Source organism: Melospiza georgiana, chromosome 3 (genome assembly GCF_028018845.1).
Source record: "Melospiza georgiana isolate bMelGeo1 chromosome 3, bMelGeo1.pri, whole genome shotgun sequence".
NCBI classification, from domain to species: Eukaryota; Metazoa; Chordata; class Aves; order Passeriformes; family Passerellidae; genus Melospiza; species Melospiza georgiana.
Window position 1 is genome coordinate 6,829,215 of NC_080432.1, and position 123,695 is coordinate 6,952,909.

General features: G+C 39.2%; 1 protein-coding gene across 1 annotated transcript; it reads left to right on the plus strand.

Annotated features, from left to right (window-relative positions):
• The first annotated feature begins 24,260 nt into the window (after positions 1-24,260).
• On the plus strand, positions 24,261-109,607 carry PREP (prolyl endopeptidase). The gene is made up of 15 exons (XM_058021255.1): positions 24,261-24,447; positions 25,636-25,710; positions 29,528-29,661; positions 32,457-32,587; positions 35,992-36,201; positions 37,441-37,562; positions 45,912-46,017; positions 61,625-61,816; positions 69,843-70,040; positions 73,590-73,693; positions 93,478-93,614; positions 99,355-99,449; positions 102,565-102,696; positions 106,887-107,043; positions 107,807-109,607. Exons 1-15 carry the CDS (start codon positions 24,403-24,405, stop codon positions 108,099-108,101), a joined length of 2,133 nt encoding a protein of 710 aa, XP_057877238.1. The 5' UTR covers positions 24,261-24,402; the 3' UTR covers positions 108,102-109,607.
• Positions 109,608-123,695: the final 14,088 nt, after the last annotated feature.

Sequence of the window (123,695 nt, forward strand, 5' to 3'; positions counted from 1 at the left end):
TCTACTCAGCCTGACAGGACTTTCTAAACAAACTACAATGAGCGCTGAAAAAAAGAGGTGTCAATAATATTTTTCTCTTGCTTTTGTATGGTGCCCTTTTGAAACAGCTTCAGAGCTTCATTTGATTTTCTGTGCTCAGGGAAGAAATGTTATGGCCTCTATTTCCTTGAGCTTGAATGAAGAAGAAAGCACCTGTGCTTACAATTGTGCATGATGCCACAGTCCCTTCACCCAGGAAGCAGGAAATCTGGCTAGTAACTTCAGCTCTGAGAGTTTGACTCCAAAATTCCCACATCCCAGAAGAGCCCTGCAACCACCAGATCAGTTCTTCTGGGACAGATAAACCTTCACCCTCCCCACTGGAGATGGGCAATGACAGGTCAAGCCAAAGGTCCAAAAGGAGAGAAAATGAGCAAACACCTGATGCTGTGCTCCCTTGAGGAGGACACACACAGGTGAGAGGGGGTGTTCCCATCTGCCAAAGAGCCTCCTGTACAGGGTCCCACCGCACAGAGACCTAGAAACAGTGGCTCACTGAGAGTCTTCTCTGTTTAGAGGACTGATTCCAAAGCAGAAGCATTTCAGTTGCAAATACTGTAGTGGGTTTTGTTTTCTTTCCCTGAGTAAAATCTGTTTTCAGTTAACTTCACATAAAAACCCTAGAAAAAGCTGTAAATTTTAGGGGTTTATTATACTCAAATGAGCAAGCATATAACATATAGACAGAAGGAGCAGGAGGTGAAATATGATACATTAACATACTTAGCCCTTTTGTTGACAAAGCAATTTTACCATCAAGAAGAACTCTCATGACTTGTAACCTTAATGACTTTCCTTTTGTATACAGGAGGGTGACAAGAAATATACACAAACCGCTGACTTTGGGTTTCTATGCATATTTCTGCTTTCTATAATTTCATGTCTTTTGGCTTTCCCAAAACCAGAAAGTGAAGCCTCCAGGTCTTTTCCATCCCATTTTCCTGATTCCAATTTAATTTCTAATTTTATTTTTAAAATGCATAGCAAAAAAAAGGGGCCAGAAATGTATAAAAATAATCAAGGTCAAATTGAGGTGCACTCTGTGAGCAAAGGCTTGGATGGAAAAGAGGGACAGGTCTGTGTGACACACCCAGTGCTGGAAGAATAGTTCAGGAGCAGTGGAAAGGAGGCCAAGCACCATTAGCTGGGAAGAAGAGCAGAGAAAATATTGTGTCACTGCTCTGATTAGGAAATGCAGCAAGTTTCATTCCTGGTTATCTTGGCTACCTAGCTCACTTTGGTTTGCTGCAGCTACAAGCATGTCAGTATTTTCAAAACACAGTTCCAAAAATATTCCTGTAGGAGAAAAAGGGACACTTCTTTCATGTGTTCCATTGGTATTGATGCCAAGCTCTGATTCAACAGCAATGCAAGCACATTTCTGAGAAATGGAGCCTTGTTTATTTCTATTTCAGGGTGCTACATTAGTTTATCATAAAATATGAATCATATGACACCAACATTAATTTGAAGTACAAGAACAAATCTAATAGCTCCCAAGTGCATTGAGCTATCTTCTCTTTCTTCTGTATTTATCTCACCAAATATTTCTAAATACTACTGTATACTTCCTCCACAATTTAGATTTGAATGAAACATAGTACTGAATTTAACAATGAATTCTAAGTCAACTCTAACATGTATTTTGCTGTTATCAAACAAAATGCTATCCACCATATCAGACATCTAAACAATGAAATAAAAATCTGGAAGCTTTCAAGTATATTAAAACTGAATTCATGAGGCCTTATATTAAAATAGGGACATATGGTTTCTCTGCTCACCAAGAATGCTTTTACCTTCCTTGTAACTACATAGCTTTGAAGAAATCATGACCTCTTAAGCTCTTCATAAAGATAGTTTATAATAGGTGGGTACTTCATCTGTTTGAAAAATTGTAAGCACTAACTGAATTGCAACTTGTTAGCACTCCTGAAACTCCAGTGCCTTATCTATTAACCTGAAAAATGTGAGTGATGTATCAGGTAGAACAGAGTGACAGTGTTTGCTGACATTCCCATTTGTAGAAAGCAAGAGGAAACCTAATCCTAAAAAGATCCTGACAACACTGGTTGCCACACTTCTTAATTTTCAAGGAAGGGAGAGCTAGCAGGTGTTAAATTGCACATGCCTGCATGCTGCTCCTTAGAGAGCAATGCATGGGAGAAAATCCATTTATCAAAACTCCAGTTGCAGGTTAGAGTGCCCTAAGAAAAAACACATGACAGCTTGTCTCTAGTCTCTGTGCCAGCTGGTACAACCACAGTACTGTTTATGCATCTGCACGTGGCTCAGCACGTTATACAGCCCATGCCATGATATCATAGCTGGTGCTGTGTCACTCGAATGCCATTCAGTGCATTAAATGACACAAAGAAATGGAGCAGAAAGACTGATGTGACAGTTCTCAATAGGAAGTGTTTATCTCTGTTCCATCAATGGTTTAATTGACTTGCAAACCACTCAGGACTCTACAAACATTTAGTGAAGAGATCTTTAGCAGACAGTAACACTTTACACTAAAGTGTCTTTAAGTACACTTATTCATAGTACAAATGGTCAATAAATTACATAATTTAGATACACATGCTGGGAATAGTAACAATTACATTTACCTTTGAGTCCCTCTATCTATGTAATTGAAGGAAATTTATGCTTAGCATGCTAAAAATACTTACAGTGTTATACAGTGAAATCTGTTTCTCTGTGCTACTTCCCCATACTTTATTCTAGTCTGTGCTTTCTAGTCTTACAGCTCAATCACCAGAAGTTAGCAAGTAATTGTCATTAATGCATTAAGTAGCACAGGTAGTGTTCATCATATTTGCACAAAATGTTTTCTTGTCCTCTTCCCAAGAGGAGAGGCACACAGTGCATTGTCCAGATTTTCTGTTTACAGAATCTGGGACCTTTTTCTTTTTAATATACTGTGGAATCTAAGACTATCACACAGACTGGGGTCCAGACAAAAGGCCTAAAAGGATCCTGAGCACATGTATTCCACATGTCTCCAGTCTACCACAAGCCATGTAATTCCCAGCATACCACAGAAAAAAAGACTTGTGAAAATCCTTGCAGGACCGTGTAGTGCCACAAGAAGGGAGCAAGGGAAATCAAGATCCCTGGCAATGTCTTGTTTATGTTTACTGTTTGGTTTGCTCACAGGGCTGTAGGAATTTATTTATGTGTACTCTGTAGAGAAGCCCTCATTCTCTCTAGACACCTATGGGCCTCACCAACTGGGCATGAGGGAAAATGTGTTCCTGATCCCAAATCTGATGGCTACTTTATGCACCCAAGAGAGCAGATAGGACCCCCAGCACATCCTATGTGATATCCTTTCTTACTGTAGGTAGTTTATTGCTGCAGAAAGGAGCAGGAAGAAATTATCTTCAAACACAAAATAAATTTGCAGTTAAGTTTAATATCAAGAGGAAAAAATCTTTGGTTTCTACTAGTGGCCATCAGAAAAGTAAAGCCTTTCCTTAATGTGACACAATTCATTTAATGAACAGAGATCACATTTATTTAGTGCTGATCAGAAGGTCCAGACATCCAGAAACTAACAAAGCCTGATGGCTTAAATATTAATGTCCATGCTTGGAGATCATCATGATCTTCTCTTACTGTTTAATCCCATTCATACATTTAATTTATAAGTAATTTTGTATTCTTTCTCCATCAACTCTGGCAGCTATTTCAAAACCTGTTGTTTCAATGGTTGAAAAATATATTCTAATATTTGTTCCAAATATGTTTATGTAAAGCAAGTCCAAAAAATGGGCCCCAAAGTGCTAGGCCTTTGGAAGAGAAGTTGGTGGAACTCTTTAGACAGGAGTTCACTCATGGATCTGATAATTTGTCTTCCTCAAATACCATCATCCTTATTACACTTAGTTTCATTAGAGCAGGGGAAGGGCTTGGCTGCCCATGGTTTTTACATGACATAGGAATCTCTTGGTTTGTGCATGTAATGGTTTGTAGAAGCTGAAAAATAAAAGTTTTCCAATAGCTTTAGATAATTTGTATGCTGTAGTGTCTCATGTCATCTGATGCTTCAAAATCCTGTGTACATCACATTGCTGTACCTCAGCAGAAGGACATAGATAAGCAAAGCCAGGTCATCATTTGCTGAGATGGAAACTCCTCACTGGAAAAAGATGATAGAAAAGTGGCAACTGTGATGCCATGTATGATGAGCTGAACTTATAACAATATTTCTATGTTGCATCAAGCTATCAAAGCCAGGAGAATTATTCACTATAGCCACAAAGCCATTAAATTCTTTATACAATTTGCTTACACATTTTTTGGCATGCCTTTATGTCAAATCAATCACTCTTTACTGTAATTTTATCTGTCCAAAATAATGGGCAATTCTGGTAGAAATAGTGTAAAAGAAAAGTGGAAGACATGCAAAGATTAGGACTTCTTCCACTGAGGTATTAGTTTAATTTATTGGCCTGAAATCCTACCACTTATCTTAATGGAGACAACAATGTCTTTGTCATCATTTTTAGAAGATAGACACAGGATTGGGGACACAGAAATGCATATTCCTATAAATATGTCTATTTACTGGAGTTATTAAATAATCCATAATTTTAAGAAATTGCCATTTGAAAAAAGTAGTTCTTTCTGGACCTAAAATATTGTTTTCCAGTAGGTGTTCTTGCAAATAGCATATTATTCCACCATATTTATGAGAGGGGTGTTTATCTAATGGCATTTTACAATGGTAGAGTCAGACATCTATGCATTTGTTAAGGGCAAGGAATACTTTTTCTCTGTGTGAAAATTGAAAATTTCCTTTCAGAGATCTCCCAGTGAAACTTTCAGGAAGGACACCCCATGTCTGTAACTCCTGAGCTCAGATCTCCTTGGGTGTTAGGAGCTTCTAAAGCAAATTAAAGAGCAGCAATGCAGACAAACCACTGACAAAGAAGTACCATGATGTTTGAGAAGGCCACATGTATGTGTACAGAATTATTTACAAATAAGCTTATACATGTGTTCAGAGCACTACTTCAGTGCCCAGTCCTGAAAAGCTGCAGGTAGTCAGGGCTGAGGAAGAGATTTTATCTCCAGTAGAGTGGATATAAGGATGCTCCTAAATTGTCCCATGGCTTCAGCAGAGTTTTGATTCCTCTGTCTGTACAAGCTGAGATGTCTTTTTGAAACCAGGCACAGCATTGTTGCAAAGTGCATGGAAGTTTTTAGAGATTATCTGTCTGTCCTAGGAACATTTTTAAGGTATTTTACTACAAATGCTTTCCTTTTAAATAGGCCCTACTCTCTTTTTTACTTAATCATAACTGAATTTCCTTGGAGAGTCTGGTCAAATATTTCAGCAGGCACTGGGGAACAGTTAATTACAGAGTCTGTTAAATTCTGTGCACTGCTCATCATATTTCTATTAGGTTAAGATTTTTCACTTTGTTTTCTTCCTTTTTTCCTAATGTGAAGCATTCTTCAGGTAGGGACATGATTTGGATGCCACAAATTTTTCTTTGTGTTTATGCTGTATTGCAGCAAAACAATTTAGCAATGCAAGGGGGAGAAGAGGTTGCTATTACTCCTCAGTGCCATCAGTGCTGTGGTGTGACAGTGCACAGGGTGCTTTCTCTGCCACGTGTGCCATCGGGAGAAGGGACTCAGCTACTCACCTACGTACCTCTGCAGACAGGCATTTAATTTGCACAGGATTGGTGTCTGTGAACAGCAAAGCCTGTCTCCCCCTCCCCTGCCAGGCACCAGGCTGGTGCCCACCTGAGCAGGTGTTTAGTGACAAACTGCTAGTGACAAACACTGCCAGCAGCAAAAGACCCACTGCTGGCACATCTGTGAGAAGCACGTGGCAAAAGGAGAAGCTACAGGTGGCTCCGTAGCCTCCAGCACAGCTATTGCAGCAAGGATGGTTTCTTCATTTCAGAAGAAAATTTCATCAAGATTTTTATGACCTAAAAGTATATTAGAAATTACTTTTGTACCAAAGTAAGGTACTGAAACCAAAGTTTCAGTTTCAGGTTAGTGAAATTTCTTAGTACCTGATCTACCACATTACACAGCGTGTTACAGAAGCAGTCTCCTTTCAAATACACAGATCCCTCTGAAAAAAATTGCACTGCAAACTTAAACAATTACTTTTTTATTGCTTAAAACATCCTTTTCAACTTTCATTGTCACCAAGGCAAAACAGCTTCAATCAAAAAAATCCCCTTTAAACAAACAAATGAATGAAGGGTCACGAATACTCAAAAATAACAATGCAGGTCTATTTTGGTAATCCACTTGGCAGAGTAATATGGAAGCTTTTCTCCAATGAACTGCTTCCAAGTTTTCAAGGGTACAGATCATAAATAGATTTTTCAGGAAATTCACAAAGTTTGGGTATGATAAGGAGAGAGTAGATAATTAAGAGCAAATTTTGATTTTACCTATGTGAGTAAATAACAGAGAGAGTAGATTCCTTCCCAAAACAGGGCACCAGCATGTTTCTTTTTCTTAACCCTTTATGGTGTTTTTTTTTTCCAAATTAAATCTCCATCCTTCTTAGTGGAGACTTTATCTCCAGAGCCAGAGATAGCCTTTGAGCCTGAGAGGACACAGTACAATAAAGGACATAGAGGTCTTGGTGATGACAACAGGAAAAGCTCAAGGAAGAAAAGAGAGTGGCGCTGAAGGATGTGTGCCAGAGAAGGACTGGGGAGGGAAGGGATGCCGGGGCCCGAGAGGGAAGAAGGTGAAGGAGTCCTGGAAGTCGCTGTTATTTCAAGAGATGGCACAGATAGGCAGAGAGCCGACTGCAGAGCGCGGCCCCTGACCTTTCCCGAGCTTCGTGTTACAGCAGCCCCGACAGAGCTGCTCCGAGCCCGGCCCTCGCTGGGGACTCAGAGCTGCTCCGAGCCCAGCCCTCGCTGCCTGCCGGGGGCTCAGAGCTGCTCCGAGCCCGGCCCTCGCTGGGGACTCAGAGCTGCTCCGAGCCCGGCCCTCGCTCCGTGCCCAGCCCTCGCTGCCTGCCGGGGGCTCAGAGCTGCTCCATGCCCGGCCCTCGCTGCCTGCCGGGGACTCAGAGCTGCTCCGAACCCGGCCCTCGCTCCGTGCCCAGCCCTCGCTGCCTGCCGGGGGCTCAGAGCCCCTCCATGCCCGGCCCTCGCTGCCTGCCGGGGGCTCAGAGCTGCTCCGAGCCCGGCCCTCGCTCCGTGCCCAGCCCTCGCTGCCTGCCGGGGCTCAGAGCCCCTCCATGCCCAGCCCTCACTGGGGACTCAGAGCCCCTCCATGCCCGGCCCTCGCTGCCTGCCGGGAGCTCCGCTCTCCCTGCAGCTCCAAACCCGCCCTCTCCATCCCGCCTGTCCCAAAACCCTGGGCACTTCCCGGCTTTCACAGAGGCTGCGCCCGCCCAACACGGGGCTCGCAAAAAATTTGACTCTACAGGGTAAAAGGCGATTTCTTTACCAAAACATACCAGTTTAGCTTTAATCATTGTCAAAGAAATAAAAATGGATGTCTGAAGCATTTCCAGCTTTTCTTATCAAGGTGAAAACGCACGTAGAAATGATTCACAGAATCAGAGAATAATTTAAAATTGACAAGAATTACTTGGGAATATTGTTGCTTTTTTCAAGACTTTTTTTCTGCTGAAAAAAATAAATCTACAGTTTGTTTTTTTTTTATATAAAAGCACGAGAAATGGGCATTGTTCAGTTACTTCTCTGTTTTAAATTTCATCATGTCGTGTCTTTTCCCCATTGTCAAAGAAATAAAAATGGATGTCTGAAGCATTTCCAACTTTCCTTTTCTTATCAAGGTGAAAACACACGTAGAAATGATTCACAGAATCACAGAATAATTTAACATTGACAAGAATTATTTGGGAATGCTGTTTCTTTCTTTTCAAGTCATTTTTTTTTCTGCTGAAAAAAATAAATCTACAGATTTTTTTTTTTTTTAATTAAAGCATGGGAAATGGGCAGTGTTCAATTACTTCTCTATTTTAAATTTCACCATAGGGAGAGATGGTCAGAATAAAGCTAGCCTTCCTGCTCATGGAATGAGCAAGGAAGTTTCGCTTTATTCTGACCATCTCTCCCTATACAGGCATATTAAATGGAGAAAAGACACAACATGATTGGCATTGTAAAGATTTTTTTTCATCAGTAGTAAAAATAAAATGGCAGATTCAAACTTGTAATTTTATTAATAAATTTACAAGTTTGATTGAATTAATAAAACTTGTAATTTTCTTAATAAAGAAAAAAATTGGATTAACAAGGTCACTTTCTCCTAAAGGATCCTAAAGCATTGTAAGAAAAAACTCTAAAGGATAAAGGATGTGTTATTGACAGTCAATCATTCTTCTGCTGAAAGTCAGCACCTTGTTGGCAGCAGTACTACCCAGTTAAGACAGGAAGTGAAATACATTTAATTTAATTGCAGGAATAATGTATGTGGCTAGAATAGTACTCTGATATGGCATTTGGTCACGTCACGCATTTAATAGCTGTGTTATTGTGACAACTGCTATGCCATTCTCCACAGCCCAAGTGGTCAACACCATTACATCTGAATTAAACAGTATGGCACTACCCTAAACATCAGCTGGGACACTGATTCAGTGCTGACTCACAGGGGACATGCTCACATGCTCAATTGCAAACACTGTTCTCCACAGAGTGGTTACTTGGACATTTTCTCCTCTAAGCAAAATCTTTGTTTCACATTAGTTTTGAGAATTGAAAGGTACTGCAGGGTGTGAAAGCCTCCTTCAGAGAGCTGGAATTACCACTCATTCTTAGTTTGCTCTTCTGATCTAGGTAGGCTGCAAACCAAAACCTGAATAGAGAATCAGTGCAGGTTCTGTGACATTTCAGAACACTTTTTATTGAAATCAGGATATAGCCTCAAAACAACTTTCACTCCATTTTCCAGAAATATTTCAAAGAATTTGCTTTCTTTAAAAGTGGGATAAGCAGGTGACAGTAGGAAGTTAAATTCTGCAGCTTGGCTTGTTCAAACTTGTATGCAACTGTTCACCTCAGTAAATACACACACAGGCACCACAAATTGAGAGTGTCACATCAAAAAGGTGCAATACAGCTTCTTTTCTCAATAAAAAGCCTGTTGTGCTTGTTGTTTAGGATCTTTTTGTGTCTTTTGGGTGTCTCCTTGTCCTGGAACTGTTTTCCAGGTATGTGAAGAAGGATGGCCTCTTAGTTTCTTCCCCCAGCCCATTTTATGAGAGTAAGACAAGTTAATTGTGCTTGACGATATGGATGACCCTTTCAAGTCATGTAAAATGATACTGCTCTGCTTATCACAGGTAGATAACCATTAATATTATGTGTACTGTCTATGGGAAGAGAAAGGGTCTTGTTTGTTTTGAATGTTTTCAAAGGTAGGAAACAAAGGGTCCTGTGGGGACACCAGCACACAGCAGACAGTGCAGCTATACAAATCAAAGTTAAAAGACAGGAACCTGCAGTAAAAAACAGGTGAAAGACAAAAATCTGGCTGTTTCTTTATAATAAACCTAACCCATTTCACTGAGGTGTAAAGGGGTGAAGAAGTAAAATATCATATTTAACTCATGCAGAACTCCTAAGTGGAGCTCACTCCTGGCCAGTCACTATTTTTACTGAATGAATTCCCCAGTTCTCATTCATTTTAACTGGGTTCATGTGTGTTATATAAAATTCCTTTTAAAAATGGGCATCTCTCAGAGTATGGTTCAGAAAATACTTTGTCATTTTGTTCAGACAAGACTCAAGGAAAAGAGGATCTAGAGCCTGAAACATTTGGATTATTGTGTCATTTACTGTTACAGCTTAGGAGCACAGGTCACTAAATCTAACTATGAATAAATTGCCCCAGTACAAGGGTGTTTCTTTGCAAACATGGGCACCAGTCAACTTATATTCAATAGAAGGGCAAAGCAGGATGAGGAAGGATCTAGTCAGCTGGGTAAGTAATGGGTGCATTTATGAGCTGAATTTTGCCTCAGTGAAATATTAATACTCACAGAACAGCATTTTCAGCTTGATTCAGCCTCCTGAGTCCAGTGGACTTGGGAACTAGCCTTTAAACTGATTGTTTAAAAATACTCCACACCACAACATCCTAAAAAGCCTGAAAGTAAAATGCACCTATTTCTTCGTAACTCATAACATGTATTGCACTCTGACATTTTTAAGCCAGTGGAAAATGTCTCATTAGCTTGAGCTGGCTTTGGATCAAGCTCCTGAAGGTTTTCGAAAGACTTTGCCAGCATCTGTGCACTTCAGACAGCCTCACTTTTGGAAGCAGAATATAATAGTTGCTGGTGCTATTTTAGAATTGCATTGCATGCACTGCATCCTTTGTGGTAAAACAATATGATAAGAAAGATCAATTATATATCTCATTTGACAGATTTCGTGTTATCTGCAAAGAAGAATGTAAAGTATAGAATTGCTGGGCAGGCAAAGAGCTGATTGAGGAAAGGGATCTCTCAACAGAGCTCAGTGGAAACATTGCATTTTGGAGAATAATGAAGATCCCAGATCCCCTGTGCCTCAGTCTTTTGGAATAATTAGGGGTTCACTTACTAAGGGTCAGATCATCTCATTGACCTCTAAACTTTCTGATCTTTAAGAAGCTCCTCAAAGGAGGCATAAATCAAAAAGAAAGTACTATCTGCCTTTTAATGTGAGTTTTCAGGAAATCAAAAATCTATTCTTTCTCTGAAGTTAATTAAATATTCTAAAAATTTTGGGGTCTGAAGCCTTTCAAAAAGGTAATTATTGCCACAGCTGAGTGAAAACTTGATCTATTTGTTGTGTGTTACAGAGAAGAAATGCATTTTAAATTACTCCGAATGAAAATTACCATTGCTAGTTTTAAAAGAAAACATTTTAAAGACAAGCTTTTCTTTACATTTTGATATTTGGTTTTTTATGATTGAAAAGCTGTTAATTTGAAATTTCTTGGAAAAGTGGAAATTTGGGGGAAAGAAATCAAACTATTTGGGCTGATTTGTTTTGAAAATCCTGCTGAAATATCAGAGTATTAGTAGATTTGAAATAGTAGGCACATATTAAATGTATGATTAATAAAATGTGCCACATAATGAAAATCGATTAGGATGGTGAAATGGGAGCAAATGGGTGAGTCAAAATATTCAGTACAACTTTCATCTTGGAAATACAGACATTGAAATGCTCAGAATCCTTTTGATTTCATCAAAATACCTATAATTTCTTTTTACCAATAATAGAAAACCTCAACATCATGGTGACTGAAACACTTTTGTAGCATGTCTGTGAAAAAAGAGACATAAAAAGTTATGTGGTTGAAAATTAATGTTTTGCTAATGCTATAAATGCATACAGAAAAATATGTACTAGTCAATGAATGGTATGTGTTCACTTTCTTTATGTAAGGTTGAAAGAAAAAACTATCACAAAGGATCTGCCTGGTGGTAAAATTCACTATTGATACCAATGTGTTGTATCTGAGTGTTGACTTACCATAATGGCTGCACAATTTTAGTCCACTTGTAGCTGTGCTTATATATTTTCCTGTGTTTAACAGAACAAATGGATCTTCTGACTTTCATCTGACCCCTGATACTGCCATGAAGCATCTCCTTAAAATATTGCATGGAAACTTCCTTCTTTTCAAAGCAAATCTTAACATTATACTAATTGCTGCAACAATGTGCTTACCTTTCTCTGCTGTTAAAAGAGAATATTAAACCAGCAACTTCAGACATATTAACACTTTCTCTGCTACTCAGAGAAAATCTCTCACAAAAAGAAGTGTCAGAAGCATCACAAAAACCCCTTGACCTTGCTACTGCCCTTCTGATTTTATGCAGAAGGTACTAAGATATCAAAGATGCTCATGTACCCAGTCTCTTTGAAATCACTGTACTTGTTAGGTACTTACATACTTTCAAGCATTTAAGCTTTACACTGCAGCAATAGGCTGTAGTGTGCAATTCTTAGACAAACAGCAGTGCTCTTCCAAATTCAACAGGAATAGGAACAATCGATCACTTTCATATTCTGAAGTAAAGTTCTAATAGTTTTCATGTAAGGTTTCATTTTATCTACATGAAAATTCTCAGATATTTTGTTGAACCCTTTAGGAAAGGCTCTTTTGACCTGCGTGGGAAACAATTTGCAAGAAAACAGTGCAAGCATAGGTTTTAGAGCTCTCATAAAACATCATGCATGGGACAAGTGAGGCTATGTTACATAGAAGAACGGACTCTGTCCATAGAGTTATCAGTTAGGTCAGTGGTTAATGTGTAATCTTCAATCTACAAACCCTGAAAAACGAACCCTCTGCACTCCATATCACCTCGAAAAATGTGTGCATATAGTCACTTTCCATGATCTCATAACTTAATTACTGATTTTTCATAACTTCACACTATTAACAGAACCAAAGTTCTCTCATCTATTTTTCTGCCACAGAGAAAATTTTCATGCTAAAAAGCTACTTTCAAATTCTCCTGATACATGCAGTTTTATTCTAGAATTTTTTACCTAGATTGATTATGAAAACTATTTTAGGTTTTCCTAAGTTCTATGATCCATATAACACATATGTAACACAAACTATATTAAAAATTAGATGTATTTCAACTAGCTTATTCAAGGATTTGATACACCACTTCATATAAGAAATTATATTTGTCATTCTAATGAAATTGATCAAGCAAGGTGCCACTAATTTTAAGATTTGAGTATTTTTGTCAGCATCTTTTTAAAAGCTAATCTGTATTATGCCAGCCAAGCTTCTATGACAAACCTGATTTACAGATTTTTTTTACTACATTCTCTTCTCACAAGCCATGAGATAGACACATAATGCAGAGTTATGCAGAGTTATGCAGATACCTTTGTGACTATCTTGTTTGTTGCTACTTCACACTAGAATTAGAAGTCCTACAGAAATACTTTTTGTGCTAGGCAAGAAAGGATTTGGCTTTGTTCTTTTCCTTTAGCATCATTCATACTCAGAGGAAACTTACTCAAATAGAAATGAGATTCAGGGGGACATTGTGTTCCCTAGAATCCCTAAATAATGACCCTTTCCCTAAATATGACCCTGTTCCCTAAATAAATATTCAGCCTTCAGAAGTGACTGAACTTTTATTGAACCCCAAAGTTTTGGCTTATCTCTTAGGTAATGGCTGGGCTGGTTCTTATTTATATCCCTATTTAAAACAAGCTGGTTAATTCTTGGGTTTGCTTTCAAATTTAGTCACACATGGAATATCTTAATTGTTTGTTAAAGGAACAGCAGGTTGTGGTCAGGGTCAAATGCCCTTGTGCTCAACAGATTTTAACTTTGCATAGTACTTACTCTTGAGACTGTGATAAGCAAACCTAGAGGCAGATCAGGCTTTATGTGAGGGAAGTGCTGAGTGTGCAGGTATGCAAGGGCAGGGGAAAGGAGGAGGGGACCTGACTTCATTGGACTGGGCATTTTTTATCGTACCAGACAGCATAGTATGTGCTGGTAAATGAGCTTTCAGAGCACACCTTTTGGACAGCATTGGACTCTGCAAGATTGCAGACTTGCAAGACTCTGCAAACAATGCAAGATGTCTCCACTTCACAGTTAAGCTGGATGTTAGCAGAAAGGTTTAGGTATATGGCCTGGAAACATGGTTATGTGTTCAGTCCTGCTAGTTACTCACCTGCTTTGTAGGTGCAAACTGGACCACAGACCTGCTGATGGTCCTCCAGTGCTGCCATTCCAGAATTACATTTTCCTAGACCAGGTGGGGTCCTCCCTGAGTTGCTCCAGAAGGGTCTTCAAGTAGTTTAATCAGCACAGCATAAGGTAACATAAGATTTCTGCTCACATATGGTAAAGATGTCCTTTGATGTACTTGAGGAAAGGCGAGGATGTTGTGGAATGACAGAAGTGTGAGGTTCCATGGAAGACCTGCCTATAGCCATGATCCCAACAATTTCACTAGGGCAGCTTTGAGCCGTGGGCTGGTTGAGTGGTTTCTAAGGCAGACTCTCAGGGAGCTGGGCAATCAATGCTCTCCTCATTTCCTTGCTTTCATTCCAAACCTGATCTTGCCCATTCAGGGACAGATTATGAGGGGGACTGGAGGAGTTGAATGGCAGTGGGCAAGACACGGATAAATATTATTTTAAAGTGATTTGTGAAGTGTCAGGCTCAGATGTAACACTCTGTCTTATCACTGAGTGCCTCTCCTCACTGATGAGCAAATAATCCTAAAATGGAGAAGTTAAGAGAAGCAAATCAGTGGGAGTTGACCTCCCCTGGCTATGGTGGCTGTAGGAAGTGGATGGCTCAGCAGGCAAGGCACCCTCTCCAGGCTGGTGTTGGCACAGTGTCTAGGTTGTATATCAGGCTGCCTCCAGGGAATAAACAAGGGTTAACTCAGACCACCATGATTTCAGGTCTGTGCTCTGCAAAAACAAAAAGGAAGACTGCCCTGGATTTCCAACCAAGGGACATGTTCTGTGTGATTTTCCTTGGAGAACACTGCTTGCCAACTTTTCCACACCCTGGAACAAGGGGTCTGGCTGAATTTATTTTCAGCACTCTTCAGGAAATGAGGCTGTTAGGTTTATTAACCTGAAACTAGAAGACAAACTCAGTTTCTTTAGTAGGTGTAGGGGCATGGTTACTAAATTTACTGTGCTTTTTCCAAAGGTTTGAGTCTTGGAGCAAGTCTGTCAGATGCTCCAATGTGTGTCTGGCTGAAATCCCCCAGCTCAGAGCTGCCAGTGTGAGCAAAGATCTTACATAGGCAGCCACCTTCAGTTAGCTCTGGTAAAAGAGAAATCCTAAGAGCTGTGTAGAAATGTGTCTTTCTCCATGTGAGTGGTATCAGTAAAAGGGCAGTGAGTGCACAAGTGATTAAGAAGGCTGGTTTACAGCAACATGCCAGTCTCCCACGAGACAAAAAGAAAATCCAGGTAGCATTACACAAGAGAAAGGTACATTTCTTTCTCTGATCTCTTTAGTGCTTACAAGATTTAGATAACATGCTTATCATGAAGCAAACGGAGATATTTTGCAAGTTTTACTTGGTGTGGTAACAACTGTTACCCTTTATACCTTTGTAAATACCCTGAAGTTCGCAAGAGTAAGCGCATAAATAAAGTGAACAAACACAGCCTAACTCCAAATACCTCTTGGCTTTTCATATACATCATTTAATTAAATGATGAGGATGAATTTTTTGTGAGGTTGTAATAAAATAAAATTATTTAAATAAATAACTGACAAAGTAGTCATACGGTCAGAATAAATTACCATGATGTTTTTAATTACTAAAGTAAGTTTTGGTAGGAGGGAATGAATAACATTAAAAGATTTAATTACTGAATTCAGAGGGATTATTTACAGCACTAACATCAACAACATAACATCTAACATAATTAGAGATCAAAGAAAGTCTAGCAGGCAAGCAAGACCCTTCTTGCAGAAGATGTGTCTTTGTCTTTAATTCTTGCTTTTCTTTAATTTAGGTTTCTTTCCCAAGTACTTTTATTTCCTCTAGAATACTTAACTGTAGATAATTAAATAATTTTTGTAAAGGATCAGATAACCTGTAGCAGTTGTCTGTTGGTTCTAGAGAAGCTAAACATCAGAAATAGGCGAAGAATATTGACATCACAATCCCACTTCATATGAGAGGACAGGGGAGATGGGGAGCTAAATAACACCACTGTTATTTAGTACAAATGCTTGTTTAAATTTTTTCCTCAAGATTCATAAAGGGCTCTTCTGACCTGGGTAATTTCAGCAGTGCTTTGGAATAGTTGGTCTATGAAATTATAGGGCAGAGGCCTTGTTTTACTTTGGCCCTGTCCTGTGCATTTTGATGACTCTCAGGCATGTGCAGAGTTTGGAACAGGAGAACTGCCAAGAGGTAAAAATAAATTAGATTAACTATATACAATGAATTAGAGAGAAGTTTGTGAGAAATTTTTTGTGCAATTTTTTTCTACTCAAATGTGTCACACTTATTTCTGCAATTTCTCTGATTTGCTCCATGTTTTCTGGCTGTACTCAGGCACCTGTTCCAGGCACTGAAAAACATCTTCTCTGTCTAGACTGAATGCAAAGGAAGGACATCCAATAAAAATATTCAGAAGAGGAATTTACATCCATGAAATCTCTCTCAATTTCTCCTCCTTCACATTTTGTTAGAAGTTGAAACCATAGGGATAAAAAAAAAAAACCAAAAAAAAAGTTTTGCAAAATTTGATTTAAAATTTACCGCTGAAGAAAAATATTCTAATACACACTGGATCATTGAAATTCCTGCACAATTCTCCAAGAGAAGGAAATAACAGAATTCATTAAAGACATTCATTTTCAGTAATACTGTAACTTGGAAAACTTCTAATTATTCTACAAAAGTGACTACTTACTGAATAAATCACATAGGGCTTCTGTACCAGTCCCACACCACTTTAGAATGCATCTCTTGAAAAGTTTTGGTTGTATGGTTTGAAATTAGTTATTAAAAGCTTTTCTTATCAACAAATCACATATTTGAGCAGGAGAATAACATGCCCTCATTTTTCTCCAGCTTTCTGTGAGCTCCAGAGGGCTCTGTCCTTGGTCAGCCTCCCTCCTCCCACTGGAGAGGGCACCTCCTCTCTGGGGAAGGTTGTCTGCACACCCAGGCCCAACTGCTCCCACTGATGACTCAGATCCACCCGTCTGCTCCAGCCTGTCCAAGCCCAAAGCTCAGTCTGCCTCTCTCTAAAAGTCTCGCCATTGGCTCAAGCTCAGTGTGGCTCACCAGTAATCTTAATCTGCCTTCTAAGCTCTCCTTGCTGCTGCTTTTTCAGTGACTGTGGTTAACATCACTGGCTGTTCTGCTGCTTGGCCCTTGAGCTTGTCCAGCACCTTCAGTCTAGGACTCTCAAGGCTTTCTGTAAATTTTGATACACAAAACTTCAAAGCTTTGACCTTCCTCATACTTCCACACAGCCAAAATTACCAGTCCAGCTTTCATCCTTTCACCACAAGATGCTTCTCCCTGATGTGGATGGAGCCCATTTCCTGCTCATTCCTCCATGCCCATGTTGTAAGCAGGCTTCCCCTCTCCTTCTGTGTTCCCATCCACACCCCTGACATCAAGCACAACACAATTCCCCTGTGTACAGACTGCAGCCACTCTGCCATCTTGGACAACCCATCCATGGCACCATCTGTCATCACACACTCAGGAACCTTTCACATCAGTAATGCTCCATTTCTACATTGCTCTGCCAGTCAAAGTGAAGCTCTCTGTAAAAACATACAGAACTTTGCTATTATGCACCTTCAACCATTGACAGGGAGCTTTCCTTTTTCACAGCCTACAAAACACCAGATTGTGGGCATGCTGCAAGTGTTACATGCACAGTGACCTAGAACATCACATTATTTTTCTCCATGTCTCTGAATGCAAGCTTGTCACAGACACCTTTTGTGAAAAATCTTTTCTTGAGATTTTTCTCCCTTCTGAGAAGCTGCAGCCTCAGAGACAAATGTAAACAATAGTAATCTGCTGCTGTGGAATGTAACAGGTGGATCCATGATTGGTCTCCTGTAGATGTTTGAATTTACTGACCAGTCACGGCAGAGCTGGTCTCACTCTCTGTCCGAGCCCACTGCCTTTGTTTTCATTCTATTCTATTCTATTCTATTCTATTCTATTCTATTCTATTCTATTCTATTCTATTCTATTCTATTCTATTCTATTCTATTCTATTCTATTCTATTCCATTCCATTCCATTCCATTCCATTCCATTCCATTCTATTCTATTCTATTCTATTCTTAGCATAGCTAGCCTTCTGAAGAAACCCTTTTCTTTCCAGTTCTTTTTAGTATAGTTATAATGTTATATATATATATATATATATATATATATATATAATAAAATAATAAATCAAGTCTTCTGATCATAGAGTCAACATTCTCGTCTCTCTCTTCACCTGAAAACCACTGTGACCACGGTCACACAAGCTATCTGTTGTCTTGTGTTCTTCACTTTGACTGAAAGTACTAGATCATAAATGCATGGAGCATCTCTAGCACCTGGCCCTGTGTGGAAAATGGCACAGTGATGACCCAGTCCATATCTGAACTGCACAGAGTCTGCAGTACTAGAAATACAGAGATTTGATATTCAGCATCTTTGGAATGTGTTATTCAGTTTCAGGACTAGGTTTGACTCACACTCCTTCAGAGAGGAGTCTAAAATTATCCCTAAATATTTAAAAAGTGATTTATAATTATTATGATTATTTAGCATCTACTGAAATCAGGTACCTTTCTTAAAAAAGCAATTCTGGAATTGGATTTTTTTCATTCTTATTCTTACCTTCACTGTGGAATTGTAGAAGTAATATTTTAAACTAATTGCTATACAGGGTTGCTAAAGCACTACTTTGTGGGATAATCTTGCACTGTGTTCAATTTACTTTGAATTTCAGATTTGGTGAACACTGAATTACATATAGTTTTCTTTCTTTCTGAAGTATTGAGAGGTTCTTCTCAAAGGCATGTGCAAGTCCCTCTTGGAAGCACATTTCTGGTGCTCTGACTCCAAAGTTTATTCTTTCTGCAGGGATCTATAGTTTCTATATTTTTATAACCCAAACCAAATGTTTTCTGAGGCATAACAGAAAGTTTTATTTCTAAGTAATTTGAACACATACATTCAAAGCATATTAAACATGGGTAGATGATGACTGCAGAAGATATTTCTAGATGTGGAGTCTTTTAAAAAGAGCTAAAACTGTTTTCCTTTCCAAGAAAAATATATCTGATTCCCTATGTTTAGTGTATTTCAAATTCTGTCATCATGTCATAATCTGTTAACAGGAAGCTGCCTACTGGTTTGCTCACTGCCAAGATTAGGGATGACATTCCTACACTCTTGAAGTCAGTGACAAAACTTCCTTTGACTTCAATAGGCAGAAGATCTCATCCAAAGCAAGAAAATTTTTATCCTTACATTTTCAGAATGGAAAAGAATGAAAAGCCTTCTTCCAATTCATATTTATCTCCATTTTCAGATACTGCCATGTAAGAATTATTTACACTGTCATCCTTTTTTATACAAAGATTATCTTAGCTGCTTTTGACACTGAAGTCGGGAGTTAGCATATAAGGTGTTTTTGCAGCATACAATAACAACAACAACAAAAGATACTTTGGAACGGCAAAAGCAAACACTGAAAATTAACACTTATATTTCCATGTTACTAATATGGATTTGCTACCTTTCCACACAAAAGAATGAACTTAGTTTCTTTAGATAGAAAATTATATTTGTAAAGATAATTTTGTTTCCAGAGTGATGTTTGGTGGGAGGAGGTGGAGGAAGGGCTGATTCAAGATTCAGTGAAATAGGTGTGGGGAAAAAAGCAGACACAAAACCTTCTATTCACTTTGTTGGACTTTGTGTCACACCCTAGCCCCCTGTGTAGCAATAAAACAGCAAGAAAAGCTCAACTCCTTCTAGCTTTTCTTCTGCAAGAGCCTTCTTAAGAAGAATTTGGCAAAATACCTGAGCCATGAGTCCCAGCCAAATTGTATAAGATTAGGATTAATTTCCAGAAATGCTGAAGTAAGTATAATCTAAGTATCAGGAACACAGTGAATTGGTGCATAAGTAGGCACCAGACCTACAAACCTTGCAAACACTGAAGGTCTCTGTGAAAACTTATTAAACAACCCAAGCACACCACATGCAGTGAGACCTGACTATTGACTGTCTACCCAAGGACACAAGGGCACAGATTTTACTATGTGATCTCTGGTTTTTGGCAAACCCTTCATGTTAAAATTTAATAATTATAATAAAGAGTCATCAGTGTTAGAATTGTGTTCATTCTTCACCTCAGGTCACTGCACAAGGAAAAGGTGAACCTAAAACACCTTAACTTTCATCTGTCTGAAAAAGTTCCTTCACAGAAAAGTGCTTTTGGATTGGGTGTACTTATACTATGATCTCTGTGTTCAGCAGTTTAGATATGTTGGTTTAGATTGCCTACCTGATGAAATACCTTTTGATACTATTTTGATATTGCAATGCCACACTAATGCTTTGTGGGCATCACTGCATCACTGAACTGATTTCACAGCAGTGTAAGCACATGTAAGCACATCAATGCACATACCCAGGACAAGCCAGAGGATGATTCTGCAGTGTGACTGACTTCAATGAACCCATCCTGTCCCATGGTGTACACAGAAGTTTGCCACAATGAAATATTGTTTTGCTTGATAGCATGTTCAAATATTGACCAGTCCTATGACAAGTTTCTGTGACTGAGATAATAAAACCATATTTTATTATGTAAGCCACTCCATAATTCAGCTCAAAACCGAGCAATCCTTTAATTACCTATAAAAAATACAAAATTATCATAATTAATGTGTAAGCTAGATGAACATAATTTAGGAATCAAAGGATCACTGAAAATCAACAGGACTTAGGCTCCTGACTCAGTGCTTCCAAAATAGAAACCCATCAGGGCAGACAATTTGAGAGTCATTCCTGCAAAACTGGAGTTATTCATACACCTCAGCACCCGCTCATCGCAGCACAAGGCTGAGGTTCTGCTGACACCTGTTGGTAAACGTCTGAACAGCAGAGCTGATGTCACACAATTAAGTAAACGAAATAAAAAACATGTATAGAAAACAGGAGTAAAGGTACAGACGTGTCTTCATTCTATAACAGAAAAGTTTCCAGTTATTGGTAAGTCATAATGCGAGTGAGGCTGGGGAAAGGGCGACAAGGAAAGGTAAAAACAAGATTTGCTGCTAGATTTTTTTGTGAGATCTTCCCTGACCAAGATGATGAGTTCACTTCCTACTGAGTCAATATACTACTTGCAGTGAGTCATTGTGGAGATGCTGACTAAGCTGAAAGAGATTTGCTAATGACTGGATGATCAGCAGAATTATAATTAATATCAGCAGAGACCGGTATCTGTTTTGCAAATGATCAGAATCACGCTAAAATCGGAGTGCGATAAGATGATAAACACTATTGAGAGATTTTCAAACTTTTTATTTTATATATGGGAAGATAAAATTCTGCTTACTCAGCAATTTATCTTCCAAACCCAGCAAAACATCAAAGATGAACTCTGTCAGTGTTAGTTAGGCCCAAGAAAAGGTAAAATTTTAGTAAAAATTTACTTTCTGCTACAATACAAACAATTGAGATAGGCTTCAAATTTTCAGTCACAGCAGTCCTATTGTGAATAACTTAATTTTGTGTTAGCCAAACATATCAAAAAAGGCAGAAGAGTGCTACCCCTTTCATAGTAAGGATTTCTGTTATCAGACTGCACACTGCACTCTCTTTCATTTGTACAGGGCGTGCATGGTGTCCAGTAAAAAAAAGATAAGTTTTGTGCAGTGCTTTAGACACAGTGTGAACCTGCATTAACTGCTTTCCCGATAAGAAATGATCCAACAGTGTAGATTTGCTCCTTCTGCTGTTGTTTACTTCCTTCTCCCCCCAGAAAACAAGGGAGAAATTTACAGTACAGAGAAAATTCACCTGGTGCTCATGTTTGAAAGAAAATTACTGCTTGTAAAATTACAGGTCCAAAGATCTTACCCTGGACCACTATGTACTTGGGGGTTTTTTTTTGTATATTCTCACCTTCGTCCTGTATCCAGGATGAACTGAAAGGTGTTGTGATGGATGATTGCTGTGCTCCTGGATGCTTGCCAGCCCATTCAGGGATTGTCCTGCCCTGCTCCAGAGCCCTGCTGGAGCCTGAGGAGCTCCGGGCGCTGCCGTGTGCCCAGGCTGCCCTCTCCCGACAGCTCAGGGAGCTCCAGCTGTGTGGAAGAAGCACAGCTGCCCAAGACTTACACTGTAACTCAGGCTGGCTGCATTTACAGCATGAAGCTGATTTTCGGAGACGTTGTGGAAATGCCCAGGATATTGAGATGTAGGGCTGTTCAGTCAGATACACGACAGATAACTGTGCCCAAGCTGCTAAACAGTCAGGCATTCTGGACAAACATAAAAACATTCATCCTGGCTGAAAAAGACATTTTCACAAGGCAAACTGCAGCTCTGAATCAAATGCATGGCCTCTACTGTCTAAAAAATAAATTTACAGTGAGCTGCCCAAAACTCCCCGACAAGCTGTGGACATACAGCTTGTTTGTGTTGCACACTGGCAAGCAGTTAGCTTGACAGAGGTATTGAACTAATAATTACCCCCCCATGATGAAAATTTGTGCGCATATTCAATTCTGTCTGGGAAGCTTTAGACAGAAACAGCCTTGGCTTGCCAGTATCTACCTAAGCAAGTTGCTCAGACAATTAGCAAGCTTTTATCAGCATCAGGCATGTCAAGGCATTGCCATCAACTTCCTTGCTGGTGGCATGTTCTTGAGCCCCAGAACAAAAGGTGTGGTAGTAGTCAGCAGCTGTCCTGCTGCCTTGCAAAGGGAGAAGATTAACAAAGAAACAAGGCAAGAAGGAAAAATCCCAAAGAGAAGGGATGAGAGAAAAGAAGCCACATAGCTGTTGTTTAGGATGTAAGCAAAGATGATGAGCACAGTTATGTCACTTAGTAACAGTGGCCATTGCAGGGCTGGCATATTTCATATGTACACAACCCGCAGTTTCTACACAGGATCTCCAATTGGAGATGGTAACTTTTCATTAAGAGAAGGCAATCAAGACACAGGTTTGAGCTGGTAACTATAAAGGTTTGATGCCATTTCCAAAATGTTTTAGGTGATTGTCATTCCAGGTGGTTATTTTACTAACAACCATGAGCACTCTTTGGGCTTACCAGACCTTTAAAGGCCACACATGAACCTCCATGTCTCCAGCTGGTGCCATTAACCACACATACACATAAGTTTACCCTGGATGAAAAGCTGCAGTGAAGTCCTCCCCAGGCTGACAGGACAGCTTGGCAAAGGCTGTGGGCAGCAGCTTCATTTGGAAGAAAATTGGTTCATCCATGCTGCCAAACTGCCTCCTGTCTCCTCCATTGTGCAGGAGGAGTACACCTGGTCTCTCCCTGGAGGAAAAATGTTTGCAAGTTTTCTGACCCAGGAAATCCTATTGTAAAAAAAATATCCATGAATGAGCCTGAAGTCGTACACTTGAAACACCTTTACTGGGTGCCCTTTCATCCAGCCTGGCTGCGCAGGCCAGAGTGGAGGCTGGTGTGGGACTACACACCGTAACTCTGAGGCAAAGGTGACAAGCACCAGCCAGCCGGGCTGGTGCTCTGGAGTGCCATCTCCACTGGGACCAAGTGGCCAACTTGGCCTTCACTTCTAGGGTGAAGGGGAGTCGCTGGAAACTTGTAGAGTTCTGTTAGATGGAAACACACTAGAGGTTCTACCCTATAGGTTTGAGTGGACCAAGCCAAGTTTAGCCTGGAGAAGAGAGGCTCAGGAGTGACCTTATCGCTCTCTACAGCTCCCCGAAAGGAGGTTCTGTCCAGGTGAGGGTCCATCTCTTTTCCCAGGCAACCAGTGACAGAATGAGAGGACTCAGTCCTAAGCTGCACTATGGTAGGTTTAGGTTGGACATCAGGAGGAATTTCTTCACAGAAGGGGTGGTTAGACATCAGAATGGGGTGCCCAGAGAGGTGGTGGAGTCACCATTTCTAAAGTGTTTAAGGAAAGACTGGATATGGCACTTACTGCCACAGTTTACTTGACAAGGTAGAGTTCTGTCACAGGTTGATGATCTCTAAGTCTTTTCCACCCTAATCGGTTCTGTGATTCTATGATCTGGCTTTGAGCTGCTTGAGTCACAGAATCAGAATCAAATAATCAACCCCACCCAGGAATCAGCTCTAATTTCGGGCCAGCGCAGGGGACCTCGGCCAGCCAGACCCGAACCGCTTCTTTCCTCACTGTGTGCCAAGGCTGGGGAGCCGAGCGGGAAAAGAATGACCGCTCGAGAGCCTGCGATTTTATTTTTTGGCAAACGTTTACTATAAGGAGGATGAAACCCGGGTGCAGCCGGGTACCGAACCCTGCCGGAGCACCGGGAGCGGTGAGCAGAGTCCCAAGGTCGGCGGGGCCGCACGGGCAGGGCCGGCTCCCCAGCCGCCGCCATGGCGCCTGGCCCGTGCCGGCCGCGCGGCGGGAGCCGGCAGGGGGCGCTGCGCGGCGCACGGCGCTGGCGGGGGGCGGCCGTATGGCGGCAGCGGCGCTGCGCCTGTGCCGCGCTGCGCGCCTGCTGCCGGCTGCTGCCGCCGCGACCCAAAACACGGCCCCAGCCCCGCGGCCGCCTCCGCGCCTCGCCTCCTCCTCCTCTTCCTCCTCCGCCTCCTTTGCTTCCCGGCCCTCTCTGCCGCAGCCCGCCATGCCGGCTTTCCAGTACCCCGAGGTTTATCGCGACGAGACCGCCGTGAGTAGGGCGCTGGCTGGGACAGCACCTGGTGTGCGGCGGCCGCCGGGCCCGGGCGGGGGCACCCGGCTCGCCATTGCCGACGGGGCCGCCTCGGGGCGGCGGTGCCGCCTCGGCTCTCGGGGCTTTGTTCGGCGGCGGCCGCGGAACGCCCGGCGTGCTCCGTGCAGAGAGCCTCGGGTTTGTCGCGCCCGCGGGCCGCGGCGGCTGCCGGGGACTCGTTAGGGCGGGATTGGGGCCCTTGCGCCGGTGCCTCCGGGCACGTCCCGCGTGTGCTTCGGTACCGGTGCGTGTGTCAGGGAAACCCAGGCCTCCGCCCGGGCTGTAGCAGCGTCAGCAGAGGAACAAATAGTCTATTTATATAGCATGGCACATCTGTAACATAGTCTCATCTCCCTGTGTTTCCACCGCATCTGGATACACAAGGGATTACAGTGTAAGTTTGGCTAAAATGGGATCGATTTTCTTTCCCTTCCTCAAAGCACTGTGCATTGTGCATTGCATATGAACAAAATGTTTGCCGATATGAGCCAAAGCTGGAAGAAATCCTGAAGTATTTACTTTCCTAGTTGACTGTAAGGCTGAACTGACAAGCCCTAGTAGCAGGTATCTAGTCTTTTTTATGTACTGGAGGAAGGAAGCAGGTAAATTCAACCACGTGGATTAATCTTCTGTGGTTTATTTGTTTTGTTTGTTGTTTTGGGGGTGGGCATTTTATTTTTTAAATTACGACTTATATATCTATACACATTATGCACATATTTGTGGGCAACAGTAGTTTGGAGGGCTAAACCAGAGGCTGTTTAACCAGGAGCCATACCTTGGGTACATCCAGTAATCGGGGTTTATAATTTGTCTTGAAAACCTTAAGGGTCTTGGTTTGGTTGGTGGGGTTTCTTTTTTGCTTACTAATCTATCTTATGGAAGGAATTTATGTGCCTTTCCCCATTTTTGTGGTGCTCTGTGTTTTTTTCTGAGAACTACTCTGCTGCTGTGGTGTATCACCAAAGAGTGGTAATACTTGTAACTCACCTGGGAGCAATGTGTTGCTTCTGTCTTTCCTCCTTAGTACTGTATGCTTTTGTGAAATTCCAAATGCCCTTCCTCATGCTGACTTATCATTTCTTGATGGATAGAGTTTGCTTGTGTGCATGTCTTTTTTTAAATTACTGTCTTTTATAAATTCAGGTGTCAGATTACCATGGATGTAAAATCAGTGATCCGTACTGCTGGCTCGAAGATCCCGACAGCGAGGAGACGAAGGTAGCCCTTCTTTGCATAGGAGTAGCTGTTTTCACATGCTTCTCTTTTATAGCCCAGATGCACTGGTACTCTGCTTCTGAAGAACCTGCCAATACATTTGGAAAACTTACATAGTGAACGGAAGTGTAGTTCATGTGATATCTCATGTCACCAACAGCAATGCCATTATTTTGTCCCTGTGTTTTAATGGAGGAAAGGTTGAATGGGGCTTTGAGCAACCTGGTTTACTGGCAATTGTCCCAGCCCATGGCATTTAATTAAAGGATCTTCAAAGTCCTTTCCTATCCAAACCATTCTATTGTTCTATGAAAGTCTGGAATATTTAGTATAACTTAGATCACAGAATTTTTAAAACTAAGCCCATGCTTATCTTGTGCCCATTTTTCTTGGCCAGTTTGAATGTTCAAGGTGGTGGTGTCATACTGAAAAGAAACATAAGCTTTTTTTTCCCTGTGTATGCTTGGTTGGACCAGTCAAGGGCACCCAAGCACACAAACCAACTCCTCCAGATATGTAAGGTAACCAAACTCCCTCCTCCAGATATGTAAGGTATAGTGTAATAAAAATGAATCCGTGGTCAGGTGGGGAAGTTCCTATCTCACTTTGGGGAGAGTGCAGAATGTGAGTTCATGGTATGCTGCTTTTTGACTGTTGACTTCTAAGACAGATTGAGGAAACATCCCTGGCATAGCTGAAATGTGCTACACTGGTGAAACACTTCTGGTAATGACATAAGCCACAACTGCAACACCACACTTTCACTGTTGTCTTGGCTTTGGCTTAGTTGGACTTCCAATTTCTTGGTTTGTTTCAACACTTTGTGGGAAATAAGGTCATTTTAAACTACAGCAAAGCCTTTTGCTGCTATTTAAGGTCATTTTAGTGCCTTAACTCACTGCCAGTGTAGGCAGTAATGCTGAGCTTGTTCCAGACATGAGGGATGGACAAGTGGTGAAAAAGCAGGGATCATGTGGGGTTGGCTTGTACTGTTCTGAACATGTGTTTAATTGAATTAACACTAGAACTGAAACTCTCAATCTACAATTAAATGGATTTGATAATAGATCAGTGTTTTGTTCACGTTTTGATTAATTTTCCAATTGCCCTTGGAAGTCACAAGAACTCTAATAAATTTTTCTTTGTATTACTTAGAAAGGTATGTGCTCTCTTGTAGGAATTCACTGAGCTAACCTTGGCTGAATATATATATGAACTGTAAATGCTTTGCAGAGTAATAACAAAGACTGGTCATGTTAAAACAGTTTCTATTCTAAGGCTTTTTCATGGAAAGCATATACTGTCAGTGGAATAATTATCTGGATAGAGTGACTTAGTAGAATGTTAAAAGGTGATACATTGTAGAAAAGCATGGTTAAAAAGAACTTGTGGCATTTCTTAGATGAAATTTAGTTTGACTATTATTTTAGAATGACAGTTGCCCTACTTAATGGCCAGACACTTCAGCCTCAAGTAGACCATCTCTACTGCTAGTACAATGCTTCAAAAATTGTTCTGCTTTTCAAATTACCTTATCTTCCAAAGCAGCCATAAGAAGTTGCTTTACTTGGACCCTTACTCTTTCCTTTCTGCTGCTAGAAAAGTCTGTTCTGGTTCAAGGCTTATGATACATTGTCAGATGCAGATACCCACAGGTACAAAAAAATCTTTCTCTCTAGATTCATGAAGGCATACAGTTACTGTTAGACCTGTAGCTTGGTGGCATCTGTTTAGCTCAGCGTGGTGGGTGAAGTTTTTTACTGTGAGAGTTTCTGCTGACATATGTTCTTGTACTTTATCTAGAGCAATATTTCAATTATGTATTGCTTTTAAACATGAGTGTAACTTCACACTCAAAAGTGTGGAAATAGAAAGTTTCCAAAGTGGACTGTATTCTTCTCCACAAAACTCTTTGAAAAATCTGTAATTCCTTGCTCCTTTTTCATGCAGCTGTGACATTCCATTTACAAATAATCTAAGAATCTTTGGTGCATACTGATTAGAAATGAGAAAAATATATTAAGTTCCTGTAAAAGCAAAATTAAGAGTGATACAGGTATGAGTGTAATAATTAGTCTGTAAGCATGCTCTTGGGCAACAAATGCTTGTAAGGAAAAGTCTGTGTTTCTTTTAATATCACTAATGAAAGCAGATGTGGTAAGATGTGTCTATGCAGTTTAAAGTGGTTAACACACAGTTCCAGTATTCCCTTGCAGCAATGTTGTCATTTTGGTCATGTTATTGATGGATGAAACAAAGATGTGTGCCAGTTTCTGTTCCCTGCATGTAACTGGAAAGTGCTTTAGCTTGTCCAGTACGCTAGATGGTCTTACACATGTTTTTATAATCCACTTTTTCTCTGAAAATGTCACAGGACTGGGAGAAGTTTGTTTATTTGTATAGAATCCACAGTCCATATTTTTGTGTATGTAGTCTTTGAAATTCACATGTTTCCATTTAGAGAAACCAATTCAGATACACATAATTTTGGGTAGATTTAATTAAGTTCTTCCACCATCTGATGGGGGAATGATTATAGCAATGCAATGTGGAGGCTGCATGACTTACCAATGGGATGTGCTGTGCACATATTAATTCTTCACCTGAAGAATTAATACACGACTAAACACTGATAGCAGCTGGTAAGTGTGTGCCAGGTACTCTCCTATACAGCCACTGGCTTTTCTGGAGATCTGTGGAGCACAAGTTGTGCAATGTGGATTACTGCTGTTCCTGTGGGTCATGCCCTGCAATGAGGTGTAACTCAGATGTTAGAATGCATTGATCTGATGGCCCTGTAACAGATTCAGGACAGGTAGAAACAACAGGCTGTTTCAAACCCTCTCCTGGAAAGGAGCCCCATGTAAGCAAGGGATGAGTGGACAGGATTTTGTGCTGGAGGTGAGGAGCTGGAGGTCGAGGGTGACACTGCAGCTGCCACTGTGACATTTGGCTGTGAGTTACAGCCACACACAGTGTCCTCTCCTACCTTCATGTTAGAGGCAGAAAAGCCTGCATGTCTGCTTGTTGGCAGCTGTGATTCACCTTAAGATGCTTAGGTATTAATTTTAGGTTAATGTACCATGCTATAAATAGGGATGATGAAACACCAACAGAGCACCAGGTTTTCCATGCATGCAACAAACAGCTGGAGTGGTAATGGTTTTAATCACTGTCCATAAGTGTTTGTGATGGAAGCTGGAGTGTTCTAAAGAAACCAGACTTCCCAAGTTTTCAGAGATTAGTATTTTTTTCCTAAGAACTGATCTTTGAGCTGTACTTTGAGCTTATCATGAATTCTTGGCTGGGACTAATTCTGTGTGTTATGTTAATAGTATGAATAGATGATGCACATGGCATTTTGTGTCATCTTAAAGCTCTTCCCAGCTCCTGAAATAATAGTGCAGTCTGTGGGCAATATTTGTCATTTGGCAAATATGAGAGTTTTTAAAAGCATGGTGTGCTTTTGGAGGTTGTTACCTTAAGTTTTGGGGATTTTTTTGTGTATTTGTTTGGGTTTTTGTTTGCTAAGGGTTTCTTTGGTAGTTGTTTTGGTGTTTTTTAAGGGGAAAGGCAGGACTGTCTTGTCTCCTGGCTGGTTATTCCAGTGTATGCCCTTGAGAGTCATTATTCAAGATATAAATTGAGTCCTATTAAAGAATTGTGGCATAATGCACATAAGCATGTAAGATTCTTCAGGTGTGACACTGCATAATCTGTATGGGGGAAAGATGTCTGTGATGCATTGCTTCTGAAAATGTTTTCTGTAGAAAATAGGCATTTCTGCTTCAGTTTATATTTTTTGATTGTTTTCTTTCAGGCATTTGTGGAGGCTCAGAACAAGCTCACAGTTCCCTTTCTCGAGCAGTGTCCTGTGAGAGGGCTGTTCAAGGAACGAATGACTGAACTCTATGATTATCCTAAGTACAGCTGCCACTTCAAGAAAGGAAAAAGGTATGTGAGGAATGTCTTTGGAGGTGGAGATGACTGTGAAGCAAGTCAGAAGCAACTATTAATTAGGAAAACAAACTATATTTGTATTTATTTTTTTATAGTTGCTAAGTAAGAAAACTAAGCCAATGTTAACATGTGTGGTTGCATGATGCAGAGCAAAAAGTGCTTCACTCTCTCCAATTCCCAATCATATTATCTTCTTCTTTTATTGTCTTTTCTTTTATAAGAAGAATTTTTGAGTTTATCGGAACTTAGACGATTTTGTAGAATAATTATTGTGAAAGTAAAGCTTTGAGTAGTTCCTTTCAGAAAGGCTTGGTCACTGTCAGTATAGTTAAAGGCATGTTCTCTGAAAACAGAATAAGCTCATCATGTGTGATATTTGCTAGAACCGTGCTCTTACATTGGTCATTTGTTGAGCAGCTGGTAGGCTTTTTTTGTTTAGTGATAGCCAGTGAAAAGCAGTAGGAATTCCCTTGTGAAAAGCTGTTCCTGTAGCTGCAGGGTATATAGGAAAAATCACTTGGAGGACTTAAAGCAACTGATGGAAAAAGATCTGTTTTCTCAGGAACAAAGAAATCCTGCTATATTCCAGTGCCTTACCTACTCATATCCCTGCTTTAAATCTGTGGCCAGGTGAAGAAATGGTGTTTCTGTGTCTTACCCAAGATCTGGAGGCTGCAGCTGCTACTGAATTTAATGTGACTTCTTTTAGAAACATTATCAAGCTTCTAGAGAAAGGTAGTAAAGGGACTTAACTACATCTAAAGATTGTTTCAGAAGTTAAAAAAGAGGTAGTGCAAACAACCAGCCACTCTTAATGATGGGAAACACAGATAATATTTTTCAATATTTTCAATTTGTTTTATCTTTGTTGAGTGGGCACCCAGGTATGTCATACATGTGTTCACCATAATCCACAGATGATGAGAAAGAGAGGATATCTTGTTGCCTTAAGATTTCTACACAGATATTGAGAGGGATTTGTTTTAGTGATCTTTGCTGTGAGGAAGGCACTGACTGATACTACTAAAGGAGGGAAATTCTGTTCTGTGTGGGGTTTGTTGAAGGTATATGGTGGGGAGTGAACCCAAACTGTTGATGGATTTAATGTGAATTTTAGTTGTTGTGGATGTGGCACAATATGTCAGTGTATAGAGGAGTGAGGTTTAAGCCCAGAGGCAGTGGAGCTGTTTAGGACAGTGCTGCATCTGGGGAAGTTTGCCTTACTGAGTGAGTCAGGCAAAGCTTGCTAGTTTGTATGTGATGCTCATGCAGATGTAGCAGGTGGCCAGGTGTGGTCAGTGTCTGCTCTGGGTTCTCTGACCCATTCTCCCTGTGCAGTGCAAACATGTCTGGGTGTTGTTACCTTCAGTGCTATTAAGGCCTAATGTTGCAGAAGGGCTGGCAGTGATAAATGCAGTCTCTGCTAACAGATACAAATTCTTTATTTAATGCAGCTGACTGTCCTCCAGGAAGAACATTTGTGCCAAGAGCTTGATGTGCTTGCTTGTAATTCATGACACTTTACTTCAACTTTAATAGGTATTTTTTTTAGTCTTTCTGAGGGATGCTCTATTTCTTGGCATGTGCTGGATTTAAATCAGAGCAGTTCAAATATAATAGAAAATCCCTCTGTTGTGGTGTTTGAAGTGATCAAGAGGTCTCTACCAATTTAAATAACAGTCCCACAGGTGTGGGGAAAGGAACTATTCTATTTGAATAATTTTCTGAATTGCTCATGACACTTAGAAATCCTTCAATTTAACCACTCTGGTTTTCTGATGAAGGATAGCTGCTGAAGGACAGTGTTTGAGGAGTTGTTCTGTGGAGTCTGCAGAAAGGAAAGGTGCCCAGGGAAGTGCTGTGTCTGTCTCATTGCTTGACCTTTGCTTCCCAGCCTGTTGCCCAGCATTGCAGAAATTGAATTGACAAGAAAATGGCTGATCAAATAGAAAATTACTTTTCTTTTTCTTCTATTTATTTTAATCTTTCAGAACATTGCTGAACATAACTGTTATTACTTGAACATATTACTAGCTGATATTGTTAACCAAGCCCTTGTGAGTATATTTTCCCCTTCTGGCTTTACCAAGTTCCCATGTTTGCACCCAAGTAGTTGTCAGTCTTAGGGAATAGATGAACTTATATTTAGATTTGAATGTTGCTCTGTAAATTCTCCTGTTCCCCCAGGCAAATTCTCCTCTTCTCCCAAACTGCTGCCTGTTTTTTTAAGACATGTGTTTTTATAGTAAAGTACTGTGAAGATGGGTGTTAATTTCTGTGAGCTCTGTGGTGTGTTAGGATATGTCTTAGGATGATGAAGAGTATCACTCACTAAAGACAGCTCTGTTCCTACAACTTTTTCAAACACACATTTGTAAGGACATTGAAACAGTTTTGGTTCTATTTGATTTGAGCATGTCTGTCACCTAGCATGGATTGAAAGCAGCTGTATGAATGAGAAAGTTGAGAACATAAGGGATGGGAACTTGTGCCAGTGCTTGTAACAGAGAAATGCTGCAGCTGCCAGAGTTGTTTAACATAGACAGTTATATGGAGTTTATAGTATACTTAGAATTCTTTGAAATGCTCTGTGGCAATGCAACTTTTATTTTTAAATGATATTTTGAATCCTAGCCATGACTCCTACTCTGCTGTGAAACTTGTGTTTCCCTAACCTGTTCATCTGCCTTTTATTCACTTCATGACAACTTTATAAAGTTTTTTTGTGCTTGCCTAACTGAAAATTAGAGTTCTTCCTACTTAATTTTTCCCTCTTGCGTTCTTTTTAGGTATTTTCACTTCTACAATACCGGGCTCCAGAATCAGCGAGTTTTATATGTACAAGATTCCTTGGATGCTGATGCCAAAGTTTTTCTTGATCCAAATAAGCTTTCTGATGATGGCACAGTGGCCTTACGAGGTTAGTGAGACAGCAGTTCCTGCTGAGTAAGTCTCAGTCTTCAGCACAAGCTGAAAATTTAAGTAATTATAATAGCCCTAGGTGGATTTGTACAGTGTGTCAGAAGAACATTTCTAAATCTACATTGTATCCACAATTAACTTGGTTCAGTTTCCCAGTGCTTTTTTTCACAAATCAGTAACAGGTTTCCAGTGAAGTATGAGCAGCTCTTGAGGCTGTCCATAGAAAGGAAAAAAAGTTTGTTTTTATATTGATTAGTTATCTTAAAATTGTATTTTGCAGCTTTAACACAAGCCAGCAGGTAAGAGACTGTGAAGGAACATAGCATTAACTTCTATGATCACAAAATTGTTTGTGTTCACTAAGGCTGTAACTTCTCTTAGCTATCAATTTTCACTCCCTACTTGCTCATTTTTAGAAGCAGGCTCTTGAACCTAGAAGTCCTCTAAGTCTGTTCAAGGACAGTTAATAAAAACAGCCGTCAGAATTAATAAATGTTTCTCTTAAAGTGACCTACCTGAAAAGAATCAATATGGCTTTTTTATGAACAACAGTGAAGTCCTGCCTTAATCTGTGTATATTGCATGCATATAATCTCTAGAATTTTCTAGAGATTCTTCTAGTGTTTCTAGAAGTCTTAAGGCATAGTCTCCTTCCAAATGCACTTAGAAAATCAACAGCTGTGTAACAAGAGGGAAAACTTCCAGTGTTGATTAATAATCGATTTAAGGGCAGGGAAAGGAAGAACTGAATGGCTGTCAAGTAAAGTCCTGTCAAGGACTGTGCTAGGATTTGCAGTGTTCATCTGTGAGCATACTAGAAAAAGGAGTGAGCAGTGAGGTGGCAGTAATTGGTGACAGTACAAAGTTACTCCTGGTTGAAGAATGACTAAAGAGTTACAGGAAGACCTTAGTAATAATTTAAGTAGGCAATAAATTAACAGGTAAAAGTCTTTGTGCAGATAAATTAAGTGATGCACAGAGGAACAAACAATCCTAACTTCATTTATGGAGGAATGGATGGAGTGAACTCTTGAGCTCATGATGACCTCTTGGGAGCAATGCTTGGAGTGTAACGTGCAATTCCATGAAAATGTCAACTTGATTCTTGGTAGAAGCTGAACAAGTACATCAAATACCAATTTATTCATCAGGAAGAAATTTCTCCCTGGAAGCATTCAAGAAAAACTCAGTGTGACACTCAGTGCTGAGATTTAGTTGACAAGGTGGTGATCAGTCAAAGGTTGAACTCTTGGAGGTCTTTTCCAACCCTCATGATTCTGTGGTTATATGAAACAGAACAAAACAAGGAGACACAGTTACATTAGCAACCCAGAAGTTTATACTGTACCATTGAACACTAGATCAAGTCCCAGTCTCCTCAGCTCAAAAGGGGCTCTGAAATACAGGTTGGAGGAGGGCAATAGGAACAATCAAAGGAAAAACCAAGTGTGCCTGGAGTAATCAGCTTGGAAAAGGGACAGTTTAGCAAGGATATTAGAGGTCTGCAGAATCATTTGTGGCATGCAATAGGATGAAGAGAAGGAATAAGTGTTGATTAGTCATTTTTCTATTACAAGAATGAGGGAATATCAAATCAAAGCAGTGGGAGTCAAGTCCCAAGCAAACAGAAGAAGGTGATGGTTCATGCTGCAAGAAGTAGATGTGTAGAACCCTTACCAATGGATGGTGATGGTGGAAGCTGGACATAATCAAGGTGAAGGGAAACATTCAGGAGTATTAGCCAACAACTGCATGGAAAAGGAATCTGCTAAACTAAATATGGTTGGAGGTGATAGGAATATTTGAGGGAAATATTACATGTGCTTGCATTGTTCTTGCATTTATTCCTGCATTTTGTTCTTGTGCTTGCATTGCACAGTATCAGCACAGGCTGGGGAATGAAGAGATTGAGAGCATCCTTGCTACCAAGGGCTTGGGGGTCCTGGTGGATGAGAGGCTGGACACGAGTCAGCAATGTGAGCTTGCAGCCCAGAAAGAGATTTAATCCTGGGCTGCATCCCAAGCAGCGTGGCCAGCAGGGCAGGGGATGGGATTCTGCCCCTCCACTGGGCTCCTGTGAGACTCTGCCTGGAGCACAGTGTCTAAATCTAGGCCCTATTCTAGGACCTGTTGGAGGGAGTCCAGAAGAGGGCCATGAAAAGATTAGAGGGCTGAAGCACCTCACCTATGATGAAGGGCTGAGAGAGTTGAGATTATTCAGCCTGGAAAAGAGAAAGCTGTGGGATGACCCTCTGGTAGCTTTCCTGTACCCAAATGGGGCCTACAAGAAAGCTGGAGAGGGACTTTTTACAAGGGCATGTAGTGATAGGACAAGGGAGAATGGTTTTAAACTAAAAGAGGTTTAGATTAGATATTATCAAAAAATTATTTACTGTGAAGGTGGTGAGGCACTGGTACAGGTTGCCCACAGAAGTTGTGCATTTCCCACACCTGAAAGTGTTCAAGGCCAGGTTAGACAGAGCTTTGAGCAACCTTTGTCTAGTGGAAGGTGTCCCTGTCTACAGCAGGAGGGTAGGATCTAGATGATTTTTAAGATCCCTTCCAACCAAACCATTCCATGATTATGTGGTTACTCCTGAGGACAACTAGATGGAATTGTGTTCTGAATCAGAATTGCCACTCTCACATTCTTTTGGGAGAGAATATATTGAGTGCCTCTCAAAACTGTCATGTCTGTGAAATGCAACTCTTTCTTAGGTTGTTTTTTGGTAGATGCTTTCAGGTCTGTACAGACCTGTGATAATTCAGTCTCTTCGCTTGACTTGATTTGCAAGCATGAATTTGATCTTCATCAACTAAAATGGAAGCTCTTTATTGTCTTATTGTCTTATCACTGTTTGGATAAAGTGAAATATATATCACAGGTCTTAGCTGAGAATACTGGTAATTAACCATTTGCATGCTAGTGGTTTCCCAGTTACTTCAGTTTTCAGGATTTTAAAGGGTCTAGTTTTCAGTGACTCCATTTTTAAGTGGTATTTACACTATTTCAATATACAACTTGCATCTTTGTTAGCTTCTTTGGTACGGTTTCTCTTAAAATTTCACTCAAGTTCTCCACCTACTTTAATTTTCTAGCTCTTCCTGCCAAGCTCAGGGCAGGCAGTAGAAGAAATATGATTCAAACCATAATTGGTTTGGCACAACTTATGTTACTGAATATGGATACACTTACTGAGTATCTGTGCCTAAACATGGATCTGGAAATTAATTGAGAATTCCATGGAGTTAGACAAAGTGGTGTGACTCCTAAGTGGTAGCAGATGTAGTGTCTTGCAGTGTTTTTAGAAAATAAACCCCCTCTTACTGTTTGGTGAGCAGTTTCTTTAACTAGTATCCCAATTTAATCTCTCTTCATTTTGTTTGTTTCTGATTTCCTAGGTTATGCATTCAGTGAAGATGGTGAATACTTTGCATATGGCCTGAGTTCTAGTGGCTCTGATTGGATTACTATTAAGTTTATGAAAGTAGAAGGTCCTGAGGATCTCCCAGATACACTGGAGAGAGTTAAATTCAGTTGCATGGCGTGGACCCATGATGGAAAAGGCATGTTCTATAACAGCTACCCACATCAAGATGGGAAAAGTGATGGTAGGTATGACCATTCTAATTGCGTGCTGTGTGGAAGCAGAATCACTTTTGCAGTGAATTGATGCAACAATTAGCTCTGCAAATCTATATTGAAATAAGTGGCTGTATTGGTTGTGCAATTAGAGATCAAATTATGTCTTGTATCACCAAAGCCTATGTTCAGTTAGTGTGAATCACTTTTTGTCTGCCTGGCCCTCTTTTTCCCAAAGTTTGCTGCTCCCTTTCTTTTCCTCTGGGATGATTTACTTAGGTTCCATAGTGTTGGTGGTGTTGACTAGAATTTGATGCCTGCTGGAAGCTTACTTAGATCTTTCCCCTAATGCATTTGTGTGGGCATAGATAAACTGCTTTGGGAGATTGACCTGATGAATAGCAGTGTGAGGCACAATGTTTCTCTTGTTCAAACAGATTAATTCGTGTGTGGTTCACAGCAAAGCAAAACGAAATGTTTATGCTAGCAAAATCCAAGGAGCACCGCACAAAGTGGAATAAATTGCGGAGCAGCATCAAGGGGGAAGGAATTTAGCAGCTCTTACTATAATGCAGAGCTACTGAAAAGTTTCTTCTGGAGATGTGCTCTTCACTAACCTGGAGAGAGCCAGAATTTTGCCTCTGTATTTTCTTTTGAAGGCTGTAATTTTGCCAGACTGGCAAGATAGACACCAGCCTTGTTTTCTTGAGGTTTTTTTTTACCTCTTGTTTGTAGTTCAAAAGTTGAAGTGTTGGAAAATGTTGCAATAATGAAATTTTTTAAAAAAATAAATCAAGTGGTACCTCATACATAAGTGTTTTAAAATACATCACTTTTATATTTTCAGCAAATGGAAGTATGAAGGTTTCTAGGAATGTAATTAGCAGTAAATCTCCCCTTAATTGCACTGGGTGAAATGGAAATGAAAATGTAATTAGAGAGTGGCAGGGATTCTTGGTTTTCTTCGCTTTGCTTGCTTTTATTTCTAGAAAGCAAAGCTTGAAATGATACCTTCTTCAAATGTGAAGATTTGTTATCAACAATAAAAGGAAAGGCTTACTTTTGAAACAGGTTTCCAGCATAAAGTTTTATCTTGTTTAGTAGGAGGGTGTTTGTTTGGAGGGAATGGTTGTAGCTTGGAACCATTCCTAGTCCTCTCTTCTGAATTTCTCATTCATATACAAAGGGATACACAAGTTTCTAAGGGTTTCATATGATTGTTGCATTTCTTTGAGAACTTACTAGTTTAAATATCTGCATTTCACTAGGTACTGAGACCTCCACTAATCTGCATCAAAAGCTGTATTATCATGTATTAGGAACTAACCAGTCAGAAGATATCCTGTGTGCTGAATTTCCTGATGAACCAAAATGGATGGGTGGAGCTGAGGTATGGTAAATATCCTGCACCTTATCATTATCATGTTCTGTTTTTCAGATTCTAGCAACTGATAGTGGGTATTAATTTGAAAACATTTTGTTAAAAGAACACTTTTTATTAGTGTTGTAGAGTTGAAAATTGAACTAAGAATCATTGATTAAGAATTCCTGAAAATAAGACAGCCTAATTTACTTCAAATCACTCCTCCAGCCTGCAATGACACAATCATACACCCTCTTTCTTCACTGAGGTCGTTCTGCCTGATACACATTCCAAGACAGAGAAGATCATTTGATGCACAAAAAGTTTATTCTAATATCCAGTGTCTAGATATTCCCTGCATTATATTTTCTTGGTTATATTTAATTTTGCAGTGTTTTCCTTGGAAAACAAATATATCTGTTCTGCTTAATTGAGGAATGGAGATATACAGGTGAAAATCTGTTAATACTCTGTGTGTAATTGGGGAACTCTAAATTTCCCTACAAGTTTTATCAGCACACCTATGGTACAGACTGTGTTAATGGAAATGGAATTGATTTCCTAAGCTTATTTTGTTGAACTACTGCTTTATAGTGCAAAATCCCAGTAACCCTTTTGCAATTAATGTGTTTTATTCCCCATATTAGATTTAGCAATGTGCAGTTGAGTGCCCTTATTTATCAGGGAACTGATGTTTTCCCTGTGGATGAATACTTGTAATACCCTGTACTCTCCTGCCTACTGTGTTTGATCAGTACTTTTTGTTTCTATATTGGTCTCTTTTTTTGTCTGACATTTTTGATGAATATGAAGTGGTTTTAGCCTGGTTTGGTGTACTCAGTTCCTGCAAATACTTTTCTGTGCAAGAACCTCTTTTGGAAAATGTGGTCATCAGTTTGTGTCGCTTTTCAACACATTTACCCATGAAAATGTTAGGGCTGTCTTTACAGTAGGCTGACAGAAAACAAAGGTACTTTTAACAGTCAGAGAAAAATATTCTGCAATTTAAAAAAAAAACCAAACAACAAAACCCAAACCCAAACAGTACAGTTGCAAAATGTGGTTTCGTTCTTGTGCAATGGATCAAGAATCTTCTTTGCAGGCCATTTCAATAAGTTTTCTGGTCAGCTTTTTCTAAGTGTTTAAGAAAGTGGAAGACCACAAAGTAGTGGGGGAAAAATTTAAATATCATTAGTCAAAATCAAATTATAGGGCTGTTTGGTGCTATCCTGAATATACTTCCTTGGTACTAAGATGCAGCTGTAGGTTTTAAAATACAACTTTGCAGAGCACAGCATGTTATAAAATGCATGTTTTCATGTGTTTTTGTCAGATAAATTAAAAAAAATGTTTTTATTTTACCAACTTTACTAGTCCCACTAGCTAGAGACATTATGTTTTACAAAAGCTTCCATGAAAACAGTTGATTTGTAGTGTAGGTGTTCTAGTACCAAACCTTTCTCCATGGTGGAGGGAGAGTTGAACTTTCATACCTAGGTTTGAACAGAATTTGCAGGTCTTGCAACCAAGGTCAAGGAAGAGAAATACCTCACTTGCAAGTGAAAAGCACCTGACAAGAAAATTCTTCAGAGACTGCAGAATTAATAATGTTGCCATGATATTTCAGAAAAAATAATCTCAGGTGTGCTGTAGGGAGTCAGAATGGTGTGTATTCTCAATGGAGATAGGAAACTAGGTCATTCATAAGGACCAAAGAGGGTTGTATAAAATTTTGTCAGCTTAATATATTTACAAGACAATATGCAAGCAAATAGCTTCAGGGTGCTTTTCCTTATTATGCATTCAACACCAATCCTAAGTATGCTCCATTTAAACAAAATCTGTGGTGCTGAAAATGGTGTTGGCAGAGAAATACAGATGCATTTCCAGCTCTTCACTTGAATGGATGGTTTCTGAGGGAAAAATTCTGGTTTTTTTAGTCAGATATGTAAGTTTTGAAAAAAATAATCTTTTCATTAGTCTAGAAAAAGCATAAGCATTTCTGGGAGGGTTGTGAAGAGCAGGGATGGAATTTAATTGAATAACAGCCCAGCAGAGGGCAGTCTGGTATGAAGATTTTTAAAACCTTGGTAATGTCATAGGTATTCTGGGAAAACAGGAGCTTCCCATGCTTTTCTGTTTAAGTGGCATTTTCTTGCTTTTTCTTCAGACTGACTGAACATATCTCTCTTTCACAGACAGACTGTTATTCTCAAAGTTAAACAATAAGTTATATAACAGTCTTTCACAGTTGGTAGTGCAAGAAGTCCCTGTGGTACCAGCAGGAAAGTAAACAGAACAGAAAGGAGTGGGTGAGAGGAACCCTCCTATCCCAATTCTGCCAGCAGTGAAATAACTACAGTTTTTCATGTTTTCTAACACACACTGTCTACTGTCTCTGAATTGACAAATTATTTTAAATTCTTCATTTTATATTTAGAGCTGTCATTTAACATCAGTGGTTCTAAAACAGGGAGGTGATCTTGCACATGAAATTCAGAGCACAGAGGAGCAGGCTGTGCCAGATGTGTGCTGGCTATAGTGGTTTCACTGCAGCAACACAGAAGCATCCACTGGGGAAGAGTGAGCAGCATGGAGGGCTGAAAACATTGCCAGTTCACTCAAGTGAGACACACTGCTGGGTAAAACAGGGCTCTGGGAATGTTTCTAAAGCCTTACACTGCCTTAGTCAAGGATGAATCTTGAATAGAAGACTAGTATGAATGTCTTCCTACAGCCCTGGCAGCAAGCCTAGAGAATTTTACTCATAAGAAGGAGGCAGGTAATTGTGGCTGCACGTGGGACTATGGGAGCTGATAATTTCTTACATAGCCAGGTTCCAGATGCTTTGGTGCTTTCATTGCTCAAAAGCAAGCTGAGAGCCACAGTAAAATATGTTTGATGTTTGTCACCCCAAAAAGCTGCTGATTTTGTTCTGTGCTAGACTTAGGAAAGAGAATGCATATAAATATGTGTGTGCATATTGCTGTGATGATCTAGGGTCAAAATCCCTGTTCTCTGGCTTTGGTGTGGCTCCTTCAACCCCAAAGCTGACAGAGGCTCAAAATATGGTCAGAAGAGAAGGGCTCGTTATACCAGCACATTGTATCTAAAACCCAAGCATAAAAACCCAGCTGGAATAAGAGATTGGAATTAATGCCCAGAGCAAGTTTTCTAACCTGGGGAGTGGGTGGACAGACCACATCAGAATGTTGTTTGCATATAACCATGTCCTGCATAAAGTGTCAGGCCTGTGCCTCAGAATGTAGGAAGGAGATTCTGTTGGACCTCATCCTGAGCTTTTGCATTCCTGTGATCACCCATCATTAGGGCTTCTGAAATGTGATTGATTCTGAAACTGGTACTCTGCAAACAGAAAACAAAGCAGCGCCTTTGCAGCCTGAGAGTAGCAGCCTCAGGTGGCTTGGATTGTGCAGGCAGTCCCAGGAGGTTGCTTTGTGAGAGGGAGTTTGTGCCCCAGTCCTCAGCATCTTATAAGACTGCAAGAACATAAAATGTGATAGGAGCTATTTGCAAGCTTCGGTGATTTTCTGGCACTGCTGCAAAGATAATATCAGAACATAGCTGTATGTTCCCCTCATGAAGAAAACAACAAACCGGTACAACACCCCACAACCCCCATAAAAACCCCACAAAACCCACAACTCTTTACAAAAGAGTTTCCTATTCTAGGAAGGAAAATAGCTTTGATTTTTCTAATAAATGTGAGATAATAAAAGTGGAATTTGAAAGGCTAGGAGACTACTGTGGGAGTTCTTTGTCATCCTGCAGGCAGATCTTTGCAGCACAGGCACATGGGCACATCTGTAGAACACTTGAGGCTGTTCAGACAGTGTAATTGCTCGTTACTTGCCAAATATTTTAGCAAATTTTACAGTAATTTTTTTTCTCTCTGTAGAAGCAACATGCTTTGTGGATTTTTGTGCTTAATATTTTCATTTGTTCATCTGATAAAAATCTTAAAAATACTCATAAATAACAAAAGAGGTCGTTTCTGCAACAAGTGAAAGGTTTCTTGCATGTAAATTCTTCTTAGTGGAGTCATATCCAGGGTAGTGGTGTTATGCAAAAGTCTTCATGCAGCATATATCTAAAGTTGAGGAAGTGACTGCTGTCATTAATCTGCTTTATTATGGTGACTGGGTACATTCCTAAATAAGTATTTTTAAAAAAATCTATTCAGTCTCTCTGGGTGGTTTTAAGCTGTTACATCCATAGCATATAGTGAAAATGGTAGCAGTGTTAAAATCCAGCTTATTGATGCAGTGAGTTTTTAGTTCCAGGCATTGCACAGTTGCATCTTTATTGCCACACATCTTTCTTTTTCTGGATGATCTGATCTTTCATTACTGGATACATTACAGTTAGTAATTTGACCTTTTAGCTCTGTTGGAAAGCTTTGATTCTGTCTGTGATTTTTTTGAACTTTGCTTTTTTTTTTTTTTTTTTTTTTTTGTACATGATTCATTTGCTGTGCTTCATTGGAAATGCATTAGATAGCAGTGATGATTGCTCAGTTTCATATGCAAAGGGCACCAGTGCATGAGGAATGGTAGTTTGTGAAATCACTGCAGATGCAGATCAGGTTGTAGATTACCATAGTGTTAATGCCTGCAGTTAAGAAGAGAGTTTGTCTTTTTCTCAACACAGGCACAGGATCTAATAACTGAATTTTATTTATTTTATTTTTAGTACCTTGTTATGCAGAAACAAATTATGCAATGATTAGGTTTTTTCCACCTTGATAATAAAAAACGGCAAAGGTAGTAAAACTTTTAATTTATTATCTGTTAAGGAATGATGTGTATATGTAGTTGCCTTAATAGAATACAACATACTCTAAGGGCCCCTATTTGTTAGCTTTGTTAATATAGAGAGCTCTTCCTTATCCTGAAACTGGCAATTGTGACTGTCCAGGTAGTGTTCACAGAACTTGCATTAATATTCACTGTTGGTATGCACATGACTTGAAAGTAGAGCACTCTAATATCTCTCATATTGACATTTTAGTTGAGTAATACATAAAGCCAGGAAGTCTAAAAACCCAACAGCTTTCTCATGTTCATTCTTTTTTGTTGTTGTTTGTTCAATTATGTATGAGTTTTTGGTCTGAAATCTGCTGCTAGACAAAATATTTCACTTTGTTTTTGCTGTGGATCCTCAACCCTTTTGCAGTTCCTTATGTGGCTTGTACAATGAATTAGTTGTATTTTGTAACAAAGATGAGATTTGAGTGGTTAGATTGTTTTTACTGATTAGACTTCATATATTTTTTTTTATTTTCTGTTCATTGATATATTGAAGTTACAGGTTCTTCTCTTAATGTTTGTCTTAGCAGTGGTTACTGTTCATCAAAATGGAGAGAACAGGTAGCACTGAAATCACTAGGCAGAAAAACAGCCTAGAGAAAACACTCCACTATAAACCAGAACTCTGCCATAAAAGAGAATTTAAAGGTTTTGATGCTTGAAAGACTAGATAAAATTGTACTTGGGAGTACAGCTATCTTAGTGATACTGTTGTGTTTGTTTGTGTGGTGTAATGATGGTCACAACAAATATTTAAGAAATAGTAGGTCTGACAAACTCAAAATTGCCAACCGACTGAATGACAGTAGTAGTGAAAGTAAAGCTACATACCAACATCAGTTCTTTGAAATAATCCTTCCTTTACTGGTGCTGAGTTAGGGATTAGTGCTGTGTTATGCCAGTGAAATCATTGTTATGCTGAAGGTTTTCAAAAGCTCCAGTTGAAAGGCTACAGGATTTCTTCTGTCCTGTTTTGACAGATACTAAATGTTGTTTTAAGAGGTGCAATTGCTTTATAGCCAGCTTACCTTTTAGCAGTGGGTATTCTTTGAAATTATAGTAATTATTTTAATGAGAGAAATGTGCACTGGCATTCCAGATAACTCTCAGAAATTTTTGAGATGTTTCCTTTTCATCCTAAATGTGGGAAATCAAGTCTGACATTGCAGCTGTCCCCCTTAAGCTGAGCCATTAATGCACCCTGAGATTTGAGTGAGGTACTAGCATGAAATTTCAGTTCATAAATTTGTGAGCCAAGAGCAGTGATTGCAGCTCAGCTCATGAAGATGATGTGGCAGTGTAAGAATAATTCAAATGATAGTTGGTAAATCCTATTTCCTTTTGCTGTCCTGAAACCCAGACTCTTGTCTGTTTACAGTGTAGGGTCAGTGGCATTTGGGCTGTGATTACACATTCATCAGTGCTGCAATCTGAGCTGCCTTAAGCAATCTCTACCCGTTATTCATCTTTCCAGCTGTTTGGTGCTGTGTGTTAGCTTGGCCATTTGTGCAACTGAACAGTGAACTGATCGAGATACTAATGTGGCAGAGGGGCTTCTTTTATTCTTCTTTGGTTTTTATTGTGGATTAAGTATTTTTTCTTTTTTTTTCTCCTTCCCCTCCTGGATTCTTTGCTTTGCTTGTTTGGGTGTTTAAAAGAATTTGTCAATTCTTTCTTCTTTTCTGGTTCTTGGAGGTTTAAATTTTTTTGTTGTTGAACATGCCATTTTATCAGTTGAATCAGTTCCCTGAACTGGTGTACTTCACAAATGGTGGATGCTTGTTCTGGCATGACGTGGGGAATCAATTTACATGGACACAAGCAATGATAGCAGTAGGAAGAGCTAGAGGTAGAGACTGCATAAGGTGATGCTGCTGCCAAGATTGCTTATCAAACTGTAACTTTGCAGTGTAGATGTCTAAATCTGCAGTATATAATACTGAACATTTTAGCATGCTGCAGTCAACCATCTTGTCCTGTTTCTGTCAAAATCCTTTGGGTTGTAGAACTCACTGGTATAAGAATAGCTTTAGTGATAGAGACACACTTAATTGGTATCCCACCAGCAAGATGCTTTGGGAGTTCTTACTTCAAATTAAACATAAACTGCTATCAACTCTTAACTAGTCCAGCTGGGAATATGGAAGGAAAAATTAGATGTACTCAGATTTGCTGTCATCAGAGATCCTGAATTGCCCTTGCAACAACATCAGAAATTTGCACATCTCTGTTCTTTCTTGGGTAAAGTTTGTCTTCTCTTAACTGTTTTAGTCACAGAATCAAGGAATAAATTTATGTGGGTTCTGACTGTGACTAAAAGAGTTTTGTGTGTCATACTCTTGAATGTAACTGAAATCTGTATTTTTATATATAACTTAAAGTTATTTGTTAAGTTTTTTCAGTTGGTGAGGAAATGAAGGGAACTTGGTGCTTTCACAAGTGTGGGCAGATGTTTAAGCAGCATACTGCAATAATTTTCTTAATTAAAATTTACTCCTGCAATTATTGCTTACCTAAAACCACTGAAGATGTATCTTTCAAGAAAGATCACCTAATCTTTGTTTCCATTTCTGGATATACTTGTTTCTAGGTGCAGGGTGCCCTGTTAAAGATGTCTTTGTTTCATATAAGGGAGTGGTTTTTTGGCTACAGTAGGAATCTTAGGTGTTCTTTTATATTTGTCTTGTGAGCTTTTTACTGTATGGACTTTTTTTGTGGTATAATTAGATCATAACAAAATGCCTGTAAAAATATGATTTGGAAACACCCATTTGGGGATTGTTTTTGTTTCAAGGAGTGTTTAGTTGTTGGGGTTTTTTTATTAACTTTCATACACTGAGATTTGTTTCTATTCTACTAGGTCCCTTTCTCGTGTCCTTAAGATTGTGGCTCTATTGGAATAGCAGTATAATTAAAACTTAATTATTTTGAAATTTATTTTGCACAACTCATTCTACAGATATTTTGCATAACAAATGTTACAAATATAAACTGAAATATATCCAAGAAGTAATTACAATATAAGAATTGTTTTGAAGCTGTGTATAGTGCCAAGTAGAAAATGTCCAGAACCCAGATTTGTATTTTGTGACTTTAAATTCCCATTAGATACGGTCATATAAGAATATGAACAGTAAACAGCCTTCTCTATCAGCTCTGTTAATAAAACATCAAAATTTGGTAATTTGGGAATATGCTCGAAACAGCTCAGTCAGGAGAAGGAGACACTAAGACTTCTTGTTACTTTCTGCCTTTTCTTGTTGGATTTGCACTTTCAAAAGCTTTGTCAAGAAATGTGATATGTCTGCAAAGGATTAATTGATGACTTTCTGTACTAGCAGACACCATTTCAGAAATTCTGTTGTGTGTGTACATGCATGTGCAAAAGCAAACCAAGAAGCTTCACCAGATAATTTATAATGTGGTTATAGCTTGTAATGTTCTTTTAACAGCAGCACTAGATTTTTCTGCATGTGTGAATTTTTCAAGTTGGAATTCTCTTTTCCAGAGGGTGAATTGTCTTTGATTTTTCTGGATCTTCTTGCAGGTGTCAGATGATGGTCGATATGTCTTGCTGTCTATCAGGGAAGGCTGTGATCCAGTGAACAGACTGTGGTACTGTGATCTACAGAAGGAGTCTCAGGGTATATCAGGTATGTGTTGCTTTGTAAGCTTGCTTCCTTTTAAGGCAATATAAAATTTGAAATACTTTATGTTTGAATGAAAAAAAAAGTCTTGAAATGCATGTATTGCTTAACCACCTTAATGCAGAAATTAGACAAAATAAGCACTGCTAGCATTCCATTTTCTGTTATGTATCAGTAGACTAAAAACTCCATTCTTCATTCTGTAGTTTGTTTAACAAGTCACAAGGAAAAGTTGATATAGTATAAGGAGCTGTACAGTGTCTGTTCAATTTCATTCTACACCACTAATACTTTTCCATATTAAAACTTTTTTCGTATTTTAAAAATTTCACTTATCTCCCTTCAAGCACTGATAGCACTTTTTTACAAAAAGTGACTAACTTATAGATAACATATTTTTTCTATGTATAGTGCTAGGAAATAAAAATCCTCCAGTGTTATTTGGTATCACCATTGTTGTTACAGTAGAAGTATCAACTCATATTTCAAATGCACTCTCCTGAAGTACTCCTTTCTTGCCTTCTAGTTGGAGTGGTCTTTGACTTTTGTGTATTAAGCTTTGTAGCCACAATGGTGTGAGCTGAAAGTATGGCACTTTACACCATATGGCTGTTGCTAATTGTTGGCATAGTTAGCTGGTTTACTGATTGGTAGTTTTGTATTTCCAGAGTATTGGATTGTTGAAAGGTATTCCTCAATTTGGGTTTTGCATAGAACACAACTTAGCTTTTTTGATTCTTGCAGCTTCTCTTTTCAGAAACTTCAGAAACAGAATAAATACTGCAGTATCTCTGTGTTGAATATTGGATCTCAAGAAGCTTGTTCTCTTGTTTATTAACAGCATATTTCAGGCTAAGGAGGGGACACTACTACAGACTTGTGTACAGCCAAACATCAGCCAAGGCTGCCAGCAACTTCCACATGCACAGCCAGTTCTTAGTTATTTGTACACACCAGGTCAGGCAGGGCACCTTTCTTTCATGATCACTTTGGGAACTTATCAAGGCCCTGTAGAATTCTAGATTGCTTGAGCCCTAGATTACATTGTCCTTCCACACAGAAGGCATCACAGTGGCTAGAATTTCCACTGTAAGGAGTATGGCCTGTGAAATGAGTCATCTTCCAGTTGTCTGAAGGCATCATCTACTTCTTCCTACTTAGGAAGTCCATAACATGTGCTACTACGTACAGTAGACTGCTATTATGTGCTCTATAGCACACAGTAGTATATACCACTACAGTAGTACCCATGCTGGTCTGCCTGTTAATCTTAACCTATGAGCTACTTACCATCCCCTGGACTGTCCCAAGGCAGAACTCCACAAACTCCAGCTGTTATTTCACATAAAAGACAACTCACCTCCTCATCTTGCCAGCCTATCCTTACTAAACAACCTTTACCTCTCCATGGTAGCACAGCATTCCTGTGAGCTATCCCACCATGTCTCCATCTTCCCACTGAGGTCATAGTCCAGAAACTGCACATGGACCTCTAACTCCTCCTGTTTGTTTCCATGTTGTGTGCATCAGTGTAGAGGCAGTTCAGGCAGGCACCCAAGTGTGCTGATTGCTCAGTACAGGTTTGAGAGCTTTCTCCATGAGGCTGTTCTGCAGGCACTTCCTTCTTCATATGCCTGTGCTTGGAGAAACTCCACTTCAGCTCTGTTTTGTGGATTGCTGTGTCTCTTTCATTCTTACCACCCAGGCCCTTGCCTTGCCTACCCCATCCACATCTTCCTTACTTGTTGAGGAATCACTTTCTCCTGTTTTTTCTGGTTTAAAGCTCTGCTTACTGGGTTATCTAACCTGCAAGGATCCCTTTGCCTTGCTTAATCCAGTGGACAACAGTGCAGCAATAGTTCTGAATGGGGTAACCTAGAATTGCTTCCAAATCATTGATTTTTCTCTTGGATGTGTATGGATAAATGTCTCCCATTCCTTATCTACAGCCCACTTTCTGTAAATAAGAGCCTACTTTCTGGAAATAAGAGATGCTTAATCCCACTTTGCTTTTGGAAGTGTTGGCTCCCAAATGCAACCAGTGGTAATGGAAAAGCAGGAGTCCCAGTGGTCCAACCCTCACAAGAATGTGTGGAAGGTCAGCTGGCCAGGCAGATGTGAGACCATAAGCTTGTGGCATAAATTTAATCTTGTTATACCTTGAAGACTCACTCAAATGAACACCCTTATGGATTCCTGAGATGCGGAGAATACTTTGGAAGAAATTTTTATCATCTTAGACATGAGCCACTTTCAGTCAAAGTTCTCTCCCCTGTCGATTCTCAGAGATATGAAAGTCAATGAAGATTTGTCTTCCAACTTTGATGTTCATAATAGCTCTCTCCTGTGTGAATTCTTGGATGACACTCTGTTTATGCTGAATCTTAATTATGTTGGAATGTCAAATGACTTTATACAAACCCATACACCACTAGGTTCTGCTGTTTCCAGTGTTCAGAGACTTGTGTATCTTTGTTGCATACACGACTCTGTCTGTGTGTTGTACTCAAGAGGACTTTTAGGATGCACCCTTCCTGTACATCTGTTTATTTGGATTGTTATGGTGTTCAGCAGGGCTTTGTCATCACTGGAAGGTTGTGGTGACCTGAGATGATGAAGTTTCAGAACCCATCTGTGGATTAGAAGGAACAGTTATAAGCATAGCTGCATTTCTATAGAGCTCCTTAAACAGCCTGGGTTTTATATTGATTTTTCTCAGAAGTGCCATCTGTAAGTCATAGACCAATTCATAGTGTGTTAGACAAGTATGCTCTCAGAGTTGAAATAAAGTCTGACAGGGAAGAGTGTTAAATAAATGGGGAAATGCATTGTAATATTGTAGGCAAGTAATATTGTCTGATAGGGGGATGTATGATTTAAAGGACCCATAGGGTGGACAAGTGGAGTCATTCTGTTAGGTTTTAAATTTGTAAACCCATCTCCTTGAATGGGCTATTGGGTATGTAATAACAAGGCTAAGTTAGTCTAAGCCACATGTTCATCCAACAGCTGTTACATCACTGACTGCTTTGAGATCCAAAGTGGATGAGATCATTAAAAAATTACCTTGTGCTGTAACGAAGGACTCTCCTTGCTGCCAAATTCTGTGTTGGAGGTAAAGTGAGCATCACCTCCAGACTGTAGGTGTGGTAAGATGGACTGAATGTACCTGTTTAGAGCATTAGCTGAGGCTCCTGCTCTCCTGTGCTCCCTCAGGACGATTCAGTCCATGTGAAATACAAGTATCTCTCTGGACAGATTTGGACCCCTGTACTGGTTGCAAAAAGTGGCTTGTAGCTCACATGCTTCTAAGATTAAAGGGAGAAAAGGTAAAGAGAAATACCTCAAAACTGAAAGCAACTTGAAAAAATTAAAGCAGGAAATCTGAAAAAAAGTACGAAGTTGAGGGGAAAGAGAAAATGAACTGATTAAGACACAGGTGTTTGTGAAGATGTCAGAAAAAAAGAGAACTAATTTCAGGACTGTCTGAGTGAGTACTGGTTATTTCAGAAATTGTACTGACTGGCAAAGGGGAAATGAGAGAAGCTGAAAAATGAAAGAAAATGGATGATATTATAGGTAGTTTAGGATCTAGCAGATAACACATCTGATATAGATACTGTTTTAAGGATAGAGTGATTTTACAGTGAAGCTTCAATTTAGTAACCATGAAGAAGAAGTGAAATAATATTGGGGAGGCTCTGCTTAATTCAGTCAAAATGCTTTTGCATCCTGGAGATGGTTGCTGAAGACAGAGGTGCAAATAAGTCTGATTTTGCAACTGAAAGCTGGAAATGACCATTGAATTCTTAGTTACTTTTGTTTTTAACACCTTATTGAAGTGATACTGACTGAACTGCTTCCTGAATTGTTGAAATTAATTGACCAAGGAAAATTTCTATTAAGAGACAGGACTATGGTTTTGTAATGAAGGGGAAAAAAGTAACAGAGCTAGTAATCAAGGGAAAGGACCTAATATATGGAATGTACCTCAGAAGTGAAGGGACACAACTGGAATTACAAACAATCTTGTAGTAATTTTGCACTTAGGTGGTTCTGTCCCCCTCTTCTTTTTTATCCTTCCCTCTGTAATAGACCTCTCATATCCGTGTTCCTTATATCACTTCCACTGTTTGGACTTGTCCTTGAAAATCCCACAGAGGCTGGTTATAGAAGTGTCCTTTATACTTTTAATTTCTATGAGCTACATCAGAGTTTGAGTCTTGTTTGAGCAGCAGGTCGAGATAAATGCGCATGTGTGTATTTATGGACTAAAGCCACACAATGCTCATAGAAGCTCCTGTGCTCAGTGTACTGACTGTGCCACTCTGCAGCAGCATCCTGGTTGTAGCAGCAAGGATGAATAGGCAGACCTGACTTCCCTTGTCTGGATGGAGCAAAACAAAGGTTAGGACTTCCTTCAACTATGAAGGAATCACAATAACAAACTATTCCTGTACAGGTATTTTATTGGCTAGTTACCTGGTACTGGCTCTTCTTGTACTGGATAGCAACATTGTGGTTTCTAGGCTGAGGTTCTTGGATTCAGTGAAAGCCATTGTGTTTCCATGAAGTGATTCATAGTTTGGATCCTTTTGATAGTATGATGTACAGCTTATTTAGAAATAGTGATTGTTTTTTATAATTTTCTCATTTCACTGAGACTGAAGAAAAAGATTTTGAAAACTTCATGCAATCTGGCAATATTGCACTGGGTATATAGAGGTCAGTATGTGGCAGATTTCATATGATCAAATAAAAATTTAAATGTTCTCTTTCATCTATAGACTCTATCAATAGACTTTTTCATTATTTTCATTTTGGGGACTTGTTGGATTTAGCTGAACTAGTCTACTTCTGCACACAGCTGGACATGAAATTATGTGCTCATTAAATATTTCAAGTCTGGTGTAAACACCTTTCTCACACTTCTGAGTTTATTTGTATTGTAAGGTCATAGTTTAGAATGAGTAAACATGCTCTACTTAAGGATTGTTAGAATTAAGGTTGGCTAGCTGATTTGTGGGCTTTGCTTCTAACTTACTGTAGGTAAGAGATGTGGCACAATTTTTAAAAAATATTTCTACCCATAAGTTTGGAGATCTTCTTGCTCAGAATAAAGCTCATTTTGTCTGTCTGAGTGACAAAAAGAGGCCTTTTCCCTCAAAGAGCACACGAGCTGGTTGAATTATTTTGCTTAAATTTGCAGGGTAGAGTGGGGAAGCAGAGTGAGAAGGGGGGTATCCATCTTAGGAAAAGAAAGAAGAAACAGGAGTGCAAAATTAAACAGTATGTCTCATGTGTGGAAATAAAAAATGGTTAATAAATATCTGCCTGATAGAACTTGGAATATGACTGTGAATTCAGGGGTGAGTCAGCTACTGTGGGAATTATCAAGCAACACAATATAGCCCATAACAAGCTTGCAGGAGCTCAGATATTTCTTTCCCCAGTAGGTGAAAGGAACATGTATTCTTCCATTTTTTACTCTTATTTATATATGGCATGTTTTTATAGGAAGAAAATATTTCCTTTTTAAATTTCAAATTAAACTCAGCAGTTTGTGGTTGTTTTGAAAATCTTAATCCAACCAGATAAGCTCATTCAGTTGAAAAAAAAAAGCTGTAAAACCCTTTTTTGCCTTCTTAAATTGTGAACTTCTTCTATATTTATGCTCAATTACATGCCTGTCCCATTTTTGCTGTCTGTCTAGACAATACAAATAAAAAAGTAAATTTGCGCCTTTTCAATCTGAGACACTAAAAGGGATGATCCAGATTGTTCTACAAGAATCATCAAGAAATGGAACAGAATGATTTTGCTAACAAACTGAAGTAAATTGCTTTGAGGAAGAGGAAACCTCTGGTTTATCTTTCTCACAATTTATCTTTTTATAAAACATGGTTTGTCCATTATTTGCCACTTAATTATTGCTTTAGTAATCATGAGTTAATGCATTTCATTACCTTCCTGCACAGCTTGAGTTGTTGCTTCTTTTTGCATAGTTTAAATAATAAGTGAGATGATAATGATGTCATCAAAGACTCTCTGGAAGAAACAACATTGTGTTAGTTCTGTTGTACTGAAGGAAGTTGTGTCCTGTGCATTCATAGGTTGTTCATGTATTTTTCAGGCTGTGAGTCAACAGATGTTAACTTGTCCTGTGTTGAGTGGGAAATCATCTTAGTCTCTGAATGGAGATCACATCTCATAAATGAGAGTAGACTATTTCTAAATGTTCAGGAGACTTAAAAGGATTTAACTTGTCTATTTCTGCATCTGAAAATTTAGGTGCATCAATAATCTTCCCCGTTTACTGTGTCATGATATTTTTGTCAACAGCTGTAGATAAATCAAATTGGCCATGCAGTCTCCTGTGATATATATTCCTTGTCAGATTGTTTTCCTCAGAAGATAATCTACACAGCAGTGTTTCTGTTTCTTTCCATGAATGGTACAGAAAGCATCTGAGCATCTTTTCTGCCTCTCAGATTATCTAAAATGTTCTTCATGCTTTCCTTCCCCCCTTCACAGGGTTTCTACTGAATACAGACTGAGTCATTTTCCTCTTCAAATGTTCAGGTTTTTAAGGAGGCCATTGTGAGTTACTTGTGCCAAGAATGCTCCTTTTTAGAATAGAAAATCACTGTGCTAAGTAAGCTATGACAAATATGGAATAGCTTCATTTTAATGGAGATTTTAAATTAGTCTGAAAAGATAAGAGATTTGGGGAGATAGTGTTTCCCTTCCTCCCCTACTACCATAGGAGTTTTGTGAAACCCACCAGAGTTTTGTGAAACCCAGTTCACGGCAGTTTTTGTGACAAAGCTCTTTGTGTTAGAAATGACCAGGTTTACCAGTTGGAATTTTATGTTTACAACTGACTTAACTAAACACATCTTTAAAAAGATTTATATCTCATATCAGTATTTTACAAATACTCTATTTCTCAAGACCTGAGGTCATAATTCACGGTTTTGTGGCAAGGCAATGCTGTGGGAAGACCCCCTGGGAGCAGACAGCTGGCTGCTCTTTAAGCTTTTGGGGTAACTCCCTTGCTGTACTCTGTTTCAGGTAACTGTGGACATGGATAACTCTTCCCTTTGTGCTTTGTTCTTCCTCTTTAGTTCCTTGGATGAGGTTTAGAAAGATCAGGGACAAAGTTATGGGATTCTTGTCTGGATTTGACCACTCTGTCAGCCAGCTGATAAGGTTTAATTTTGCCTTCTGAATCAGTAGCAGGAGTGCAGTGCCTGCTGGGTCAGGAGGGACAGCACTGTGGGTTCATGATCAGAAGGTTATTCCCTCATTCAGTACTCCAGATTTCCCTGCTTATCTTGCTAAGCTGCTCGTAGGCTTTTCAACTCTTGGCTCCTGTAACAAACATTTAAAAGTGATCTAATGCTAAGTATTTCTTAAAAAAAACCCACATATTTACCCAGTAGCTGAGCACTGTAAGGCACAATTTTGGTAGCTGTTTTATCAAACTTGGCTTCCACAAGACAGACAGCACTCAGGTTTGCTTGTTTGTTGGCCCAGTCAAACAAGAAAACTTCTTTCATTAATCACTTTGCTTAACTGTTCTTGGTATACCTGAAAATGCCTCATAGCCAAACAGCTGGATACACAGTAATCAAGCAATTATTTATTAGCAAACCTTGTTGTACACCTTACCAAAATAAAAACCGCAAACACCAAAAAACCCAACCAACCAAAAAAACCCAACAAACACCAAACAAACCACAAAAACAGTGCAGTTTTTTATGTAGCATGTTTCTTCATGCTTCTGTGCCTGGTAATAATTCTGTTTTTCCTTTTTCTTGAGAAATGAGATTGTTTGTTTCTTTTTTATTAGATTGTCAGCCTTGACTGTTTACTCTTTTGAATATGTGATTTGGTGCTGTGAAGAAGGAATTTAGCACCAATCTGTTGATGTGCAACAAGAAATAAATGAAAGCTGTTTAATCACCCTTGGCTATGAACATAGACCAGCATGACATGGTCTACTGGTCTTGTTGAAGTTGTCCTTAGTATTGACCTTTTTCTTTATTTTGTATTGTGGTAGCAGCTGGGAAGCCTAATGAAAAAAATCAGGATCCTCTTGTGAACACTGTAGAACTGTTTATGAGTTACTGACTCAGAGCTCTGGGCAGACCCCCACTTTGCTCTTCCTAAGGGACCTGAAGCATGAGAGCAGAGGGGAAAAAAGAAGGGATATAAACCAGCATGGGGAGCAAAAGAGGTGGCTCTTCTTATAGTCTTTGGCTGTGTAGAAACACAGCCTTAATGAAAAGCTGCAGTGATTTCTGGAATGCAAAAAGCTGAGAGAGTTGACTAATTGGAAAGCACACCTGAGTTGTTGGATTGGAAAGGAAGCTAAACACAGATTTGTTTTAAATAGGAGGTATAGGGACTTTCTGGAGAGAGAACAGTGATAGGGGCTCTTGTGCTTGGGTACTGGGCTGCTTGGAGGTTGGTGGTTTGTGTCTGGTGGGAACAGTGTGAGGTGATGGGAGGACACATGCACAGGAATAGGAGCTAGTGGAAAATACTTGAGAACCACTGGCTTGAAAAGATGTGATAAAAATGGAGCAAACACAGAAGTTCACAGCTTAGTCATTTTTCAGCTGGAATTGCTTAGTCATTGTCAGCTGGAATTGCTTTGTGTTAGACTGGCAGGGAAAGGTTGCAAGAAAGAATTTAAGAGCAAGGCTGTCAGTCAGAATTTTTTTAAAATTTTCTTTCTGTGTTTAGAATGTTGGGGTTTTTTTCCCCCGCACTAAAAAAGCATGTATGTGACTTGAGGGGAGGTGAAAAAAGTTAATGTTTGTCCACTTCAGTGTTGAAAATAGGATTGTTTGGCCTTTTGTATTTTAGTTTAGTCTTGCAATTTATCAGGCTCTCTTAATAAATAAATAAGCAATGAACAGTGCTATATACAGTAACTTCAAAGGGATGAGTCAGTATGTGCTGTGTAGCCTGAAATAGTGGGTCAAAACCTTTGTAATGAACATGAACAAGAGACAGTGAGGTGACAGTAGACATCAGCTATAAAGTGGAATGTGGTGAGAGGGAAAATACTCTTCCATGTTTTGAAAAACTTTTCTATGATTGAAGTAATTAAAAAAAAAAATCAAAAATTAATATCAAAACAAGGCTCTTGTGTCCTAACAAATGAGGAGAAAAAAAAATTAGTTGTCTTGAAAAATATGTGGAAGGATCAACAATAGAGTGTTTAAGAAAAATGTTTCATATCCCTTAAATGTCAATTTCAGTTTTGCTTTCACTGTATTTTTTTATTTATTATGCATAAATAGAAGTATAAATACATACTTTGTCTGTATTTATTTTTGGAGGGAAATTATTAGCAGTAAAAATAAATAAAATTAGTGACAAAAAAAGCACTACAGGGTGTCATCTATTTGAATTTCTGTAACACCTTTGATGTGATCTCCTACAATATCTCTCTAAATTGGAAAGATAGGAATTTGATGGATGGATTTTTGGGTGGATGAGGTATTTGTGGATGATCACATCCCAAGGGTCCACAGCTCAGTGTCCCAATGGTCAGGGGTGAGAAGTGTCTGTGGTCCAGTGGGACCATAGGTACTCAGGGGTCCCGGAGTGGGAGCAGTGCTGGATAGGCAATGGGATTGAGGGCACCTTCAGCCAGCCTGCAGACATCCCCAAGCTGAGTGGTGCTGCATTCCTGAAGGACAGGAAGGACAGGATACCATACAGAATACCATACAGATGGACCTGCACAAGCTCAAGGAATGGACCCATGGGACCCTCATGAAGTTCCATAGGGCCAAGTGCAAGGTGCTGCACCTGTGTTGGGGTTACCCCCTTTATCATGACCCAGCAATGTGCACTCACAGCCCAGATAGCCAGCTGTGTGCTAGGCTGCATCCAAAGCAGCATGGGCAGCAGGGTGAGCGAGGGGATTCTGTGCCTCAGCCATGCTCTCATGAGACCCCATCTGGAGCACTGCATCCAGCTCTGGGCACCCCAGCACAGAGAGGACATTGACCTGTTGGAGTGGGCCCAGAGGAGGACCATGGTGAAGAGCAGAAGACTGGAGCACCTCTCCTGTGAGGAAAGGCTGAAAGAGCTGTGGTTGTTCAGCCTGGAGAAGAGAAGGCTTCAGGGAGACCTTGCTGCTGCCTCAAACTTCAAGGGAGTCTGTAAGAAGGGTGGGGACAAACTTTTAGCAGGGCTTGTTCGCATACAAAAAACAGTAATGGCTTTAAGCTTTAAAAAGGGTAGGTTTTGGTTAGACAGAAGAAAGGAGATTTTTACAAGAAATGTGTTAAAACATTTGAACAGGTTGCCACATCACAAAGAGGTGATGGATATCCCATTCCTGAAAACATTTAAATTCAGGTGGGATGGGACTTTGAGCAACTGGATCTAGTTGAAGATGTCTCTGCTCATTGCATGGGGATTGGCATGGATGACTTTAAAGGACCTTTCAAATGCAAAATATGCTATAAAATTCAATAGCTTGCTGTTAATTTAAGCAAGGACATCTTCATGCTGCTACTGTCTGACTGGACATTGCATTTATAAATCACTGACTCATAGAATGTTGAGGGGTTGGAATGGACCTTAAAGATCATCCAGTCCCAACCCTACCTGCCATGGGCAGGGGCACCTCCCTTTAGACCAGGTTACTCAAAGCCTTATTCAAGCTGGCTTTGAACACCACCAGGGCAAACAGTATTCGTAATGAAGTTATTTTTTAGATGAGGTATTTGTGCTTTCATCTGTTTGTATTAGAGAAAGTGTAGTGTGAGGGAGAGAGATTAGCTTTGATGCCTGCTTTTCAGTTGCTATGTTCTGCTGTCTGAGGGCATGAGCTATAACTCTCTCAAAATGAATCATCTATATTCTCTTCTCCTGTCTTTTGAGTGATTATCCCAGTGGAAGTAAAATTGGAGCCTTGAAAGTGATTGAGAAATGTCTGTTCATAAAAGTGCTTGATTTCTTTCTTCTGGATGAATCTTTGAATATATCTTGACACGTCTGAACTTTTTAACTCAAAGGAATGAAGATTGCTTCCTTCCATTTATTTATATTTTAGATGGCAAATACATTAACTTTCCATGATCATTGAGTAGCTGTCATCCATCATCTGCAAGATGAGTTGTACCCTCTCAATACAAATACAAAAGTTGCATTCCTTTAAGAACATCTTAATATCTCCTTTACAGTATTTCCTCCCTCAGATGTTTATAGGTGAAGTCAGGTCCCAAGACACAGAGAGATCTTGCTTTTAAAGAAAGTCCAAATTGTTTGAAAATATCTCTGGCCTTTGGAGATCAGAGTGAGACAATTAAATATTTGTGTCTTTGAAGAAAAAAGAGGGAAAAGCCCCTGAGTTCTTTTCCCTAGCTGCCTCGCTCAGAGCAGGGGCTTGGGAGCAAGCTGAGTATTGCATGATTCAAGAAGAAATTGCATTTTGATGTCTGAGTGAAGGACTCTGCCATTCAATTCCCAGAATATGTAATGAACATGCCACAGGGGCCCTGAAATAGTCTGTTCCAATCTGATGTATGCTGTACACCCTGAGATTATCTGTCTTCTATTGAATGTAAAAGAAGTAATCCACTACTGTGGATTAGTACTGTGAAACACTGTAAAAGGCTGCCTAGAGAGGTGGATGCCCCATCCCTGGAGATACTGAAATCTGGGTTGGACAGGGCTTTAAGCACCTGATCTAGTGGAATATGACCCCATCCCCATGGCAGGGTGGTTGGAACCAGGTGGCTTTTAAGATCCCTTCCAACCCAAATAATTTTGTGATTCTATGAAAATCTGGGAGTTAAAAAATCATGATCTTTCTGTAGGTAGAAATTTATTTATTTAATGTGTGTGCTGTAATAAAATGTGGCATCATTCTTTGGGTTAGAAAACCTGTCCTGTTATGAGCCAAGCCTCCTGGTTCACTTCTTAAGCTTTCTCAACACTGCCCCATTTGTAGAAAAGTTGTCTTGCAAGAAATGACAAGACACAATGGAATTATTGAGGTGAGCATTTATATGTTCACCTGATAATTTTGACTGTTAGAGCACATGAAAAAAGCCAAATGCAAGTATTTGCCTTTTGTAAACTTTTTTCCCCAGTGTCAGATAATCCTAACATTAAACCCTGTCCTCCAGTAGGCACAGGCAAGAGGTTATTTGCCATTAATTGATTGTTTGGCCTTTCCATGAGAAATGAAATATGGATGTATCAAGTGAAGTGATTGACAGTGACTCTCAGCTACTCTGTCCTTTCTGTATAAAGAGGGTTGGTAACAGGACCTTGTGACAATTCACGCTCTTACCAATTTGTTCAAGTGAGCTTCTTCTGTGGTTGTTGTCATTCACAGACCTGGTTCATCGCCCAGAGCTCTCAGCAGACCATGCAATATTTTACTGTGTTCAGGGGCCAGTACGAGACTCAGGGCTTATTCTGTGATGCTTACTGAAAAAAAATATGTTTTGATCTTCCATGGATCCAGGAACTTAGTTTAAAAATTCTGTCTGTAACACTGAATGTTGCTTTTGTTTTTTGCAGAAGCCTAGCTCTGGAGGATTATAATTTTCTGTTGTGTGCCATGGCTTTATTGTCCACTTAATTCTACCTGCAGTTCCTATTGTAATGCTGTTATGTGATGATGAATTACTGATAGGTATAAAACCTATAGGCAAAACCATCTGTGTCTTTTCAGCAATGTATTTTAATAGAAGGACTGGCAGGGGAAAGGATTAGGGTATAGCAGCAGTACAGAAACTGTCATGCTTTTATGTATGTAATAAATCTGTCTCATTGTGTGCTTATGTGGATTAAACTGAAGTCTTCAGCATTTCAGGTGTTAAGAGTAGCCTTAGACTATCCAAATGCCAATTCTCAGTGATTCTTCTCAAAGGCACATGTTCTCAGAGGGCTTCTGGTTAAACTTGTGAATGCCTTATCAAAATCCAGTTCCTCAACTCTTTTTCTCTCCTTTTTGTGAAGAATGGACTGAATGTCTGTCCTTCACCTTGTTCTTCAAGTAAAGTCATAGCTTACAGACATACTGTTCTTTTGTTACTAAAGGGCAAGGCCAGAGTGCTTGACATGGGGGCAGTGCCATTCTGGTGAGCTGTATGGGCCTGTCCCTTCCTTGTGTTGCCACTGGCATGACCTGGGGAGAAATTATGTCTGTCCCCATCACTTTTCAGCCATATTAGCACCCAGTGAACTGCCTGGGTTTGTCATCAGGTTATTTCTAGCCCAAAGGAGAAGGCTAAGCAGGAGGATCTGAAGCAATGCTAGAATATCCCTTTCAGTCACAGCCACAACTAGGTCACCTGCAACCAAGCATAAAGAAGCATCCTCCTTTGGCTGATACCTGTGTCATTGCAAAGGATTTGTTCCTCTCACTGGAGAACTGCAGCACATACCCTGTGCAGCAGTGATGTGTCTGATGTAAAGACTGCCTCTAGATGCCTCTGATCCTGGATTAGATGTTGGTGTATTTAACCACTTCAGCAAGATAGTGGTTAAGAGGTAATTCAGCTGCAATATTTGTCTTCTAAGGACTACATAAAAGCCACTTTAATAAGATGGATGCTCTTGTTTTTGTATAATAACAACTAAGTGTACCCCTGCAGAACATCAACCCTCTCACTTATTTACTATCTGCTCATTTGGGAGTGGATGAATGAGTTGCAAGGAAGCAATGTAACTCCCTAGTGTCACATTATTGTCCTTTTTCTTCATGGAATCCAAGTTCTGTTGCACTCATGGAGACTACAACTATTGTGCACATTTGCCATTAAAAAAGTGTGTTTTTTCAACAGCGTGGCAATTTCTTTTTAAGAAGTCTGGTACTTCAGTATGATGGTTTCATTCTGTCAGATACCAGTATTGTTATGGTGTTACTCTGCAGTTAAAGTTTTTATTTACTGAAATGCCATGTGACTTGGGATCTTGAAATGGTTTTGTGGTGTTTATTAGGGTTCACTGCAGGATGGATTTGCTTTGTTTTTCCTGGGCATCAAAGCAGGTTTTCTCTGTGGAACTCACAGCAACTGCAGTGACTTAGCAGGATTTTTCTTCAGCATGAAATCTCTTGAGAAGGCCTAAACTTTGGCTCTCAATAAAAATCAAATTTAAGGGGCAGTGTATTCACTGAGGATACTAAATTGACTGGATTGTGTGGAAAGTTCATACTGGAATTCAGTCGCTTTGCATGAAGAGACAGAGAAGTTTTCTTTAAACCAAAATGGCAATTAAGAGATACAAACTTTATGAATGTACCAGGCCTGACTATACTCTGTTATTACATCTAATGGGTTTTAAATGACCTTAGTCATCTCACTGCTTCCTCAATTATTCTTTTCTTTTTTAAAAATTTACAGTAATTACAGCTTGGCTATGATCTACTTGCTCAGTTTTTTAATATTATAAAATAAGCTGAAATGCTTTTTTTATTGATACAAACATTGCATTATAGAGTTTCACAAACAGATTTATGAACAGTTTGTTTATACTTAAAAGCAAAGATCCAACCTGTAGCTTTAGGAAAGGAGCAGACAGTGCACTAAAAGTTATTTGAAGATATAAGAGCTTTAGTTTCACATGTCAATAAGGATTCTGATTTTTCAGCATAGCTAATGTATGATGCTTGCAATAGTAAGTTTGGATGATAGGCTGGGTTGTATATGTAACAAATATATCACATATCTTATTTAGCCTTGCTGCTTTTTCTTTCTACTAGGCTCTCACTCTCAACCTATTGCAAAACAGGAAAATGTGAATAAAAAGCAGTGGAGTCTTAAAATCCCATCTTCAGGTTGAGTCAATTCTACCCACTCTGTACCACAGTCTGAAACTGAGGCAATTCATTTTTGGAGAAGTCGGTTTCTTTTAGTGTGTGTAATATTCTAAGAGATTGATAGGCAAAATGCAGTTTCTTTCTTCAGAAGCCCAGATGTTTTTCCTAAATGTAGTTGTCCTTTGATGGTGACAAATTTCTGCAGAACAGCATTTCAGGAATGTTGTTTCTGAGTTGAAAGAGAAATTCCTCATGTTGAAGTTTATTGTACTCATTCCAATAGCATCGTTTCTATTCTGTGGGACGTTCTGGGCTTTTAAGGAGAATGGAAAACTTTCCATTAAAAGTAAATTTTTTTGCAGGAACTGAAATCCCCAAACATTTCTTTATAATTAAATAGTTATTTTAGAAAAACTGTTAAAAATAAAATTGCACTTGAAAGCTTAGTGCAGTCTTTCAGCTCAGCTGCAGCCCTTCATTCTGAGTCTGTGGAAGGTCCTTGAACCTGATGTGCTCTGTGGCATTGGCTTCACAGCAGCCACTGTGGTAGGAGCATTGCTGTGGCAAACATCTGAGCTCTCCAGAAGCCCCTTAGGAAAGCTGGTGAAACACAAGCCATAATTCTGTCAGCATTTTGCTAGAAATTCCTCCAAGTCCTCTTAACGTGTCTGTGAACTGTCATTTTTCCACTACCATTTTTCCAGCCTGTTGATCTGGAGCAGTCTTTGGAGGTTCTTAATACCTGGTACACATTCTGGCCTTTCCTTTGTTTGAGGAACTGACATTCTGTGTTTGATCTTACAGGAATTCTTCAGTGGGTGAAGCTGATAGATAACTTTGAGGCTGAGTACGAGTATGTCACCAATGAAGGAACAGTGTTCACTTTCAAGACAAACCGCCACTCTCCAAATTATCGGTTAATCAACATTGACTTCAACGATCCAGAGGAATCCAAATGGAAAGTTCTCGTCCCTGAACATGAAAAAGATGTTCTAGGTAAGAGTTCATGTCAAGTTAAAGATATTAGGTTCTGCTTTTTCCAAATTAATTCAGTAATTAGTCTGTTGAATGACCTTTTACAGACCTTCTTGCTTTTTTCCTGTGTTTAAGCTTTGGTTAGGATTTGCAGCTTAAAAGACTTGCTGAGATACAAGTGATTCAGAACATCTCTTTCTCTCTCTCTCCAACGTCCTGTGTGGCCCTAGTGAAGTTGCTTCATCTGTCCTTGTTTTAATTTGGTGTTCGTAGGAAATGAGGGGAAAGTATTTTCCTGCTTCATGTCAGTGAAATAAATGTTTACTAGACACTCAGTGATTACATCAAGAGGGACTTTGTAAGCAGAAAGAAGGGAAAGAGCAAATCTGGCAGTACTGCAGCATGCTTTGAACAGAATTGGTCAGAATTTGAGACAGGATTTCTTTTTTTCCTGGAATAAGAGGAGTAAACAATACTTGAAAAAAAAAGCCTCAGGAAAGTGTAAGAGCATGGAATTCTTAAAGTATAGAAGTAAGTTCAAAACATAAATGTTTGGTTTTGATATAATCAAAATAAAGTTTTATTTTTTAATCGTATAATTTTGCAGAAAGTTCTGTGAAAGCTTAGAATTAGTTTCAGATAATGCAGAGGAACCACCTTTGAGCTGTTTTTTGACAGATACCTCGTGTACATTTATGTAATTTGCTCTCCATACAGTACAAGGTATAATTATGATTTATCTGACTAGCATAATTAGTTACTCAAAAATACTCTGAATTTTTTATTAATCAATTTTTGCACAAATTCCTTCGTGTTTGCTGCTTTTCCAGTGAAGAGCTGCTTTGTAAAATGAGTAGAATTCTCTTTGTGTATCTGATTTCATATGTACATATAGTGTACCTTCTGTCTTTCCTCACTAAGACACACCTATTTTACTACATTCCAAAGTCATCTTAAGGCTTTTGTCACTTAAAAAAATCTTTATTTCTGTCTGCAGTTCTCAATATGTCCTGTGTGATTTCTGCCCCAGACTAGATGTCCCCAGTGTGACATAATTGTTTATTCCAAACACATCCAGAATTGTAGTGATTTTGCAAAAGACTGGGGTCTAGAATATTGAGAGAATTTTAGTGAATGGAAATGTAGCAAATTAGAGTTTGGTGAGGCACACATCTTTTCTTAAGATTGGGAACTATTTGAATCAGGAGCAACCTACATCTGAAATGAAGTATGTTTCAAGTCCTAAGCAGAGAAGTAGTAATAGATGTAAGTGAAAATTGCTTCCAAGTCTTAATTTTGGTCATGTGCAAATTCACTGGCAGTGTGTTAAGCTATGCTTAAGTTATGAGGGATGGCAGTTTATAAAGTGGGACCAAATTGAAGAATTGATGTGGTGAATGTATAAACAGAATGGGATAGGAACCTGGGGCTGACATGAAATGTGGTTGCCATGTGTGGATTTGCATGGAGAGTGATCTAGGCAGCCAAAGGAGCTTTGACCAGTGGCTCTGTGAGCACTGATTATCTATTCCTTCCCAGTAAGACAAGTGCCAGATCTGGTCTTTCCTGCACGGTGGTATTTAGCTCAACTCCATTTTGGTTTTGTTCTGAAGGCAAAGTCGTGATGAGTTCATGTTCATGCACAAACAACAAAAAAAATTAATGCATGCAGCATTCATTTAATGGCTTTTACATGACAGCCTTGACAGAAGAGACTTAACAAGAACTGCACTAAAAAAGCTGAAAGCTCAGAGGAATGGGTTTGCTGAGGACACTGGCCTTTAGACTGTAAACCCAACAGGCATTCAGCTCTTAAACAGTTGAAAGCAAACATAATCTGTCATACAAAACCATCAGGATGACTTTCAGGAATATGTTGTGTGTCATTAATCTTTTACTGTAGTTGAATGTGAAGCCAGAACAAGCAATCATATGTCTACTTCTCTCTATAGTTTTTTGGAGTTGTATGTAAAGAAATTGGATTGAACCAACAAATGCAAGAGTCTCCATAAAAAGATGAATTTTAAGTAGATCTTAATAAATCTATAGTAGATCTTACAGAAAAGTAAATTTAAATTCTTCAGTTGCTTCTTTGTTACAGACACTTGCAGATTAATGTTGTATCGTAGCATCAAGGTATGGGAGTTCTATCATGTTCAGGAAGTTGTAGTCCTGAATAAATAAAAAACTTCTCTCCTTCACTTGATGTAGCCAGCAAGCAAGCCAGTCTCCATGTCAGGCTCTTTTAATCATTACAAGTTTTGTTAAGGAAGACATAATTACAGCAATGACAGTTAATAATTCGTTCTTGAAAACCTTGGAGTCAAGTGAATTTGATTTGGGTGATAAAGAGATGACAGTGTAATGAAGCTCCTTCTGCAAAAGCTAAGACAGCAGTGATTCAGAGGGTAAATGGGTATTACTGCTTTTTACTTATGTGTGGGAGTGATTTTAACAAGATGTAATTTAGCTGTATTAGTATTTCTTCACAAGCATTATAATTAGTGATACCCTAGGTCACAAATCTGTTTTATTGGGATGTATGGATCCTACTCTGGTATGACCTACCTGGAAGACATAGGCTGTTCATTTCTGCATCTTAACTTAGATTCAAGTTCATAAAAACTGCAGGTACAGAAATAGATTTATTTACAAATAATAAATTCATGATTGAGAATTAAGAATCTCTTCCAGTGTCCATCACTGGCATAAAGAGATGTTCCACACAGTATTATTGTATTCTTAGAAAGATGCTACAGCTAATACAATCTAACCAAGAAATAAACACACATGCCTACATGATGGTGTGAATGTCATTTGGTTTCCTCAACATATTCTTTAAGATAGACTTTTCTATTGGCTTTGACCCTTTCTTTTTCAAGAACTGTTTATAAGTGAGATAATTTGGGAAATAAGGGGAAAAATCAAGCATATTGCTGCAGTGAAGTTGTACACACACTTCATTTTACAACTGTCAGCAGGGATTTTACACAGGGATGAGGTAAATTTAGATCTCTACTCTGTGAGCTGAGGGGAAGAAATAAATGACAGCTATTTTAAAAGGAAATTGAAGAGGGCACCTCAGAGAATATTGTAGTGTGATGAGGCTAATTTCCTTCCCTTTGGAGTTTGTTTATAAAGTGCTAGTTTTAATTTTCAGGGAGTCTGAAATCAAACCACAGGAGAGATTCACATCTGACATGGAACTTGTGCTTTAAATGACCACATAGCTGCAGGAAGTGTGCTGAATTGAAAGGCAGCTATGACACTCTAAATGCAGACTGACCATTACAGACCTGCAGCCCTAGTTCTAAGGCACAGGATAGACCTGCTGGGTTTAGAAGGTTAAATGATTTATTTTGAGAACTGTTATACCCCCCATTGTACCCAGGGTGCTCAGTGCTGGTAGAGCAGGGCAGCTGGAGAGCAGCAGTATCCAGCCCTTTCCTTGTAGCAATGAAAAGCAAAATAGATCTCCTGTGTAAGGAGAGCTGAGGAATAAGACAAATTCCTGAATGTGTTGTACATGAGGAGAGGATCTTCAACAGTTCCTTGAATCTCAGTTGGCCATTTAGCAAGCAGAGGCAAAGCTTGAAGTGCTCCCTGTACCTTGTACACATCTACACACCTCAGTGCATGTGAAATGCTTCCCTTCCCTCAGCTACAATTCCCAAGTGGAAAATAGTATTTTTCTTTATACTTTTAACCTGCTAACTAATTCATAAATGTGTGGGAGATGGGGAGGGGAGTTACTGCAGCTGAAATTTGTGTTTTAGCACCATAGTGAAGCCAGGAGGGAAAGTCTGGAAGGAGCACCAAATCCTTGACTTGTTGAAATTGGTTGAAGCTTTCCCATTAACTTTAACATGGCAGGCTGCCACTGAGGATAGGGTCTCAGTGAGAAGATACATGCTTTTTATTGCGAGGGCTTGTCAACATTTACTCACACATTTCAGAATTATTCATGTTTTATTCTGTGAATTGCTCATGCTTTACCTGCAAATTTACTTGTAAGTAGCCTTGAGTAATGGTTACAGGTCATTCTAGTTGAGATCAGCATTGGTACCTGTTAATCTGCAGAGACATTGAAGTTTATTCTCACTGTCTGTGATGACCAAAAAAATCACCATGACCTTCCAGGTCTGTCTTGCAGCTACAGCTTTGGCATCCATTGAAATGCATTAATTATTCTCACTCAGCAATACATGTGTTGAGTGGACGCATAAGCGCATTACATTGAGTAACTCAGCAATTCCTGCTGAAGCTCTGGGGCTGCTTGGCTCCTCCATCAGCATTTCAGCCTGCATCTGTCAAAGCATGTTTGTACATTCAGACACTTAACATGCTGTAGTAGTGCTGCAGAAAGGAAAGGTCAAAACTGTTTTAAGTCATTAAGGTTAGTGGCACAGATGTTTAGTGTGAAGATTCAACTCCTTTTTTCACTGAAACTGTTTCAAAAAATTGTTCATAGCAGCATTGCAGTTAGTGACTTTGTGATTAGTGACAGCTGTCAAAATTATAAAAAGAGTTTTTGGAAAGTAGCAGTATATGAATTTCTGGAAGGTTGAACTAGAAGTTCTCAACACAGTTGAGCTCAGTTTTCTAGGCCTTGTTAAGAATTGTGTCTCCTCTAGCCCAAATTTAGCTGTGGAAGAATTGTGTGTAACCTATTGTCATCACCAAAATGGTCACTGTACTCTTCAGAGAGAACTGGCCAGTACCCAGGATAACTCTTCATAGCTGCTTTCACTACTTAGGTGCCTCCAAGTGTGTTCATCTCTCTCTGATGCCTGAAGCAAGATGCTCAGGTTGGAGAAGGCAACCTCTTAGTGTTTATTGTGTATTAATATAAATCCTGTGCCTGATGGATGTTGGAAGTAGGTAGGTTGATAAATTTGGGTATATCCCAGAGAGTAACTGCTCTGTTCATTGGTGTTAACTGAAAACAATACCTGTACACCTATACATTGGAGAGATTTTGGATAGTTAGCTTTTCAAAAACCATCACTTGTGTATATAAAAGTGCTCAGCAAGCAATTCACAGTATCCCAGAATGGGGCATCCAAAATAAATGGTTCACTTGCACTCTAAAGGTGCTTATTTCTTCTCTCCATTTGTCTATAAAGGGTGATGGAGAGTTGATATTGCTGCTTCCTAGGCAAATTCCTTAGTAGCAGAAATCCCCACATAAGCCAGCAGCCTTTCTCCTGAGCAACTGAATCTTTCTAATAAAACGAGTACTACCTCTTCATAAATATATAAGTCAAAGTAATAATGAACATCAGCTCTTAAAGAAAAAATCCATTAAACTGAATCATTTAATCAAATAATTAGTGAGGAATTAAAGCATCACCACAATGTAATTTTAAAATAAAAATATCTTAATTTTTTGTTGAGGCAAATCTATATATTATATACATTTGAAGTTGATCTGAGAGTGTTTATAATTCATTTTGTGAAACTTTTTTCCAAAGAATTTTGAGAGTTAAACTGGACATTTTAATTATAGATGGTGTAAAGAATACCAGTGGAGTTCATGGGATCTACTCATTGCAGAGACAATAGTTCTGCATGCAAAAAAGGTGTGTTGCTGTTGGGATGCTAACTTTTAAATTCATAGTTTGTATGAATTTCATAAACCACATAAAAATGTTGTGCAGTGACAACATTAAAAATATTTTAAATTGCTACATATTCTCTTTGTGTATACAGCCAAGAGTGATTCTCTATTTCAAAATATGTAATTGAAGTATCAACTTGTAATATTTATTATGTTCTCCAGCCTCGCTTAAGAAATTTTAGCTACCCTAGAACTAAAATTACACATCTATTACTCAGTGTTACTGAGTTATAAGTTACACTTATTACAGTGTTATGTTATGCTGTATCTTATTATTTCAGGTCATGGCTAAAATTTCAGTTAGTGTTCTCTGGGGCTTTGGTCAGAAAATTCCCAAATTTAGACTAGAAGCTCATGAGGGTGTTGGAAAGTTTGAAGGTAAAAAAAATATGAATGGTGGTGTTGGGGAAGAGGGGAGTAGTTAAAGCTTTACTTAGGTATTTATGAAACATGATTTCACATGTCTAGAAAGACAAACATTATAATTCAGTGGTCCTTCCGAAAAAAGCTAAAAGGATTTGAAAGTCTTTGAGCTCTAGGGGATCATGACAGACCTGAACTCTATATGAAGGCATATATGATGCTTTCAGAATAACGAGTTTTGACCTTCAGGTCCAAAAACTTGTTACCCTTAATGGAAGGGGGGGCACAACATACAACTCAGAACTTTTATTCTGGAATCTGAATATGGAAAGTTGCATTTATAAGACTGTCTTCTTTACAATTCTGTGAATTCAAATTATTTGGTTTTATAGGACTTGGAGGAAACTAGAAAGAGCTGTTAAGATGTGAATAACATAAAATGGCATAAAACTGAAATTCCATCAATTTTTGTATGCTTATGCTCTAATATTTTTTCTCCAATGTTGTCACATTAAACTCTCCATCTCACAGTGCTGCTTTGGCATTTCAGTGTACCCCTGTCTGTCCTACCTAAAATTTCTTGCTCATTTGGTTCCTCTCCTAATTCTTTGCTTCTAGCAGATAAAAAAAGCCATTTTCCAACACTGGTATTTTGTCCATGATTTAGATTTCCAGTCTGCATTGTCAGAGAAGAAGTTGTGTATATGTAGTTGGAAGAGAATAAGAATCACCTGTTCATCTAGTCTTACAAACAAATAAAAATGTCCCACATTACCTCCTTCAGGATACTTTCTTTGATTTTTAACTTTGCTTGTATTTTGCCTTGCTTGTATTCATTTGTGAATTAATGAGAAGTTAAAATACTTTTGTTGCAAAATAATTTCTTAAATGACAGAAATATTGAGCAAGATTAAGATGTTTTAATCTTTCTCCTGTCTGTATGAGTAAATAGGTAGACTTGTCACTAGAGATCTAAAGCCAATGACACAGGAGATAGGAGAGAATATGTTACATTATATATCATGGGTGAACTGGAGCTCCAAAGAGTTTCTACACTTTGCAGGCTACAGAGATGGAGATTGAAGTGGGATACTCAGCAGAACCACAGAGATTTTTAGAAATGACAGCCCAGATATTTTATTTTAATTGATTTAAATTTTCTAAGTCCCATTGAAAAATTAGCATGCCATGAAATGAAGGTTCACATATGTCTAGTAGTTATTCCAAGGAACAAACTCAGGGTGGGAGAAGTTCTGCAGAGCAGAAGCTCTCATTCCTGCTCAGCTGCACAGACACAGTGGGACTGGAACTAGGACTGCCAGGAGAGATATGAAGGCAATGAACCTCTGCAGAGGGATTTGTTCCTGGATCCTTTTGCTGGATTCACTTCATTGTGCTGCATCCTGCTCCTCTTACCTTCCAGTCTCAAGAATGCTGTTTAGCAACATTAGCATCTTGAACAAGCACATGGGCTTTTTTAATGGCATGATGAGAATATCACCCCAGAATAACCCTTTTCTTACACCCAGTGGGACTTGCTTGCAAGAATAGTCTCCTGATTACTTCAGCACTAGAACCAAGAGAAATGGTATCATCTAGGTTCTATACCAAAATGTGCAATACAGGATCATGTCTTTTTTCCTTATGAGTTTAGTTTGAGTACAAATCATATTGATTGTTTTGATTTTCATTACTTTCCATAAGTATTGCTGGCAAAGATAAATGTTTTGCTTGGGTTATGCATTGAAATCTGTGATATTTAAGAGCAATATTGATCTATAAATATCCTAAATGCATAAGCATATTGATTAAGCAATTCTTTATTCCTGTGTCTGCATAAATTAACTTTAAGCAGCATGGTTAATGCATTTCCAGAGAAATTCATACTTTACTTTGGGTTCATTTACAAAGATTTAAAAGTTAAAGGCAGTGTGTGTCAAAAATTTTGCTGCATGCATTTAGGTATGCTAAATGCATAGGATCAGAATATGTCTGATTGTTTTCTTTCTTACTTTTTTAAATTGTATTTTCTGTGGCTTTGTTTTTCTTTTCCATGCTGTGCAGAATGGGTTGCTTGTGTGAGGTCCAATTACCTGGTGTTGTGCTACCTGCATGATGTGAAGAATATCCTGCAGCTTCATGACCTAGCCACTGGTGCTCATCTCAAGACTTTTCCCCTAGAAGTTGGTAGTATTGTGGGATATAGTGGCCAGAAGAAGGACACTGAAATATTCTACCAGTTTACTTCCTTTTTATCTCCAGGTAAGGTTTGTTTTCCCTCATGTTATTGTTCCTTTTCCCGAGAACAGTGCCTTTCTCAGTTTTTGTAGTTTTCACCCATATTAGCAGTGATTGTGCACATAAAAATGCATCAGTCTTTGATCCATCAAGCCTAAATAATGTGACTGCTAGTATTTGAGAAACCTTCATTAAGACTAAACACTGACTTGTACTGGAGATAAAATTGTAGCATTCTCACAGTTCTTGCTTCATACATCAAGACAGAAGGTGAAAACCTCAGTAAAAGATAATTGTTAATGTGTTTAATGTGATTTTTAGAGTTTTAGAGAACATTAATAAAAGTCACAGAAATTGCTCTCTGATAGTTTTATGATCCTTATTTGAGCATCCTTACTGTCTGTCCTTACAGTTGTTGGTGTTGTTGGATTGCTGTAGGAATCATCTTTGTATAGTCCTGCAAAGGTGGAGCTGTCCAAAGCATTACATAATACAGGTGTGGCAAAACAGTAAATATTCTTGGATTTTGCATAGGAAGGGAGTTTCTACACAATTGTCAATCTAGTACATTACAAGAAAATGTATTTACTGTTCACTCTTTTTTTTTTCTTTCTTTATGGCCCAAACAATCAATACCTCATACAACACAGGATTCAAATATGAAGGGGCAGATCGGTTTCGGCATCTTTATCTCCTTCCAAGGTTTTGTATCAAAAAGGGATAAATAATGTGCTTATAGCATCTGACCTGTGTTTTTGCTTGTTTCAGTTAGAGCACAGCAACACTACATTGCAAAATGGCTGTAAAATACTTCAGATGTTTGCTGGTTTTGCTAGAAAGGATTATGTCAAATTATCAAAATTATGTTTTGATCTTAACAGATAAGAAGTGTATGAATTGCCTATTGTCTTACTGTTTACATAAACAGAAATATTATCTATTTTCAATTCCTCTTTTAAACAACATTCAGATTGTTGCAGCCACTGGAGCTGGAGAGTAGCTTGAGGACACTCTTGCATTTATCTCTAACTTTGTCCGTCCAGCTTGGTGGTTTATCTCTAACTTTGTCCAGCTTGACTTGCCCACACTGTGGGCAGAAGTTGCCAGTTTTACAGGCCTGCCCCATTCATCTCAGTTGATCCAACAGAGTCTCTGCAGCTGCTAAAAATGTGTAGGGGAAGAGCCCAGACCTGATTTAGCCTTTAGGCTTTCCAGCTGGCCAGCAATAGTTTCTCTCACTGCCTGCTGGTTGCTTAGGTTATTTTTCTCCTTTTCACTGATTTCCTTAGCATCTACAAAGAATTCACTATGGCATTGCTCTGTTAACTGGGGCAGAGTGACCTGGAATCTGGAAGAAAAAGGGGAGGTAAGAAATGTGGGTAGGCTGTATGAGGATAAGGAAAGAATGAGAAAAGCAAATCAGAGAGGTAATTTTTAGGTAGGTTTATTTTAGTTTGTGTGCAACCTCTGTTCACCTCATCAGTGGAATAATCATACAAAAGATATGGGGCTGATCCTTGGTTAACATAAATATTCCTACTTTACTATCAATATAATTTGCACCTGTATTAGGTTGGACTATTTTTTTTCTTCTAATGAGAAGCAAATTAACATACTCATGTTTAATACCAGCAACAAAAGTAATAATAACCATACATATGAAATAATGAGTAAAGGAGTTCTAAACCCATATATGCTGACACCATAAAATAATTTCTGTTATTCCCTGAAAAATATGGCTATCCCTGCTGTCCACTCTGGTATGATGCTTCAGTGACCACTGGCATTTTACATTTATTTAGTACCCAGCAAAACAGTTAAAAATATTACAATGTTTTTTTATATTAACTGCTGTGACACTAAAAATAAAGCAGAACAAGAGATGCAGTAGCAGGGGTTGAATTGCATGTTAGTGTAACATAAGGTTGATTTGCTCTGGAATGCAGTCTGTGACTGTGCTTATTCTTCATCATGTGGTTTGCTAAGACGTGGGAATTGTGCCTGCTCTGTGTGCAGTGTTTGCCAGTACATTGCCCAGCTTGGGCAGCTGCCTGTGTGTCAAACAGCTGCTCTGCTGTTGCTGACTGGAGAGCTTTACACTGAACTTCCATATGATTTTCTGGATCCTGATCTTTAAGGGAAATGCTGCCTTAATGCTGATTTGGACCTATCAACTTGATTAGGCTTGCTAATCATTTTGTGATAAATAAAAAAAAAATCCCAGCAGACTATGGTAGTTCTACTTTTAGTCCCTTGTCAATTCACTGTTATGGAAAAAAGCTTTATCAATTGCTAGAAATGTTTGTTTACATCTGCATTTGTTTACCAATCTCTATCTTCCTGATTTTCCAGTCTGTAAAACTAACTTAAAGAGGCAATTCCCTGGTATCAGATAAGTTGCCTCATTATTTCATGCTTTAGTCTGTCTGAATTTTATAGTTATAACCTCTGTAGTAATTACTTCTGTTTCCTGAATGTATCACACACAATATAATACACAGAATACATCAGGATTTCAATCAAGTCCTGTCCACCTTGGTTAAATTTATTACATTGAGGATCCCAGTAGAATGCTTACTGCCATACCTTTGGCTGTTCTTTTCCCTCATATATGTTCCAAATTTTGCAGCGACCAGCTTGTTGTAAAGAAGAAAGAATAATTAACACTCAAGTTAGTTTATGTATTACATGTATCTGTAGTACAGGCATGAATATTAGGATTTTTTAGTATGTTAACCAGTATGAGGATGCAAACATGATAGTCACGTTGTATGACACATACTCAAATGTTATGAGGGTTGAATGACAGGAAATATGTTTTATAGTTTAAATTATTCTTGGTTAATTGCACATCTGTGTAGTGTCTAGATACTGCATTCCCTATGATTTGGCCTCTGCTGCAACCTAGAAGTTCTTTACTATTTATAGACATAAGTTTTCTCATGGACACAATCCTTTGGAAATCATATATACAACTCAAGTGAAGTTGTCTTCAAACTTGCAGGATCAAGTTGTAAGAAAAGCTACTCAAGACCGGATTTTGTTCAGTTCCATAGGTAACCTGTGCCTGTCTGCCACAATTTCAAGTGGATGTTTAGCTCTTTCTGTTATCTGGGCCATTTGAATTTTAATTTCAAATATTTTACCATAAGGTGAAAATTGTTGACCTGAGTGAAATTCTTGATACATTTATTCTCAGTCTGGTGGATGTAAAAGTGAGTGGTTTAAATTTGACTTTACATCTCTTTCTTCTAACATTATTGTTCTTAATAAGTCCTTTCTAACTTGATGTGAATGGTTTTTTCCCCTATTTTGCTTAAGCCCCCCTGGCTTTGTGTGAGCGGTGAGAATTACTCTTTCTGCACAGAAAGCCTTTGCACCCTCCCTAGATGAAATGCATATATGTAAGTGTTAAATTGTGTAATAAATGAAAAAATGTGTCCAAAACTACTGATTTTCACCTTGCTGAGTTACCTTTCCCATTCATGACTCCATCACAGTGCCTAAACTGGCATCTTTTTAATGATGGATGTATACTAAGCTGACAAGCTTGCGTTGTATTCTGTATTTTAGGTATTATATATCACTGTGATCTGACCAAAGAGGAACTGGAGCCAAGAGTTTTCCGAGAAGTGACTGTTAAAGGATTTGATCCTTCAGTTTACCAGACAATTCAGGTAATAAACATGAACCCTGCTGTCTTGCTCTAATCACCTATGCAAGAGCTCAAGACAGCTGGACTTAGCTGTTGGTGAGGAGGTTTGCATTAGAACTATGCTTTGGTTTTGAATTGAAATACTATTGTATTCAATACAAGTATCTCAGTATGGAGACTCCTTTGGAGGTGCCTATTACACATAATGAAGGTATATAAGAATTAGCTAAATTTAAGGTTTATAAAGGTAAGAGAAATTATTTCAGTGGAAAACAGTGTAAGCTACAGATTATATGGAACAGGTTCAGGAAAATACAGGGTTCTTCATAGACAACAGCTTTGACCTCATAACAATTATTGTTACTGAAAAGATTGTACAAAATATACATTTTAAGTAGTAAATGATCTTTTCACTAAACACAGCTTTGGTAAGGTGCTGATAAAGTACTATGCCCAGATCAGGACTTTTAAGACAGTTATGGAACTTGTAGAGTTCATGGAAATTCATTGAAATTGTAGAATTATTTAGGTTGAAAAAGACCTTTTAAGAGCAAATCCAACCATAAATCTGTTATTGCCAAGTCCATCACTAAATGTGTCACTAAGTGCCCATCTGTTTGTCTTTTAAAAACATCCAGGGATAGTGACTCAACTGAAATCATTAGGGATCTAGAAAAACAGTCATTATATTGTGATGCTTAGCATATTTAAGACCTGCAATATATAGAATAAATATTGGAGGGTGGATTCATTTTTTTATATGTAGGATGTTTCCATCTTCTGGCCAAGAGTAAGAATGGAATAGGGGCTTTTTCTTTCTATAGACAAAGGTGTAACAAAATCTAGTGCCAAAAGTGGAACTTGAATAAGCCTAGCCTGCAAAAAGGTGAAATTGTGTAGAAGTTAAGCAACATAAAGCCATGTGACAGCATGACTTGGAGTCTTTGAAAATAGATTAGATACTTCTTTTAATATCTTGTTTTTAATTTTGCCTCTGACACATGCCAAGGCACATTCTCTAAAAGCGTAAAGGCAGTAGTATGTGTACATGAGGTGGTTGTAAACAGCCCCATCTGTTTGTCTCTACATCTCCAGACAGAAATAAGAGTGTGGTAGAGAACAATTTGCTGGAAATGTTCTCACAGAGAATGCATTTCTGCTGCTTCACTCAAATTCATTAAGGATCTTCCTCGGGATAACTTTAGGGCAAGAGTGAGCTGGATCAGAAAAAGAAAACTGCATTCCCTTTAGGAAAGAACTTGGTACAATTGTAATGCTGCCATCAAACCCAGAAGGATAATAATGAAACACAAATACCCATGTAATTAAAAAGGGTATAGAACAGGTAAATTAGAAATAATGTATTCTTCTAGTAAATCAAATTTTATATAATAAATGTCTGCAAAAATAAAATCTCGTTTTACACTTAAATCAGTTGCATGCTAAATTAAGGTAAAGTAGAACAGTAATACAAATCATTTCAAGGAGGAAGCATGCTGTTGCTGTGCCCTTGGAAACCTTCACTTTGTAAAGCACTGGCAGAGATTCACTGCTAGGCTGTAATGTGATGGAAGTCAGTATCACTGCTTCTGGTTTTCTCCTTACTTGGCTTCTGCTCCGTTCCAGCCCTAGGGAGATGTGACCTGTGTAGTTACACTGGGATCAGTGCTTATGAAGAGCACTTTTGGCTCACCAGTCATCCAGTTTTGCCTTATACCAAGAAATTATCTCAGTATGGCAACCTCTTGGAAATTAGTTTTGGTATGTTTCATTCAGATCCATGGAGAAATCTCAGCTGAGCTGTGGAAAAGGCTGTTTGCCAAGGCCAGGGCTGGGACTGCCTGCTCAAGTTTGTAGTGACTGAGCCTGTCAGTGCTGCACAGGTCAGATGGACTCCAGCCTTTGTTTCCATTTGTGTGGTCCCACTTAGAGCCTTGATGGTGCTTCTGCTTGGAGGAGGGAAAGGGGATGGAGGGGTATCAAAGCAGGGTATAAAAGGCTGTCAACCTAAATGAATACACAGTGATTTCAAAACACAGGCAGCATTGCAGGGAACTATGAAAAAAATCTAAAATAAGAATACAAGAAATATACTGAAAGTAGGCAAACCCTGATTATTAAAGGAGAATGAACAATGCTGTATAATCTATTTAATAATTGTAATTTCCATCAGAATTTTGAAGTAGTAAAGGATAATGTTGCTGGCTGTCCTAATCCATGTCCTCAATGAAAGGCAGGTCTCCTGCCAAGGTTCTTTCTTTTTTCTCATATACCTGAAGAAATGCCTACTAATACCAGCAATCTTCCCAGCTTTGCTGTGCAGCATGTATGAAACTGTAATGAGTTATTCTTTAAAAGTCTTTGAATATAACAGGGTCAAAATTTGAACTGAAATGTAAGGTGTCGTGTATATGGAGCATGAATTAATGGCAATTGGAATTGGAATTAATGGCAATTGGAAAATTGCCACAGTGCCTGTTTTTTGGTCTTTCAAATCCAATCTACAGTGTTTGGTATATGTTGCAAAGTGCAAGGGTAGACTAGTAATAAAATTTACTACACTAAGAAAATTTGTGGTAGAGCTGCTGTGTTTTTTGTACCTAGGGCTAAGATCTTACCCTTTGCCAGCCCAAACTAAGAACAAATTAGCCAGCTTGCACTGAAGGGAGAGCTGTTTCCACACCTGACTTTTGCACCAGGGTAGGAGCATGTTTGTAAGTTATTGGCTCCATGTGACACCCTGCAAGTACAGTCTAGTTTATTGTGCTGTAGCTTGTATTTATGTCCTTACCTTGAAAGACTCTGTGACCTTCATGGCAAAGTCAAAATGTTTAAAATGCTTGCCACACATAAAAAATTTATCCTGGCTGCTTTTGTTAAATGACAAATTAAGTTGTATTAATTACTCTTCCTCTGCCAAGCACTTCTTAAATTTGTTTTTTCTTCCCTGTGTACTTCCATCTATCACAATGACAGACTTTTCCAGGAAATAGCCTGGGATGGGCTTTACAGAAGGAAAAAACACTTTTATAGGAGCTTAAAAACAGCACTTGCCCTAAGATATTTACTGTGTTAATAACACAACTGTTGCTTTAAATAAAAGCATTTTATTTAAACAAAAGCATTTTATCTCTTTTGCCAACTATGTTCTTATATGCCTCTCCATGTTAGCACCTCACAGTGACACTTAATCATGGATAAACAGTCTTCTGGTGTGGCTCACAGCACACCTACTTTTAGGCTGATGTGTAGGCTTTTAAGTGTTAAAATTGCAGCAATAAAAATGTTGATTGGCTCCTTTTAGCATTCTTTGAATACCCTCCAGTACTTAAAATACTTTGAGGTGAACCAAAAATAGATGTTGCTATTGACAGATGCACTTTGGATTAGCTCTTGCAGAAGGTGAAATTCATAACATAACTTGGTTTTCCAACTTAGTTTGATTAAAAAAGCAGCTGCTGTTTAGATATTGCAGCACAGATGCAAGAAGCACAGGTCTTAAAAAATATATTTCTGTTTGTGCTGGAATGAATTTCCATCTTTCTTTTGCAGAAATTACTTTTGCAGGTAAAGTCATTTTCATGAGAATTTTATTCTTTTCTTGCTCACTTTCACTCCCATCCCCAAGCCATTGCAGTACTGATTTCAAGTTATGAGGCATTGATAGGGAAAATTCGTCTACAGTCATTCTCATTCCAAGTGGAACTTCACACCATACAGTTTGGCACAGTGATTAATCTCTGCTTCAGGAAAATACAACACTGAGAGATGAGTCAGGCTTGAGATTGACTGGCAGAGAAACTTGTGCACAGCACCTGCCCATGCTATTCCTGGATCTTGCTGTTGCTGGTGGTATCATTCCATGAGCATTAGATTCCCTCATTAATATAAAAATAACTGAGGAAAGCAGTGTCCTCTGAAAACTGTAGTAAGCTCAACCTGCTAAGCAATGCAAGAGCTGATACTATAATTATCTTTGTTTTTTTCAGTGTGGTTATAGAGATGGTCTTGACATAGTTGGTTTTTTTTCCCTTACTCACATATATATCATAAAGCATGGTTTGAGTTGGAAGGGATTTCAAAGATCATCTAGTTCTAACCCCACTGCCATGGGCAGAGACATCTTCCACTAGACCAGGTTGCTCAGACTCCCATCCATCCTGGCCCCAAGGATCATGTATCCACATCTTCTCTGGGCAACCTGTTCCAGTGTCTCACCACCCTCACAGTAAAGAATTTGTTCATAATTTCTCATCTACACTTTCCCTCCTGCACTTTAAGCCCATTTCCTTCTTTCTGTTGCAATATGCCCTTGAAAAAAGTTCCTCTGCAGTTCTTTTATAGGTCCCTCTTAAGTACTGGAAAGCCACAATGAGGCTACCCCAGAGCCTTCTCCTGAGCACCCCTAACTTTCTCAGGCTGTTTCATAGGAGGGGTGCTCCAGCCCTCTGATCATCTTTGTGTGTCCCCTCTGGCCTGCTCTGACATGTCATTGTCCCTGTGCTGGGCACCCCAGAGCTGGATGCAGTGCTCCAGGTGGGGCCTCACCAGAGGGGTGACGTGCTGGCCATGCTCCTGTGGATGCGCCTGGACACAGTTGGCTGTCTGAGCTGTGAGTGCACCTTGCTGGGACACTCTGAGTGTCTGGTCTGCCAACACCCCAAGTATTTCTCCTCAGGGCTACTCTCTGTCCACTTCCACCCAGCCTGTATTTGTGCTCGGGATTGTGTCAGTCCTAGTGCAGGAGTTTGCACTTGGCCTTGTTGAACTTCATGAGGTCCACACAGTCCCACCTCTCAAGCCTGCCATGGTCCCTATAGTTAACATCCCTTCCCTCCAGCATGTCGACAGCTTGGTGCCAGCAGACTTGCTGAGGATGCTCTCAATCCATTTTGCAGACAAAGGTGTTAGGCAGCACCAGCCCAAATGCCCCAGAACTGCCCCACTGACCAGAACTCGTGTGACTTTCTGTATTAATAGATCATTGTAAGTTGTAAGATCATTTAAATCTATCTGCTGAGACAAAGCACTCTCATACCAGAGAACTGAAGGCATGTACTTGCAACTGATTCTGAGCAGAGACAAATAATTTTCCCCTTTTCTACAGAAAAATAAGTAATTTTGGCATAATTTTCATCCCTCTCCTAAGAATCCATCACAACCAAAAAGGGGTTGATTTTTGAAGAGTTGGACTTTCTTCTCTCAGCATTTGGGGTTTGAATCCTGCCTTGATCTCATGGGATGGGAGGATAGCATTAATGCTTGGGGAAAACAAGTTGCTTATTGTTGTTTGTTTCTATTTTATTCCTTTTATTTCCTTGAGGTTTTGTATTGCAGTAAGGAAGAAAATGAGTTCAAGAAGCTTTGGACAATACTTCAGGCGCGTGGTGTGACTCTTGGGGATGGTCCTCTGCAGGGCTAGGAGCTGGACTCAGTGATGCTTGTGGGTCCCTTCCAACTGAGCAGATTCTGTGATTCTGTGAAATATTGGTGGGAAGAAGGAATGTGACAAACACCACAGTTTTAGTGCTTGCCACAGTATGGCAGATACCTGCTCTCTTGCAGGGGGGCAGTAAGCTCTGAGCCACTTCTTTCAGAGCTCCCAGGAAGGAGATTGAAAGCTTTGGCTCTGATCTCACCTAGTGCTTTGGCACCAAGGTACCAGTCTTGCTCTGGAGGACATCAACAAAATCCCAGTGACAACTGTGACAGCATTGGCAGGTTGCCTGTGGAATACAGTATCTTACACCCTTGGCATGTGATTGTTACAAACACCACATCAGTCTGCCATTACCTCTTCTAATTGGAGGTCAGTGAAGAAACACTGAAACACTGAAAATGTTGTGCTCTAGTTTAAAGGCCCTTGTAGTTCTTGAAAGCCAAGAGATTGTATATTAAATATGTTAAATATTTGCAGCCACATTACACTCCTTTTTAAGGGAGGAAATTGTCAGAATCAAGGACTTCACATCTAGATAGAGTATCAAGAGATGGATTTCTTATGATGACCTTAAATGCTCTTGAACTTTGAAATCCACAAGCTGGAGTAGCAGAATAGCAGTTGGCTCTACATCCATTATAATTTAAGTAGCCCCATCAAATGCAGTTCAGATATTCCTCAGGTATCTAGAGTAGGAATCACATCTTTCTATTCCAAATAAGAGGATGAAGTGATAGACTTTGCATTGCTTTCTTCACCAATCCAGTTCAAATCCTATTTTAAGGTCTAAATGTCTGGATTTGTTCTGTCCCCTTCTTATATATCCTGGGGATTGATTCATAGTTAGGAATTTGGGAGCTTTTGTTCAGCAGAATGCAGAACAATGGAAGTGTGGTTTGGGATGCAGGGGAGTGCAAAACTTCTCCTAGGAAGAATTAGTACGCTACTAACTACACAATGTGGAAATAATACTAAAATATTTTTTTAAATACTCTCTGTGTTCATATGTATTGTCATATAGGCTTTGAGATTCAATAGTTCCAAGCTTTTAATAGTAAATTATTTATTTTTCTGTTGAGTGTGTAGGGAGCTGGAGAGCTTCTGAAAATGGAAGCGTCTATAGAACTGTCATGCTCTAGACTTTATAAAAATGTTCATTTGTTTCAAGCATGCAAGAGAAGTGATTGCTCAGTAGTTTAATTAAAGCTCATTATGAAACACTGTTCCTGCACCTTACTCAGTAGGACTTTTGTTTGAACTTACAGTGGTTTGTTTTCCACTTTTCTAGTGAAGGGAGATGTTAGTTGGCTTACTTAATCCCAAGAAGCTGCATTCCACACTCTCTCAGAATTCCTTAAACACAAGGTGAAATAGCACAGACTGACAGACCTGTAAGTGTTAAACATAGTGTTTATGGTGAATTGAATTCCTCTTTGCACCCAGGAGTTTTAAACAAGAGCTTAAGGAATTGTAGTGGAGCTTAAAGGATTGCCTCACATGTCTTAAATGATTGCATTGTTGATTGTAAATAAAAAATAGTTTTGATTTTTACAGTAAATGGGAAAATACCTTTTGCTATCAAAAAGATTTAAAAAGTCATTCACTCAGACACCTTAAATAAACACATGTGTTGAGGTCTTCAGGAAGCTCAGTAGATAGATTCTTTGCTGATATAGAGATATTAAAATAATAATGTTGTAGTAAAAATACTTGGGGTTTGTCTTCCTTCTAAAAAGTCACTGAAGAATTTCTTCCCTTCTATTTTTCCTGGAACTTTCATATTCACTTCTCTCTGATTGAACTCACCTCCACTAATTAAGCATGAACACATTGCTATTTTAATTAACTCTCTTACTCACAGGGTAAATAAGAATTCAGTTTAATGTTCCTCAGTGGGAATCTACTTCCATCTTAGGCTTATCAGTGTTATTTCTCAAAGGTAGTGAATATTATTAACTTCATTCTACAGGAACAGAAACATTCAGGATGAAATTTGTCCATGGCTTCACATTGATGAGGTGTTGCTCTGGGGATATGGTTTGCTGTTCTAATGGCAGTGGTTTGCTGATCCTCAGAGTTGATTTTTCAGTGTGGATTGAAAACCTAATCAAGGTGGTTATTAAAATCTTACACAAATAGTTCAGAGAACTTCAGCATCAATAAAAAGCCCCCCTCTTGATATGTCTAATAGTAATAAAGGCTGACAGCACACAGTCTTTTCATCATTACAGTGTTTGTGTGTCTTGTATAGTACAGATTTAATGGCCAATACCATCCATGATAGAGGGTCAAACACAGAATAGTTCCACAGAAAAAAATGGACTAAAACCTCTTTAGAGCTGTTTAGTTCCTGCTTAAACCAAGTAGTCATAAAAATGGGAAATTTCAGCATAGTCCTCTACTGAAAGAAAAAAGTGATAGCTGCCCCTTTTCTCACTAAGAAGATAAATGTCAAACTTTGGCATGCCAGCATTGTTCAGAATGAGAATGCTCCTCTGCAGAATGGGAATATTTCTATCCATCTGCCCACCCATCATTTTGCCTCATGGAGCCTGGCTGGTGGGGTGGGGTCTAATTGTGATGATAATGCTGTATTGAGGACAGATTGCTCTGGGACCACAATCATTAGTTTTATTCAGCTGGCAAAAGATGATTACATGATGGCAGTTGTCATTCATCACTGGCAGAGGCCAGCATTCGAGCCACTGCCCTAGCAGGGAGACACACTGGCTGCCTTTACTGGGCCTCCTAGAAAACCAGACTTTCTTGGTTGTATTTTTCTACTAGCAGTGTCATGTAAGTGCATTTAATAGTCATTAGGTTTCCTAGGAAGGGGATTAACTCTAAGGAGGAGTTATATACCCAGGTATGTATCTGTCTGTGCCATAGAACAGTGTTTAAATTCAAACAAATTTCCAGAAGAGTAGCAACTAAAGTAATTTATTTGTTAGTGAGGCTCATATTACTTGAAAATAAAATGTTGGGCACTCTGTTAATAGGTGTTTGCACATCTGTGTTATACATATGGGCAAGTTTTTAAAATGTTTTCTTTGGTTTTAACATGTAAATGTTTAATACTTAAATTTTTAACCATTTTCTCAAGATCTGTAATGCAAGTGCTGGATTTTTTAATATATCTCTCTTCTCACCAGCTGTTCCTGTTGATTTTTGTTAAGTGTATAAACTCCCTGGATGGCCTTCACATTTCTCAGTTTCATAGTTATATGAAAAGGCAAAAGGCTGTGAGAAGGGAGGCACTTGTTCTGCTTTAGAGTCTGTCTTCTTCACTTCTGCTTTTGAAGTTTCTCTTCTTGAAATCACATAAAATCTGTGTAAGAACAATCTCAGAACTCATCTGTTGGAGTCCCAGGAGGTAGGATACTGGCTTTTCCTGCAAGAAGAAAGGAAACAACTTCTACTGCCCAACAGCTGTGCTAAACAGAAAAACCTGTAGCAGAGCTGCTGTAATAAACAAGGGGCAAAAAGGCTGGGAAAAAGAAGAAGCAACCATGGCTGAATGTGTTTGGATGTGGTGGTGACATGGGCATGACTGAGCTGTCATGGGCACTGTGGCAGGTCACCTCTGCCTGTGCCAATTCCCCAATTCCTGCCTGGTTTCTCTCTGCCTTGTGTTTAAAAGCCTTCACACTCCCTAGGCAATCTGTCCCAGGTTCTCACTGAGTTTCCTATTAAAAAGCTTTTGCAGGGAATAGGGGGACACCACCTGAAGGTCTCACCTGAATTCACTTCTTGAGCTTGAATGCATTGCTTTGTGTCCCTCACTGCCATGGAAGGCAATTGGTTCTCTTCAGGTTACAGCCAACTTCTGCAGATTTAGAGACTGTCACTGTGTGTCCCTCAATTTTATTTTCCTTTTGACTAAAACCAATCAAAACAAAAGACAAATCTGCACTCTGTTCAGTTTCTCTAGTGGATTATGTTTCCTGGCCTCCTCTCACACTGCATCCTCTTCTGGAATCTGTTTAGATGCTCAGCATATGGTGTGCCATGGTGTCAGCTGAGCACAGCACTCCAGCTGAGGCTTTGCAAATGTGAATGCAACAGGAGGGGTTACTTCACAACACATTGGGGGTGAGAATTTGGTTTCTATGTCCTCATGTAGGGTTTGCCTTTTCCCTAACAATTCATCGTTCAAGTTCAGTTTGGCATGTCTACATCTCCAAGATACTTTTCTAAATTACTTTTTAGTGAGTTGTTCACTGCTGTTTATGTGATTGCATCTGTCAGGTTATAGAGTATGTTGTATTTCTGGCCTTGCTGGATTGCATTTTAGTATTTCAGGTAGTTTTGGCTTCTCTTTGTTGATCCTTCCAAAAAGGGCTCCCTTGTCCCCTCTTTTCTGCAGTGTCTCTGTGTTTCCTGTTAGCAATTAAGCTTCACCACAACTCCATACTCTGATTTAAATACTTTACAGTGGATGCACCTCTCATTCTGAATAGTGTCTCTGTAGGTAGCTGGGGAACTGGAGTGTTTTCAGAATAGCAGTGGCTCTGGCAGAGCTGGGAGGTTTTTGTTTCAGAGTTGCAGGCCTCCAGGCACACACAAGTTCATAACTAGTCTATGCAATTATTTATTAGGTTTGGTATGTAACTGTTACAAAGAGGTTGAAGGAGGTAGGGCAGCTGGCAGAGAACAAATGAGAAGGTTGTTGCTCCTTTATTTGCTTGGCCCTTACCAACCACAGCTTGAAGCAGAACAGAGAAATAAATTACATTTGGAAGATTGATAATGATAGCTATGCATTAACTGCCTAAAGGAAACAAAACCAAATTAGAACTGCTAAAAAATGCAGATAAACTCTTGATATATATACACACACATAATCACTGCAGCCCAATAAAATTGTACATGCTGTCTTCATCCAGGGTTAAAACTGCTTGGTGGATTAGGGTTTTTCTTGTTGTTAATTAACATTCATCATCGTGGTGGAAAGCAGATTAACAGAGTTGAGAGTGGAAAACAACAATTTCAGATGTTGGTGAGATCTTACATAGACATATGGAAGATGAAAACCTCTGAAAAATGATTCTGTGTGGCCACTACTTGGAGCAGACTCTGCTATTGGAAGGGGAAAAGGGAAGCAAATTATAGTGAGTCTGGTAACCTAAAGTTACAGCTCTTGCATTCACTGTGAGCATGATTGCCTTAGAAAAGGATGCATATTAACCAGGATAATCATATAATATTAGGAGCAGTTCAGTTTATACTGGGAAAATAATTTCTGCTAAATAGCAATGAAGAGATTTTGGAGAACCTCTATTCAGTGTTAGATGGCACAACCACACCTCTTAGTAATGCACTGGTGTTGCTGACCACTGTGAAGGGCAGAGTCTCCATTTACTCCATTTATACCAAAGACAGAAAAAAATTGCACTAGTAACAACAAGGCAGAGCTTAAAAAGCTTAGTCAATGCTTTCTCAACAGATTTGGTGAGCTGTTTTTTCTTAAATTGGATTCACTGCTGAAAAGACAAACTAAACATAAAGTGCTTTGATAAATATCCAGAGATGCAAAGTTGCAAAATTGTGTAAGTGGAACACATGAGTGGAATCGTTCTGCAGACCTCTCTTATTTGTCCTCAGTATAAGAACTGAAGTAGTAAAAACTTAAAAATCACAAAATCGTGGTGAATTCTGAAAGAACATTTTTTGAAGGAAAATAAAGGAAGATATTTCTTTTTCAGTTCACCTTCTACTCAAAAAACATTTAAGTCACTCATTTTCTCTGGGCTTTTGTCTGCTTATGATGCAGTACAAATTCATCAGTGTGCAATTTTACTAATGATAAGCTAGTTTGCATCTTCATTTAGCAGTTGATTTGATTTTATCAACACTGCTCAGAGGTACTGATAAAATACTATCTTCCCTCAGATTAATTATTTCTTCTCTGTCCTTGAGTCATCTCACAGGAGATTTATGGGACATGGGGATCCTCTAAGAACTATTATTATTCACAGTAACCAGTGTTTCAACTGTGTAGATGAATGATATAAAGAAAGAGATGATTTCCTTAGTTCCAGCTTCTATTCTCACAGACAGGGAAAAATTGCTACATAAATTCTCCCTGGCAACTCCCTGAACTGCTTGCTCTTCATCCAATTTGTCAATTATTTTGGAAGAACCAGTGTACAGAGATCCCTGCTAACAGCTAAAAATAGTCTGGATGCAGAAAGGCTTCAAAGCATAATGCCTGAAATCACAGAGTCATATTTTACCAGTAAGGACATCCCTGACTTTTTCTTTGTGCTTGCTGGTGGTTTTTGAACTGATAGCACTCATTCTAGTTGATCTGGTGTCATTAGAAATTTGATCTGTTGATTTATTGAGAGTTGATTATTAGTTGTGGATTATGATACAAGTTTATTGGTTTTGCTCTCTTGTTCATGTTTTACCTAAGAAAGGAAAGATTGCTGCAAACTGTCCTTAGTCTTAGGGCTTAAAAAAAATGTTCCTCTTTTGTTACTTGTTTTTCTCTGCCATGTTCCAAGAGTATTACAAGGGTGCTTCAGCACACTCCTTGGTGTTCCTGGTATGAAGTCCCTTCAATGTCTTAGTTCTGACATCTGTCTGGAAACTATACCATCCGTTGGAATTTTTGCTGGGTTGTTTTATATTAGACTTGGAATAATTTTTTCCCTAAGCATTGTTACAACAATGAATGAAAACTTCTCTTCTGCTTCTTGCTACTCACTGAGTGATTTTTCTTCATTGTACAAATGACTGCTACAAATCTGAAAACAATAGTACTGTCTCCACAGGAAGCTTGAAATCAATACCATCTGAACCTTAGAATTATTTTTTCTAAGTTAGCACCCCAGGTATTTTACAGGACTTTAGTTTTTCCTTGACCATTCTCAAGGGATTTTTTTCCCCTTCTCCTACCATTTTGTTTGGTTTTTTTAAATCATGTAGGGGTGCAAATGAGTAACTTTAAATTCAAGTTTATCTCAGAAAGTGAATTATATGTAGCTATAATTTGAGTGAGAAAATGGATATGGAACTGCTTCACAGTACTTTTAATGACCTATTTATTTCAGTAAGTACTTCAGAATAAATATTCACAGGAAAGTGATTCAGAACTGATTTTGAAACATGCACTGTCTGGTGCAGAAGATCTCTCTTTTCTTTCAAACCAAAAAGCATTAATGATTTTTTTAATATTCTACTAGCCACATGCAGAATTTTTGTAGGTGTTTAGTGATTTATAGCGCTTCTGATTTTGGGTTGACATCTGTAAACATGGTATGGTTCTCTAAGGAAGAGAGAGCAGAGCCCTCTGAAGTTACCTGGCCATTGAAAGTCCTGAACAAAGCTTCTTGTCCATGTAAGCAAATACATGGGTCCTCTTGAGGCTTTGACACAAGCTGACACTTGACATCCCCATTTGCAAGATTGAATTTTCTCTGTGCAAGAATTTGTTGGGTATGAGCTTACAGGTGAAATTCGAGCACCCTGAACTATGTAGATGCCCAACATTAGGGAGAAAATCCAACAGTAGTTGTGTTGTTTTCCTGAAGCTTGTAAACACTCAGCAGTGAGGCTATGTTGGGATGGCCAAGAAAGCTTGAAGCAAGATGGGGTCAAAACCAGGGAAGGTGAAATAGTTACCAATTCTAGTTACTAGTTACTAGTAAGTGTTAGTTAGTTAGCTAGTTACCGGCTAGTTTGAATGAATGCATCTCTCTCATCTCTCAGTGTGTTGGATTAGGTGTGTGAATCTACCACATCATAAAACTATAAATAAGAATAGTTATTGTGAAGTAGCTTGCAAAAAGTAAGTTCTTCCTCTTGCTTACCCCATGGTAAGTTGCCTTTATGTTTTTGTTCTTGGAGTGTTTCTCATTACAATTTGAACTGATTTCCAGCATGGTAAAAATGAATAGTGTTCATTTTCTAATGCCTACACACTACTGCAGTGAGTTGTCTCTTGTCAGAGCAGTTTACTGAGTGAAGTAAAGCTTGATTTAATGAAAGAAAATGCACTAGCCAGCAGCTGTTATTTATGATTTTATTCATAATGGTGTGCTACTTCCATCAAGACACCCCTTTGTTTGTCTCATGCTATACTGCTTCACAGTAGTACATTTCCTGAATGCATAAACACAGAGGTAATTCAGAAAAGAGACTGTAACTTACAAAGGCCCCTAGGACATTTTTCTCTTTAACATGACTAGAGTGTATATTTAAATGAAAAGGTAAATGTATCTGTCTCATATCTGTCTCTCCACTGTACACTAAGTCATCTTCAAGACAAATTGATGAAAGAAGAGGAATAACTGTACTTGGCAGATTTAAATTATTCTGCTGCAGAAAGCTCTGGGACTGCACTGAAAGGGGCAAAGGATAACCAGGAAAGGCAAGAAGCCTCTCTACAGAGGTAGAGGGTGTGTGGGGATCTCATTGGATCCCATTTACCTCCAATGCTTTATGTAAGGGGGATGATACCTTTTAACTTATATAGAAGAGAGTGATTTAAAAGCAGTTTCTGCCATGCCAGTCTTGCAGGATTTCTCATCTTTCACCTATTGTATTTTTCTCTTGTCATCCCCTGCATCCTCTTACCACCCTGTGAAATACCTCCCTGCAGTTAGTGAGGCAGCTGAACCGAGTAGCAAGGAGACTTTTCCTCTAAAAGACCATCTCCTGGCACTTTGCCTCTGTCAGCATGAGTCTGCTTTTTGTGCCGGTGGGTGGGTGGGTGGTGAAACAATTTCTTCTGAGCAGTTTCTTGATTATTTTCATAGTGCTTTTGCAAATGTCTGTGGTGAGTGTCCTTCTTTCTGGGATTTACCTGCATGAATTTTTACTGTACTGAGTTACTTTGGCCCCTCTCCAGCTCAGTGTTAAGCAAGCTTTGCAACCCACACAGAATTGCTTTGAAGCTAATTTAAGAGGCTTAAAGAAGATTGATGAGGATTCCCCTCTGAAGAAAGGAAACTTCAGATCCTGTAGATTTGCTCTGTAGTGGTAACAGTTCTCTGTTATTTTTCCTGACTTCTGACTCATGTTCTATATAAGAATACAAAAACTGGTGTTTAGTAAGAGCTGCTCTTACGTGTGGCCATGGGCTGGCTGCCAGAGCTGCCCATGGGGCCACTGCAGATCTCACACTTGGGTCCATGCCACTGCTGCAATAAATGGGGAGTTTTGCTTGTGATGTACAATGATCTTTAACCCCAGATTGGTGTCTGTTTTGTAAGATCAGAGGTGATGAGGGATGGAATCAGCTATGGACAGATGGTGGGGAAGGCAGCACATGATTCTGCTTGAATCAGTGAATTTTCTGCCCTGGCATCTCAAGAGAGGATTTCTCCCTGCCTGCCAGCACTGCCTGTTCAGACTTGCTTGTGTGAGGGCAGGGTCTTTGTGACTTGCCCTCCTGAAGCACCCAGTGTTAGGACTTGTCAGGGAGAGATGTTGCTTTGTGGCATTGTTGTGGCACTGTTATCTCTGTACCTAAACATAGGTTTGAAAACTTTGATGCCACCATCTGTGAAGGAAGACTTCCTCTAGGGACTATTCCTTTAAGTTTATTGTTCTAATCACCTTTCAAAGATACTGGTGTGGGATTTTTAAAACAGTGAACATTTAACAAAGCATTTGTGACATTTGGCAAAATGTGAGCAATGTTATATGATTTACTATGAATTCCTTATACTTTTCTTCCCCAAGTCTCAAAACAGAAATGTCGGTGTGTGATGAGAAACCTTTACTTAACAAGGGGAATACTTTATGTGAAACTTGATGTTTGAAACTCAGTCCCAAGTAGTCATTCCCTGTAGCCCCTGTGCAGGGGTTGCTGGGACTGATCAATGTGTTTTGCCTCCCCAGTGCTGTCTGTAACTTTGTGGTGGCTGCAGCAGTGTGTGAGGGCAGCTGTTCTTACCTAGAAGTAGAAAAAATTGCTAAATCTCACAAAACTGTTAAATCCTGTGTTTGTTTCAAATGAAAAGGAATTATCTCAGAAAAACTGTATAGGACTTATTGGAAAAAAATATTTTAAAGGCATTGTTGTGGCATTAATCAACCTAAATTACTGAACATGAATTTTTAATAAGGAGCATTCCAGCTTGATTTATATGCTATTTTAGTTGCTTTTTGTAAAATTTTTTGGCATTTCACACAATGGATGTCAGTTAATGACAAGTGTGATTCTTACCTGTTCTTAATCAAGCACACACAGACATGGAGACAATTGCTCTTTCTGGTATGTAATACCTAATCTTGAAAGAGAAGTTGGGAGAGATATTATTTAAATAACTACTGGCTTCCTATGAATAATTAGCCTGCTGTGACTTAGGGGGTGTTTTCAAGTCTCAGAAATTAAAGTTTCTACTTGTGTATAAAATTCATGTTTTATCTACAGGACATAGCTCTTTCTTGACAAGACAAATTAATCACTTTTTAACTGGATTTTAATCCTTTGCCATTATGAGCAAGTCAGGCAAATGACAAAAGATTTGTGAACATTCAGATACTGTTCACAGTTCAAAAAATATATACATTAGACCCAAATGGACAATAGTATTTTGGATTTGTGTTTTACAGCTGCATTTCAAAATGTGTGTTGAATCTTACCTTAGAGGGTGAATTTTAAATGTGTGAAGGTTTGGGGTTGGTTTTTGTGTTGAAGGATTTTAGGTTTTGTAAAAGCAAGATGAATTCAGGTGCACTTTTCTTACCCAAACAATTATAATTACATACATCTTTTAATCTCTCCATTATATAAACACATAAAATAGTTCTGAAAGGAAGAAAATGTAAAACTAAATACTGAGAAGTTGCTGCGGTTTTTAATTTTTAAAAATTGAAGTTTCTATTCAATGTCAGTAATTTTAGGTATTTTTAGTTATGTGGCACAATGTGAGTATGCAGCGGATTAGTTTTATTTATTTATTGGGGTGATTGTGTCAATTTCTTTAATATTCTAAGGTACTGATTTCATATTTACAAGGGAAGTGCATATTGGATGATTGCCAAAATTGTTTTTACTTCTGTGTGTATCAGTGTCTGGCTATGTAATCTCTGTAGATAAATGAAAGAAAAACTTCATCTGCAGCATCTGTTTCTCAGACCTTTTGGTTTTCTAAAATACTTTGTTTTGCCTCCTGGTGACTTGAGATGGAGAGGATGCTTCTTGTCATTGCAGAGGCAGAGGTGGATAAATACAGAGCCTTTCTGAATTCAGGTCTGTGTCTACAATGCCTGATGGTAGTTCCCCTCTTCCCTAAGTGAAGATTCACCTAATATAAATACTGCACATTTAAAGCAGATGATAATTAGGAGGACAAAGACCTTCCCTGGAATGAATGTATTGAACTTTTTTATCCTGCTTAACCCCTAAGTAAATTTACAAGCCAGAGGGCAAAGCTATTAACTGCATTGGCTTGTAAAACTTACTCTGTAAACTGTCTTTGACTAAACATCCATTGACTTTTCCTGGTCTAAATTGCTTTCAAATGCTAAGTTTAAAAATCAAAAGAAAGTAACACACCACTCTATAAATACATATGTATCACTAAAGAAGAATTATTAAGATTGGGCTCTATTTTGCTTATATAGCTTAATTTTAATTAACTTGTAGCAATGAGTAGCTGTGCAAACAGTGTTGCTTTCTCCTTCCCTCACAATAAGTAGACTAGAAGCTATAAATGCATACTTCAGGCTCTGCCATCTGAATTTGAAGGTGTTTCTGGCAGTGAGACCCCACTGCCATGTGGCACAGGGACATAAATGTGAGGCTGATAGTTACAACTATCCCAGGGCTGCTCACTGCTCCAGCCCTGTGCTCCTAGAATAGCACCAAGGGCTGCACGCAGCAGGAGTGCCCTGTCAACCACACAGCATTGCTCTTGCATTCCTAAAGGCTGAAGGTGCTTATTTTTAGCATGTCCCTCTTTGAATGGATAGTTTCAGCATTCATAATAATATTTCTGAAGTGTTTTTCTCCATCCTTTTCCCTTCAAATAATTTTCATAACTTGTCCTCTTCTTATAAATGCTGACATTAGTGACATAAGACCTTATTGGAAATTATATGAACAATGAGGAATATAATGTGACTGGCACAAGTGGATCTCTCCTGTCTGTGATAACGCAGGAAAAGGTAGTACCCTTTTATGTGCATTTAACACTGTAAAAGCTGACAGCTTCTAAAGTTAGGCATGAAACACCATCTTGGGAAATCCTTTTTAGGGCTTGCCCTTTGCAGTTTACCTTAATCTTTGAGATAGAAGCACATCCCTTTATTGGTTACATGAGTAAACCATTGGACTTGCTTCAGAGATAACAGCTAATTTAAAGGCGAGATTGAATCAGTTGTTGAAAATACTCTATTTGGAGAAGCTTAAATGGCTTCACCATATCTTAGTGTCTCACTGAATTGATTTCTGTCCCCCCTCTCTTGTGTTCTTGGAGGGAGAGGTAATAATTATTTTAGCAAAGATAGTACTGAAAACCCTTAAATTGCAAATTTAAGCAATGCCATGCAGCTTGACATGCATCTTTTTTTTTCTGTTGAGATTTTATTTAATGGTATGTTATTTTATCTTAACTGATGACAATAAAAGCCCTACAGAAGTCAGTTTTCAGGGAGCTGTTATATAAAAGATAAAGTTCTCATTCAGAAACCAGCAGTAAAGTTAGTGGCATACTTTAATCATCAGGGCAGGACTGGCCAACTGCACTAAGTTCCTGGAAATATAGAAAGGCTGGTTCTTGCTTCCTGATAATTTCCAGCAACAGCTGGAGTTGACAGATGATGTGTTAGGGAAGAGTCTCTGGAAATCCTCATCATCAGCCTCAGTAGTTCTCCTGTTCATCAGTTATTTTATTTGTTTATAGTGTTCAAGTAACTATTTAAAGTAAAAATCCATTATACTCTACCGTTCTGACAAGCACTTTGTCAGTTGAGATACAGTTATGGCAGTTGGAAACTGATTTTATCTGTGTAGGAACACCCTTAGGCTTTTAGTTTTGTTTTGTTGGACTTTTTTCATCCACTGTGGGTGCTGTGAAATTCTGAATTTTTATCTGTAATATGTCTAGAGGTTTTGGTAAAGCCTTTGGAGGTAGATGTGATTTCATTTGCAATTTCTCACATTTCCTTAGCAATGATTAAACTAAAATTAAATGTGATTACCTTTGTTTTCAGCCATGTGGATTTACATGTTTCACATTACAGGCAATGCTCAGAATAAATGCATTGCATAGGTTCATATTACTGATGAGGTTCATGTGCTGTAAAAATAGAACCTGTTCATCATGTGCTTTACAAATCACTGTAGGACTATTTCCTTTAAAAGCAGAGATTGTAAACATGCAACTAAATTATAAGAATGTGTCATTCTTCATTTACTACATTTTTGTTCTAATTAGAGTTGAAGCTGTAATGATGTTAAAGCAAGGTAGTGAAAAGGAATCAGCCAGAATTTTAGGACAAGCAATAAACTGCATTCACAGCCACGTGTTTTTCTTGATTGGCAAAATATAACACAGTGGATCCCAAATTAGAGTATGCAGGCAGAGACATGCATCAAAACAAGAAGATGTGGGGACTGTGTTAAACAATTACAGTCTATGTTTGTGTACATGGAGTTCAGCTTTCAGCCTCACACAGTGTTGTGGCAGCAATAGAAAGATGTATGGAAGCATGTGCTATGTGGAGACTTTGTGGTTTGGGAGCTGGTTTCCTTTCAGGAAGAAAGCCAGTGAGCAGTTCAGTTGTCTTCTTTGATGGACTGGGGATTCTGCAAGGTTGGGTCTCCTGGTTCTAGTTGCCTAGTAATGTCCAAAAATGCACCAAAGTACTACAAAAGTTTCTGTCATGGCTTGTGTTACCAGCCTGATAAGGTTGGTGTCCCTGAGACAACCTTAAAGACTGGACAATGCTTAGTCCACCTTTGCTGGATACAGACTTGCTTTAGTGAAATTATCTGTGCAGGAAATCTGGTTTTAGTTCTGTTTGTTCTCTGTGCCAGCTCAGTCTTTGCTCCTTTCACATGTGACGGACCATGCAGCCCTTGTGTTTTGACAGTCTTCCCTTGAAGAGAACTGTATTCTTTTTGTAACATTTTCTTAAACCCTCTTGTGCGTAGAACTGAAGGATAAGATGCCTAAAGGTGATACCATCATACCCTTGGTATTGTCTCATTTTGATACATTTTCCAGAGCTGCTAAGCAACCAAGCAGGTGGTGCCCAGCACTGAACCTGACTTGGCAAGTGGTGCAAGTTGCCCAGGTTTTACCCTCAGACCCCATAGAAATGGTCACCTCTGATTCTTGTTAACAGCACTTGTGGAGTTACAGCACTAAGAGCATTTTGTATTTCTTTTTCTCTTGTCTTAGGTTTTCTACCCTAGCAAAGATGGCACTAAGATCCCAATGTTTATTATTCACAAGAAAGGAATTAAATTAGATGGTTCTCACCCTGCCTTCTTGTATGGATATGGAGGCTTCAACATATCAATTACACCAAGCTACAGGTAAGCAGGGTGATTCACACTTTCTTCTGAAGTATCTGGTATTAGCAGCTGTCACCATGAATCTGACAGGATGCATTTCAGGTTCCTGAGAAGCAAGATGAGGGCCATAAGGGCTGCCCAGGCATCATTTGTCTGCTTTGTTAGTTCTGAATTAGAGGGTTTTACCCAGGCTCACAGAGGAAATTATGTCAGAGCAGAGAAGTGCTCTGCTCTCCTGAGGTTTACAGCAGTCACCCTGCCCTTAGGATTACACCTTAACCTCTTCTTGCTCTATCACTGAGTTCCACAGAAAAACATGGACAAATATATAAAGGAAATATTTGGGGCCATTGCTGAATTAATACCATAGGAAATTTTCTTTATTCCAAGTGAAACAATTACATATGTCTAAATATTATGCAAAATCAAGTGTTTGACTAACTTAATGTAAATAATTAAAATTTGGCTGCATTTTCATATTATACTTTTGAGATTACATTGGAAACAAAATCCTTCTGTGGCCCATATGATCAGGAAAGAGGATTGTGTCTTGAGACACGAATGATACTGTCCTCACAAATGCAAAGCAACTCATTGTAAACCAAAAATGCTGTGTTCAGATCAGGCTTTGTAGCTCTCAAAAGCCATAAGCTTTATTGCATAGATGATCTCTTTAAAGAAAAGGCTTATTTCTTAAGCAAGGCAATTTGAATAGACTTGCCAAGAGGCAGTGCTTGAATACTTAAGAAATGCTCCTAGGTGAGGCAGAGGAAAGCAGAAGTGGAAAGGGCTGAATAGAGAACAGCTTTTCAGGAAGCAGAAGAGCAGCTCACTACCGAAAAATAATCTATTATAAAACAATCCTATTAAGTTTAGGTGCTACCAGTCTTGCTTTAGAGTTAGCACATTTCAAGAAATCCTTTATAGTGCTTGCCTTTCTTATTTGCTGTGATTGTATTTCTGAATAGCATTTACAGTTTCTTGTCCTTTTTAGCAAATACCCTGTCTAACAATGGATCTCCCATCTTGTACTCTTGATTATTTGTAAGCTTTTTATCTGCCTCATAAAGCTACACTTCTAATTTCTTGTGGTTCTTGAGAGACACAATTATATAACTAGCATAGTTTCAAAATTCTTTTTTACTTAGGTTTAACCACTGATTTATTACAGTTGATCGTAGATGTGAGAACTGTTATAAAACTTACCATGTTTTCATTTTTAAAGAATGTAAAATGAATATTACATATCTATTGATTTAAGGTAAAATATCACATACTGGAGAGCTGGTTGCTGGCAGAAGGAGAAGGTATTTCACAGTCCTTACTTCCACCTCCCATCCATTGGCCCTGGTGCTTGCTGGAGCCTTTGCTAAGCTGATTTACCTCACAAGAATGACAGAAAACTATCCCAGCAAAACAGAGTGGGTGGGTTTCTGCCATTTTGGCAAGCTAAAAATTGATTCTCGTAGGAGTCCAGCAAACAGCAGCAAAAGGGTGCAGCTGACATTTAGAAGAGAGGAAGATGGGAGGTAGTGACCTGTATTTTCCTGAACCCTGTGAAACCTTCATTATACAGTTCATAAATTAAGAATATGAATCTGTAGCAGTCCCTTAAAAGCAAATGCACAGAAAACTATCTGTGACCTCCAGATCAAAATATATTGTCCCACTGCCAATGTAAATAAAACATGATTGGCCACACCTCCCTCCTTACTCTCTTCCTGTAATATCAAGATATGATTTCTCAGCTTTCTCTTTCTAAAAGAAAAAAAAAAAAAGAAAAGCCAAAGGCTTCAAATACATGTTTATGACTAATAACCTGAGAGTGGAGTACTTGGTGAGGGAATGTGTTCCAAAAGTAGGGAGGCAAAATCAGGGAAAGGAAATTCTGGCAGGGAATTTATGTCAGAAAGGCAGGATGTCCAGTTCACCCTTTACCTGGCAGATTCCACTAATGTTTTACTCCATCTCTGTTACTACATTCTGCAGTACTCCACAAGGAGTTCCCAAATCCAAGTGCTATTCTATCCACAGCCCAACACCATGATTTGGTGGTGGGGTTTTTTGTTGTTTTTTTTTGGTTTTGTGGGGTTTGTTTTTGTTTTTTTTTTTGTTGTTTTTTTGGGTTTTTTTTGGGGGGGGGTGGGTTTTTTTGGTTTTTTTTGGTTGATTGGTTGGTTTGGTGGGTTTTTTTTTTTGGTTGGTTGGTTTTTGTTTTATTTTATGACCACAGGCTTGAGTGCTAGAAAGCAGCCACAGGATGGCCAAGGCTGAGGCTACATCACTCACCTGATTCTGAGCTGAGATGTAGCCATGGAAATGTAACCAGCAAGAATCAGCTTACCTTTAAGAAAAACAAACAAAACTGGCTAAAGACTCCTAAGCTTTTTTACTTAAAACTTTCCACAAAGCATTCCATCATCTCCTTTCCAGTGGTTCAGTTCTGTCCTGTATGTCTTCCAGGCTGTACAGTATTTTCTTACTGGTATTTCACACCCATTAGCATGAGCCAGCTCTCTGGTTTGGGGAACTTATTTCTGTTTAATTCACAAACTGATGTTCCTTTTCACATCAAAAATAAAAAAAATATTTTTCACTGAAAGCAATAGAAACAAACCAACAGGTTACAGGATCCAGAAACAACTGCAGGAATGATAGGCCAAAGTCATTAAGTTAGTTACATTAGTGGTTTATTTTTGAATGCAAGCATGCATTTTTCATATGGCTTTTCTGGACTGGGGAGCTTCATTTGGTGGCATTTTGAAATGGTGCTTGCTAGAGCACTGTCATTAATTATACAGCCCACAGAGGAAGTGCAAGTGAAGGCTGATGGAGCTGATACCAGTGGCTTGGCAGAGCTGCTGGGGAAATGGCATCACAAACCCACCACTGATGCCTCAGATTTGGCTAACTGCACTGTAGGAACCAACATGTTTCCCTTCAGTGTTGTGTGTGTGCCTGCGTGGGTACAGGAGAAGCAATTTCTAAGTCATCCTGGAATACAGCTGGTGGTGCAGCAGACTGTGAAATTGCTTGTCACTGCCAGGATGTTCCCAGCCTTTAAGCAAAGAGGTGGTGCAGGGAAGAGAAACTGTGAGCCTGGAGAAAGGTCAGCCCTCAGTGCAGAGTGGAGGATTACTCCTTTTGCTTGTTCTGTTACTGCTCTCTTCAGCTCCACAAAAGCTTAAAAAGCAACCAAGTCCAGCGGCTCAGGACTTCTTCCCCATCACCTGTGCACTAGCCTGCATCTTTCTGTCAGCTCCAATACCTCACAGCAGATCAGCAATTCTGTGGAGGTGTTCTTGGTCTGTGAAGCACTGCTCCTCACATTGTTCTCTACTGTAAAACACAATATCTGATTTATTTATTCTTGTTTTATGCTCTTTAAGAGCGATTAGAGGATCTGGAAGGAGCCCTCCATGGTGGGAACTACCTTCTGATCCCTCCACTGACTTCATCTTGACCCTGTTGCCCTTTCCTTTACCCTGCTTCCAGGAGAGAAGGAAGAGCAGGGATAATGAGCAAAAGGCTTCAGAGATTGTTGGGAAGGGCAGGGAGCCAGACTTTGCTTTGCAGAATGAGGCATTTCATAGCCATGCAGGTTGACTGGGCAGTTTGCTGTGACTCAGACACCAAGCTGACTTGAAATCAAATCTGGAAGCAAGAATCCACCCAGAAAAACACAGCAGGCAGTAATAGGGTTGTGTGTGAAACTTGAGCTTTGTGCTGATTACTTGGAATTTTCATTTTTTAAACAAGTAATGAGTTTGGACTCTATATTTGTAAAACCTGGTTCCTGAACTTAAAGGTCAAGAGAAAAACTTTGAGCAAGTTTGTTACAAATACTCAAAATATTGGTCAAGTTAAGGTCCTGACTCACCATGATCCTTCAGATGGGCACAGTTGCTTTCAGCAGATGGAAGAGGATGGATTCTGTTGTGGAATATCTGATTTTTTGAAGTCTTCTCATGCAGTATGTTTGTGAAGCAAGCTCTTATCTTACCTCTAATTGTTACTTGCTACTTCTGGTTATTAGGGAATCAAATAACTTTGGACCAAGAGGTCCAAAGTTTGAGGTAGACAGGGAAAAGAAGTGCAGAATATTTTGGGAGGTTTTGTTACTCTACATACCAAAAATTAAGAAGCCACAGTCTGATGAGGCAGCCTCCTGTCAGGTTACTCCACATTAGCTGTGCAGCAACCTGCTGAAATTAAAGAGTCCTGGAGTTTGACAGAGTAATACTGTCTGACCTTTGCACAATGTGCTTCTAGAATATCAGTCTTGCATCTGATCAGCATGTCACAGCAGTCTAAGGAAAATGCAATTCACAGTGATGGTCTTAAGAATTCATTTTACAAAAGCTGAGATAATTCATGGCTCCTGAGCCATCTGATGTGCTGGATAACCCGCCTAGGTGGAGGCTTTTCCTTTGATGGTTATGCAAATGCAGAAATGTCTTACCAGTTATCCTTGTGCTTTCCTTTCCATTTCCTTACTCCTTGATATATACTCTCAAGAACATGTGCCAGTACACAGGTAATTGCTCTGGGAGGTGTGAAAACTTCACCTGTTGTGATACTACACATCCACAGGAGACACACTGTAAGAGTGCCATTTTTCAAACCATTTCTGATAACAGCAGTGGGACTTAAAGGTAAAAAGACACAGCCCTTGCCCTTGTGGTTGAACAAATTTATTTTCTGCAGACAGTGGTTTCTGGGTGAGCAAAGAATTCAAGTAAATAAGAAATTTAAACCTACTAGAGGGGAAAAAAAAGACTTTTTGAGGTTAAATGTTAATATTTTACTTGTCTCCTTTGCATATGTGTGGTTGGCCTTCTGCAGCTTCGGCTATGTTAAGCTACTGCCTCAACAGATCAACAATTAACATTTTTAAATTGTTAAATATAATTTGATTACTTCAGTCCATTAAAAAAAAAGATAGTAATACATCTGATACTTTTGCAACTTGACATTTTAAAAAAAATATGCTATTTTCGCTTTCAGACAGTTTCAGGAGATAGTAGGGGAGGCAGAACCTGTAATTTTTTGTTTATACTATTTGTTTTGTATTTAGCAATGTAAGAAGAAAATGAATAAGAATGGGATTGGCCAGCTGCTGACTTGACTGCTGACCATGGCACAAAAGAATGGTAGATACAGAATGTTTCCTTGCAAACACAATATTGCAAAGGTCCAAAAGAAGTAAATTAAGCAGAAGTTAGGTTGAAAATTCATGCTCATAAAAAAAAAACCAAGTGCTGATCTTAAGTCTTAATTCTTGGATTTCTTCCTTTGGGCTAAATCTTCCTTTCCTCTCTGTAGAAGTGGAGGTCCCATGATGGAGGAACAATTCAGAAGGCTATGGAGGTGCAGTGGTACTGCATAACTCTAGTCTGCAGACTAGACTGGGCTAGACTGCAGGCTTTGAAGATAATTTTTGTAAATGGTGACACATTCTGAGTGGTCATCTACTAGGCCAAACCACTGGCCCCTCTCCTCTGGAGAGCAGAACTGAGGGAGGAGGAACAGACCAGCACTGTTCCTTCCTCTCCTAAAGCTGCTGGGAGTTTCATCTCCATGGATAACCATCAAAAAATCCTGACTAACAAAAAATCAGGTTCGCCATCAAGAGGGGCTTAATTCACAATTTCATCATTGACTTTGGGAGAGATCTTTCCCTCAGAGTATTTTTGCAGAAGTGGTAGGTGTATAAAAATTGGAAAATAAAAATAGTTCTCTTATCTGTTTGCTTTTTCAGCGTGTCAAGACTTATTTTTGTGCAACACCTGGGAGGGGTTCTGGCAGTGGCGAACATCAGGGGCGGGGGCGAATATGGAGAGACCTGGCACAAAGGTGAGTCAGTCAAAGCACAGGAACAAAACTGCAGGCTTAACAATGCAAATTGCAACATTTTCTGTTCACTCCTTCTCCCATGCTCACATCTTCTTTTGCATTTTACTTATTCTGCTAAAAAGTAAATTTTTTTCCATGCTTACATGTTAGATCTGTGCGTTGTCCAGTGTTAATTTGATGGTTTTCCTTAGATTATTTTCATTTTTGCAGCCTACTTAAAAACAGTTTTTTACAAAGACAATATTTTCCAACAAAATGATTGGGGTTTTTTAAGCAGTATCAAGTTCCCTGGAGTTAAACACAGGAAAATGCAGCTGTTTATATTGAACTGATCTTACAACAAATGTCTGCATTTTGCAAAAGACCTGGTTTGCTTTCACATACCCCTTTCATTATTGCAGGTTCCCGATTCTAAATCCCCAAAACAACAACACTGACTATTTAGACTCTCTTGTTATCAAACATGCACACACAAAAAATTTGCAGAACTTTGTGGAAGGTGTGAACTCTTGAGTTCAGAGTATAAACTCTTCTGTATTGTTTTTGCATAATTTATGAATAGACCTTTTTTTTTAAATATTTGATGAATATGACTGGAAAAATGTCTTCACCAAAAGGATTTTCAAGCAGCAGAACGGGCTGCCCATGGAAGTGGTTGAGTCACCATCCCTGGAGGTGATATTTAAAAGACACATGGATGTGTCTTAGGGACATGGCAGTGCTGAGTTAACAGTTGAACATGATGATCCTAAAGGTCTTTTCCAACCTAAATGTTCTGTGATTCTGTGATTGGAGTCCATATGAAAACCGTCAGCTCCAGAAGCACATACACATCATCCCCTCCAGACTCTTGGGGGATCCAACTTGCAGGCAATCATTTGACCTTTTAGGGTTTTCTGTAATCTGACTGTCATGTCACAGGGAAACTCAGTCAAACACTGAAAAGCTGTCAATCTCTTTTCCCCTTTCCTGAACACTTTTGATGTACTTCAGTCCATGTTTTTCCCATCTTGTCTTAATCATTTAATTGTCTTTGTCCACTTGCCTTATTGTTGACAACTGTCACATTCCTCCACCAGGGGAAAAAGCTTGGAAAGTCCTTCTTATTTCAGGAACATACCTATCCTTATTTAAAGGTGACACTTTACTCATATTCCAAGAATCTGGTGCATAAGTTACTGGGAATATTGTCAGCAAGGCAAATGTACCAAAACAATGGTGCTTATGATCTAGCAATTTGCCATGGCAGTAAGCCATAATATCTTTTTATCAGACAAAATGGTATTTCCAGATCATTGCATCTTGATTTTACTATTTCATCTGTGGTAACTATTTGTCTGGGTCATTTCCTCACAATTGAGTTAATTATGTAATAGTTTCATAAATAGAAGCTGTATGTGCTTGCAGATACAGGATATTATTGCTAAAGATGAAGTATCCTTCATTAATTTTAATTTGGAGATTGATCTGTAGTAGATTTTAATAAAATTTATTTTAATATGATAATGCTTCTTTGATGCACCTATTTCCTGCTTGATTTTGACCCAAGTATTTTATTGCAGTTTGAAATAAAATATGTATCTGTTCTTTTTTAATTCCAGAAGCAATTACAGAAGGTTTTTTTGCTTAGGTTCAATTTTATAAATAGGATTCTGACCTTACACCAGCCTGGTGTTTTGAGCAAGGAGTAAGATTTATTTCTCCGTTATTGCCACATACTTAAAAACATTTTTGTTGTCCCAGTATGTCTGTTTTCAATGGTCTTGTTAATACAAGAATGATGTGTATTTGTTAAAAAAACCCAACAAAACTTACAGATGTACTGGTTCCAATTCTACCAGATCTTTATGACTAAATGTCAGACTTACATTGCTAAACTTCTGTGACACAGAAACAAAGTTTTTACAAAACTATTGGTTTTTTAAATGGTTTTGTAAAACCATTGTAAACTGCTTGCCTAAGGATCACTTGATGGAGAATGGAGATAAAGAGACATCTCAGGACTGTAGCTCATCTAACTTAATTTAGGGTAATTTTGGAGGTTCCTGGACCATAGGGGGACCCTTAGGCAATCAGCTTGGAATAAACATCCAGCTTTTAAAGAAAGGAGAAGAAACTGGACTTCATTTCTGCATCCTGTAAGCCCCACTTGCCTGGCTGGGCCACTGCCTTTGCTACAGGAATGCAAGGATTTTCTTCCTAGTTCCCATTTCTTACCAGCATTTAATTGGCTGAGATTACCATGGGCTTTAGGTATGATAATGTTTGAGGATGATCTAGTTTTAGTCTCTTGCCAAACAAGCAAGATTTGGACAACTGTGCATTCTCTAAGCTGATACTCTACTATTAAAATAATTCAAAGATTGTAGGGAAAACCATCCTTTTCCTTCCCTATTCCACCCTGCAAAATTTTTTTTTCAGACCTAGAAGTCTTATCAATGATGTCATCAGAACCAACAATATCTGTCATTATTTGCTCCCTTATACATATGATGGTATTTGGAATTTCATTCAACATGATGGCAGTATCTTTAACATTTCCATATTGAAAATTAATTAATAAATGTTCAAAGCAAGATGGAACTCTGAAGTCTCTTTTCGACCATAGCTTTATATCATCTGGTTTGAAAACAACTAATAGGAGAAAAAAGTAAATTACCAGCCACATATTATACATCCAGGAAATTAGAAGTGCTTATTTTATATAGCCTATTTTATAAGCTGAATCTTTATTCCCCTAAGAAACTGTCACTGAGTTTAATGATGTTGAAGTCCCATTAGCTTAAACCTCAAGTGTGTTGTATTGTGGTCATTTTGTAGATATTTTGCTGTGCAAAGCTTTTAGCTTTCCTTTCACTGGTTAGGAACATTACCTGGCACTCACTCTGCAGTATAGGTATGTATTATTCAGAGTTTCTGAAAGCATCAGAGGTATTGACAGAACCATCTTATAGCCTCTCTGTGTTGACAGAATCTTTCATTTTTGCTGTTTTTCTGAGCAGCATCAATTATTAAAATGTTCATGAAGCTGGAATTGTTCCCAGGTATTTTTGGACACATGTTTTTCTGAAAAGGATTTTATGGTATCAACTGATTTGTTTTGTTTCCTTGCTAGGTGGTATCTTGGCCAACAAACAAAATTGCTTTGATGACTTTCAGTGTGCTGCCAAATACCTCATCAAGGAAGGCTACACATCCCCAAAGAAGCTGACTATTAATGGAGGCTCAAATGGGGGCCTCTTAGTTGGTAAGAACTGCTTGTCTATTTCCCAGATTTGGTGCTGGGCTTATCAAAGTAATCAGACAAAAATTGATGAGATCTTCTTGTCAAAAGCTGTCAGAATGTCAATGCATTAATGTATACCAGGTGTTAAATATGTACAGTAGTATTTCATTTGCTGTTTGCACAGGACATTGGAATTTTGCAGTCTCTGGAAAAGCCCCTCAGTTTTGTGTGGTAAGAACTAACCCTGTGGTAGAATCACAGGCAGAAAGTAAGAATGGTTGTAAAAACATGGAGGTTTTTTATCTTTCTTTCTTCAGGTTAACCATTACAAAATAACCACTGAACTATTAATTTATGTAGCATTGGGAAACTGTGTGTGGTCTGTTACAAATGCATCTTGTTCACTTAAAATTCACTGCTGTGTTCTTAAATTCAAGAAAATTAATAGCCTCTTCTTAAACAGAAGTCTTGTCACAGAAAGATCTCATATTCTGAGCAGTCTAGGAGCTACAAAATCTATTTCTAATAAGATCCTTATCTGAAAGTAACAGAAGAAAAAAGAAGGTGATTTTTTGTGCAATTTTGAAAGGAAAATGAGACACAAAGTAATAGTAGCAGGGTCTGTTTGCCTTTTTTTTTAAGCAGTATGAAAGGTGACAGTATGACAGATTTGAGCTACTTATGTGAGAAGGGGGTAAAAAAGGCACCTCAAGTTCATGAACCACTGAATTATAGAAGATGAGCAGTTTTCCTAGGCCTACTCTTCTTTTGTATTTATTAGCTGCTGAATACTGACTCTATTGATTTTATTCTATTTTTCAGTGAATTAGCATCCAGCATGAGAAACAGAATTTGGAATTATATGGATCTTTGGTCTAAGCCATCTTGGCTAGACCTGCATTATTATTTTTAAAAAGCAGTTGTTTTAAAGATCGATTAACCAGTACTTGTAAAGCTATATTTTGGTTTTTGCTTAAATGCTTCACAATAGCAAGTGGCAGAAGGTATTTGTGCATTTAAAATGAAAATGGGTGAATGTGATAAAGGATTAAAGGCTTTGTACTCCATTTGGGAATGCAAGCAGTGCACAAGTCAGTTTTATGTTGGGCCTAAATATATAGTTAGAACTGCATAGCTTCTGAAAATACTTCTTTATTGTTATATGGACTTCAGCTTCAGTCAGGATGAGATTCATCCTACCCAGCTTCAGTAATAAAACCCCCTGGGTTACTGGCTGAACTGTTCAGTTGGGCTCCTGTGTCAGTAAGGGGAAGTAAGAGACAACTACAGGAAATACATAATTCTGGTGGGAGACAGGTGTTGGGAATCTAGACCTCCCTGCTCTAAAAATCTTGTTAGAATCCTTCCTTTGAATTGACTGGTAGATTACAATCAAGTGGGATTTCCATGCTCTTGGTGAGCCACGTAGGGATTTTCCTTGACTGAGTAGAATTAGGTGAATTCAGGAAATTCTTATAAAGTCTTTTTTATCAAAGCAAAAATAAATTTTGCAATAGTTACTGATGCAACATTAGAGATCATAACTCATCCTGTAGGTTCAAAGACCCACTGCCACATTTTCTTCTTTCTTATTTATTGAAGAAGGAGCTGACAAGGAAGAGTATTGTCACTCTTCCAAAATACTGTTTCCTTTCAGTCAGACTAACAGGAGGTGACTGAGGACTGCAGAGCCCTGAGCTCATCTTGCCTCATTCAACTGCAAAACAAGACTTCCCTGACCTGAAGTGTGATCCCCAAGCTGAGCAGAGCAGCACAGCTGTGAGCTGAAAACCTCCCTGCAAATGCAGTGTTGGACCTCTCATGTTTGCCTGGACAAAACCAGTTCTGACATTTTGAGGGCTTATTTTCATACTGAATTTTAAAACCCAAAGTTATGTACAGGGGCATATAATACACAAATTAATTGTTGTTCCAGATTCCACTTTATTAATGCATATAATTATTATGGCTAATTGAAAAGGTGTAGTGTGCATGGATGAGTGTCTCCATACTTCAGATTTCTCACTGAAGTTACTATGTAAGGAAATAGCAAGGAGCAATTTCTTCCAAAATCCTGAGCAACAGGCAGTGCTTCAAGACACACTCTGAAATAAAGAGTATTAAAGTAAAATGTTATGCTAGTTGTTTTGGCTTTTGTTCCTACCACAATACAATTTATGTTCATAAAAGAAAATAGCTTGAAGAGGAGGGATCTGATCTTTAGGTTAAAACCTGAAGATCTTTTACATAGCATCTCTTTAAGGCACTATATGTACCTATGGAAATTACTCATAATTCTAGCATAGTTACATATCAGAGATGACTAGAAGTAAAATTTCATTTTTCAGAAAGTTTAAATGAAGAAAATAGGGTGTAGTGTAAACTCTTGGCAGAGACAGACAGATCACAGGAGACTGATGAGCAAATTGGTTCCAGTGTTAAGATTAGCAATGACATTTTTCCATGCTCATCAGAGGCAGGAAGCTGGCCAGATGATCTGTGGGACTCACAGGTTAGTGAGATGTAAAAGGAGCATTAAAGGAAATTAATTGCAAAGCAGAACAACTAAATGGTCTGTTTGTATTGATGTTCCCTCCTGAGGAGAGGGTGGGGGTTCCCTGCATGGGTCTGTCTTCATGGGGAATATTCTGGGGAGCTGACTCCAGTTGAAGCATCAGCAGGAAAGGCTTTGGAATGCATCAATCCATGAAAAGTGGTGTGTTGCCAGGGCCAGATGGTGCACATGCAGGATCCTAAGTGAACTCTGGTATGAAATTGCAGGCTACTAAGCCTGAATATCTGAGGAACAGAAGGGGGCAGGTGTAATGCCAAGTTTTAAATGGTTCATGGTGATCCACAAGCTGCAGATGAGTAAATCTGACTTCTCTAATGGGCAAGCTAATAAATGAATACCAGTAAATAAGACCTAAAAGAAAGAATTCTGCAGGCTGAAGTTGCAGCTTTCAAATGTATTGGAGCTATCTGAAGGAGTTGGGCTGCATATGGGGCTTTTAACAGTGATCTAGGTGAGGAGCTATTCTTGGATTTTCAGAAGCTGTGAAAGAAAGTCCTTGCTAAGCTGGAAGCAAAGTCATGTCATAGCAATGTCATGGTTAGCAGGAGGCAAAGAGTGGTGATAATCAATCCATTTTCACAATGGACAAAAATTAGGCTATATAAGAATAATTTGGGAAAGATCATACCTACATGTGGATGCACAGTGAATAGTTCTGAATTAATTAAGGGATTCTGGGATCCATTGTAGTAGTGAAAATTTCAGTGATCTTGTTTCTTAAAATTCAAAAAAGGCAGAGGAATTTGTAAAATCAGCAGGGAAAAGGTTTAAATCAAGAAACAGGAATTGGAATTGAAGAACTTACAGGCTATGATAAACACTGAATGAATAAACAGTAAGAGAGTAAACAGTTGTATTTACAGAGGATGTGTTTTTTGATGGCTTTTTTTATAGGATGGCTTAACTCCAGCTCGGAGAAAACTGAAATAACTAGTTCATCAGATAATAATTTACAGGAGGGATGTCCCACTTGCCACTTTTATACCTTGAATACTCAGCTTGATGGAACTACTGCAGTTGTTTTTAAAATATATGAGGCAAGCATTATTCTTAAAGAAATTGTCCTTTCCAGTTGTAGGAAGATAAAAATCGCAAAACAAGAAAATACAGCAGCAATTCACTTTGTTAATTTGAGGTTATTGCACTGATTTTGTAACAATCTGCTTTTAACAAAACTCTTTTCTTATGGGTTTACATAGTAATTATGGAAGACAGCTTTCATCAGTAAATGGAGGGCTTTTGATCCTTAATGCCCTTTTCTTTCTTGAAACTAATATTAAAAGTTTAAACAGCGAATGGTTTAGGTACCTTCAGTTCAGTAGTTCAAAATCTCATGTGCCTTAAAAGTTTATTTCTCCTTCAGTCCTAATTTGGTGGTTTGAAAGGCAGTGTTCACAGAACGACATGTTTGGCGTCTGAAGAGCACAGAAATGGCTCTTAAGTTCTTTAGAATGTACCATTTTTCAGAGTTATGTTTTTTATCCATTTGTATATTTGCTTACAGTTTTGCTTGAAACTCTATTTGACTTCATATTCACTGACAGCCTACACCCAGTACGACCTGGTAGTGAACCTTTTACTGTTGAACTTAATTCTTTAAGACCTGAATACTAATGGAATTGTTCTCCTGCTGAAGCTGCCTGTGCCAACCAGCGCCCTGACCTGTTTGGCTGTGCCATTGCCCAAGTGGGAGTGATGGACATGCTGAAATTCCACAAGTACACCATCGGCCATGCCTGGACCACTGACTACGGCTGCTCCGACTGCAAGGAGCAGTTCGAATGGCTGCGCAAGTGAGTGCCTTCACATCCTTTCTGTGGCTGCTAAAACACACAGTCAGCTCAAACCTTTCCAGTTGTCATGATCAATATCTGTTCTAGTGATTTCTTATCATTTCCCACACTGAATTTGGGGAGTTCAGCATTTCCTTACAAGTCAGTTTTGAACTATCTTCAAAGTCCTGTTGAATCAAGTGGTCCTGTTTTCAAAGACCTTGTTCTCCTAGCAGCTTTTAACAGCTCGTAATGTTTTCTTTCTGAATAATGACTCTTTTAGGCTATTACAACAGAATATTCTCAAGTGGACCACTACATCAATTGTATTTTTTACCACGAGGGAGAGACAGTCACCATTGTGAATTGTATTATACAATGTGGGTTGGATTTATTTGTACTATACCATAATAGGATCTTAATTAATTTCTCAGCTTCTGTTGAGAGTCTCAATTTCCCTGTTTCCAGCAGGATGGATCCTGTTATGGACTTGACAGGTTTCCCTGCAGTTTCCCTGCTGGCTTCTCCTGATATTTTATTCCTGTGAGATGCACACAAATGTCTCTCTTAGAAATAAAGAAATGTACTTGCTTTACATTTCAGAGCCAGAGATCTGTGGCCCCTATTGCATGTCAGTTGCCATTAGCACAATTCTGATTAATGTAACTGAGAACTTTTCTATTCTGAGTGCTAACAAACACCACTGTGATGGTTTCAGCAGGAAAGGACCTTCTTGTTGGGTCTTGAGGAAAAAGATATGGCAACATTTGTGTGTTTTTCTCAGGTACTCTCCACTTCACAATGTCAAGCTGCCAGAAGAAGATGGCATCCAGTATCCCTCCACGCTGCTGCTCACAGCAGACCACGACGACCGCGTGGTCCCTCTGCACTCTCTCAAGTTCATCGCCACCCTGCAGTACGTTGTGGGCCGGAGCAGCAAACAAACCAATCCCCTTCTCATCCACGTTGACACCAAGGCTGGCCATGGAGCAGGAAAGCCAACTGCTAAAGTTATAGAAGAAGTGTCAGATATGTTTGCTTTTGTAGCACGATGTCTAAATCTTGAGTGGATTGAATAGGAAAAGTGCTTATTACTGTCTCCTTTAGAAAACAAGGGCTTTAACATTAAAGAACAGCCACACTACAACATGGTGTAGTACTTACATTTAAGAACTACAGTTTAATATTTTATTGATCCAACCTGCTATGGAGTTTTCATCTTCTGTGCTTCCCTCTTTTTGGCATTTCTTTGATTTTTTTTCTACTGCATTCCAAATTCCATTTTGAAAAGCATGTTCAAAAAATAGCTGAGCTACTCTCAGTACTGTTGTGAAAATTTAGATTTCAAAATTAGTGCTATTTGAGCTTATTTCCTGTAAACAGTTTTAATGTATTTCACCTATAAACATATCCAAATCATTTGTAATTAAATGTAAGTACTGTTCACATACAAGATCTCTGAGCATATTTTATTTACACAGTAATTTATTTAAGAATGTAAATTGAAGGTGTTCAGTGATAACCATGAAAAACTGAAGAGATGGTAATCCAGTTAAGTCAAATATTATTAAAAAGCTTATATTACATTCTGTTCATAAACGTGTTACAGTCTATAATAATGATTTTGCTAAATTGCTCTTTCTTTCCAAAGAGACTTCAAAATGTCACCAGTCTTCTCTTCTGCCATTTATTTCTGCACAGAAGAGTGGAGGCTGAAAAACTTGATGAAATCTTAGATTCTCACTGTAATCTCAGTCAAGCTATACAGATGCTCTCCAACAACCCATATGAAATTATTTCTTTAAATGTTTCTGAAGAGTAGACCAGGCACTGATTTAAGTAAATGAACAAAATATAAACCAACACAAAACAAAATAAAAAACTCCACTCCAACCCAAAGCCACAGCTTTGTCTAGATTATTCAGGTTCATTTTTTTTCTGATGCTTCTCACAGGACATTCTCTAACAAGGCAAAATCTGAACATGCATATATAACCTAGTTTTGGCTGCAAAACAGCAAGAGCTCATAGTCAGACTCCCCTATGACTTGACACAGGCACATTATTTGAACTGTCATTTTTCCCATCTAGGCTGTAGAGCTGCAAAGTAGATGTGAGCATTTGCTTCCTGTTTAATCTCTGATGCACTGCAGGAATTACAGTTTGATTTTGCACAGAAAAAAATATTCTATCAACTATTATTAGTCTTGCTGCCCCTCCACAAAACATAAGTGTTTCTCATTTTTGGATGAACTGATGTAATCTTCCAGAGTCATTCTTGTCATTACATTCATACTTCGACCCTAAGGACAGTATTTTTACTCTGGGCTCAGGAGTTTTATCTCTAAACAAAGAGATTATGTCTTGGTGCAGGAAGAGGAAGGAGTGGTATTTAAAGAGAGGGCGATGCTCTAAATGCAGCAAAATTAAAATAAATTTGTACCAGAGTCACTCTGTGTTTCCCTCATGATCTGGACTTCTTCTGATTCTCTCTGGAGTCCAGGAAAGATTATCCTCTCCAGGCCCTTATTAGGTATGGCTAATTTGATTTTAGGAGAAAATAAAAAAATATTTCTGCTTTCATATGAAATACCACATGTAAAACCTGTGTGTGATTTGGGGTTTATTTGGGACCCACGGGCATTAGAGTTGTTTACAAGATACTCTGTAAACTTTTGCACTCTGATCACAGCATTGAATTAAACAATCAGCGTAGAGAGTTGAGGGAGGGTTGATTTTTTTTCCTTCCAGGGTGTGAAAACAGGGTACAGATTCAGCACCCTCCCTTTTCCCAGAGGTGTATGAATTGCTTTCTTTGATCATCTAGAAATATTCAACAGCTTTCCCACGTGGCAGAAACAAAGCACATAAAGCTGTGCCATCTCCATGTGAAATATTCATAGCTGTGGCACGTAGCCTTCTATTGAATGTGTGGTTTCTGTCAAGAGGGCAGTACCCAGTTCACCTTTGCAGGATAGGTGTGTGGAAACATGGTCCTCAGACATTCAAGAAATAGAGCTGAACTGTGTCCATGCATTGTATTGCAAATACCTGAGTACAGCCAGCTCAGTCATCTCTAGGCCTGTTCCTAAAAATGCTTTTCCTTGTTCTCCAGTTGCTCAAGCACAAAACTTCTGGCACAGGTTAAAAGTAACTCCTTTTCCTTGTGAAGCTTTCTGTTTAGGCTGAGTTCCCTGAATGCCTCAGTGTCATGACAGATGACCCATAATCTGGGCACTTTGGAAACAAACATTTCTGTGAGTGGCAGTCAGAAGTACTGAACGTGGAGCTGCTTGCTGGAGACACCACTCACAAAGTAAATGTTGCAGAGCACTGGAAAGGCTTTGTGTTTCTCTAACAGGGTCATCATGTCAACATTTATTTGATCTTAATCAGCTGTGCCACATTCAGGATTCAGGTGCCCAAAAAATGATGTTGCAAAGCTGTCCTGTTACCTGAGTTGCTGATTTGAGACAGACAGGGTCATACTCCAGCTGGAATCTGTAATTAACTCTGAGTGAGTAATGCTCTTGTAATATAGTGGGATTTAAACCTTTGGGGTTTTGATTAAATAGACCTGGAGCCAAACCATTCCTGCTGTATAAAACATAATGAAATTTCTATTAGTCTAGTTTCAAGGTTATTCTCCCTATAGTGGAAATGCTATTTTATGAAGATACTCTTGTATCTTGTTTTATGGTGTCTATTTCCAGTATGTGAAGCAAAATTCACAAGCTCGGCAAGGTAACCTCCCAGATATCTGCTTTTTCAAAACCACCTTAGAAAAATAAATACTGATGTTTTGCACCAAGATCCAAACCCCCCAAAAAAGCCCTGCAAGAGGCTTATGTTGCATGAAAAAAATCTGGCTTTATGTAGAAATAAATGAACTTTTTGCATAATTCTCCTAATAGTCTTCACAACTGATGTAAAGATATCTTAGTTGTCTTTCCTCCCATGAATGTACATTTGCATTAGAGTTGATTTATGTGAAAAAAGTCAGAAGTATTTTTAAAAGCTGAGTCTTCATTTTCTTTACAGAGAGAGAGATTTGAATTCCTTTGCATTGGAATTGATTTACATTTTGGTAGCTGGAAAAAAAGATAGATGTGTATGTATAGATATATTTATGTGTATGTATGTACTGATTTCAGCTGGGAGCTGCACTCTCTAGTCTAGGGATGGAAGAGGGCAGCTGGCAGTAGGTATGTAAGAATAGAGGGTGCTCAAGAGGGAGTTTGGAGATGGATACCTGTCCCTGGCACCTAGAGCTTCTGGAGCAGGATTTTCTTGACTTGGCTCTGCTTTGCCATCTGTCTGTAGGGAGGCAGAAAGATGAGCAGCAGCACTTCTGGACTCAGCACAGCCAGCAGCAGCTTTCAGAGATCAGTGTTGCCAGGTCATTTATTTATTTTTAGCCTGAGGTTGCCCCTCAGGATTGCCTAAAAATCTTCTTATAGACTTCCTGACAGTCTCTCCTGTGAAAGGGGTTTTCCAAGCTGAGTAGGATTTAGGGGGAAGGCCAAGGGAGGGACTTGGAAGCCAGGCTAATAAACAAACAGACAATTTTCTGCCAAGCTCTTCTACTTTGAAAATCTTTAGTAGACCACTTTTGTGTAATTGTCTCTTTGTACAGACCTCTCAGAATTTGGATAGGTTTGAACAGCCAGGTTTGGCATCTTTGTTCATTTTTCCTTGTGTTAATTACTTCTGCCTTCAGATATGCCAGGAGAGAAGGAAAAAAAATAAAAAAGCATTGCTGAGGCTTTCTTAGCTTGCTCTTGCAGAAGAGTGATGTGGGGTAGCCTTCCAATTCTCATGTCCCTGAAGATAACTATAGTGTGTCCTCAAGATAGCATTATCCATGAATAGAAAATTCTGAATAAGCTCATGTCTTCAGTTTATTCACAGGAGGGCAATCCTAGTGACAGAGTCCCTGTGGAAGCTGGACTAGCTGCTGGCACAGACTAGGAGGACTGTGGTTTGACTGTTTCTCCTAATTTTCCGTAAGAATAACTGAAAATTCAACATTTAGAGCTGAAGCTAAGCAGTAATGTATTAGTGAGAATCTCTTTTCTGTTGACATCCCTCTGCCTTGTTACCAGGAGTAAGGGAGGCAAAGAACGAACTTGGTGCTCATGCCCTTACCCATTCCAGTGGAAGTTTAATGCTGAAAGTCTGAATAGCAAGAGTCAGAGTGTGGTGACTTCACTAAACATTTCCAGCTGGCCACTTGCTGCTCAGAAAACTCTTATTTGTGTTTGTGCACTGCTTTCAGTGCCTCCCAGGCCTTCTGTGTGCAAAAAGGAAGGAGCTACTATTCTTGAAGCCCCTAAGGTGGGGGAACACATGCTGTTTTAAGCAAGATGTGTCCTAGGTATGTATTTGGTAGTGCTAACTACCATGAACATACTAAATAACAGAGGAGTTTATTCATTAGTTAGTTTTACACCAGTAAAGGCAAATTTTTACAAGTTTGGGGAGCGCTTAGCTGGTGAAAAACTGTTACCCATGCTGATTTATTATTTTAGGCCATTTCTAGTGTGCAACAAGGGCATGTCATTGTGGCACCAAGTGACAAAATGCTGTGACTTGGACTGTTGTTTCCCTCCTGAGGAAGAAACTGAATACAGGGCATGGGCATTTCACTCTTCAGAATCCTTTGGAACAGTAACAGAAGCAGATAAACAATACTTACTGTCTTCTGATTGTTTCAAATGAAACAGTGTCATTTCAAAACAACAAAATGTGTTGTTTTCTGGTTGTACTGCTGTTTCAGAGGAACTTCTGCTGTAACAGAACAAGCTTTGTGATGTAGGTATGTGCAGATATTTCTTTCAGTAAAAAGAAATACTGGGCTAGGTTGTTAAATACTTTCTACTTCATATATTTAGTATCCATAATTAACATTTTGCTGCTGAAACTGCTTTTTGGTTTAGTTTAAAGCTTCTCAGCATTAAAACCATGTTTTCATCATAAGTGGCATAAAGCTGTAGACCTAAGACCATTGATAGGGGACCCAAGTTTCAGCTCCTGAATGGATTACCTTTCATTTTGTGTTTCACTGAGTAGACACAGGTAGAATCATAAAATGGTTTTGTTTGGAAGGGACCTTAAGGATCATCCCGGTCCAGCTACCCTGCTCTGGGCAGGGACACTTTCCACTCTAGACCAGGGTGCTCAGGATTCCATCCAACATGGTCTTGAACACTTAAGGAATGGGGCATTCACAACTTTTCTGGATGACCTGTTCCAGTGCCTCACCACCCTCATAATGAAGAGTTTATTCCTAATATCTAATCTAAACCTACCCTCTTTTGGTTTGCAGCCATTCCCCCTTGTCCTCTCACTACATGCCCTAGTACAAAGTCTCTCTCCATCTTTCTTGTAGGCTTCCTACCTGTACTGAAAGCCACAGTTAGGTCAGCCCAAAGCTGCTTTTTTCCAGACTGAACTAGAAAAACTTCACATAACAGTAAAACAGTGAAATGAGTGAAAGTAGATGATCACTGCCTGTAAATTGAAGATCTTGAGAAACCTCTGTGGTTGACTGTATGTAAACAAGCCTCCAGCTGTTATTTGAAATTAAAGGGATTACTTTTCCTAATTAGAGATGCTCAGCTCTCCTTGAGCTTCAAGGAAGTCTGGCTCCAAATCTGAACTTCATAAGAGCACACATCAGTCAAAATGCCAAAAAGCAAAAGCAGTTCTTTAAATTCCCCATCTTTGTAATGTGGCAATCCTTCAGCAAAGCTTCAGCTGCCAAGGACAAACTGGAAAACATCCTCCTCTCACAGATGACAGTCACTCACACAACAACCCAGTCATTAAATAGTTTGCTGCCATGGGCCTGCTGCCCAATCCTCCTGCCTGGTGGAGCCTTCCAGGCACTGTGATTGCCAGAGGAAGTCAAATGAGGGGGACGGGTACCAAATTTACAGAATTGCTTCCAGCTAATGAGTTAGACAGTTATTGAGAACATTTCATTGGAGAATTTGGATTGTTTTCATTATCTTTGATACTTGTTCCCTGTTAGGATCTGATTAGTGGGAGATGCCTCTCCTGAATTAAGGCTCAAGAAAGAAGTCTGGTGTTAATCATTTTTGCCTGGCTGCCATGGTAAAATTCAGAGGTTGTTACCTCAGTCTGTGCCAGGGGAGGTTCAGATTGAACATTGGAAATAATTTCTTCACAGAAAGGGTTGTTAAGCATTGGAATGGACTGCCCAGGGGAGTGCTGGAGTCACCATCCCTGGAGGTGTTCAGGAAAAAGCTGGACTCAGTGCTATGGTGTAGTTGACAAGATAGTGAACAGTGAAAGGTTTGAGGTCTTTTCCAACCTTAGTGATTCTGGATGCTTGATCCTGTGACCTGGGTCTTGTCTGTGGAGAAAAATGGGCTTACATAGGAACTTGGGAAATAAATTTGGAATTTGAGGTGTCCAGGACCACCTGCCCTGCCTCAGCAGAGGGTCTGAATGCTGCCAAATTACAGAGGCTACCTTTCTCAGCCTTTAAACATCTGCACTCAAAGCTATTTTTTCTAAGTTTTTTAGCCTGCTCATCTCATTTGTGGGTTTTCTCCACTGTGGAGGATGACAGCAGACATCTAGGGAAGCCAATTACTCTTCTGTCAAGCCCTCAAAGGCTGCAGAAGCCTTTTGGGAGAACATGTCATCTTTCTCTCCAGCACAGATTTTGATGCAAATACCAGTTTAGCTGAGAAACCAGCTTCCCAGGGGTTTTCCTCCCTGCAAGAGAGGCATGGAGCTCATCTCCCTGCCTTGCCAACCCAGGACCACACAGACCTATAGATAAGGGAGATGCCACAAGCAAGGAGACCCCTTGGACCAGCAAGAGCAGCCAAGGCATGGAAAGCTGGGGAGCCCCAGTTTCTACAGAATTACCAAAATTCTGCCACTGGCTCATTTGTTTCAGTGTCCTGCTGGCCTGTAAAGTGTGAGGCTGGCAGGAAACAGCCTGGCCTGTCATTGAGTGCAGGGGAGCAGTCCTGCTCAGGTCAGGCCTTTAGCACAGCAGAAACCTCCAGCTACCAAGAGAGATTTCTGGCCTGCAGGAGAGATATTTTTGGAGGGAAGCAATGAACTGAAAGGGTTTTCTGAATGACAGCTTTAGACTTAAAAACCTAAAGCCTATCTGACACAGATCCTCCTATTGCCTCTGAGCCCATATCTTACAGCAGCAGCTTTGTCCTTCTCATTCTCCCATCCCATTCTCTCTGCACTGTTTTGCATGTTACATGAATACCTAATCTTCTTTAACTTTGAGCTCTAAAAGGTGTTCTCATATTTCCTAATCACATTACACCTGATAATTTTTCATTCTTCCACCTTCTTGCTTTTTAACTTTGTCGACTCTGAATTACCCAGAGCTTCAGCATCTGAGAATGTCTACAAAGCTTATGGCAAAACAAACAAGCTGCAGGCTAACACACACACATATGCAGAGAGAGACCTTTCCTTGGGGCTTTGCTTCATTTTCTCTCTTCTTTCTGTCCCAGCTCGCTTTTTAGAAATTCAGAAATCCCTTGGGCCAGTTTCTGAGGACTAGCTGTTCTCCTTGGGTGACATATGGTTGCCACAAGCATGGCCCTCCTAAGGGCTGTTTCACTCAAATGGCAGTTCTGGGATGCAGCAGGGACTGTGACAGCATGCTTATTATCCACAGACCACTGAATTTCCCTCATCAGGAATGTTTGGTACTAGCATTAAAATTCCCATTTTGCCCTCTGGTTGTAATCCCTGCTTTCACTGTGCTTTCACCATCTGTTGCAAACTCCAGCTGTTGATTTTTAAAGAAATGCTTTTGGAACACAAGTTGTGGCTCTGAAAAAACCTTCTCTCCAGTTGCTTCTGTGATAATTGGATGTCCTTACTTAACAAACAAGTAATGCCCAAGACATTCTGCTGCTCTGAACTTCCTCCTGGTCTGTTTAATCAGTTCCTCTAGCTGGATCTAGCTGTGGTTTAGCTTCTGTTGTTTTTTCCTTTCTCTCATTATTTCACCAGGGCAAGCTGTCCCCACAGACTGCTGCCACCTCTTGTGCATCTCCTCCATCTCATTCCTTGAAATTGCTAATGAAAAGATGCTGCCTGTGCATGCTTTCCACACTGGAAGATGGGAAGTTTGCAGAGTTTTCAGCCCTGATGGTGATTTCACCTCTGCAGCAGCCACTTGTCCCAGTAATTGTCTCAGAGACACAGGGCCCCCAAGACAATGTGGGCTTCTCCTCCTGCAAATTCCGTGCTGTTTTCATTTCAGCATCTCCTGCAGGCACACAAATAGTATGTCTGGCATTTCCCTATTCTCATTTCAGGAAAACACAGCCAGCAAGATCTAAATCAAACAAAATCCAACAGAACGGAGGAGTCTGGGGATTCCTCAGAGTGAAACACCATCCCCCCCAACACAACTGAAAAATGACTGGCAGCAGAAGGCAGTCCTCATCCAAAGCAAAACAATCCGTGTGAATCTTCCCATTTTGGCAATGAACTTTCAGATCAGATCCAAAAACAGCAGGGAAATTTTCACACTGGTGTAATTGTGAAGTTGCAGCATAGATGGTACAAAAGAGCCCTCAAATACCTGTTGAGATATTTCAGTATTCCTCTCTTGGGTAGTTCTGCCACTGCTAATTTTGTGCCTATATTTAACTGAGTCCTTGAGCAATGTGGGAACTGCAGGTCATTCATTATCAGAGCCACCCTCAGTGAACACAGGTTGGGGACAAGGCAAAGGGACGAGGCCAGGGAGCTGCTGTGCCCCATCCCCAGGAAGGCCCCACCTGGCTCCAAGCCAGCAGCTCACCCTAAGGAGCCCTGCAGGCATCCCTGACAGCATCTGAGAGCAGCAGAGAGCCTGAGACCCTGCTGCACCTGCTCACTTCAAGTCCTGGGAAGTCTGAGCCTTCCCACAACAGTGTGGACAATCCCTTCTGAACTGGAGCAAATCACTTTTATGTACAATTTACTGTTTAAATCAAAGGGGAAAAACCCCTCCAAACATCATGGTTCTCAAGTCTCCATGACACATCCTGAGGATTGTTCACACTAGAAAGATGGTGGGAGACAAGTGAAGAAATGGTTGTAAAAAGGAAATATTTCCCTTCATTCTTAAACCCTTTCAGCTCTTGCAGTCTGAAGCCATTTAAGATTTAAAAATGAATAAGATTATAAAGACTAAGTTCACATGTTCTCTGAATGTGACACCCTACCACTGCTGGGATTTTTCAGGCAAGGGAATGCCCTTCTGTGCTCAGTCCTTGTGTCTTCATCCCCTTGATGATCTGAGGGGACTTTGCTGCCCATGGGAAGGTTGAGCAGCAGTGTTTGAAAGAGAGACAGGTAAAATGCTCAGAGGTGGTTTTATGCAAAGGAATATGTGTGTACCTGCTCATTACTACTACTCCCTTACTACTTGTATTCATGCAAGGGCTATCAAGGAGTTTCCTGAGCTCTTTGCTTCCTAATGAAAACAAAACCAAACTTCTGGTGCCAGCTCGTTACTAGAAATGCCTTTAAATACCTACACATCCTTTGCTCTACTCACACAATTTCAAGCTGCCTTGACAACTGGCAATTAAGCTGAGATCCTTTCATTCTTTTTTCTTCTCTCTTCTAACTTAACTGACTCTGCTGTAGATACTGACATTGATGCCAGCAGTCTCTGCCTTTTCACTTCCATTTTCCACCTCTGCTATTTGTGCAAATGTCCCTTTCAGTTTTCTGGTCAAACTCACATATAATGGGTTCAATGCCTTGCTGTTTGGTTTTTTTTCTCACTGAAACACATGTCCTAAAATTCTTATTTAATTGCAGAAAAATTGTCATTTGTCCAGGAAAAAAAAAAAAAAAAAAAAGCACATCTATTACAAAAGGGTGGAAATTAGAAAATGAAATTACTTGATTTTACCAACATTTTGTGAGACTCTTCCAACACTCCACTGAATGTGTCATGAACACATCACTATGTGGTCCTAAAATATGGAGTCCTGTTTGAGCATATTGTTGTTCACTGTCCTTCATGATGTAAATAATCCTACATTACCCCAAAGCATTTATATGCCTGGGAGAGATTTTTAGTGTGGTTCCATCTTTATTTTTACAAGATTTCTTCAAAGAATGAATCTGCTGCTGCTCCTCTGTTTTTTCCTGCCAGATTGTTGCTGAAAACATGTAAGCTCTCAACAGGAGCTAGAGCACAATAGCATTAATCAGTGCCTCCTGCCAAATCCTTGCCAGTTCTAAACAGCACTTGGGGGATTATTTCTCAGCCTTGATTCAAAATCAATGACCTCTTGGTTATTACTTTAACTGCAGTGACAGTTCTGCTGGATGGAGAGACTTCCCCGTGTGTGCTCCATTGGATTTGTAGCAGTTACATTCTAGTATTCCTAAATCCAGATTTGGGTGCAAGATTTTGCCCTGTTTTAAGTCTCATCTTTAAATGCTTCTGCCCAGTGAAAGGGCTTTCTTCTTTTCCCCTTTCTGTGTGCTTTGGTTTCTCTTTCTCTGACAGTCTCAGAGGCAACGGGGAAAACCCTGATCCTCGAGGGCAACTCTGAAACAGTAGTGAGAAATTGTGGGTTTCAGCCTCCTTCATCATTTTCATTGTTCAGGAAACAAAGCCTGGCCCACAGTGACACAGCAGGAGCAAAGCAGGAGCCACCAGCGTCCCCAGAGCAGCTGAGCCCTTCCCTTCCCTTCCCTTCCCTTCCCTTCCCTTCCCTTCCCTTCCCTTCCCTTCCCTTCCCTTCCCTTCCCTTCCCTTCCCTTCCCTTCCCTTCCCTCCCATCAGGGGCTGCTCTGGGGATGCTGCAGGTGCCATGAACGTGCAGGGAGAGGCAGGAATGATTCCAGCAGGAAAGGGGACTGTGGGATGCTGTTCCTGCTGTGTTTCCCAGTAACTTTGCTGGGAGCCACATGTGCACTGAGCTCAGTTTAAAGGTGCTCAAGAGAAAGGTATGAGGAGCTTACTGGAAGGTTTGTCTTAAGCCCTTCAGACAATTCAGGCTATACCATCTCATTTTTAGTTTCTTCTTGCCCACTTATCATAGTGCTACAATGAATCTCATAGACACATCTTCAGAGGGAAATGGAAAATATGTTTTAGTTTGCCAGCTGCAAAAAAAAAAAAAAAGGTTGAGATTAACAGCTCTTGTCAGCTCTGTTAACAATGTCTTTTGCAGATTTGTCCAATCTTGGTATTGTTTTCATGCACAGTGAATTATTACCTATTGTCTCTGTCAAAAACAAAAAATTCCAATTCTTTAGCAATGTGTTAAAACCTGAAAAAGAAAAATTGTGTTTCATAATTCCTGACAAGATTCCATTATGCTGAAAGGAAAAAGTTTTCTTCAATTTTACGTACCCAGATAAATGATGTCTTAAAGGCTCTGATGCCTCTGTTACACAAAGAATATTTTTCCACTTCAGTAGAGTTAATCTTGGACCACACATCCATTACTGCCCTCCAAGTCTTTATTTCATCTAATATGGGAGTGTGTTCTATGGAAGACACATGATGACTTTCATATCACAGCAGAATTAACAAAATATTACAAAGAATTTCTTTCTCTCAAAATCTTTAAATATAATCAATTCTGGACAGAAATCTGTGATTTATAATGAGCAGATAAATCATAACCATCTGAATGAACTACACAATGCTATTTCATCATATAGGTTTGCACCCCTCGGGTTTTACAGCAGAGATAGCTGGAGGAACCCATGACAACTGAAGATGAAAAGGCAAAATCCTTCCTTAATAAAAATTCTTCTAACTTCATTAAATTCAAGCAAGCTGCAGTGATTCACACTTCTCCAGAGTGTTTTCAGCACACTTTCTTTCATAAATAGAACAGGGGGAATGGGAATAGTTAAAGGTAGGATTATGGATAAACAACTCAGAGAATGGAGACTTCATGAAGTCTGGTAGGGAACCCTGTTAAAATGTAATTCAGTTGGCAAATCTGTGTGCCTTATAGTTCTGTGATGCACAAAAAAAAAAAAAAAAAAAAAAAAAAAAAAAGATAAAAAGAAATAAAAAGAGAAAATAACAAAAAACTCCACAAATACACATCTTTAAAAGATCATTAGAAAAGTAAACTATTAAGTCTGGCATGGCCCTTGTGCCAGATGAGCTCATGTGTGATTGCTGAGAAGTGCCTGATCAATGGTGTGTCACCAGCAGAGCAGTTCAGCTGCCCACACATGTCTGGTGACACCTGAGATGCTCCTGAGCATTCCCTCGGCCTCCAGGGGCTCTCCCAAAGGGGACAGGCTCCCCAGGCCTTAGGAGGTGTGTGCCAGCCCTGCTGAGACATCACACACAGCCCTTGGGCATCCCAGACTGAACAACCTTCTTCCATCAGGACCATAATGGGAGCCTTACCTGAGCTCACAGAAGTGCACTACATGTCCACAGCATGGACAGTAAGGCTGATACACCTCTGAAGGAAAGTCTTGACTCACCCAAGAACTAGCCACCCTCCAAAAAATACTTAGTTATTTTTACCTTCTCTGCCAGAGCAGGACAGAAAGAGGATGCCCAGCCACATCTCTGACACCAACATCCCTGTTCTGAGGAGATGACTCATAACTTTACAGTCCAAGTGTTTAAATATGCTTTGGTACTACTGTGCTGCCACAAATACAGAATTTATACTCACTCAAATTCAAAAATAGAAACTGTCCAGCAAGTACAAATATGAATGCAGTCTTTATCAGGTGGCATTTTGTTATTTTCAAATGGTTTTCCTCCTGAGATGACAATGAATTAAAGTGGGATACCAACTTAACTCTTTCCAAGGGCAAGGTCTCAGCATCTGAAGCTTTGTAGGACAAAGCTTTCTGCTTACTGGTGTGAGTATGGACTTCATGGTGGTTTAGGAGTTACTTCAAAAATTGGCAGCTTAGTTCAACTATTCAGATGCTGCCTCTGCTGTCAGAGTTTTTTCCATACACCCCTTTTTCAGTACAAACCATCCACGAATACTGTGAAGACCTGAAAACTGAAGTTGCTATATATTGGCTTCCAAGTGGGTAAGTGGCTTGAGTTTTTGAACTCATGTTTTCTGCATTCATCTGTTGAATAGAGAAAATACATTTCACTGGATATATATATATAAAATATATCATATATAATATATCATATATAATATATATCATATATCATATATCATATATACACAAGGCCTTGTGTACTCCACACCTGCTTTGATGTGCCCCAGAGATCCACAAAAGGGATTTGGGCACCAAGCTTTGTCTCTGCAGACTGCAGACCCCCCCAGTTGCAATACTTAGATAGACTGGAAATCTTCACTTGGATTATTTCCAATTCTATCATACAAGCAGCTAGATTTAAATGCCCAGATTTCTTAAATGTCATCTTTTGGACATGCAAATGCATGTTCTGAGTTTAGCCCATACCTAAACAGCTGTGTCTTACAAGCATGACACACAAACCCTTGCAGGAAAACACACCTGGGACGTGGTACCAGAGAGGACACCTGCCCCATCCCAGGTGTGACATGGGTGAGGGCAGCTTCCCAGGCAGCAGGCCAGGATTCCCAGCATGGTATATACAGCAGTGATCCCAAAAAGGCTTTCTGACTGCTTTCAAAGAGATTGTTTCACAGAGGAGTCATTAGTCTATTTAATAAATAGCGCAAAATACATGTAGTCTATACAGGAAAAAAACCCAACAAGCTAATTATAAACATTTTTGTCTCTATCTCCTATTCCAAATTTCTGTAATTTCTTATCTGATTTAATTTCATTCTAGTATTCTTCTCAGAGAACTGATATCTTTGCTTTAAGTCTTCATTTGCTCCCACTTGTCATAATTAGAAGCTAATAATCCTCTTCATGACTTCACACACGCTCACTGAAACCCATTATGCCAAGGACAAAGTATGACAGTCTCAGGCGTGGGGAGTAGGAATAACAAATGAGAGACAGCAGCAGATGTAAACTAACTGCTAAAACCAAAGAATTACCCTGTACCCTTCCACAGGAAACCTCTGGGAGGAAGGCAAGGAGCCCAGCAGGGCTCTCTGTGCCCTGGGCGTGCTCTGTAAAATCCCTCGTCCATCGTCAGCAGCAAAGGAATTGATCAGACCAAAGCTTCTCCTGCACAAAGGAAGTGCAGTGGGCTAACAAATGGCAGCTGAAACAATGTTAAACACAGCCCAGCACTCAGTCTAACCAGCTCATGGTTAGCCTTAGTTTGCCTTTAGTTCTAAGTAAAAACATGGCTTTACTCCAATTCATGTCTATTTATAGTGTTACCTGTTTTCCTGTGCATGATTTTCCTTGAAATCATGCGCAGTAGTTTTTACACAATTGTATTTTCTTGGCTAATTTCTTAAGGATAGGTAGCACTGGGCACTGAGCTGGGCAGGAGTGCTGAAGTGATAGTGATATTTTGATAGCTCCCAGGCTGATTCAGTGTCATGTTTAATGTGGCTTTGGCCAAAGGAATCCCACCTTTATTGAAAAACTGAATGCTTTTAGTAACATTGCATTGTACTACAGTCAAGTGGTGGAAACAAGTTCAGGGACCACAGTGGCCACAAAAATGGCTTTTACTCAAATAAGGGATTTGCCATGCGTGCTCACATCTGGTGCAGACAAGGAAGGAAAATAAGTTGGAAGGGTGCAACAGCAGGCTCAAATGTTAAGGGTCAAACAGCATTTGTCTTTTTACTGAAGGTTTGTTTCCAAATTTCAGATCAGGAATCACTTATCCTAGGCAAAAAAAAAATTTAAAAAAAATCTGTTTATCTTTTTTGTTTTTTCAGCATTTAAAGCTGCTGATTGCAACCTAAGACCAGAGAGGTTTTTAAGGTGGTGCCTTGTCTCCAGCAGTCACTGCAGGTGACTCACAACATGCTATAATCTTCAGAAAAGCTCTTTCCCATGAGTTTGTCCTGTGCCCCTTGAGTACATGCTAACTTGGACATCCCTGTCTGTGAGCAGGAGCTCACAGCCCAGGGACACCCTGAGGCTGGAACAGCCTCTGGGGCTGTCAGCTGAACCTGGTTCCCACTACCTCCATCTGCCAGGGCCCCATTCCTCTACCAGGAGTGTTCTGTTGATCCTCTCTTTCAATGCTTTTCATGACTTCATTAACTTCTGAGCTGGCTGCCTTCTGTGCTATTTCATTGACTCTTTTTTGGACTGTTTTGCTCCCTTCCTCTTGTTATTCCTCATACAGAAGCAGTTTCATACTTTTGATCGTCCTTGTTGCTCTTTTCTGAATTTTTTTCAGCATCTCTACGCCTTTTTGAGGAAGAAAGATCAGAACTGCATGCAGAATAGAAGGAAATAAAAAATCATAGACGTATGAAATGGCATAATGATGATGTCCAGTTTTTCTTTCTTTTCTGTCAGTTGTTAATACTTGCTTTTCCTTAGATTGCATACTGATAACAAGCATAAATAGTTTTAGTGGCATTATCTCTCATAGCCCAGAACTTTTGCTGTTGAGGGAAGCAGTCAACCCATCTTTTTATATTTGAAAACAGGATTGGTTTTCCCCCACCTTCATATTTGTCTACATCAAATTTCATCTGTCATTTTATTGCCCACTCAATCCAGCAGGCTCCTTCTGCAAGTCTGCATAATCATCTTTGCTGTTCAGAATAAATTATT

What these genes read in the sequence shown, in the direction of transcription:
- PREP (XM_058021255.1), top strand. Translation starts at nt 24,403, where the DNA reads ATGCCGGCTTTCCAGTACCCCGAGGTTTATCGCGACGAGACCGCC. An exon ending in CACTTCAAGAAAGGAAAAAG is followed by an intron (nt 29,662 to 32,456) that starts GTATGTGAGGAA and finishes CGTTCTTTTTAG; the next exon opens with GTATTTTCACTTCTACAATA. An exon ending in CAGTTTACCAGACAATTCAG is followed by an intron (nt 73,694 to 93,477) that starts GTAATAAACATG and finishes CTCTTGTCTTAG; the next exon opens with GTTTTCTACCCTAGCAAAGA.